The sequence below is a fragment of the Panicum virgatum genome, chromosome 6N (genome assembly GCF_016808335.1).
Source record: "Panicum virgatum strain AP13 chromosome 6N, P.virgatum_v5, whole genome shotgun sequence".
Classification (NCBI taxonomy): domain Eukaryota; kingdom Viridiplantae; phylum Streptophyta; class Magnoliopsida; order Poales; family Poaceae; genus Panicum; species Panicum virgatum.
The window spans coordinates 3,934,940-4,071,006 of record NC_053150.1 but is presented as its reverse complement, the minus strand read 5'-3'; the positions used below and the strand labels follow the sequence as shown (position 1 = coordinate 4,071,006).

Below are 136,067 nucleotides of genomic sequence, written 5' to 3'. Positions count from 1 at the left end.
CCGGATCTTCACAATTGGGGAGTTGTACTCCCTTTGAGCTCTTCTTGCAAATGTATTGAAGACTTCCGGAGTTTCACCCTTATCGCCTAGAAACATGACCCAAGTATAACGTGAAAAATCATCAACGATTACTAGGTAATAAAGGTTACCACCAATGCTCTTGTATGTGGTTGGACCAAAGAGATCCATGTGTAGTAGCTTGAGCGGCTTGGAGGTAGACAACATCGTCTTGATGGGATGATGTGTTGCAACTTGCTTTCCGGCTTGACATGCTTTACATAGTTTGATCTTGTCAAAAGTGACATCATTCAAGCCGGTGATCATCCCTCTCTTGTGGGCTTTCTTGAGGTTGCTCATGCCAATATGAGCAATTCTTCTATGCCAAAGCCACCCAAGAGACGACTTGGTGAAGAGGCATGTCATGGAGCTTGTTTGCTTTGAAGAGAAATCCACCAAGTAAATGTTGCCATACCTAAACCCCGTGAATACCAATGACTTGTCTTCTTCAAGGGTTACTACAACACCATTCTTGTCAAAGGTACATGTTAGTCCAAGATCACATAATTGAGCAATTGAAATAAGATTAAAATTAAGTGCTTCTACAAACAAGACATTAGAAATAGATAAATCTTTAGAAATTGCTATTCTACCCAAACCTAAAACTTTTCCCCTTGAGTTATCACCATAGGTGACATGTTCATGATCGCTGGGGTCTTCAAGAAAAGTGAACATGCCATCATTGCCGGTCATGTGTTGAGAGCAACCGCTATCAAGTACCCAATGTTTTCCACCGGCTTTGTAGTTCACCTACACACATGAGAATCAATTTTGAGTTTTTGGAACCCAAGCGAGCTTTGGGCCTTGCACATGTGTGACAAGAGCTTTGGGGACCCAAAGTTGCTTGGGAAGCTTTTTCTTTGCTTCCTTTGTGATTTTGCTAATGAATTTGGCCTTCATCTTGCCCTTTACCTTACTCAAAAGAAAATGGTTATTTTGATGCATAGATGAGTAATTCTTAGGTAAAGTAGGGAATTGACGTGATGGCAAGGGACACTCCCTAGTGTGGTGCCCGGTGACTTGGCAATGTTGGCAATATGATCCAACTTCTTTTATGAAGCTAGTCTTGATCGCTGGAGATGGAGTAGTGCCTTGATTTGGCTCCGGAAATGAACCAAGACCTCTTTTGCCATAGTCACGGGCATTGTTGAAGAGAATTTCCTTGTGGATGTATTCTCCTCGTGAGAGCTTCTGCACACTACTCTTGAGGCTTGCCACTTGATCCATCAATTCTTTTTCCCTAGAAGGAGCAAGCTCGGGCACAATATTAGTTGCACATGCATCATTGAGTAGATCATCACATGAAGTAGAAGCATTGAACTTTTCAATTTTTTCATTGAAAGAGTTCTCAAGACTTGGGTCAATTGCTTCATAGGCAAACTCAAGCTCTTGATATTTGTGAGCTAACTCCCTATGCTCTTGCTTGAGCTTTTTGTGACTCTCTTCAACTTGCTTAGCAAGTGCAAGTGACTCATGGTACTTTTTGAGCAAGTCATTGTACTTGCCAAGCAAATCGGAGTGAGCTAGCTCTAGCTTGGCATGAGTGCTCTCAAGAAGCTTGACCTTGCCCTTTTCCCTCTTGATGACGGATGTATACTCATTGATGAGGTTAGCAAATTCATTAGAATCAAGCTCATCATCACTATCACTATCCACCTCACATACCTTTGTGTTACCTTTTGCCATGAGGCACATGGGAGGTGGAGGTAGCGATGGTTCTTCATTGGTGAGAGCGATGGTGACGAGGTCTTCTTCATCACTTGAATCTTCACTTGATGAGACATCGGTCACCCATTCTTGTTTTTCCACCAAGAAGCTTCTCTTGGTGTGGCCATTCTTCTTTGGGAAGAGCTTGGTCTTCTTGTCATGGCTCTTCTTCTTCCCAAGTTTCTTGTTCTTGTTCTTCTTTTCATCTTCATCATCATCGCTTGAATCATGGCGATGTTTGCTCTTGTTGTCCTTCTTTCTCTTGTCCGGCTTGGGGCAATCGGGAGAGATGTGACCTTTTTCTCCACAATTGTAGCATGTTTTGTTCTTGACATCTTCCCTTGGCCGGAACATTCTTCTCTTAGGGTCAAAGTTGTAACCGTTCTTGTTAATCTTGTCACTCAAGCGGGTGAACTTTCTCATCATGAGAGCAAGTTCTCCATCATTTTCATCATCGGATGAGCTTTCATGATGATCATCCTCTTCATTGCTTGAGCTTGATTCTTGCTTGATCATCTTGAGCTTGCGGTGCTTGTTGGTCTTGGTTTTGAGAGCGATTGTTTTGCTTGTAGTTGGCTCTTCGGACATACCAAGGATATCCATTTCATGAGCGCGAATTTCGCCCACAAGCTCTCCCACTTCCATCGTATCAAGATTCTCCTTTTGAAGCATAGCATTGATGATGTTGTACTTGGGCTTCGGAAGGAGCATGAGAATCTTGCGGTTGATGGAGCCACTGTCAATTTTAGATACTTCAAGAGATTAATGTCCTTGACAATGACATTCAAGCGAGAATAAATATCATTGCAATTTTCATGAGCTAGCATTTTAAAAGAATCATACTTAGCTCTAAACAAGTGATATTTTTACTCACGAACTTTTGTGGAGCCTTCATGAATTTCAATGAGCTCTTTCCAAATATCACTTGCCAAGTCCATGCCATTAACTCTAGCAAAGACTTTCTCACTTATAGCTTCGAAAATTGCATTTCTAGGCTTAGCATTCCACTTTAATTGTTCGGGAGTGAGATTTCCGATGAACCCGGTCTTAGTCGCTAACCACACTTCGGGGGCAATCGCATCAAGATATGCGGCCATGCGAACTTTCCAATAAGCAAAGTTCTTGCCCTCGAAGTGAGGCGGCGAACCACCCATCTTGGCCATAGCTCTAGGCGGTGAAGCCTAATGATCCAAATGAGCAACGAGGCTTTGATACCAATTGTAAGGATCGATGGACCAAGAGGGGGGGGTGAATTGGGCCTTTTTCAAATTTCTAAGACAAAGTAAAGCAACTTTAACCTATGCAAAACTAGTAAGGCTCAATTCACCAACCGGCTAACTAAGCAAACTACACAAGCTATAAATGATATAACAAGATATGAAACTAAGTAAGGTAGAGCTAAGTTATGATCTCTAAGGTCAAGCACATGAATAATTGCATGAAAGTAAGTGCTTGAAAGTAAAGAGTGGGCAAGAGACGACCGGATTTTTTTCTGTGGTGTCGATGTGTTGGCACACACCTCTAATCCACGTTGTGCACTCACTAAGAGTCTTGTCACCTCCCAAGTCACCGAGACTAGGGCACTCACTAAGAGTCTCCGTTCACCATCCCAGCGTGGTGGAGCTCAAGCCACGTACATAACTTCTTCGGGCTCCCACAATCAACTTGGCAAGCTCCGGAAGAAATACCTCAATCACCAAGATCACCTAGGTGCTGCCAATCACCAAGAGTAACAAGCTAGGGCCTTCACTTGAGCAAGAACCGATCACCAAGAACGGATGCACACAAGCTTCTCTCTACTCAAGTCCTTAGTCTTGCTTCTTGAATGATTGAATGATCAAAAGTGTGGAAGATGAAGCTCAAGGTGGCTCTCAACAATAGTATGAGTGTATGAATGTTGCCTGGTGTCAAGAGAGCTCAAAATGACCCATTGGAGGGGTATATATAGGCAGCTCTCGCGGATAGAGCCGTTGGAGAAAAGCTGCCAGAAAAGTATGCAACGTCGGTTAATCCGACGGTCCTCCAAAAGTCATCGTCAGTTTAACCGATGAATGTAAACTGCCCATTTGGAAAACTAGCCGTTATAACACGGGCAGATTAACCGACGTATCATCAGTTTAACCGGTGAGTGTAGTTGTCCATTGATCAACTGAAAAACCAACTCTCTGGACAACTGCACCGACGTTAACTCAAATCCATCGTCGGTTTAACCGGTGAGTATAACTTCTGAAATCCCTGGAAAAAACCAACTCTCTGGACAATTGCACCGACGTTAATTTCAAATATCGTCGGTTTAACCGGTGAATGTAACCTTGAAACACTCTGGAAAACCAACGTTCTGGACAACTGCACCGACGTTAATTTTCAAATATCATCGGTTTGACCGGTGTATGTACTTGTCCAGACCCTGATAACTGCGTTTAACCGATGTATAGAAAATTTGAGTCGTCGGTTAAACCGGTGTATGGACTTTTTCTGATTTTGCCTTTTTTGATTTGAGTCTTGAATGAAATCCAAATATTCTTGAGATATAAGTTGAAATCCATGTATTTGAACTTCTAGGAACCTGAGTGACCATAGTGTGCATCCATTTTTAATTAACCATGTCCATGCTCAAGTTACTTGGCCTTAACCCCTCTTAATAGTGCGGCCTCTACAAAACTATAAAACCTATACTAACCTGAGTGTCCTTCTCAACATTGTGACACTTAGGACTAGAAAGATCCTTAGTCTTGTTATATACTTGAGTTGAATACCGAGATCACCTTTTTGAATAATGAAATTGAGGGGCCTCTTTAACATATGATCCAATGAGCGATAATATTTCATTAAGCTGCCCAAACTCATTAGTCACAATAATGGTTGTCATTAATCACCGAAACATACCTAGAGGGCCTAGATGCTTACAGATGTCCCGTAAGGCGAGTGTACGGGAAGTGAATATGTTATTATGACGTATGCAACGCTGCTCGTTCAGCGTCGAACGTCTGGGTGCCATCTCTATAGTGGATGGTAATGTATGTGTGAATATGTGGGAAACTGCATATGCATTACCCGTGTGGCGTAGGACACATGGGGGCCGTTCGTGAGTGCTTGCACGAAGGGTCCAGAAGTGGTTTATACTCTGTGTTCTTGTGCAGGTAACTAACCACGTTAAGCGCGTTATGAAATCCTTGATCGTAGGAATGACTAGTATATATAGGGAGAGTATGTAATTGTGCCACCGGTTGTCCTCGTATACCATATTTTGGTATTTGTTTGGGTGAGAAACGCTAGAACGTGCATGCATCTTGCATAACCGAGTTGGTTGATCGCTTTGTTGCTTACGGTTGCGCTTCAAAAATTTATTTTGATCACCATGTTTTTACTATGCGTTCTTCAAAAATTTATTTATGTTGCGTTGCCAAGTTTAAATCTGTTTCTTTTGAAAATTGTGACTTACGTTAGCGCTATGTGTTCTTACAGATGGCTAGCTTCACGCACGTGATTGTGGACGCTGAGGGTTGGGCGCACTCCAATGCCCTCCACACTGGCCACTTTCCTCATCTGCTGTGGCAGATGCTCAGGGCGTTTGACTACACTGAGCCCCCACAGTACTCAGGACACGAGTCTAGCTTGCTGGGCACTGAGCGCTGTCAGATGATAGTGAAGATTCCTACTTGCCCTGCTCGCTTGGAATGGGACTCGTGGCTACTCACAGTGTATGGAAGGAAACTGGCAGACTCCTTGGAGATCGCTGATAGGAAGGCCATTGAGGAGTTCTCAGAGAAGCATAATGCCGAGGTTATAGATACTCCCTACAGTGTGTTTCCCTTGAAGGATGAGACTACTCAGGCCTATGCGGATCGGGTGAATCGCAACATGAACTACATGATGCCTGACTACAACGTCAGGACAACCCTCTCGTTCAGCTACTCCTCAGCCTTGATCAACATGTATGAGCAGCTTCATGAGGAAAATGCGATATGCAGGAGCAAGGCTCGAGAGGCTCACCTCCATGAGCAGCACATGATTGGTGCCCAAGACAAGATCAAGACCCTAAAGGCCAAGTCCAGAGCTAGAAAGATAAGGATTCAGGAGTTGCATGAGGAGTTGGAGAACAGAACTTAGATGGTGCAGCACCTTGAGGGGCAGCTTCAGCAGGCCCATGAGTTGATTGAGGACGTCCAGGCTCAGGTGCAGGCAGTAGCAGACATGGAGGCTGAGGCAGCCGAGGAGGAGTCAGAAGAAGAGGAAGAAGAAGAGGACCCAGAGGAGATTGAGGGAGTGTCTAGAGTCGAGTCTGGACCTGGGACTCCGTGAGGACGTAGATGGATAACGTCGATTCTCCCCTTGCAGTGTAGCCTAACTGTAGGATAGTTGGGTAGGATGACCAACGTAGTGCTCTAGGCTAACCTTGGGTTGAGAATTCTTTTGTGGTTCAGTAGTTCGAGTCATGTAGGATAACCCTTAGCTAGTGTGGCGTGTAGCCGGGTCGTGTAAGACCCTCCTTTCGTAGTGGTGTGTTGTTCGGGTCGTTTATGAACCCTTCTCTAATGTTAGTTTGTTGTCTGTAGCAGGGCTTTGCTAATGTAGTGAACCTTGTTCCAGTTCAAGCAGCGTGGCTGCATAATGTAAATTGCCTCTGTTAATGATCTTCCTGGTTGCTGCTTTAATTTGTTAATGTCGGTGTGTAAAAACTTCAACTATGAGCTATGCTTTGGATGTCTTCAAATCTAAAATCTTGTTGAGCGATGTTTAGTTTTGCATACGTTAGAGCTACGTTGGGCAGAACTTGTGCAACCCGAGTTTCCAATCTGCGGTTTAAAGTGAGTAGAGACGGTTTCAAGCGAAGCAAGTTAGTTTATCTTCCCTTGGTGAACCATATCGCGATGGAAAGTATTCATGCCGTGTGTTCATATTATATATGCACATTCTTTAATTGCATGGATTAGTCCTGATAGCGAAATGGCTAACTAGAGGAATGATTATTTTTGCAGATGGGCGATAACCATAACAATGAGAATCACGAAGCACTGCCCCAACCACCTCCCTCTTTGGCTCAGGCTATTGCGACTCTTGTCGCCGATCGCAATGAGCAGACTGAGTTGATAAGGCAACTGGTGCAAGCCCAAGCCAATGCCGGCAGAGGTCGACACGCTCCCCCGCCTCCACCAGCAGAGACTGACTATGTCGGTTTTCTGGCCACCCAGCCTCCTCTGTTCCACCAGGCAGATGATCCTCTTGAGGCAGATGCCTAGATTCGCACCATTGAGGACAAGTTCGGTATCCTCAATTGCACAGAAAGGGACAAAGCCGTCTTTGCAGCGCAACAGCTGAGAGGCCCTGCAAAAATATGGTGGGTTAATCACAAGGCTCTACTTCCCGCTGGCACACATCTCACCTAGGATGAGTTTGTGGCAGCCTTTAAAGCCCACCACATCCCTACAAGCTTGATGAGGAGAAAGATGGCAGAGTTCCTAGCCCTGAAGCAAGGGAACCACACCGTGCTCCAATATGCTCAAACCTTCAATCAGCTATCCCAGTATGGTGGTTTCCATGTGGATACAGATGAAAAGAAGCAAGATTGCTTCAGAAGGGGACTTAGTACGAAACTTCAGGACAAACTAGCTCTTACTACTTGCAACAACTTTACCGAGCTAGTGAATATGGCCATCACTCAGGAAGATGCCACGCTAGCGCATAAAGCTGACAAGAAAAGGAAGGCACCAGTGGGATCCTCCAGCAATGCACCCCAGAGGTACAAACGGGTTCCTACGGCAAATCGGCAGGTTTCAAACCGTCCACCACAGCAGGGCCGTTGGGTCGCTAGACCACCACAGCCACAGCAGCAGTGGGCACCCCGTTTCCCGACATAGCAGTAGAGGCCTCTAATGCTACAAGCTCCACGCCCCAACAACTACCCCTGTTACAATTGTGGTAACCTGGGGCACTTTGCACGTGACTGCCGTCTGCCACCTCGGTAGAATAACTACAAGACTCGTGCGCAGAGTCAAGGTTCTAGCCAGAAGGATCAGAAAAAGAAGATTGTATCTGCCAAGACTGGTCGTGTGAACTACACCACCCTGGAAGATGTTCCTGAGGGCACCCAAGTGATGGCGGGTATGTTTTCTATTAACCACCACCCCGCTATTGTGCTATTTGATTTGGGAGCATCCCATACCTTTATCAGTCAAGCATGCGTAGAACGACTCAACTTGCAAGAAATTCAAATGAAAAGACCTTATGCTATTTGTGCACCAGGTGCACAGTTGTACACCCATCGAATAATTCCGAGTGTCCCTTGATTTGGGTGGAAAAATCTTCCAAACCAAGCCCATTGTCCTTCCAAGCCAAGGGATAGATGTCATACTTGGAATGAATTGGATGAAGGAACACTGTGTTATCCTCGATACCTCTTCTCATGTCATCCGGCTTAACTCCCCCACATATGGTTCTATGGATATTCATCTTTCCCAGCCCGAAATTCCAACAGGAGCAGTATTCCATCTCAAGGTAAAATCTGTAGAAGAAATTCCGGTGGTTTGTGAATACCCCGATGTGTTTCCGAAGGACTTGCCAGGCATGCCTCCCGATCGGGATATTGAGTTTGTCATTGAGTTACAGCCTGGCACAGCACCCATATCTCGAAGGCCATATAGAATGACTCCAAGTGAGTTAGCTGAATTAAAAGTCCAGTTGCAAGAGTTGCAAGATAAAGATTTCATTCGACCAAGCACCTCACCTTGGGGTTGCCCGGCTCTGTTCGTAAAGAAGAAAGATCACGGGCTGAGGCTATGTGTGGATTACCGACCTCTGAATGCAGTCACGATAAAAAACAAATATCCACTTCCCCTGTATTGATCTTCTTTTTGATCAATTAGCTGGAGTGAAAGTATTCTCAAAAATAGATCTTCGATCTAGCTATCATCAAATCAAAATCAGACCGGCAGATATACCAAAAACAGCTTTCTCTACTCGTTATGGTCTTTACGAGTATTTGGTGATGTCCTTCGGATTAACCAATGCTCCCGCTTACTTTATGTACCTCATGAATTCAGTATTCATGCCGGAGTTAGATAAGTTCGTCATGGTATTCATTAATGATATCTTGATCTACTCCAAGACTGAGGAAGAACATGCTCGTCATCTTCACATAGTTCTTCAACGTCTTAGAGGGCACCAGCATTATGCCAAATTCAGGAAGTGTGACTTCTGGCTGAAGGAAGTTCCATTCCTCGGTCAAGTCATATCTACTGAGGGTATCTCTGTGGATCTCAGCAAAGTACATGATGTACTTGATTGGGAAGCCCCAACTTCAGCTCCTGAAATCCGCAGTTTCTTGGGTTTAGCTGGGTATTATCGTCGGTTCATCCCAGAATTCTCCAAAATTGCGAAACCAATGACTGAACTTCTTAAGAAGGGTGTCAAGTTCTATTGGAGTAACCACTGTGAAGAAGCTTTCCAGAAATTGAAAACACTTCTCACCTCAGCTCCAATCTTGGCCCAACCCGACACTACAAAACCATTTGATGTCTTCTGTGATGCTTCAGGCACAGGACTCGGCTGTGTGCTGATGCAAGAGAATCGAGTGATTGCTTATGCTTCTCAATCACTCAAGCGGCATGAAGAAAACTATCCCACTCATGATCTTGAATTAGCAGCTGTGGTCCATGCTCTGAAGATCTGGCGACATTATCTTTTAGGTACATTATGCAACATCTATACTGATCACAAGAGTCTCAAATATCTTTTCACTCAAGCTGATTTGAACATGCGTCAAAGGAGATGGCTTGACTTGATTAAAGATTATGAGCTTGAAGTGCATTATCATCCGGGAAAGGCAAATGTAGGTGCCGATGCACTAAGTCGCTGTGGCAGAACCGCCTAAATTATCCCGGCTCAAGTGTGTAAACCATCACCATAAAGGCAACATTAGCTTAAACGCACTTCAAACGGAACAATTTTTGGTCTGTCGGGTAACGTCCCGATACAACCACCGATTCTCGGATCGAACAAGCATACCCCGCACGAAGGCGAGTTCAGAGATATTACAACCACAATTTTACAACACAGGCATATTAAAGATTACAAACCAGTTCAAAAGATTATTACAAAACCAACTTAAGTAATACAGTTATACAAAAACATAAGTGTAGAATCAGAGTTTAAAACAGCGGAAGATAAAACACGACGGCTACAACACGTCGCCAAAAAGGATACCAGGCTAGCCCAGGCATGGTATCACTCGTCATAGTCATTGCCGGCCGAAGACGTATCCCATTCTACGGACCAGCCAGGAGGCAACGAGCAAGGATAGGTCAAGCTAGCGACCTGATCCTCAAAAGTCATACCTGAAAAAGGGTTTCAACAGCAAGGCTGAGTATTCTAATACTCAGCAAGACTTAACCGACAACGGGTATAAGTAGCCCACCTTAGCTAGACTATGCAAGGCTTTGTAAGGCTCTGGTTTTCCTTTGCTGAAAAGCAATAAAGAGTAGGTCCTTACTTTCAAGTTTTAGCTGCAAGATTCTAGTTGATTAACCAATCTATGTAAGCATCTACTAACCATTCATGGTGGAACTTCTAAGCAAACATCAAGATTAATAAGAATATTGTTGCTCTTATTACTCTGTGTGGCAAAGAGATCAAGCAGTCTCATTTCATCGTGAGAGGCGGACGATTCTGAATCGAAATTCAACCTTGCAAGGGTAACCTAGCACACACGTCTGGAATACCGTCGGGTCATTCCCAAACAACCGTTGACCTTTCTTTCCGGCTTGTGGATAGGAACACTCTCCCCGACTACAGGGCTCCAAGGTCCACCCGTGCTCGGTCCACCCTTGTCCCTAGAAGTCGTGGTGTTGCGCAACATAAAATAAAACCTATCTCTAAAAGAGAGTGTCAGGTATATCCACTCCCCGGTCCAATCGGCTACTAGGCTTGCCGCGTACCATATTTACGGCATGTGACTAGTACTTTCAAAAACTTAACCAGCACTACCACACACCGCGACCTTAGCAAGTTCATCAACACAGACGAGGTCTCACATAGGACATGATATCGAACACAACCCCGTCCGTCGTCCTTATATTGATAACAGAAAGTAAACAAGCAATTCCTATAAAACTCGCGAGTGACAGGCAATCACTCGACTTTTACCGTTCCTATAAGCTTAGCAGATAGTCGAACTCAGGTCTAGTGTTCAGTACATAGGTTCCTAGGATCATGCATCTAGGGTTTCAATTCAAATCCTAAGAACTGTAAATGCACAAGTAAGTAATAACAGTAAATGATAATAATTTGAAATATGGGTTATGTCCGGGGCTTGCCTTCTCGGTAATTGCTAACTATTTCAGCCCTAGGCTCTTCTGAACTTTGGTCCGGGGCTTCAGTTAGTTCCGCAGTGTTTACTTGAGCTTCGAGATCACCTCCGTCAGACTCCGGAATCAACTCGTACGTCCCGTCTGACAAAGTAGTCGTATCTATATGTAATGCAAGAACAACATTATAAACAAACATGGGCAATCGTTTATAGAGTAGTTAAATGACAAATTTAACTACACAAGGCATCATGATTAACAGCACAAAAGAAGTTAACTAACTTCATAAAATGAGTGGTGGTGATTTATTATACCACTAAGTCATGGTTTGTAAATAAAACAACAAATCAGAGTACAAATAGTAATAAATTATACCAAAATTACACTAAACAGAACATGAACAAATTAATCTACCCTACAAAAATCATATCAAGACATGTAATCATTTAATCACAATAAATCATTTATGCAGGCAACACCTAGTACAAGCTTGAATTATACAGACTAAAATATAGCAAAGTAGAAGCTCAAAAATTAACAGGAGATTTACACAGGTAAGATCTATCCACTGTGAATTTTTCATGATTTTATCTACACCGAAATAATTCTGAGAAAATAAATAAAACAGACAACAGATTAGCAAGATTTATAATTTAGCCCCTGATCTAGCCATGAACTAAGGCTCAAACTTCCTGGATAAGCTAACATACTCCAGAAGAACACTCAAGAATATTTTCATGATTTATTAAGAACAAAAACTATTTACCATGATTAAAGTCTATTAAACCAAGATTAAATCAAATAAATAGCTAAACCAAAGAACTGATCATGAAATTTTTATAGCAAAGCTAGTGTAACAAGAGTAAACTACCACCAAAATTTCAGAGCAAAAACAGCTTTCAAGCATCAGAGCGGGTCTGGGTTGGCGGCTCCACGGCGGGGTGGAGCTCGCCGGGGTTCAAGCGGGGCGGCGGTGGTGTTCTGCAGCGTGGGAGCGAGGAGAGAGCAAAAGAAGGAGAGGAATCGAATCCTGGGGTTCTTGTAGTGCTCAGGCGCGCGAAAGATCGAGAGCTGGGCCTCTGGTTTGGGCTCTCCACGGCGGCGTCGCGGTGGCGGCCGCCGGGGAGGTTCTGGGCGCGGCGGGGGTGCGTGGCGAGGGGTGGGGGCTCCAGCGCGAGGCAACAGGAGGGGGAGGAGCTCGCCGGCGACGCGTGGAAGCCAGCGCACGGCGAAGTAATGGCCGGGAAAGCCGGGAAGGCGCTCCACGGCGGCGCTGTCGGTGGCCGGCGGCGAGAAGCAGAGCAAGGGAGGGGGAGATGGTCATAAGGGCGATTTTGCAATTTCCAAAAGTTCCAGGGACCTTTCTGTAAACAAGCAATAACTTTTAAACTAAAACTCAAATGAAAAAAGTGCCCAACATGAAAGTTGTTCAATTTTTCAAGAGCTACAACTTTGATGTTGTGCAAAAATTTATTTGACCAAAGGATAGAGAGCTAAATTTGAAAACACAAGAGGGATTTTAAATTCTAGGAATTTTGTCTTTTTCAAAGCAATTTCACTTCAAATGTAGAACTTCAAGCAAAATTTGATGCCATGCAATAAATGCACTGAAATTTTGCACAAACACCCTCCATAAAAGCTATAAACACAAATAACTTTATAAAGGACCTTACATAAAATCATAATTACACTTATAACCTTTCATAATTACAAAAAGACCCTTTTCACTTAAATCGAGCACACAAAGTATAGCAAACCTACACAATTACTGTGCAGGCACCTAATTAAAATACTGTGTAAACACCCGGGGTGTTACAGCCTTCCCCCCTAACAGGAATCTCGTCCCGAGATTATAGTAAGAAAAGGGTGCAACGACTTGGTACCTGGACTGGTTCTAAGAAAGTCGGGAAAGTTTCTTTGGAGAAAATTTTCAGTTTCCCAAGTAGCTTCTTCTACAGTATGCTGATTCCACTGGATTTTGTACATTTTAACTTTCTCCCTTCTAGTACTTCTTTCTTTTGTGTCAAGAATCTTGATTGGATACTCCGTATAAGATAGATCGGATTCAATCTCGATATCCTGTGGTTCAAGGATTTCAGTAGGTACCCTGGTGCACTTCCGAAGTTGTGATACATGGAAGACATCATGAACGGCGGCCAACTGAGATGAAAGACGAAGTCGGTAGGCAACGGGTCCACAAGTTTCGATAATTTCAAATGGTCCGATATACCGGGGTGCTAATTTCCCTTTTAAGCCAAAGCGTTGAACACCTTTAGTAGGAGATACTCGCAAATATACAAAGTCTCCTACCTCGAATTGTAAAGGATCTCTTCTTTTGTCTGCATAACTTTTCTGTCTTGATTGGGCTGCTTTAAGATTAACCTGGATAACTCTGACTTGCTCCTCTGCCTCAGAGACTAAATCTGGCCCAAAAATTTTGCGTTCCCCAGCTTGTGACCAATTCAAAGGAGTTCGACACCTTCGACCATATAATGCTTCAAATGGTGCCATTTGCAAGCTGGATTGATAACTGTTATTGTAAGAAAACTCTGCCAGTGCTAGGCACTTAACCCAATTCTTGCCATATTGAATAACACATGCCCTCAACATGTCTTCAAGGATTTGATTGATTCGTTCAGTTTGCCCATCTGTTTGTGGATGATAAGCTGAACTACGAATCAATTTTGTTCCAAGGGATTCCTGCATTTGCTCCCAGAAACGTGCTATAAACTGAGGCCCACGATCAGAAATAATCGTCTTTGGAATGCCATGTAAACGAACAATCTGATCGAGATAAATCTCTGCGTACTTCTTGGCAGAATAAGTGGTGTGTACAGGAATAAAATGAGCGGTCTTGGTGAGTCTATCAACGATTACCCAAACAGAATCATGCTTATGAGGAGTAGTGGGTAAACCAATGATAAAATCCATACTGATGTCCTCCCATTTCCAGGATGGAATAGATAAAGGTTGGAGAGTACCAGCTACTTTCAAATGACTAGCTTTAACTCTTTGACAGACATCACACTCAGAAACATATCTGGCGATCTCTCTTTTCATTCAAGTCCACCAGAAATTTTGTTTGAGATCATGGTACATCTTGGTACCACCGGGATGAATCGAAAATTTCGAAAGATGTGCTTCATCAAGGATTTGCTTTCTAAGCTCATGATTCTTGGGTACAACTAGTCGAGATTCAAACCATAAAACTCCTCTATGATCCACTCTGAAACATTTATACTTTGCTTCACCTTGTGATAACTTTTCCTTGATGACCTTGATACCCTCATCATGTAATTGCCCCATGATGATGCTATCATGAAGTGTAGGCTCAAGGGATATATGGTTCAAACTTCCTTGAGGTACCATTTCTAGGTTTAACTTCATCATTTCCTGGCATAGAGTTTCATTGAATGGTTCTACAGATAGACAATGGCATTGTGACTTGCGGCTGAGTGCATCCGCAACCACATTAGCCTTTCCTGGATGATAGTGCACTTCTAGATCATAATCCTTTATTAACTCTAGCCAGCGTCTCTGCCTCATGTTGAGATCAGCTTGAGTAAAGATATATTTGAGGCTCTTATGGTCAGTGTAAATATTACAGTGAGTTCCCATAAGATGATGTCTCCAAATCTTAAGAGCGTGAATAACAGCTGCTAACTCTAGATCATGGGTTGGATAATTCTTCTCATGATCCCGGAGAGCTCTTGATGCATAAGAGATAACCCGGTTGTCCTGCATAAGCACACAACCAAGTCCCGTACCCGATGCATCACAATAGACATCAAAAGGTTTAGTACTGTCCGGTGTAGACAATACTGGAGCGGTAGTTAATCTTGCTTTGAGAGTTTGGAAAGCTTCTTCACACTTATCATTCCAAACAAACTTCACTCCCTTCTTCAATAACTCCGTCATAGGCTTGGCTATTCTGGAGAAATCAGTAATGAATCGACGATAATATCCAGCTAAACCAAGAAAACTGCGAATTTGATGAACTGAAATAGGAGATTCTCAATCCATCACTTCTTGTACTTTAGTTGGATCAACAGATATACCATCACTGGAGATAGTGTGACCTAAGAATTTCACACTGTCCAACCAAAATTCACACTTGGAGAATTTGGCATAAAGATGATGATCTCGTAATCGTTGGAGAACGATACGCAAATGTTCAGCATGATCTTCTTCATTCTTGGAGTAGATCAAGATATCGTCAATGAAAACCACGACGAATTTATCCAGCTCCGGCATGAAGACTGAATTCATCAAGTACATAAAATATGCTGGGGCGTTGGTAAGACCAAAAGACATAACCAAATATTCATATAGTCCATATCTGGTAGAGAAAGCAGTCTTTGGAATATCACAAGGCTTGATCTTTATTTGATGGTAGCCAGAACGAAGATCAATCTTAGAGAAAACCTTAGCTCCAGTTAACTGATCAAACAGAATATCAATGCGGGGAAGAGGATACTTGTTTTTAATAGTGACCGCATTGAGTGGTCGATAATCAACACATAGCCTCAAACTATTGTCTTTCTTCTTCACAAACAGGGCTGGACATCCCCAGGGTGAAGAACTTGGACGTATAAAACCTTTGTCAAGAAGGTCTTGGAGTTGGACTTTCAATTCTGCTAATTCATTTGGAGGCATTCGGTACGACCTCTTAGAAATAGGAGCGGTACCGGGTTGAAGTTCGATAACAAACTCGATGTCCCTATCAGGAGGCATTCCAGGTAAATCCTCTGGAAATACATCCGCATACTCCCACACGATAGGGATATCTTCAAGTTTAATTTCTTTTGTGGCATAAGCACAAGAGTTAATGCACTCTCGTTGCGGCAGATAGAGTATGGTGGCTCCTTGATGTGGTGAATCTATCTCGATAGCTCGGGAAGAGATATCTAACAGTACTTTATGTTTAGTCATCCAATCCATGCCCAAAATAACATCCATGCCTTCTAAATTCAACAAAATCAAATCTGTCTTTATCACTTTACTACCCAACTTAAGGGGTACATGTGTAGTGATTTGATTGGAAGCTATCCTCCCACCAGGGGTTGTTATCATAAAAGATCCCTTAGTATGACAAAAATCCAATCCTAATCTGGCTCCAAATTTGGCACTTATAAAATTATGCGTTGCACCAGAATCAAATAATATGACTGTGGGTTTATTGTGGATAGAGAAAGTACCCGTCATAACTGGTGCTCCTGCTGGAAGGTCTGCAAGAGTAGTGAAATTAACTCGCCCTTGCCGGACTTGCACCATTTGCCTCTTGCCCTTGCCCTTGTTGTTGTTGTTGTTGTTGTTCTGATTAGAGTTTTGCCCTGGATTATTCCTTCTGGGTTGTGGACAATTCTTGGCAAAATGAGAAGCACTGCCGCAGTTGAAACATCGATTATTACTATTCCCACTATTGAACTGTGGGGCATTCGACCTTGGGCTAAACTGCTGCTGTTGCTGTTGCTGAGGCACTGGAGGTCTGAATCCTCCTTGTTGCTGAGGCGGCCTAAAGACAAACCTACCCACTGGGGCATTTCTTTGTGGAGGCCTTGGTGGAGTATTTTGCACCAGGCGATACCTCGGTGGCTGGGCACTCGAGGGTCCCGTTGGTGCCTTCCGCTTTTTCTCAGCACGATATGCAGCAATACAATCTTCCTGTGTAATGGCCATATTAACCAGCTCATTATAGGTATTGGGCTGAACCAAGTTTAAACGTTCTTTGAGCTTAGTATTGAGGCCACGACGGAAACGATCACGTTTCTTGGAATCAGTATCAGCATGATGGCCCGCATATTGGCACAGATGATTGAAGGTCTGTGCATATTGAAGAACAGTGCGGGTTCCCTGATCTAGAGCCAAGAATTCATTCAACTTTCTTTCAATTAGTCCTTCCGGAATATGATGTGATCTGAATGCAGTTCTGAATTCCTCCCAAGATATGATATGTTCAGCAGGCTGCATTTCACAATAATTATCCCACCATATACGTGCAGGACCGCGAAGCTGTTGGGCGGCAAAGGGGGCCTTGTTCGCATCAATACATGGTACCGCTAACAAAGCAAACTTGGAATTGATTGTACGAAGCCAAGCATCGGCATCCAATGGGTCATCAGCTTTGCTGAAAAGTGGAGGTTGGGTACCAAAGAATTCCTGGTAACCCGCTGGTTGTGCCTCCCTTCCTCCATACTGTTGGCGTGGCTGATTTTGTTGCCCATGGACCAGCTGGCGAAGCAGCTCTGTTTGCATGGCCATTAACTCGGCCAGATTCGACGGGGGTGGCGGTGGTTGCTGAGATCCACTGCCATTTTCACCACCGAAGCCATCAGGAGTTCCGCGTGTATGACCAACCATCTGTAATCATGGAAGACATCCATTAGATACATAATTCTCGCTTCCAAAATCAATGGTACATGCAATGATCATACATTTGGATAAAACCAAATCAGCAAAAAAATGTAACTAGATGCGGTGTAGCACAATGTGCACAACACATAAATGTGCAACCCACAAAAATCAAAATTGGTCAGCTGCTAGATAGCTTCATGCTCCATCGTATAGAGACTCAATGCTGAGAGCAAAGGGTAAAGGAAATAATCTATCAATTCGCTCTTCATCGCTATGTGCTATGTTGCTAAATAACAGAGATCATAGAAGGGGTTGGACTAAAATTTAGTCTCACAGATTCAACATGCTAACATTTGATGAGCACATATGCCACAAAAATTTGCAACCTCTTGTATTCATCAAACGGCGTGAAAATGCACAAATAAAGAGATTTGCTAAGTAGAAAGATTATGATTTCCAAACTGGTAGTCGCTACTTATATTACATCCAAAGCAGCCTTGTTCTTACAACCTAACATCGCTTAACCTTACCACATATAATACAGCAAGTGGTACTCCTCCCTAAGGCTATTTTACAAAAACATCTTCCCTATATACATATGATACAACAAGAGAACACAACTATCTAGGACAAGTCTAAGTCGCCTAGAAGTCGTCGAGGTTGCCCACAGAAGAGGCACTGCCGGAAGAAGAGTCGTCCGGCTGAGGGTTAGGCTCAGCAAGTGCGTGCTCTGAATCTAAGTCAGATACTCCCTCAATCTCTTCTGGGTCCTCCTCTGCTGCTGCAGGCTCAGCTGGGGCATCTAGTTGCTCCTGGAGCATACCAACATGTGCTAAAGCATCAGCCCAATCTGCTTGCAGCTCATTCACCTGCGCCTGAAGAAAACCGATAACTGTGTTGCGCTGCTCTATCTCAGCACCATACTCCATAGCCTGATGCTCAAACCGTGCAATAGCAGTATCCCTCCCAGCAACGGCATCCTGAAGTCCCCCAATCTGAATATCCTTCAGACGAAGGCCTCGCTGAAAACTCTGGGCCAAGTCTATCACCTGGTCCATGTGTCGCTGCTGAAGTATCTGGTAGTGAGACTGGGCATTCATATATCTGACTACTGCCTCGATAGTCTCATCCGCTACATCACCAACCAAGTGCCCAAAGTGTGTGACCCTGAACAGCCACTCTGCATTGCCAGCACTGACTGCTGGAAACAAACCAATAGGATATGCTGCTACCTCCTCAGGATGGTGCTCACAAAAAGTGGTGATAGCATTGAGAGCTGCTTTCTCAAACGCATCCACAAGACGATACCCAATCACCTCAATCTCAATTGGTGGCCACTCCAAGGTGGGGTGCTGAGGAATGATCATCTTAACTCTGTTCTTCTTAATTCCATCCTCCGAAAACTGGCGTCCCGTGTACTGGGGTGGATCTGGGTAGTGGAAGATACGAAGTGAATCCCAAAGAATCCTCGGAAAACCCTCCCAGTACAGACAATCGGTATGAGCATTTCCCTCCTCATCCCAAAAGATCTGGGAACAAGTCGTCATCTGAATCAAAAAGGATTCAAATGTGAGTAATACAATTATCTCAAGACTTCTCAAATAAAGCTTTAAGAAGACTGCGGTAAAACAAATGTGATTCTAATTCACAAGATGATATGATTCCAAACTCAAAGAATAATAAACCACAATCGGTACTGGTTCATCATTTGAGATTCTAAGGAATGAAAAGATCCTTATAACAACAAGATGGGGCTTAGGAGGAAGGCATGACTTGAAACCATATTTTTCAACCAAGAAGGTCTAAGCATTTAACAAGCATGCTCCTAAAATCAAAATTTCACTCACTCATGTTTTAAGCACACTAACACTTATCTTATAAGGATTCATACTAGAAATTCTTTAACAAGCTCATGTAGCAACTTCAACTATTATGAACCAATCAAACATTAACCAATTATGCATGCACGTCCTGTTCGTTCCTCACAAGATAAACAATTGCCAACTATCGTTGGGCTTACGTGGTTAGCACGGTGGCATACATAAATACGGCTCTCCCTATATAGCTAGTCGATACATTCTAACCGTTCTTATCTTATCGAATCGTGGTTAGCGTACCAGCATAAGATTGACAGAACATAAATATATAACCCCAATGAACCTTTCATGCCAGCACCCATGAAAGCGTTCCCAGACATTACCGCTCACTATAGAAGCGGCAGCCATACAATTTCCGCCGTATGGCCAACGTTAACATACGCTACTTAGTGGCGTATTCACGAGTTCCTTTACTCCCAATATAGTCGACCGAGATCGGTATATTGGCAGCAGCTCAAGTAAGTCACTGCTTGAGCGCAGCGTTCGGTTCGCATCGCCGACGGGAAGGTCAGACTCCCTCAGCTGACTGAGTACACTTTACTCCCAATATAGTCAACTAATAGTCGGTATATTGGAAGCACCTCAAGTAAGCCACTGCTTGAGGGCAGCGTTCGGCTCGCATCACCGACGGGAAGGTCAGACTCCCTCAGCTGACTGAGGATCCTTACCATCTTACCTCACGTAGGTGCGTCGTTACAAGAATTAAGAGTTGCTTGTGAGTATGGTTTGACAAAATATAAAGTGCTGGAAGTCAGATAACATAAACCATACAAAACTAACCACCTAGTAATTCCCATAAATTCCCTAGGACTTTACGTTCTAAACACAACTCTTAACGAATCCAACGTAGTTTTCCGAAATTCTTTATGGTTCCCATTTTATATGGAAAGCAATTTTTAAGGTTCCAACACCTCTGGTATATGCTTGTAGCTCTGATGCCAGCTGTGGCAGAACCGCCTAAATTATCCCGGCTCAAGTGCGTAAACCATCACCATAAAGGCAACATTAGCTTAAACGCACTTCAAACGGAACAATTTTTGGTCTGTCGGGTAACGTCCCGATACAACCACCGATTCTCGGATCGAACAAGCATACCCCGCACGAAGGCGAGTTCAGAGATATTACAACCACAATTTTACTACACAGGTATATTAAAGATTACAAACCAGTTCAAAAGATTATTACAAAACCAACTTAAGTAATACAGTTATACAAAAACATAAGTGTAGAATCAGAGTTTAAAACAGCGGAAGATAAAACACGACGGCTACAACACGTCGCCAAAAAGGATACCAGGCTAGCCCAGGCATGGTATCACTCGTCATAGTCATTGCCGGCCGAAGACGTATCCCATTCTACGGACCAGCCAGGAGGCAACGAGCAAGGATAGGTCAAGCTAGCGACCTGATCCTCAAAAGTCATACCTGAAAAAGGGTTTCAACAGCAAGGCTGAGTATTCTAATACTCAGCAAGACTTAACCGACAACGGGTATAAGTAGCCCACCTTAGCTAGACTATGCAAGGCTTTGTAAGGCTCTGGTTTTCCTTTGCTGAAAAGCAATAAAGAGTAGGTCCTTACTTTCAAGTTTTAGCTGCAAGATTCTAGTTGATTAACCAATCTATGTAAGCATCTACTAACCATTCATGGTGGAACTTCTAAGCAAACATCAAGATTAATAAGAATATTGTTGCTCTTATTACTCTGTGTGGCAAAGAGATCAAGCAGTCTCATTTCATCGTGAGAGGCGGACGATTCTGAATCGAAATTCAACCTTGCAAGGGTAACCTAGCACACACGTCTGGAATACCGTCGGGTCATTCCCAAACAACCGTTGACCTTTCTTTCCGGCTTGTGGATAGGAACACTCTCCCCGACTACAGGGCTCCAAGGTCCACCCGTGCTCGGTCCACCCTTGTCCCTAGAAGTCGTGGTGTTGCACAACATAAAATAAAACCTATCTCTAAAAGAGAGTGTCAGGTATATCCACTCCCCGGTCCAATCGGCTACTAGGCTTGCCGCGTACCATATTTACGGCATGTGACTAGTACTTTCAAAAACTTAACCAGCACTACCACACACCACGACCTTAGCAAGTTCATCAACACAGACGGGGTCTCACATAGGACATGATATCGAACACAACCCCGTCCGTCGTCCTTATATTGATAACAGAAAGTAAACAAGCAATTCCTATAAAACTCGCGAGTGACAGGCAATCACTCGACTTTTACCGTTCCTATAAGCTTAGCAGATAGTCGAACTCAGGTCTAGTGTTCAGTACATAAGTTCCTAGGATCATGCATCTAGGGTTTCAATTCAAATCCTAAGAACTGTAAATGCACAAGTAAGTAATAACAGTAAATGATAATAATTTGAAATATGGGTTATGTCCGGGGCTTGCCTTCTCGGTAATTGCTAACTATTTCAGCCCTAGGCTCTTCCGAACTTTGGTCCGGGGCTTCAGTTAGTTCCGCAGTGTTTACTTGAGCTTCGAGATCACCTCCGTCAGACTCCGGAATCAACTCGTACGTCCCGTCTGACAAAGTAGTCGTATCTATATGTAATGCAAGAACAACATTATAAACAAACATGGGCAATCGTTTATAGAGTAGTTAAATGACAAATTTAACTACACAAGGCATCATGATTAACAGCACAAAAGAAGTTAACTAACTTCATAAAATGAGTGGTGGTGATTTATTATACCACTAAGTCATGGTTTGTAAATAAAACAACAAATCAGAGTACAAATAGTAATAAATTATACCAAAATTACACTAAACAGAACATGAACAAAGTAATCTACCCTACAAAAATCATATCAAGACATGTAATCATTTAATCACAATAAATCATTTATGCAGGCAACACCTAGTACAAGCTTGAATTATACAGACTAAAATATAGCAAAGTAGAAGCTCAAAAATTAACAGGAGATTTACACAGGTAAGATCTATCCACTGTGAATTTTTCATGATTTTATCTACACCGAAATAATTCTGAGAAAATAAATAAAACAGACAACAGATTAGCAAGATTTATAATTTAGCCCCTGATCTAGCCATGAACTAAGGCTCAAACTTCCTGGATAAGCTAACATACTCCAGAAGAACACTCAAGAATATTTTCATGATTTATTAAGAACAGAAACTATTTACCATGATTAAAGTCTATTAAACCAAGATTAAATCAAATAAATAGCTAAAACAAAGAACTGATCATGAAATTTTTATAGCAAAGCTAGTGTAACAAGAGTAAACTACCACCAAAATTTCAGAGCAAAAACAGCTTTCAAGCATCAGATAAGAAAAAGATTAAATAACTAGTATTTATACACCTAGTAACACAAAACAAAATCTACAGCAAAAACTTGCAACTAAAGCCTAACATATTATGGTCCTACTGCATAGAGCTCTTCAAGAGGATTCCAAAACATTAGGATTTGCTATTTTACGAATTTTGCACGAATTGATATTGAATTTCAAAGTTCACTGAAAAACATTACAAAGCAGTCCTTAGTGGCACTATTCAAATGAGTCATAGTCTATTCACATAACCCCCTGGCCTTTCTCTAATTCAAGCACGCGGTCCTTGGGTCAGGTCAGAGAGGGGAGGTGAGGTTTGACCGGCGGTTTCCCGGCGAGGGGCTCACCGGCGGCGAGGGTGGAAGGGTGCGTGAGCCTCACTGGTGCAAGGCGCACCTCTGGGTGCTTGGAATCGAGGCTAGGGCGGTCGGAGGTGGGGTGTCGACGGCGAGCGGCGGCTTGCGGGCTCGGAGCACGGCGGCGAGGTGGCTCCGGTGGGGTTCGGGCGAGGGAAAATGGCCTGGGAGCTGCGCGAGGTCGAGGCGGTGCTAATGGTGGGGGATGTAGGGGTGGAGCGGGTCTGGGTTGGCGGCTCCACGGCGGGGTGGAGCTCGCCGGGGTTCAAGCGGGGCGGCGGTGGTGTTCTGCAGCGTGGGAGCGAGGAGAGAGCAAAAGAAGGAGAGGAATCGAATCCTGGGGTTCTTGTAGTGCTCAGGCGCGCGAAAGATCGAGAGCTGGGCCTCTGGTTTGGGCTCTCCACGGCGGCGTCGCGGTGGCGGCCGCCGGGGAGGTTCTGGGCGCGGCGGGGGTGCGTGGCGAGGGGTGGGGGCTCCAGCGCGAGGCAACAGGAGGGGGAGGAGCTCGCCGGCGACGCGTGGAAGCCAGCGCACGGCGAAGTAATGGCCGGGAAAGCCGGGAAGGCGCTCCACGGCGGCGCTGTCGGTGGCCGGCGGCGAGAAGCAGAGCAGGGAGGGGGAGATGGTCATAAGGGCGATTTTGCAATTTCCAAAAGTTCCAGGGACCTTTCTGTAAACAAGCAATAACTTTTAAACTAAAACTCAAATGAAAAAAGTGCCCAACATGAAAGTTGTTCAATTTTTCAAGAGCTACAACTTTGATGTTGTGCAAAAATTTATTTGACCAAAGGATAGAGAGCTAAATTTGAAAACACAAGAGGGATTTTAAATTCTAGGAATTTTGTCTTTTTCAAAGCAATTTCACTTCAAATGTAGACCTTCAAGCAAAATTTGATGCCATGCAATAAATGCACTGAAATTTTGCACAAACACCCTCCATAAAAGCTATAAACACAAATAACTTTATAAAGGACCTTACATAAAATCATAATTACACTTATAACCTTTCATAATTACAAAAAGACCCTTTTCACTTAAATCGAGCACACAAAGTATAGCAAACCTACACAATTACTGTGCAGGCACCTAATTAAAATACTGTGTAAACACCCGGGGTGTTACAGTCGCAAAGCTCACTGTCATTGCATTTCAGCTATACCATTAAGCGAGTCTCTTTGCTATGAAATGGAAAATCTGAATTTAAGTACCACATGGCACATTGGCTCATCTAGAGCTTACTCCTACTCTTCATGATCTCATCATCGCGGCACAAAAGCAAGATAAAGGGGTGAAGGAAATTTAGAGAAGACTATCAGAAGGAGACCCTAAAGTGAATTGCTTCCACCAAGATAGTGAGAATGTGTTATGGTTCAAGAACCGATTGGTGGTGCCTAAAGATTTCGAGCTCAGAAAACAAATTCTTGATGAGGCTCATACCTCTCGACTATCAATCCATCCAGGTATCAACAAGATGTATTAAGATCTTAAACACCGATTTTGGTGGACTCGGATGAAAAGAGAAATTGCCAAGTATGTGTCCGAATGTGACATCTGTCGAAGGGTTAAGGCCAGTCACCTCAGGCCAGCTGGGACTCTTCAACATTTGAGTATTCCTGAATGGAAATGGGAAGACATCAGCATGGATTTCATTGTCGGTTTACCTCGAACTCAAAAGGGTTACGACTCTATTTGTGTTGTGGTTGATAGACTGACCAAGTCGGCACACTTCCTTCCAGTTAATACCATCTACCGGGTAAAGAGGTATGCTGAGCTGTACATTAACCGTATTTTATGTTTACACGATGTACCCAAAACTATCATCTCCGATCGAGGGACCCAGTTTGTTGCCCGTTTTTAGGAGCAATTGCATGCTAGCTTGGGAACCCATCTTATTCGCAGCTCTGCATATCATCCTCAAACCGATGGCCAAACGGAGAGAATAAACCAAATCCTGGAGGATATGCTTCGTGCATGTGTCTTAGCCTATCCACAGAAATGGGATGAATATTTGCCATTAGCTGAATTCTCTTATAACAATAGTTATCAAGAGAGCATCAAAATGGCACCATTTGAAGCACTGTACGGTCGTCGATGCCGTACACCTCTCAATTGGTCTGAAACCGAAGAAAGAACTATTTTTGGGCCCGACATGGTTCAAGAGGCCAAAGAACAAGTCCATCTTATCCAAGCAAACTTAAAGATCGCACAGTCTTGGCAGAAGAGCTATGCTGATAAAAGGAGTAGTCCACTCGTTTTTTAAGTCGATGACCACGTCTATCTGAAAGTCTCACCTTGCAAAGGCGTGCAAAGGTTGGAATAAAAGGGAAGTTAGCTCCCCGCTACATTGGTCCATATCCAATTATGGAAAGATGCGGTCCGGTGGCTTACCGATTGAATCTTCCAGTGAATCTTTCTACAGTTCATAACATTTTCCATGTATCACAACTCAGAAAGTGCCTTAGAGTTCCGACTGAAGTTGTTGAAAGTGACTTGATTCAATTAGAGTCTGATCTCACTTATCCTGAGCATCCTATCAAGATTTTTGATCGCAAGGATCGAGTTACTCGTCGCACCACCAACCGATCCTACAAAGTTCAATGGAGCAATCACTCAGAAGAAGAAGCCACTTGGGAGAAAGAGGAATTTCTGAGATCCAAGTATCCGGACTTTTTAAATGCTCGTCCAGGTACTTTATCTTTGAACCTTCTCGCCTTTTATATTCTCTTGTGCCGCCGTGGCCACCATTGAAGCTCCACGCCGAGCTCCGCCCCTCACGCCGACGACCCCCCTCCGGTCCACCTCCGCCCGAATCGAGAGCATGGTGAGCTTCCTCGCGCTCTCCTCTCCCTCCCCGACCTCTTCCCCGCGCGAATCCACCACCGCCGCCTTGCCTGGCCGCCGTGCCGGCCACGGCCATGGCGCGCGGGCACGCGTGAAGCAGGGGAGGGCGCTGGGAGCTGGGCTCCCACTGACGTGTGGGGTCCGGCTGTCAGCCCCCCTTTTGTTATTTTGTTTTTATTTCCAGAAATTGTTATTTCGTCTGATATTTCATAAATGCATAATAAATCACAAAAAAATCCTAAAAATGCTAACTAAATTTTTTTAGGTTTCTAAAATTGAGATCTTCAGAAGAAAAATACTTGTGCATGTGAAATGTCACTTTTGCCCCTGCTAAAAATTTGGTTTGTGCTTAATCTAGTTTATTTAATACCAGTTGTTCTGTTGCTCTAAAAATTATGAAAAATTCGCAGTGGCTTACTCCTTGCATGTGTAGTCCACTGAAACATTTTCAGGTGCATGGTGTATGTGCATGTGTGTGGATCTATTGTTGTTTGATTTCTCTTCTAGGGTTAAAATAAATACTTTCGATCGTCTATAAATGTTGGAAAATTTATGTGGCATGCTTTATCGCTATCACGTTAAGCTGGTAAATTTTTGTTGCTAGATCATGTATGCAAGTTAGGTTTTTGCTTATAAATTGCCCCTAGCTAAGCTCTTTTCTTTTATAAGTGTTGTTAGTTAATTATTTCATGCATGGGTACCCACAACAAAGCAAGCACCTGTCTTAATCCATGCTACTCTCAGCAAGTTTAGTAGTTGTTGTTTTGAAGGAAACACTTCAGTCCAAAAGGCATTAGAACCAAAGACTACACATCAGTTCTAAACCATTTCTGTCATAACCATAGTTGTGAGGTTGCTCCGTAAATGCTTTTAGAGTTTGTTTTGTGTCTCTCATTGTGTGTATTGCATTGTATTGCATCTTTTCATGAGTCTCATGCATGGCATATTTTTATTCGTGTAGACGCTGAAACCGAAGTCGCCTACGAGCTGATCGCCGAGCCGATCCAGGAGCCGCAAGCGGGAGAGCAGCAGGAGGACGCAGTCGAACCCACTTCCGAAGAAGTTGCTAATCCCGCTGACCTGCAAGGCAAGCCCCGGAGCATAACCCTAATTTAAGTATTCAATGTTTATTTAAGTAATTGTGCATTTAAGTTTTAGGAGTTGTATGAAACCCTAGTATGTATGTTTTTCCTTAGATACCTGTGAGTCCATATTAGAGGTCAGGTATCGTTAGCAATGCTTTGCTAAGTAGGATCTCCGTAAAAGTCGAGTGATTACTGTCACTCGCGAGTTTTAGGATCTTGATTCCTTAGCTATGGCTTCGATATGAGTTGATGAGTAAAGAGAAATGGAGACCGGGCGGAGATGAGTTGGATCTGGATATGAAAGGAATGGAAAGTAGCCTCCGCCTGTGTCAATTGAGGACCGTACCGTTGTTGGCTGTGCTGACCAAGTTTAAACAGTACTAACCACATGCCGGAAGTAGGAGGTAGCCGAAACCGGTAAGCTAATTACCTGATTTGCAACGATACTTTGAATCGCGACCCGCTACTCTGGGAGTGGAATGATGGCGGGTGTTGGATAGTATGTCGCCTCCGGGTTCTCCGGGAGTTCGCCGTGAGGGACCCTTCACCCGGGTTTTGGCAGGCGTGATTTAGATGTCGGGGTGATGATGAGAACAGTTGACGTGTGTGGCCCGACGGGGTTTTCACGTGTCGTGTGAGTTAGGTCCACCTTGCAAGGTTAAATCAGATCAATTCGCCGTCTCTCTCGGTTAAGAGAACCTTGGTCACTTCGTCACATTGTAGTAAAGGATGAAATGAGAATGAGTTGAAGATGTTTGAATGGTTTTAATAGAGGTTTAATCTGATCCACCATGTGTGCTCTAGATGTTTAGGCGAATTTAGTTAATACTCGCTGTACTAAATGGAGCTAAAATATTGAAAGTAAGGATTCACTGCTAGCAGCCTTTCAGCAACAGAACTCCAGAGCCAAACAGCTTTGCATGTCTAGGTAATGATGGGCTAAGTATACCCAAAGTCGGGTAAGCCTTGCTGAGTATTAGTATACTCAGGGTTGTTGTTGTAACCCTTCTGAGCAGGTTGTGTCCCCGCTGACTTCGTGGAGGTCTGTGCATCCTGGATTGGACAACCGCTTCCTCTTGGATGGAACGTCGAGTGGGCCCCATCTTCCCCGTGAAGATTGGGCAGGTTGGCATCACATCGGTGGGCAGGATGTGGAGCTCACCTTGTATCGTCGTCGTGGTTACCGTATTGTATTTCGAACTTGGTTTTTAAACTTCCGCTATGTTTTTGAGCTCTGTCATTTGTATTCAAACATTTTATGTAAAACTCGTGTTGTAAATTAATTTGAGGTTTTCTGTATGCTTGTATCACCTGTGCTCATCTTCGTACGGGTCTACTAGTGCAATTGTGATCCTGGAGTACAGTAGTTTAATCGGGATTTACCCGACAGCCTGTTAGATCACACCGTTTAAAGTGCACAGTAACTTGATTAAGTATTAAGATGATGGTTAATGCATTTAAGCCGGTATAATTTAGGCGGTGCTGCTACAGAACCGATCGCGAGAATGGATTCGTGGTGAGTTACTTGTGCTCCCTGGCTTTTCTTCCCTCCTGTTGTGCGCCGCCGCCATCGCCGCACCTGCTGCCGCCTGTTGCGTGGTATCAAAGAGGTGAACCGCGGACGGTCCGCCAAGGAGGGCCGGACAGTCCGCAAGTTAGGTTAGAGTTTGTCTAGAAACGTTGTGTTTCTGGTGGTCTCGCGTAAATGAACCGCGGACGGTCCGCCAAGGAGGGCCGGACGGTCCGCCGGTAAGATTAGAAGTTTTTCCAGAGTCGTCGTTGTCCCTGGCGGATTGGCAGAGTGAACTGCGGACGGTCCGCTAATGGAGAGCTGACAGTCCGCCATAGAGCTTGAATTTCGTCCAGAGACGTTGTAGGTTCTGGCGAGTTGGCAGAGGTGTACTGCGGACAGTCCGCTACTAGATCGCGGACTGTCCGCCATATAGTTGTAAGTTTATCCAGAGACGTTGGTAGGTCTGGTAGGTCGGCAATTTTGTGTTGCGGATAGTCCGCTGCTGCATAGCGGACAGTCCGCCAACTAGTTCATTTTTTAGTATGATTCTTTTGTAAGTAGGGAATTTTAGCTGCACTAATTTGTGTCATATGCATGTGCATTAATTGAAATTTCATATATATTCATGCATATGCATTATTGCACCTCATTTAGGTGCGCTAGATGTACACGTGTGGATGTGAAGCACGCGGTGTTGGAGTCGACCCACAAGCCGGTGTTCGACGGATATCGCCAGAAGATGGAAGGACCCGCTGAAGCAACCAAAGACCCGGCCCAAGGTCGGAAGGGCCCAAAGCCTTAATAGCATTAACACTGACTTAGTGTTACCCCAGGCAAGCCCCGGTGCACATCCTATTATTTCAAATTATGATACCTATATATGTCTTTATTATTTGTGTATTAGGTGTAGGAATTGTTTGGAACCCTAGTTGCATGATTCCTAGGTTTTCTTGAGTTATACTAATATGTATAAGACGATAGAAGTGATGTGCTTAATGGTTCCCGGTAGAAGACGAGTGCTCTCTTGTCACTCGCGAGATATAGGATGTTTAGAAGTCGAGTAATTTTCGATTACTTGCGAGATACATGATATATTCCTATTCTAGTACATGAGTTGTGTATTCAATATGGAATGAATGGAGAATTGAGACTAGACGGGAATGCTAAGGGTATGTAGGTATGGCAGCAGGACAGGGTTTCTGGGTGTCTTAGTCCCGTCTGTGTCGATTAAGGACCGTACCGTTGTTGGCCCTGGTGATCATGATGAATTGTACTAACCGCATGCCGGAATTAGGAGGTAGTCGAAACCGGTAAGCCGAGTACTGCCTTGCTTCGAAAGTACAGGACTCCATCTCACCTCCTGGGGTGGTCGAGTAGTCACGGAGAAACGGGGATGCATATATTACTTTTGGTGGTCTCACGTTGAGCTCGGTTGACCATATGATGGTGGGACGGTCCTGTAGTTTGAGTTTGGGAGGGGAAATGTCGGTGCGTGGGGTCCGACGTGGCTTTTGCGTGCCGTGTTAGTTAGGTCCACCTTGCAAGGTTAAATCGGATCGATTTGCCGTCAGTCGCTCTTGGATATGAGTACCTTAATCAACTGCGTCACATAGTAGTAATATGATATAGAACATAGATTATATTATATATGTTGATGTCTACTTTGAATTGTGATTTAATACTCTACCATGTTTGCTCTAGTTGGTTTGTGCAAATATTATATTATGGTTAATCTATATAGAATCTGGAGCTAAAATATTGAAAATAAGGATCCACTTTGAGACGCTTTTCTGCAAAATAAACCACCAGCCAGACTTACCCAACAGTCGGGTAAGTCTTGCTGAGTATTAGTATACTCAGGGTTTGTTGTTTACCCTATTTTCAGATATAGGAGTTAACTAGGATTCGCATCGGTGAGCTCGATGTGACGTCCTGTCTTCACGCCTCGGTAGTTCTTGATTTATTTTGTTTATTTTATTTGTTCTCTATTAAAAATACTCCTCAGGTTAAATTCTCTTCTGCTGCTATCATTTCTTATATTTATTCTAAATGGAAAGCGGTTTCGTAAATAATTTAAAATTAATTACTATTGTTGTAAAATTTTATCATACTGGTACCGTCTACGCTCGCCGTCGTGCGAGACTTCTGGTGTGTTTTTATCGGCATGTGGGTTGGAGACAGCCTGTCAAGTTATACTTAATTAAGCTAATGCGCCAAATAATATCGGTTACACTTAATTAAGCGTTTTGACTCGGCGGGTCTGTCACAGTGCTCGCCGAGTCGCGTTTCATCGCCGTGACGCGGCGCGGGCTTGCACGTGCAGACAGTGTGGCCGTGTTTGTTTGGTGGTGAAAATTTTTTCAGCTTTTTGACCACTAATTAGGGATATTAAATGAAGTTTAATTACAAAGCCATCTCCACAATTATGGTATTGTAGCAATTATTGTAGCTGATGAGGACTTTGCCCGTATGATTAGAGGATGATTAGGCGCGGTTACTGTAGCAACGCTGTAGCCAATCATGGTGGAATTTGGCTCATTAGATTCGTTTCGAAAAGTTACATTCATCTATGAAAAAATTTCGCAAATAAACTTCGTTTAGTACTACATGCATGTATTTGTCTTTTTGTGAATTTTTTTTATGAAGCCATCCAAACACGGCCTGTACACTGCACGCCGGCACGATGGCGGGACCGCGGGACGCCCGCCGTGCGTGCCCACCTTTGACTCGCCTAATTTTGACTTCCCAGCGCAACGCAAAGCGAAGGCGGGTCGTGGGCCAGGCCATGCGCTGCCAGTAGGGCTGTGGGGCCCAGCTGCAGCGACCCAGCCGTGGGAGGCCGACCTGCTCCGAAGCCCGAGGCAGTGGCCGGCGCGGCGCACGCGAACATCCATCCCCCTCCCTCCCGGATCTCCTCCGCTCCCACCCTCCATTCCCAATCACGAGGCGCGCGCCCAGTGCTAGTGCAAACCCCCCACCCCAGCGCGTCCACCACCGCCGCCAGGCACGGCGAGCTCGCCCCCGGCCCCCATGGAGAGGAGCAATGATGGCGGGAGCAGGAAGCCGCCGCCGCCGCCGGGGAGCAAGCCGGCGTGGCGGGACGGCGCCGTCACCTACTTCCACCTCCTCTTCTACATCGCCATCTCCGGCGGCCAGATCTTCTTCAACAAGGCAAGCCCGAAGCACTCCCTCATCCCTCCCCTGGCTCCCCAAATCCCCGCTCTCTCTCCCCTGGGCGGGCTCCCTCCGTCTCGCGCGCGATTCGCCCGCCCGCCCGCCGTCCGCGGAAACGGGTCGGATTCCTGGGGGGGTTTTGCGTAGATTAGCGTCGGCAAATCGGGGCGGGGGGCTCCGTGCTGGCCCGTCGCATGGGGCGAGACGACGATGTGCGTGCTCCGTGCTGCTGGAAGCCTGGAGGCCGGAATGCGCTCCGGTTGGGGGGATCTTCGGTGGGCGCCGTGGAGTGAGCGCGCTGAGATTTGGGGACGGAACTGCTCGTGATCGTGGGCTCCATGTTTTGCTTTGCTCCGCTGATGGATTCCCTCCGTGGCCCCTGCGTTCACCACCGAATCACTACCTGCTTTCTGTAGACCAGCGGACAAAATCGGAGTGTTTTTTTTTTTTGCTCATGTTGCTGTAGCTTTTCAGAATTCATTTCACTATCCAGTCCCATTACAAATTTGATTTTCCTTGGAGCCGATTTTATCCCACCCGTTTAGCTAGCCTTCAAACTGGCTTTGTGAATGTCATGTCTCGGGGCAGATCCCCATCCCCATTACGCGCCGTCAGTTTCGCTGTTAAGCAGCTTGAGATCTGGGGAAAGCTTCAGGCTCGCTTGGTTGCTTGCTTGGTTCCTTTGCTCGCACGGTGTGGATCTCCTTTGGTCGGGGCGAGTTGACTTGCTCTCATGTGACAGCTAGTATCTGCTTCAACAATGAGAAAATTATTTCTGTTTTTTTTCCCTTGCTAATGTTTGCTGAAACATGTGGCAATTAGTCAATTGTAGTGCCAATTAGTCAATTGTAGTGCAGTGTGCCTGAAGGGAATATAGAGGTCCTTTTTGATACCATGACTTGTTCTGCTGGCAATTTTGAAGAATCTTTTACCCAGTGACCAGGTTTCTCCTGCGGTCCTGCCATAGCTTTTCTTGTGGTAGGTGGTTTGAGAACATTTCTACCTGTGATTTCGTTGACTCGAAGGCCTGTTCTAGCAGCAGATAGACCATTTGATTGAAAATCAACACTTGGGCGGTGGGCACTATTTCACATATTTCTTTCTTCTGATCAATTCGAAAACCTCTATTAGATCGCCCCATATAAATTAGAAATAAAAAATTTCTACATTTTCCATTGGCCCTAACTCATTTCCGTACAAACAAGACTAAGAATGCATTGTAAAGCAGACATGAGGGTAGATTTGAACTAGTTGTGGTTTTATTGGATTAAGCGTCATCCGTTAGGTCTCTTGTACTCTTGGTGCCTTGGTTCTTTTTCACTTCACATTGTAAAGCAAGATTCTGCAAAATTACTTTTAGTTGGTTTGAATATTAGTAGTTTTGGTGTAGGAGCAAATTATCATGCACTAATGGATATCCCTTACTCTAGTCGCAATCAGTCGCATGAAACATCATTCATGGGATGAATTTAAACTTTTATTTATTTATTATGGTATTGAACACCCTTTCAACCTTATTAACTGTCAAGTACTTCGTTTTTGCTTGATGCAGTGGGTTTTATCCTCAAAAGAGATCAACTTCCCCTATCCAGTGGCACTGACTCTGCTGCACATGGTCTTCTCATCTGTAGTGTGCTTTGCAATTACGAAAGTTTTCAAGGTACTTATTCATGCACTTATAATGGCAGTATGGCACATACTTTGCTTGCTGTATTACTAGTTAGCTGTGTAACAATGGAGACTTCCTGTGGTTTCATTTGCTCCCTTGGTATATTCTATAGATCTGGGCACACACTTACTATTTCCTTTTATCTTGATGATGTTTCCCAGATCATAAAGATTGAGGAGGGAATGACTACAGATATGTGAGTCTCGGCTCACTCTAATTTCTTAGAAATATAAACTACTTTCTTACTCATAAATTTTCTGTAGAATAATTTAATCACCTATTCAACCATGTGCAGATGCATTCATACATGTCTTATATTCTAATATTGAAATTTAAGCTCTTGAAGAAACACCAGTTTAATTTAAATATGGAAACGATGGGAATATTATTTTCCTGTGCTGTCCTGATTTTTTTTTTCATACTATGTGCTGGAATTGCACTATTTTTTCCTTACCAGTTCACATGAACTTTCAGATATATCAGTTCAGTTATTCCAATTGGAGCAATGTTCGCAATGACACTCTGGCTAGGGAACAGTGCATATCTCTACATATCTGTTGCGTTTGCACAGATGTTGAAGGCAATAAGTATGTGTACTTCTCTGTTTTCTGATAGAGATTGACAAGCATAGGCTTTTGCTATTTGTATACATGCTGCTCATTTTCTCTTTACTGAACATACAGTGCCTGTAGCCGTGTTTCTCCTTGGAGCAGCATTCGGCCTAGAAGAAATGAGCTATAAAATGCTTGCTATCATGTCTGTCATCAGCATCGGAGTTATTGTGGCTTCTGTTGGTGAAATTACAATTAGTTGGGTTGGAGTGGTTTACCAGATGGGTGGAGTTGTTGCAGAAGCCTTAAGGCTTATCTTCATTGAGATATTTCTGAAGAAAAAGGGTGTCAAGCTGAACTTGATATCCATGATGTACTATGTCAGCCCTTGCAGGTATGGTGTCCATTCAACCTTCTGATTAATAAACTCGAAAATACAGGCTATTGTTTTAACTTCATCTATTATTTTTCGTGCAGTGCTCTGTGCCTCTTTATTCCCTGGTTGTTCTTAGAGAAGCCAAAGATGGATGATAGTATTTCGTGGAACTTCCCACCATTCACATTGTTCTTAAACTGCCTATGCACTTTCATACTCAATATGTCGGTTTTCCTTGTGATATCTCGGACTAGTGCACTGACAGCTCGTGTGACAGGAGTTGTGAGGGATTGGTCTGTAGTTCTGCTGTCAGCTGCCATCTTTGCTGACACACAGCTTACCTTCATAAACATAATTGGTTATGCCATAGGTATTCTACTGATGAATCTGAATTATTGAACTTCATGATTGATTTTTCTGTACCTATTTGGTAACATTGTTACTTGAAATCCTGCATCCTGCAGCCATAGCAGGTGTTGTTTCATACAACAATCACAAGCTCAAGGTGAAACCTCAAGCAAACCCACAACAGGGTGATGAGAACAAGGTAAACCCAGGAAACCGTCGAGATGTGGAGATATCAATGAACTCTACAAAAGAAGCTTCATAGCACCAAGAGTAGCGAGATTTTGAAACAGTTTTCTTTTTCAGAAAGGTAATATAAATCATTGATATCGCTACTTCACCAAGCACACATGTCATCCACAAACTTTGCTGATATGATGTTTGCATTTACTTGTGATCCAGGAGAATCGCGCCCTCGCTTTTGTTGGGTTGGCCAGCTCTCCTTGGACTATACGTTCTTTTTTCTTCCCGTGGATCGTCAGGGAAGACATTTTGTACAATGATATGCTCAAGAAGTCAAGATAATACACTCCCATCGCATTTGTACTATTGCTGCTCAAAACGGTGGGAGCTTGCCATACAGATGAAATTAGGCCATGTAAATTTGTTGTATTTTTGGAACTGCTGTAGCAACACATCAGGTGCTCCAAAAGAGGCAGCCCTGAATCCTCGTGTGTACTTGGTTGACTGGGGATCATGGGAACTAATATGTTACCTGTATATGAAGTATGTTTGCAACTTGCAAGGACAAATGTAACTTTGGCAGATCAAGAATGTGAAATGTTGATAGTTTATTTGAAGCATTTTCTTCCTGCTGTGCAACAGTTCTCGAATGTTGGTACTTTGTTTGAATTCTTTATGCTAAGTCATCAGTATTAGATGTCAGCTACTGCAAGTAACGATTTGCAACCCAAAGATTAAAATAAAAGTGCTCTAAATACAAAAACACAAGTAAAATAATGACTGAAATACCCTGGTCCCACTAGCCATTGGGTTCGTTTGGGTTGAGCCCAACCGTCTCTGGCCGGTCCCAGTCCGAACCCCTCCATCCCGAGCGGCGGCGCAAGAGGCTGCCACGGCCAGACCCACGGCGGCGGCGGCGGCGGACCTTGCCGCCCATCCTCTACGCTCCAGGTTCGCCCCGTGCGCAGCTTTTTTGAGGGGAAATCGGCCCGGCGAAAATGGAGGACATGGATCGTGCAGAAGGTTCCGTTCCCGAGCCCGGAGAAGACAAGCAGGAGGCTCCCCTGCCGCTGCCGCCCGCCTTCCTCGAGTTCCTCAGCGAGAACGGCCTGGACCCAGCGGTGTACTCCACGGCAGCCACCATCCCGCGCTACATAAGGTGAGGAGGCTCGGCCGGTCAGCCCAACGGCAGCACTGGCAACATCCTTGCTGCACTGCACCTGTGCCTGTGGCTGGTTGCTGGCCTCTGTTTGCTTACTGTCTCGCATTATGCTTGCTTGTTTATTTGCTGTTGCAAGTGGGTGAAAGAGTGATTCTTTTGTTCTGATGCCAAGGCTAAAACCAGGCATGGAGTCCCAGATAGCGGAGATCGAAGGCGAGTTGAAGTGCGGTCTCGAGAAGGTTTCATGGCTGCCAGGATTCTACACGATTCCGCCCCAAGTTCAGATTGCTGGTACCAAGGCTTATCAGCAAGGGAAGGTGAGTAGGAATTTGTGAATTTTTTCAGGTGTCCTGTTTAAATGCCAGCATGGTGCAATTGTTTTCTTATATACATATACCTCTAATCAACTTCAGCACACTAGTATATGTTGATATTACCTGTCGCATGGTGGAATATAAATGTTACACCTTTATAAATGGTACTTGTATGTGAAAAGAAATATGCTCTAGACATCAAAATAACTAAATCAGCAAATGAGATACACTGCCTTCCAATCCTATCGATGGGGTGCAGGTAGAACTTATGCTGAATGTTCAATAAATAGAGAGAGTACTTCCTTTATAAGCACCTAAAGTTTAAGGATTTACTCCAGGTTTCAATTTGAGGCAGACGCTGGAATTGCCCAAGGCAAACTTACCATATTATCATGTTTTTCTTTTGCCCCATTTGCTTCCAACTAAGCATATTTTTCATGCATTGCAGATCTATGGAATCGATGCAGCTTCTGGAGCTGCTATATTAGCACTTGATGTTCGACCAGGAGACCATGTTCTTGATCTCTGTGCAGCCCCAGGTAGTTATTTCTCCTATAATTTCTTTCATGTATATGTCAAGCATCGTTTTCAATATGAAATGAGTTACATAAGAACAAACATGTTTTATTTTTCATTAACTGCATGGGTATTGCAGTATAGACGAACTATTTTTATGCATAATAATTACTGTAAGACTATAAGAGCATGAAGTCAGTACCAGACTGCTTGATCTTTGGTTCGGGAACTATTTGGCCCAGTTGCATCTATTTGGCAACATGTTCCCCTTGTATGAAGCACTTGCTGCTTCTCCAATCAGAATTTCTAAATTGTATCATCTTTCTGTTAGTACTGCAGCTTGTGTTTGATCTTTCTTTGTTTGTGATATTTTCACCATGCTGACGATGCCGATATATCATATATGATATGCAAGGTGCAAAACTTTGCATGCTTGCAGATATGCTTGGAAGCACAGGTTCTCTGACTGGCGTTGATGTTGCAAAGCACCGTCTTTCAGCTTGCCGTACAATGTTGCAGAAGTATTCTCTTGGTGACCGTACTCGCCTCTTTGTTGCTGATGGAACTTCGTTTTCCATTTTGCCTGTGAACTCTAACCTGCGAAGAATGGAAGGTCTGGTTTTGAAGAACTCCTGCTCTTTTTATGTTTTGTTGTGTTGGAACACACGAAAGGATATTTCATTGTTGGTTGATACATCTTCATGATATCTGTCACAGGATTAACTGACCTTGAAGAAAATGGAAGTACATTCTCAGAATGGACTTCAAGGAGGACATGGAAGGATCGACAGAAGGCTAAGAAAGCAAATGCAACTGGTTCACAACATCTACTGGCACCTTCAGAACCTGAACTAATATACTATGGTAAACATTCAGGATTAGTTGGACTACGTAAATCTGATGTTCTTTGTCCGGCAGTTAATGATGAAACCTGTACATCTGGCTATGATAAGGTATTGTGTTGTAACCTCATAGCATCTTTGGCTTGGTTATATTATATATTACTGGGTTTTATTGGATCTATGTAATTATTTTGTGACTTCAACTAATGGACTATAAGATGATTTGAAGTGGAAATTGTTTGTGATTTAGTAGCACTCAAGTTAATATCTTCATCTGCTGAAGGGAAATATATCTTTTGTGACAATAAAAAAATTATATTAGAGCATCCTGTAGCTACTATTCTTCATAACTAGAAATAAGAAACAACATGCTGAAAACTGGAAATTTGAAGCTTTCATAGCCAACTGTGCATTATTCTCGCTTCATTTGGATGAAATATATGCAGGTCCTAGTGGATGCAGAGTGTACTCATGATGGATCCATAAAACACATCCAGAAATTTGAGTTCTGGGGATGGAAAACTTTAGATCGCCGTGTACTCGATGCTGAAAGAACTGATAACCTGCTTCAGCTTCAGGTACCTTTTTCATTGATATTAGCATGGTGGGCTGGCACCTGATCCAGGCATCCTGTTATCTATATTTTACATCCAATAGATATCTTAATATGTGCTTGCTATGAAGTTTCTTGTTCCATCACTCTTAAATTTATGCTGTATATACTCAGCATATAGGCCGTGTTTGGTTTGGGCTGAAAAAATTCGCGAAACTTTTTCAATTGACAGTAATTTAGTAGTAAATAAATCTAATTACAAAAACTGCACTGGTAAATTCGTGAGACAATCTATGAGTTTGATGATAGAGATGGTTCGTAGCATCATCTGTGCATCATAGATATCCGATTCGTCTCGAAAGTTACACCCATCTGTGAAAAAGTTTCGCAAAAATCGTTTAGTTCCATGCATGCATCGTCTTTTTGTGAAAAATTTCGTGCTCTCCCAAACACGCATGTTTGATAACTTCATTGTATCGTTACCTCTTCTCCATGGTTTATTGTTGAAACTGGTGGACACTTGTATAATACTTGCAGGTGAGTAATCTTCACTATCAGCGCAACAGTTGATGCCTCTATCCCATCATGGAAGCATAGTCTTACATTTTTTTAGGTTCACCTAGAAGCAATTTAGAAAAGACAATAATTATTCTGGGAATTTGGTCTTGTTGGACTCCAACCTTGAAACATTATATATTTCAGTTTCATCAAATTTGTACCTTCTTTTGCATTTTCATGTCATATGTGTAACATCTTCTGCTTTTGCCTTCATATAGCATGACAGTTGCACAAAATGAGAACGTGGTTCAGCAATTCCTTTCAACACAGCCTTCAGCTGGTAAGAACTATGTTGCTCGCTTCAGTAATTTCATTATTATTAGTTTGCAGACTAGAAATTCTTTCTCATTTAGAGTTCCATGCTGTTTTATCTGTCCTAATCGAAACTTTGTTTATTGTGTTCAGTAAGGTTCAGTGGAACTTAGTGATATAAAACATGGCTAGTTACAATTAGAGACAAATCTAATGTCCAAAGTATTGTTTTTTTCTTATTTCTTATGTCCTCATGAGGTTGGAGCAAAATCAGCCCAGTTCATGCTCAGGTAGGTGGCCATATCTGGCCAAGCAATGTCGTCCCAACTCCCAACTATGGTGTTCCTTGGCCTGATCCTCTTGTAGCTTGCCTAGAGGAATAGACCAATGTGTAAATAGTTGTGTCCGGCATTTAACTGGACTTGCCTGGAGCAGAGTTATCCTGAATGCATTGTGGCTTAAATGATGTTTGACTAATTGATTTATAGCTACATAGCAGTTAGGATATATATTTGTTTGATGTAGGCAAGATTTGAGGTGGTAACTAATAGAATGAAACGATATTGTACCCTATACTGTAGAACCAATAAGCAAAAACTCAAGAATAAAAAAAAAGTATAAAATAAAATAAAAAGGGGAAGACTATAGATTTTTTTAACTACAGACAACTCTAAAAGTGCAAATGTTCTTCTTTGGAAATTATGGAAATTAGAATGCAAATCAGCTTCTTTGTTCTGGTATTGAAATTCTTTCACCACAAATCTGATCTTGAAATGTTCAAAACAAGGTCTCAGTATTTTTTGGTTGGTAGAGTATGAAAGTGCTAGTATCATGTGATATTTGTCTTCAATCATTCAAGTTGATGACAAACTTCATTGATAGCCTTTATGGGATATGCTGCTTGTTTTTCCAATATCCCCTGATGTCACGTCTACAACTTGCAGATCTACGAAAAATTGGTTTGGCCAATACTTGGCCCTGCAGAAGTGGTGGCATCCCCAAGACCTTGCGATTTGATCCTGTAACTTCGCAAACCAGTGGTCTTTTTGTTGCCAAGTTCAGTAAACTACCGACATAAAGCATTTTCTGGTTTATCTTCCTGTACCATCTATGTCCTACTTACTCGCCTTTTCACTTGAAACACTGGTTTTCCTTGCCAGCAACAAAAATGATAAAGTAGTACAAGTTGGTTTTCATGCTTTTTTTTCTGAGATACTCACATTTAACGCATGCCGCTGATTATGAGGAGACAAAAATTCGTGCTCCGCCTGTCGTCTGGCTGCGGGTTGGATAGTAAAACATTCAAATGGTAGCAACTGCCAATTACTCAAATCTTAACTCAGTATGTGGTTGGTAAGTGTTAGGTCTCAGTTCTTTTGACAACAATTCATGCCGTCCTGCTTGCTAGTACTTGCTGGTACACCCTCATCTAGTTTTAAATGATTTGTACAATTCCTCTAATTTTAAATGCTCTGCACAATTCCTCTGATGTAAAATGCTTTGTTCGATTCCTCTAATTTTATATCCTTTTTTAGGTCCTGGTGGGTAAAAGGTTGTTTTCCTTCATCAGTTTCGTGTTTCTTGCTTTCATGATATCCATGATCTATGAGTACGAATGAACGCCCCCAGGGATTCATGGTAACTTCGCATGAGGTGTTCGCCACCCTCATGCTGCAACTTTTCTTTAGAAAGTAGAAGATAATAATGGAGCAAAAAAATCTCAGCCGCTAAGCATGAGATGCGCGCAGCTATCCTCATGCTGCGACGACTTGTGAGTCCAAAGGGTTGCCTTGGCTTGTTTTGCTTCCTGATTTGTTTGGCTTCATAGGATTAGCGTAATAGTATGCCTAAAGCCCTAAACAAATGAATTGCCTCTAGTTGTTGCATCACGTTGGACGACAGAAACAAGATGACAAAAAGTTTGACCATCCGTCATGATGGGCAGCTTGTAAAGTAACATGGAAATGGATATGCAGCAAAGTAGGTCTCATCTCTCCTGCTAGCAATTAACAACTGAAAACAGTAGCCATCTCCTGCTGCATGATGTAAACCTATGGTTAGGGCAATAACATAGGTTTCTAAGTCTACACCTAAATCGCCTATTTTTTAAGTTATTGAATATGTGTTACTGGACCAGGTAGCTTGGAAGGTTTGGAACTTGTTTGAATCAAGGACTTTCTGTAAGGAACTTGACTAATATTCCAAAAAAATTCCTGAAAAAAGATCTTAAGCTTTAACCACTAGGTTATTTGTATATCCTGATGCACTTGATTTATTTACATAATATATGTTTGCACTACTACGCCTTGTTTTTCTTGAGATCCTACTTCTTAGTTCTCCACATTTACACCTTTTAAAAAAAATCCCAAGAGGTCTAGAATACCAAACATGCATGCATTGCCGTCCAGTAGGTGCAGTGAACTCAATGCTAATATTGTTGTCAGTTTATACTTGTCATGAGAAACCTGTTGGATGTGTGCCAATGCCAGCTATACATATGACTGAATCTCAGACTTCATCTTTTATTTATGTTTTCATCGTTTTCTTTTCTACCTTATGTTCTGAGAAGTTCCATTCTCCATTACATTAGCACTAGAACAAGAATCAAGAGACAATTCAGATTGCCAAACATGCAATTCGTTGGTAGGTTATAACTACTAGCACACTGGTCATCACTTTATATTTGTCACAAGGAACTTGTTGGATGTGGGTGGGCATATCAAATCAAATCCTAGCTGCATGTCTGGATGCACCATATCATTCTTTATCGCCCGTGCATGACTTGCTCATGTGTAGCATCCTTGTGGATCTCTTCTCCATTGTTGTTCTCTACCAGAAAGAACTGTTTGCAGGTACATCTGGCTGCATGTTCCTAAAACCTTTCCAACCATTTTTAGTTCATGTTAATCCTTGGATGTCTCAAGATGCATCCTCAATGCTCGAAGCATTGTATGGGAGAAAAGATTTTCCCCACATGTTGAAATAAAGCAAAGAAACCATCTCTCTAAAAAAAAACCTCAATGCTCATCATATGCATTTTCAACGTCACAAAAGCGCGAAAACGTAGTATTCGTAAGGCGGCTATGTCCCTTTTGTTCTTATGTCACGTATATCTTGTGTGCCACAAATTACCGCCTTTCGCCATATTCCGTACCATTGAAATTACACTCAATTTTTCCGCATGGTCACATGAAACTACTTCAAGTATTTGAATATCGTTTCCTTGCCCCCAATTCATTTGACCTGTGTGTTTCAAAGATGAATTTTTCATGTATAATTTTCAGGCTACCAAACAAAATAATTTGAAGCCGAAGTTTGACAAGTTCAACCGGACATGTCCAAAATGCCAAGCATTTGTGAGCCAATGGAGTTTAATCATACCTTCATTTTTTTCAAAAAAGGCAAATTTACACGTTACGCATATAATTTTTTTAAAACGAATCCCATAATCTTACTGTAGATGTTTGACTCAGCATTGGTCGCAAAATTGAAATTTTAGTGTCCAGTATATACTATATATATATATATATATATATATAGACAATTAGAGACAAGCATGTCGTACCCAACACTGATATTAAGCTTACCTTTCTCTTCGTTCCTTGGCTGCCAAAGTGAGACGGCAACTCCACTCCACACCATGGCGGCTGATTCCCACCGGTGCACCAGCGTCGCCGCCGAGCTGGAGGGCACGCTCCTCATCTCCGGCAGCCTCTTCCCATACTTCCTCCTCGTCGCCCTTGAGGCCGGCGGGCCACTCAGGGCCGCCGTCCTGTTCGCCGTGTACCCTCTCGCCGCGCTGCTCGGCGCCGCCTTCACGGACGACCTCCCTCTCCTCGCCATGACGTTCCTGTCCACCGCCGGCCTCGGCGTCGGCGACGTGGCGGCGGTGGCGAGGGCCACGCTTCCCAGGTTCTTCCTGGCGGACCTCCGGCGCAGCGCGTTCCGGGCCCTAGCGCGCCACGCCGGCGAGAGGTACGTCGTGACGCGCCTGCCGAGGCTCCTGGCGGAGCCGTTCGTCAGGGAGTACCTCGGCGCCGACGTCCGCGTCGCCGGCATGGAGCTCCGGGTGGTGGGGAGGCGGTTCTCCGGGACCGTGGCCTCGCCGGGCGTCGAGGCTGGCGCTGACCGGTGCCTGGGAGCTCTGGCGGCCGTTCTCGGGCGCGACCGGATCGTCGACGTCGGGCTGTGCTCCGGCGCGTCCGGCGGCGACCGGCAACCGGCGTTCTTGCAGCTGTGCCATGAGCGCCACGTGGTGTCCACGCCGGAGAAGGCGGCGGCGACGCCGCTGCCGCAGAGCGAGTACCCCCGGCCGCTGGTCTTCCACGACGGCCGCCTCGTCCGCCGGCCCGAGCCGCTCGCGTGCCTCGCCGTCTTCCTGTGGGTCCCGCTCGGCGTGGTCCTGTCCGTGACCCGCCTCCTCCTCGGCTTCCTCCCCCACGGCGCCGGCCTCCTCCTCGCCGCGGTCACCGGCTTCCGGATAAGAGGCGAGCTCGGCGGAGCGGCGGGGCCGGCGGCGAGCCGCCGGCGTGGCACATTGTTCGCGTGCAACCACCAGACGCTGATGGACCCGGTGATCCTCTCGACGGTGCTTCGCCGGAAGGTGACCGCCGTGACGTACAGCCTGTCCGGCTTCTCGGAGCTGATCGCGCCGATCCCGACGGTCCGGCTGACGCGCGACCGCGGCCGGGACAGCCGGATCATGCAGTCGGAGCTGGCGCGCGGCGACCTGGTGGTCTGCCCGGAGGGCACGACGTGCCGGGAGCCGTACCTGCTGCGGTTCAGCCCGCTGTTCGCGGAGATCGCCGGCGAGGTCACGCCGACGGCCGTCCGCGCCGGCGGCGCCATGTTCCACGGCTCGACGGTGCGGGGGCACAAGTGGCTGGACTCGGTCTTCTTCCTCATGAACCCGGCGCCGTGGTACGAGATCCGGCTCCTGGCGCCGGTGGCCACCGGTGGAGGCGGCGACGCGTCGAGCCGCGACGTGGCGAACGGCGTCCAGCGCATGATCGGCGACGAGCTCGGGTTCGAGTGCACCGGGCTGACGCGCAGGGACAAGTACCGGATGATCGCCGGCCACGACGGCGTCGACGCGAGGTCGTCGTCGGCGGCGGCGTCGTAGTGGAGCTCGCAAGCGGTGTGTCACGCACGCAACGCATGCAGGGCATCGCGGAACGCGTGTTGTTTGTGGAACTTGGAAGCAGGGGCTACATTTTACTCTCATTTGTTGTGAACTTTCAAATTTGTAATCGTGTTGGGTGATACTTTTAGTTACAAAAACAAAACAGGGTAGTTCCCAATCCCAATTGTATATTTTTGGGTAAAGAAATATAGAATACAATCAAGAGTTCCACCTCAAAGGATTTTTCAAATTTGTATGCTAACCTAAAGTGATTTAAACTTTTGTTTGTCAAACAAACCTCCTAATAAATTTCAGGTGCTACCTTTAGATTCCTCTGCAAATCTCCGGTGCTGGCGACGGCAGGACGACACGGCCAACTTCCTCCGGGATGGCCGTCGGCTCCAGGCTCCATGTTGAGAGAAAGCCTTGAACCGACGTCATGCCGCCGGAGAGGAAGCATGGCCGTTGCTTGAGAGAAAACCTTGAGCCGACACTGGGATGGCGCGGGGCGGCACGCAACAGGCGTCACCCCCGCGCACCACCGTGCCGGCTCTGAGGCGTCGCCGTGGCGACGCACAGCAGGCGCCGCTGCCGTGCACCGTCGCACCGAGGGCGCTGGTGCCACAGCGTAGTAACATGCGGCGTAGGTGCCACCATGCCCCACTTCATCTTCTCGTTCGTCGTTGCAGAGGATGAACACGGCCCCAGAAGCCTGAAGATCCAGCCAGCGCCTGATCCTCCCCACGGACGGCGCCAAATGTCGTGGGATTTCTAGGGTACCCACAGCCGGGTGGCGGAACGCACCCGCCTATTCCCAGAGAGGTAGTGCTCGGGGTGGTACTAGGCGATTGGGCTGATCTAACCCTGAGATAAGTACACAAGAACACACGATCTAGAGTGGTTCGGGCCGCCGGAGCGTAATACCCTACGTCCACTGGGAGAAGTTTTGATCTATGTTGTGTATGAGTCTATCCTCTGCCGGGCCTTGGCTCTCACCCAGCTTGAGTTTCCTTCTAGCGGGCGCCCCCTTTTATAGACCAAGGGGGCGGATACATAGGACGTTGGGGCCCCGACAAGTGGGCCCAACGTGACTGCGCAGCATACTACGCAGAGTATTTAGATGGGTACAGTGGTTACGAATCTTTCCTCCGATACGCTCCCACGCCCTGCTAGCGCTACAGTGGTCTTCTCTTGTCCCGTCACCAAGGTGTCCGTTGGGGGAGCGTAGCTTGCGGCGTAGCCTGTGGAGGCTATTATGTAGGCGTTATAATGGGTGAAGCTGAGCCGTCGTATCCATCTGTTATGGCAGACTTGGCAGGCGCGGCGTGGGCGGCGCCAGCAGCTCCACTATCTTGGTAATACGCGATCAATAGTGTCCCCTGGTCAAAGTATCGCCTCGGCTTCTGCTACATCAATGCGGACGTTCCCCTGTCGTAATGAATGCAGTGGTGGGTGAGGCTTAGTATGGAGACCAAGCAGCCTTGTACATGTGTCCGTGCTTGTAGACACGTGTCGGCTCCGGACCACCCCGAGGCATGGCGTCGACTTCTTCCCTTAGCGAGGGGTCCGGTTACCATACTGGGGGTCCGGGACCCCAAGAGGGTCCGGGACTTCCGCGGGGTCCAGACCCCTCGGGAGGTCCGGAGCCCCGGCTGTTCGGGCTGCCCGCCTCTTCCGGGACACGCGTCGTTCCTGGATCTTTTCCAGTCGTGAGGCAGGCCCGGAACCGTTGCCGAGAGATCAGGACTCCGGACCATAGGGGTCCGGCTGTTTGGTCGTAGTCATGGATAACTACAAGGCCCTTGCCTAGATACAGCAAGAAGGGGTACCCCAGTCCTGGGGTACCGACAGTGGCCCCTGGGCCCACCTCGGGAGAGGTACGAACCCGCGGGTGGGGCCATTATCGTGATGTGTTTCTACGCAACTTGATTACGTTGGTGTGCTCATACAAAGAGCGGGTGCCCCGGACCCCTGAGGCCGGTACACCGGTTGCCAGGTTCAGGCTCTAGAGTGCTCTCCACAGGGCGACGAAGGTGTAGGCTTAGGGTGCGGAACCAAGCTAAGCGGCTACACTGACCTCGAATCGCTCAGGAAGCAAGCACCACTTCCCAGACCTGGCTCTAGGCGACCGTGGCGAGCGGTCTCCGCCGGAGCGGGCCACCGGAGTGGACTTGAGGCGACCGTGGCGAGCGGTCTCCGCCGGAGCGGGCCACCGGAGTGGACTTGAGGCGACCGTGGCGAGCGGTCTCCGCCGGAGCGGGCCACCGGAGTGGACTTGAGGCGACCGTGGCGAGTGGTCTCCGCCGGAGCGGGCCACCGGAGTGGACTTGAGGCGACCGTGGCGAGCGGTCTCCGCCGGAGCGGGCCACCGGAGTGGACTTGAGGCGACCGTGGCGAGCGGTCTCCGCCGGAGCGGGCCACCGGAGTGGACTTGAGGCGTTGCTGACGATCCGATGAAATATACCACCGGATCTGAGTAGTAAGGTGCGAGAAACCAAGACTTATACTAGAAGGGAGCTCGGGACCTTTAAAGACAGCAGTTCTCGGATACTAGAGTACTTGTAACAGGGTAGTGAAGTACGTAAACTTAGGGTACATTACCAGGCTAAGCTACGCGGAGCTTCTCTACCCCAGGATACGGGTACTACTTCTCCGGACCAGGTCCTTAGGGGTCCGAGCTGCCTTCCAGCTTGAAGGGGTGTCCCCACCTGGCCACAAGCCAGCAACTTATCTTGAATTGTTAGCAATAATAGGAAGATTCCGTTTCAGTGGAAAGAATAGCTAAACCAAGGCGAATAAATGTAATCAATGGTGGTGCCTAGATAAAACTGAGAAAGAAAATCTCCTTTATTATTGTGGTTGTCACGGTATACATCAGAGGTCGGGATTACGAGGTCGGACCTCTACCGCTCCGGACCGTAGCTTGCCTGTTTGTGCGATAGGGCCAGAGGTCGGGTTTACAAGGTCGGACCTTGACCGCTCTGGACTCACACATAGGCGCCACGTTATTACAAAGGAGGAATTTTCTTTCCCTTAGGAGCAACCTACGGCTGCATGCTATACAGCGGTGTTCTTCTCCGGTTGGAAGTGGCACGACCACTCCTAAATTCTTCATAGTCGTCGGAGGCGAAGGCGTTCTTGATGTGCCTGAACTGCATCATCCAGCATCACCTCGGGAGCCCGGGGGGCCACTCCTTGCCTAAGAGCTGTCATATGCTTAGGTAGCATGAGACAAATTCTTTGGCTTTGAATGGGAGAGACCCCCTGCCGCCGCCGTCATCTGCCGAAGGAAGCTAGACGCCCTTGCGCAGCAGAAGGACCGGTGCGAAGCGCGGAGAGGTGCGGTCATTCGCCGGCTTGTCCTTGGTGCTAGCGCCAGGGGCCCCCGCGCCTGGCGGCGGGGCCTTGTCTGCAGCAGCACCAAGCTACGCTGAGGCGGATCTCCGGTGCTGGCGACGGCAGGACGACACGGCCAACTTCCTCCGGGATGGCCGTCGGCTCCAGGCTCCATGTTGAGAGAAAGCCTTGAGCCGACGTCATGCCGCCGGAGAGGAAGCATGGCCGTTGCTTGGGAGAAAACCTTGAGCCGACACTGGGATGGCGCGGGGCGGCACGCAACAGGCGTCGCCCCCGCGCACCACCGTGCCGGCTCTGAGGCGTCGCCGTGGCGACGCACAGCAGGCGCCGCTGCCGTGCACCGTCGCACCGATGGCGCTGGTGCCACAGCGTAGTAACATGCGGCGTAGGTGCTACCATGCCCCTCTTCATCTTCTCGTTCGTCGTTGCAGAGGATGAACACGGCCCCAGAAGCCTGAAGATCCAGCCAGCGCCTGATCCTCCCCACGGACGGCGCCAAATGTTGTGGGATTTCTAGGGTACCCACAGCCGGGTGGCGGAACGCACCCGCCTATTCCCAGAGAGGGAGTGCTCGGGGAGGTACTAGGCGATTGGGCTGATCTAGCCCTGAGATAAGTACACAAGAACACACGATCTAGAGTGGTTCGGGCCGCCGGAGCGTAATACCCTACGTCCACTGGGAGAAGTTTTGATCTCTGTTGTGTATGAGTCTATCCTCTGCCGGGCCTTGGCTCTCACCCAGCTTGAGTTTCCTTCTAGCGAGCGCCCCCTTTTATAGACCAAGGGGGCGGGTACATAGGACGTTGGGGCCCCGACAAGTGGGCCCAACGTGACTGCGCAGCATACTACGCAGAGTATTTAGATGGGTACAGTGGTTACTAATCTTTCCTCCGATACGCTCCCACGCCCTGCTAGCGCTACAGTGGTCTTCTCTTGTCCCGTCACCAAGGTGTCCGTTGGGGGAGCGTAGCTTGCGGCGTAGCCTGTGGAGGCTATTATGTAGGCGTCATAATGGGTGAAGCTGAGCTGTCGTATCCATCTGTTATGGCAGACTTGGCAGGCGCGGCGTGGGCGGCGCCAGCAGCTCCACTATCTTGGTAATACGCGATCAATAGTGTTCCCTGGTCAAAGTATCGCCTCGGCTTCTGCTACATCAATGCGGACGTTCCCCTGTCGTAATGAATGCAGTGATGGGTGAGGCTTAGTATGGAGACCAAGCAGCCTTGTACATGTGTCCGTGCTTGTAGACACGTGTCGGCTCCGGACCACCCCGAGGCATGGCGTCGACTTCTTCCCTTAGCGAGGGGTCCGGTTACCATACTGGGGGTCCGGGACCCCAAGAGGGGTCCGGGACTTCCGCGGGGTCCGTACCCCTCGGGAGGTCCGGAGCCCCGGCTGTTCGGGCTGCCCGCCTCTTCCAGGACACGCGTCGTTCCCGGATCTTTCCCAGTTGTGAGGCAGACCCGGAACCGTTGCCGAGAGATCAGGACTCCGGACCACAGGGGTCCGGCTGTTTGGTCGTAGTCATGGATAACTACAAGGCCCTTGCCTAGATACAGCAAGAAGGGGTACCCCAGTCCTGGGGTACCGACAACTCGCTACGGGATTCAGCATATATATTTGCCGCGTGCCTCAGCCACATGGCAAAGCCTGTAAAGAACACAATAAAGCGCTCATGGCAAACGCCGGCCGATAAGGTTGGCTTTGCTGTGTGCCTGTTAAGATGGCCCACGGCAAAATAAACTTTTGCCATATGTAAAGATGAACCACGACAAAATAAAGCTAGGCCGATGTCGGGTCGACGGTAATAGCAGGTTTGTCGTGTCGTGTGTTCTGACGGTGAGGTACACAACAAAGAATAGTGACTTTACAGTGTTGCCATATGCTTTTTCTTGTGGCATACAGCAAATACACCATTTGTCGTGTGCCTTTTTTTATGCTGAGTGTTTTTTTGGCCGACACTCGGCAAAAGAACATTTTGTTGTGTGCCCGAGAAATTGTGCACATCAAATATTAGGTACACGAGGACACACAGCGTTTTCGGTAGGGACTTGCGAGTTGACGAATATCGATGAAGATCTTCAGCCCACGTCTCCACCAGGCAAGCTCCAGCATCCACACTTGCATTATGAACCTACCTGGCGTACGGTTTTCAGAGACTTGAGGCATGCCATGGGACTCTCTGAGCTCAGCTCTGAGCTCAGCTGAGCTCAAAGCTAAGGTTCCTTTACTGATCCAAACACCGTCTGAAAACACCGTGTGTAAGTGGTAACATGCATGTTCATCTGTAAACCCTAAACTCTCTAATAACACAATCGGTCCATTACTGCAAACGCGCGCTCGATACAGGCCCGATCAGAATGTATCCTGATCCTGTTCAAAGATTTCTGCTCTGAGAACGTATCATTTTGTACATAATCAATCATAGACTTCAAAATGTTACCATTTTGTGCACAGTTTGAATAAAAAGCTAGATGTATGGATGAATTGCATGCTGACCGGCCGGTGATGTGATGAACTGGGGATCGTTGCTGCCACGCCTCCATCGTATATGGCTTTGTTTAGTTCACGAAAGTTTTAGATTTTAGTACCGTAGCACTTCCATTGTTATTTGACGATTAATGTCTAATTATGAACTAATTGGGTTTAAAAGATCCATATCTTCATTTACAGTTAAATTATGTAATTAATTATTTTTTAACTGCATTTAATGCTCTATGAATGTGTCGAAGATTCGATATGATGGGTATCGTAGGAAAATTTTTTAGGAACTAATAAACATTATGCGTGTCACTATTATATATCAACTTATAATTTCCCTAACATGTTCGTTCAAAAAAAAATCCCTAATATTGCCTTATATATATACTCCTCCGGGCCTCCACAAGAGGCGGCTCCGTGCACCGCGCCGGCGGCCCGTCGCCCTAATGCTCTCGCCGTCCTCCTCCCGCCAGTCCGCGCCGCGGACGAGCGTCCCCTCCACCTGCTCGCCCTCCCGCCCGCTCCTGCGCCGCCGCGAGTAGACGGCGCTCCGCTGCTGCCTCGGTTTCTACTTGGCCGGCGGCGGCCTTGCGGGGAGGAGGGGAGCCGGGTCCAGCATGAGGCGGTCCGTGGCGTCGATGGTGGTGGCGCAGGTGGCGCCGGGGCCCCTGCTGCGGTGCCACGGCTCGGCGGCGCCCCCATGGCTGTCGTCGTTGTCGCCCTTCTTCCTGCACCGCCGCGCCTCGGCGAGTTCCGGATGCAGGAGGTAGTTGCCGTGGCACCGAATCGCTATTATTTCGTGTTTAGCGTCATTCGTTGTTCGTTGTTCGAATGATGCTTGTGCTGTTCTAGGTGGATTTGCGTCTACCGCTGTGGTTTAGACTGTCTCGGGAGCTCTCTTCTTTCATTAATTTGCAACTAATTAACCCCATGTCTTGGCCACTGTAAATAGAGTCACACGGTGTCACACTGTCACATGATGATATTGTTATGTTCTCACCTGCCTGTACGCTGCGTCGCTGCCAGCTAATAGTGGTGGTACACTTACGCTTGTCATTGTACCTTGCAATCTATTCACGCTCTGAAATGTTGGCATTTTTCAGGGACCTTAGGAATTCCATGTTACTTGGTGATTTCTAACTCTGGCAATCGTTTTGACTGACAGGCAGGAGCAGGACTATGAGAATAGCTCAGATTTGGCAGTTCTAGGAAGCAGTGGTTTCAAGCTTCAATTCTATCCCAAATTAAACGTGAGGAATATTGCACAAGAATGGGTTCAAGAGACCTGGAGGCTGTTCTATCTCAAAATTGCCAACAATGTCACAAATAACATCTATAAGCGAAGCACTCTACTATTGGCTGGAAATGTACAAGATGATATCTTTGAAGATCGCAGGGGTTTGAACTACCTTTACTTGCAGAACCTGAGAGAGCGTGTACCATCCCAATCGACTGTGAATAGACATGGTGATGATCAACAACTGGTCGGGCATAGGATGGTAAATCAGCCTGTGCAATCAGTGCCAGCTCCAGTAAGTGTTGTTAATGATAGTCCCAAGTGTTTGAGCATGCCTAGAGCCTCTAAGGTGATAAATCTAACACCTTGGCATGACTATGCACCAGCAGAGGATCCTTTGCTTGATAAATCTAATACAGAGGTAATTTTGGAGCTTGATGATGACAACAAGGAGAAGAAACTTCGGTCAAAAAAAAGAAGGGAGAAGAAACTTGTGGTAAAAAAGGTGGTTTCACCTTTGCCAACTAAAGCAGCCTTCTCTGAGGAATCTTTGAAAGCACGGAAGGCACTTGCTAGCATCTACGACAGAGTTTTGGTAGTTGACAATATCGAGTCAGCTAGGAGCATTGTTAAACTGCTCACTACAAAGTACAAGAGCTTTATTCATGCATGTCACACACAGGTAAAAAGGAACCCTGCTTGGCTGCTTGATTTATTTGCTCCTATGGAGTGGTCAGGTTGTCCATCCTTATTCATCAAGGCAAAACCATTTGTTTCACAAAGACACAAAATGTTCCATTTTTTGTAAGTATTAGGTTTAGCTGAGTGATATCTTTTTACTGTGAGTTGTCATCTGTCATGAATTACTTTAGTGTTCGTTCCAATTCCATAGTTGTCACAAGAAACTTCTGATGGCGATAGATTTTAAATCCTGGGGCTCCTCATTAATGTATCAAAACCTGCCATAGGCAATGCATGGGTTGAAGTCAGATATCATATGTAATGCTGAAGGTTGTAGTCTGTATCAGCTTCCTTAGTTTAGTGAGCTAATATGCTCATTGTCTACTTCTATGATGGCAAGCAATGCTCAAAAGTGAACTCCAGTGTAGTTATTTGAGTATAATGTTTCTGCAGGTAGCAGATATTGATGACCAAAAAATGACACCAGTTGGTCATGGAGAAGTAATATGCTTTAGCATCTATTCAGCAAATTCTGATGTACAGGCAGCTGATTTTGGAAATGGCAAAACTTGCATTTGGGTTGATGTACTAGATGGTGGAAGGGGTGTCCTGATAGAGTTTGCTCCTTTCTTTGAAGATCCATCCATCAAGAAGGTGCAATAATTTTTTATTTTCTATTTTTCTCTGCGTCTCATTATATTAAGAAGAATAAAGGAGTGGGTTTAGAAACCCATAGACCCACACACACCCTTTTACATCTAATGGTGTATTACTCTCACTTTTCACACTTGACCCGAGACCACTAGAGAGGAACTCACACATTGGCTGGCTCTAGAGCAAGGAGATTGGATATTCTCCAATCTCCGGCCGAACTCCACAGGAGAAACTCATCTTTTACTGAAACCAGAACACTATTTAGGCTCAGTTGAATCCCTTCAAACACACAGCGATTGCAGTGATTCCAAATGGACCAAGCTCCCAGAATGATGATGGAATTAAGGCCTTTTTTTAGTCTGGTCATCAACACCAGAATTTGTGCTTGCCCACCATCCATCAAAGGAGTTGTTATCAGGCTGGGGGGGAGAGGTCCTGCAGGCCGACCTTATGTAGAATGCTGTACCATACTTGCCGGGAGAAGACACATGAGATCAGTAGATGTTCAATCGTTTCCTCAGCTTGATCATAAAGCCGGCAGCGTTCAGGATGGGGCAGACCTCCTTTAGCAAGACGGTCTGCAGTCCAACACCTATTGTGTGCCACTAACAACATGAAGAACTTGCATTTGCCTGGTGCCCAGCTCTTCCAGATTCTCTCCCAAGGCCCAAACTGTACAGCCCCAATAAAAAATCCCTCATATGCAGATTTAGCAGAGTACACTCCTGAACTAGAGAATTGTCATATATGATCATGATCTACTTCAGGTTGCAAAGTCAAATCCAAGAGAAGATCCCAAAACTTCATATTCTGTCAACACAGGTACTGTAATGGCACCTTGTATGTCCTGCACCCATTTCATCTCGGTAATGGCTTCATACACTGTCTTACACTGTCTTTTTCCTTGTTTTGTAACTGATCCAAAAAGAGTAGGCACTAATTGATCCAGGCTCTAGCCATGCTGCCACCTGTCGGTCCAGAAAATTGTGTTCTTGCCATTGCCGACCTCTGAGACAATGGCCACTCTAAAGAAAGCTTTGACCGCAAGGTGCACTTGGATTTGGAAAGCCGCCCAGGGCCTTATCAGGTTCAGTTTTCTGCAGCCACAACCAACGCATCCGGAGAGCCCATCCCACCTCCTGCAGATGGGAAATCCCAAGGTCTCCGAGTTTTGGTTGAAAGAGAATGAGGATGCGTGGAAATAGTGGATTAGATTGATTGAGACCCTGGGTTACATACATATAGGGATGAGGAGATCTTGGGTTTATAGAAACAGCACCAATCAAGATCTCCTCATATCTCTCTAACCATACAAGCCTGGCCGGCTGCTATACGCCTGGCACAAGGCCCACACATGTACAAGTCAATGTCTAACACCCCCCCCCCCCCCGCAGTCAAATCGTCGGTAGACCGAACGTTTAGACTGGATCTAAACTCCGTGAAGACTGACGAAGGAAGCCCCTTGGTGAAGATGTCGGCGAACTGGGACGTCGTGGGGACGTGAAGGACGCGCACATCACCGAGGGCGACATGCTCCCGAACGAAGTGAAGATCGATCTCCACATGCTTGGTGCGCTGATGCTGAACGGGGTTAGAAGACATGTAGACGGCGCTGATGTTGTCGCAATACACCAATGTTGTCTTGCGCAAAGGAGAGTGCAGCTCAGACAAAAGTTGGCGTAACCAGGAGGCCTCTGCAACGGCATTGGCAACAGCACGGTACTCGGCCTCAGCACTGGAACGAGAGACGGTGTTCTGACGCTTCGAAGACCAAGAGACCAGATTGTCGCCGAGGAAGACCGCATAGCCCGAGGTGGACTTGCGAGTGTCAGGACAGCCAGCCCAGTCAGCATCAGAGTAAACCACCAAATCCAGAGCAGTAGAGGGGCGCACCAGCAGGCCCATGTGAAGAGTGCCACGGACATAGCGCAGGATGCGCTTCAGAGCAGCAAGGTGAGGCTCACGGGGATCATGCATATGTAAACAGACTTGCTGAACCGCATAGGAGATGTCAGGCCTGGTGAATGTGAGATACTGAAGAGCTCCAGCAAGACTCCGAAAATCAGTAGGATCTGACACAGGAGGACCATCTGCAGAGAGTTTCGGATTCACATCCACTGGAGTAGTGCAAGGTTTGTAGTCTGTCATCCCAGCACGATCAAGAATCTCAAGCATGTACTGTCTCTGTGAGAGAAAAAGACCAGAACCTGTGTGCTGCACCTGCATGCCAAGGAAATGGTGAAGAGGGCCGAGATCCTTCATGGAGAACTCCTGCTGAAGAGCATCAATGGTGCGCCTGAGCAGACCATCTGAGGAGCATCAATGGTACCTGGTTAATACCAAATTAATTGCATGTGAACTACTTTTAGCTTTGTTTTTCTTGAATTTTCTGAAGTCAACATTCATGTTCTCTTCATCATGTAGGTTTGGCATAACTATAGTTCTGATAGCCATGTCATTGAGAATTATGGAATCAAAGTTGCTGGGTTTCATGCTGATACAATGCATCTTGCACACCTTTGGGATACATCAAGAGATAATGATTGTGGATATTCACTTGAGGGACTTACAAATGACCGTAGAGTCATGGATACTGTTCGAGAGGATTTACCTAAACTTGGAAAGATGTCAATGAAAACCATCTTTGGCAGGAAAAATGTTAGAAAAGATGGATCTGAAGGGAAGGTTGTATCTATTAAGCCAGTCAAAGAGTTACAAAGGGAAGCCAGAGAGTTATGGATTTGTTATTCTTCTCTAGATTCAGTGAGCAGATTGAGACTTTATGAGAGCTTAAAAAGCAAGCTTGAAACAAGGAGATGGGTCTTGGATGGTTATCCTAGGGGCACCATGTACGATTTCTATGAACAGTATTGGCGACCCTTTGGTGCCCTACTCGTGAAGATGGAAACAGAGGGCATGCTTGTTGACCGTGGTTATCTTTCAGAGATAGAAAAGACTGCTATTGCTGAACGGCAACTAACTGCAGATAAGTTTCGGAAATGGGCATCTAAATATTGTCCTGATGCCAAGTACATGAATGTGAAAAGCGCTATTCAAATTCGCCAACTTCTCTTTGGTGGCATTAAAAATAGGTATTGCCTTCCACTGATTTCTTTATTTAAGGTTTGAAAGCCTTCTCTGTTTCCATATACCTTTTCTCTATGGTATCTTCCTCAGTGCACTTCATGTATCTTTAGGAAAGGGCGCCAGAAGTTATGGTAGTGGTTTGGTGTAGAAGACATTAGTTTGACCGCAAGTCATGGCGTCATGCACAATAGGACACATGGCCCAAAGCCTGAAACTTGATAAGAATTTACTTTTATCTATTATATAAGCAAGAGCCAAAATGGCAAATGGAAAATAAAATTTTCTTTGCCTTTTGTGCATGCTTACCATTTTGTGTATGTAATATCCTAGGCAGAAGTGGTTATTCGGGATAGGGTCGGGGTGGCACCAATTGAGGAGAAACTTATCCAGCATCGGCTGAGATGGTTTGGACATGTCCAACGAAGGCCTCCTGAGGCGCCGGTGCGTAATGGGGTTCTTGAGCGGGTCGATAATGTAAAGAGGGGTAGAGGTAGACCTAAACTGACGTGGGATGAGTTGGTTAAGAGAGACCTTAAGGATTGGAATATCTCTAAAGAGATAGCTTTGGATAGGAGTGCTTGGAGACTAGCTATCAATGTGCCTGAACTTTGAACTTATTTCTTTCGGGTTTCATCTCTAGCCTACCCCAACTTGCTTGGGAAAAAAGGCTATGTTGTTGTTGTTGTTGTTGTTGTAATATCCTAGGCAGAAGTGAATTGAATGTTCTTGGTTTTCTTTTGTATCTTCTAGTAATTTGATTGCGTATATGTCCAAGGAAACTGGAAACTCAAGCTTTCTTTCAAATCGTTTCTGTACAATTCCTAAAAGAGTTAAACTTTGTTACCTTCGTAACAGACACAGACCTGGTGAAACTTGGCCACAGAGTAAAACTTTTAAAGTGCTAAATGAAGAAAATGTTGCTACAGAGGGTAAGAAGACGTCAAAGTATCATACTATTGAACTTTACGGTATTGTTGAAGATCTGAAAACTGATAAGTTCACCCCGATTGGCTGGCCAAAAACCAGTGCAGATGCATTGAGAAGTTTGGCTGGTGAAATACCTACAAAATATATTTACACAATGGATGATATCCAAGAGGACGATGAAGATACAAGTGGTTCAGAAAACCCGGATGGAGATTCCTCTTATGGAACAGCATATGAAGCGTTCGGTGGAGGAAAGAATGGAAAAGAAGCATGCCATGCAATTGCAGCTTTACATGAAACATCTTTTATTGGTTCATCGATATCCAATTTCATTCTTAAGTTGCAGGTTAGCTAGCCAATCTTGTTAGTTATTGTTCCTACCTTGAGACAGCATGCCTGGCATTTGCTGCAATGCAAATCGGATTTTGCTGATGTTATATATGCTCCCAGCACAAAATTCTTCTGTTGTATGCTGAGGATGCATCACAGAACTTGCTGATTTGTTAGGGCTTTTTTTTCTCTTTTTCTTCTTTTGTTGAGAGGAAGCATGAGGTTTGCTAAATTTAGTGTCTATCTGGATTATCAAGTTTTAGTTTTTGTTGATATGGATCATGTAATTTTAAAATTTTGCTCTTAGCAAAATAACTGTTAAATTCAGTTCTTGTGATTGAGTGCTTTTCCCCTCCACCATGATCATTTATTTGTGGTGTGCCCCTTGAGATATCTTTGAGGTCTTTAAAGGTGCTTAATTAGATACTTCATGCTCACATTCAAGCATGCAACGTGACTGAGGACATTGCTACTAGGTGTTTCTGCTGGCTTTTGTCAGCATACTGATTATGCTTAGCTAACTGCATTTGTCTACAAAGTGTTTCCATGTGTCTTGTATCTGATAAATCCCTTACTCCATGGTAGCGAGATCATATATCATGTGCGGAGGGGCGCATTCACTGTTCATTAAATATCAATACTGAGACAGGGCGCTTGTCAGCGAGAACACCAAATCTACAGGTATGCACATTCTTTTGTTTATGTGAGATTTATATGGAGCTTCTTAAATTGCCTTCTCTGGCTTGTTATTAAGTGCGTGATATATCACTAATTCACTATACAAGAAGAGGGAAAGACAAACATGTGTAGTTACATTTGTTTTTGAATAAAATAATTGATGACATCACATCTTTTGTTCACTAGTATGTAAATGTTGCTGCTTCGCAAAGTCATCGTACAAGATGGATGTGGTTATGATTAATGTCTGCTGATTATAGCCTGAGGCTTCAGCATTAACCACTGGCACTGGATAAATATATTTAGCTCCAAATTTGGCAAATGGTTTAACTCTAGTTGCAATACAGTTTAGATCTGGTATATAGTGCTTGCAGCTAAAGTACCACCCTATTCTTTTGGTCAATACCATGCATTCAAACTCGATACGTGTCCCTTGCAGAACATACCTGCCTTCGAGAAGGATAGGTATAAGATTCGCCAAGCTTTTGTTGCAGCTCCAGGGAATTCTCTTATTGTTGCAGATTATGGTCAGGTGTGTGAAATAGTGCTCAATAGTCAACATTTTTGTCCTTGAATGGCCTTTCATCTTAATTTCTTATTAAAGGCATGTTTTAATGTAGCTGGAGCTTAGGATCTTAGCCCACCTTACTAATTGTAAAAGCATGCTGGACGCTTTCAAGGCCGGTGGTGATTTCCATTCTAGGACAGCCATGAATATGTACCAACATATCCGTGATGCTGTCCATGAGAAGAAAGTTCTTCTTGAGTGGCACCCTCAACCTGGTCAAGAGAAACCTCCAGTGCCGCTATTGAAGGTACTTCAAGTGCTACTAGTTTTATTTATAGCTTTGGCGTTTCTTAGTTATTTTTATTTGTTTTAACTGTTCGTATATATATATTAGCCTACCCCAACTTGCTTGGGACTCACAGGCTATGTTGTTGTTGTTCATATACATATATCGTACCTACATTGGAATTATAATCCCTTAGTGCTAGTAGTCTGTAATTCATTCAATCAAATTCCTACCAAATTTTTTAGAATGATACATAGATACATGTATATCATTCTTTTGATTTTGGGATTTGTGAACTTTTGAATGCTATTTCATTTGTCGAGTGGTGTTGTTCCAGATTATTTATTGGATAGACCATTCCATTGCATTTTTTTATGAATTTGAGTCTGCCATTATGGATCCACAGTCCACACACCCTAAGTCCCTAACACTAGGCATTCCTCGAAGGCTTGAGCTAAGACCAAGATTGTATTGCATGCGTGTGTTGTTGAACAACATTTTTATCACGTACTAAATATTTTGAACTCTCGCATCTTCAGTATCGAACCTTAAATAACAGTATTAAATTGCTGCAATGGCTGGTACCCTTGTACTGATGTACATTCCATACACAAGGGCATAGTTTGTATTTTAAATAAGATGCACCCATCTTTTTCATCAATTGCTATATATTGAGCAGGAATTTTCCTGCGTGTACTTTTAGTTCTCTAAATGCTTCATGCCCTGATGTTCATATTGTATTCCCTTCCTAAAATAACTGCACATGTCGCTTTTCAAGGAGTTAAACTTTTTAAAATTTGATGAAATCTATACAAAAATATACTGATATTTATGATTTGTAATAAGTACCAGCAGGTTAGTAGTTAAATATGTTTTCAGAATAAACGTATTAGAAAAACCAAATGTTGATAATGTTTCTATAAATGTAGTCGTTTTTTTAAAGATGATTCTTCAAAAAGAGAGAAGTCGATTAAGGAAATATATGTGCATTGTTTTTTACAGAATCAGATAAACATAAATAGAAATACCAATGGTAATTATGGAGTTGAATTAAGTTCAGTGTTTCCATTTTAGGATGCTTTTGGCGCAGAGAGGAGGAAAGCTAAAATGCTTAGTTTTTCCATTGCTTATGGAAAGACAGAGGAAAGGCTATCCGAAGATTTGAAGGTATGAAGCTTATTGCTACCAAAGTACCAACCTAGATCTGCATTTCAAACTAGGATTTTTGGGTCAGCAATCTAATCAAAGTATGCAGGAATTGATCATTTCTTTTTAGAGTTGACTTTAGTGATTCTTTATCACCACTGTGCGAGCAAGGCAACAGTAGTTGCGTGCTATGGCAATTTTCATGACTTGATCTGAGTCCTGCTGCTGCTAAGGAACGAGGCTCCTTAATCTCTTTCCTTTCCTTTTTTTTTTGCCAATTTGTGAGATACATGTCATATTATCTCTATTTAAATTTCTAGCATGTTAGGTACTGGTAATTGTCAATTCAATTCTTATGCAGGGTATCCTAGATATCTTTCCCTTCATGTTTGTTCCCTGTATGGTACAAAAGATCTTTTCAAAAAGGTGTCATAACAAGCTCCAGAGTTGTGGCCCAGGTTTCCAAAGAGGAGGCAAGGGATACATTGAATCTCTGGTATAGAGATAGACAAGAAGTGTTCGCTTGGCAAAAAATTCAGAAGAAGCTTGCACGCGAGAAATGCGAAGTCTACACTTTGCTTGGGCGGTCGCGCCATTTTCCTAACTTGACTTGGATTGATCCTGGTAAACGAGAGCGTGCTGCTATAAATGCACCAGTGCAGGTACTGATTACTAATTGTGGCTCAATGTTTATGCTTCATTGCTTCTAAAACTTAACCTTCAGTGTGGTATCTCTGATCGTCAGGGAAGTGCAGCAGATGTTGCTATGTGTGCCATGCTTGAGATCGAAAGGAATGCCCGCCTTAAGGAGCTTGGTTGGAGGCTCTTGTTGCAGGTTCGTCTTCTCTTCTTTTTCATAATACAATGCATTGACAACTTTATTACATCTTAAAAGATGGGCAAGCCAGTATTTGTGTTTCGTTTGATGTAAACAGAAGTGAAGCTGACAGATAACTATTCGTTAACATCATTCGGATAACATTGGTTTTTTGCAATGTTTGCATGTCAGGTGCATGATGAACTGATACTGGAAGGGCCTTCAGAATCTGCAGAGGAGGCCAAGGCTATAGTGGTGGAGTGTATGTCCAAACCTTTCTACGGAACCAACATTTTGAAAGTCGACCTGGTTGTTGATGCCAAGTGTTCAAAGAACTGGTATGCTGCCAAATAGTCTGAGCAGATGCTGTCATCCCCGACTACAACTGAGCACACACCACCCACCACAACAGTAAACCGTGGATCAAAATAGGATGCCTCAAGCCACCAGCGATTCAGATACAAAACCCTCACGCCCGGGCTAGCAGTTATTGGGGAAACGCCGCATACTCAACTAAGCCTTACCACCATATCGGTTCCATGGTTGCGCTGTTGTCTTGGGTGGTCGTCCACGAACTAGTCCTCATTGGAAACACTCGAGACAACAACACGACTACCACCTGCTCAAGGTTCTAGTACCTAGGTTGCTAATCAACAGGTTAACCATTAACCCACAATTTAAAGTAGATCATTAAGCATGTTTGTAGTAGGACCAGTTCCCAACCATTCCCAAAAGAGCGCTAGCAGGACTCCTACATCCCATCTCGACACTACTACGGCGACAAGGACAATATGGAATACTAGGTAATTGAAGGCCTGGAACCTTACCCAGAAATAAGCACTAATTTGATTCAGAAAATTGCTGTCAACACTTGTGGCATTTCTCCTTCGGAGGTCACCACAAAGCTACTCCTAGCAAGTGAAGAAGATCAGAACATGCTGCGAGATGATGGGAGTGGCAGCAAGAAGTCAACAATGGCCAATGAATAGTTCAATTTGTTTAGTCCATTGTAGTAGGGAATGCCCTACTTTTATCTTGTATCAGTCTATTAAACTTAGTTGGTACTGCCGGTGTGATCTCCAGCTCAACTCTAGTTGGTTTTACTTCTTGTCTTATCTCTGTCAGACCTTTTTCCTGGTTAAGTTGTTTTGCTCCTACCTATCCTACTGTTTTCTGGGTGGCTTTCTTAAACTCAACTGTCCCTGCTTTCCTTTGGAGTAGCAGATTGAGGGTTCCTCTTTTCAGTTTCAATGTTGAATACTAACAAAAAGAAAAGTTGGAATGTTCTTAATTGGAACATTAGAGGAATAAACTCTGAAGACAAATGCAACGCTATTCGGCTCAAACTAGATGAGAGCAATTGTGCTGTATACTGTATACAAGAAACCAAAAGAGAACATTTTGATCATTCTTTCATCAGAAAATTTGCACCAAAGAGATTTGATCAGTTTGCTCACTCTCCCTCTCAAGGTAATTCTGGTGGAATTCTCATTGGATGGAATAGCTCAATTTTCTTTGGTCAAGTTATTCACAACCTGAGATTTGCTATAACTATCAAATTCACCTCCAACCACAACAATGATACATGGATGCTTACCAGTGTATATGGGCCATGTCAGGGAATTGAAAGAGATGTGTTTGTTAATTGGCTTAATGACTTAGAGATCCAAGATGACTCAAATTGGATGTTTATGGGAGATTTCAATTTCTACAGATCATTGACTGATAGGAACAACCCTGGTGGAGCAGGGCTTTCAATCAGTCATCCCAGCCCGCTCCAGAATATCGAGGGCATACTGCCGCTGGTGAAGGAGGAGGCCAGACAGACGAGGCTCAACAGTGACGCCCAAGAAGTGGTGGAGCTGACCAAGATCCTTCATAGCAAACTCCTGCTGCAGAGAGGAGATGACGCGCTGAAGCAACTGCTGACTGGAAGCTGTGAGCAAAATATCATCGACATAGAGCAGTAGATAGGCAGTCTCATCCCCACGGCGGTAGATGAAGAGAGACGTGTCAGACTTAGCCTCAGTGGACCCCAATGTCAGCAAGAACGTGGCGAACCGAGAATATCAAGCCCGAGGAGCCCGCTTCAGACCATAGAGAGACTTGTTGAGCCGGCAGACCATGTCCGGACGACTGGAGTCCACAAATCCCGCTGGCTGAGAGCAGTAGACTGTCTCTGACAGAGTGCCATGAAGAAACGCATTCTTCACATCCAGCTGGTGCACAGGCCAAGAGCGAGAGAGCGCAAGCGAGAGGACCGTGCGCACAGTAGCAGGCTTCACCACTGGACTGAAGGTCTCATCATAGTCCACACCAGGCCGCTGGGTGAAACTCCGGAGAACCCAGCGAGCCTTGTAGCGCTCCAGTGTGCCGTCAGCCCGACGCTTATGCGTCCAGATCCACTTGTCTGTGACCACATTGCAACCAGACGAACGCGGCACGAGGTCCCACGTCTGGTTAGCAAGAAGAGCTGCGTACTCCTCGTCCATCGCGCGACGCCAGTGAGGATCCGCCAGGGCGTCGCGGACAGAGGAGGGTACCAGAGAGACCCGCGGCTCCCCCTCGGTGGCGGAGAGAGTCGCGGCCTGAGACGCCATCTGCCGAGTCACCATAGGATGGATATGTTGAGGATCCCTATGGATGACTGGCGGGTGGTACACTGCCGACTCGACACGAGAGCGAGGTGGCGGAGGCGGCGGCGGCGGCAGCGACGGCTCCTGTGTAGGCATCGTAGGGGCCTCCGGAGCCGGAGGCGGCGCCGGTGTCGGCGCCGAACGACGCCGGTACACCTGCACCGGCTGAGCGTGACACCAGGGGAGGTGCAGGTACCGCGCAGGTGCAGGGGGAGACACTGGGGCCGTGCGTGACACAGCAGGGGACCCCGGGGCTGCGCACGGCACGACATGAGGTCCTGGGGCCGCGCGTGGGGCGACAGCGGGCACCGGGGCCGCACTGGGCGCTGCAGGGATCACCGGAAGCGGTGTCGGTGCACCGAGAAAACCTGCAGGGAAAGAACAGACAGGTAAAGATGGCTGAACCACCGGGTCAGTCAAAAACAGCGACTCCAGCTCGGGTCAGGAGAAGGTGTGCAGGAGGTGGAGTAGGGGAAATCCGACTCGTCAAACACGACGTGTCGGGAGATCAGGACGCGGCGAGAGGTGAGGTCAAAGCATCGGTACCTCTTGTGGTCAGGGGAGTAACCAAGAAACACACAACGAGGCGAGCGGGGCGCCAGTTTGTGAGAAACAGTGACGGAGATGTTAGGGTAACATGCACAACCGAAGACCCGAAGGTGGTCGTAGCGAGGAGGGGTACCGAAAAGAGTGTGGTGTGGAGTGGGAGCAGGGGAAGCAGTGGATGGAAGGCGGTTAAGCAAGTAGGTGGCGGTGTGGAGGCTCTCAGCCCAGAAGCACGGGGGCAGAGAGGCTTGGATCAGAAGGGTGCGCACGACGTCATTCGTCGTGCGAATCATCCACTCAGCCTTACCGTTCTGAGGAGAAGTATACGGACAAGACATACGCAGCTGAACACCCCGAGAGAGGAAGAAGGAACGGGAGGTGGAGTTATCGAACTCACGTCCGTTGTCACACTGGACGGCCTTAATGGTGAGGCCGAATTGAGTGGACACCCAAGCAAAGAAGTGGAGGAGGGTGGGAAAGGTCTTAGACTTGGTGCGGAAAGGAAAAGTCCAAGAATAATGAGAAAAATCATCAACCACCACCAGATAATATTTATAACCCGACATGCTGAGTACAGGAGATGTCCACAGATCACAGTGAACAAGATCAAAGGCATGCGCAGCATGCGAAGAAGACGAAGAAAAAGGAAGTATGACATGACGACCTAACTGGCACGCATGACAAAGGTGCTCAGCAGGGGTCCTAGTACATGGAACATCGGTACTACGACCGAGCTGAGCCAAAACGTCGCAGCCGGGGTGACCAAGCCGGCGGTGCCAGGTGGTGGAAGACGGCATCACGGCAAAAGCAGCAGACAAAGAAGAAGTCGAAGGCGGAGCAGCGGAAGCAGAAAGTCGAAGGGTGTAAAGGGGCCCCGAGCTGTCACATCGGAGGAGCGGACGCCGGGAAGCCGAATCCTTCACAGTAAGACTAGAAGAGTCAAATTCAATGGAACAAGAATTGTCAGCAGTAAACTGGCGAATAGAAAGAAGGTTGTGAACCATCTGAGGAGCAACAAGGATATTGGGAAGACGAAAAGAGCCAGGAGCAGAACCCACGGTGGTGACAGGAGGACAAGACCCATCACCAACTATGATGGAAGAAGGACAAGAGGGGTGTGGGGGTCGAACAGAAGAGAGGATACCGGCATCTGGGGTGGTGTGGAAGGAGACACCCGAGTAGGCGATCCACTTAGTGCTGACCGGCGGCGTCAGTCCCATGGTGCTGAAGGACTGCGCCAGAGCGGCCTGGTCCCACCCCCCAGGCCAGGTCGGCTGCTGGCTGGGCTGACCGGGCAGGGTCCAGGACGATGCGAAGAGGGGAGTAGCACCGGTGAACATGGACGCCGGCTGGAGCTGAGGACGAGCCCCCCCCCCCCGGACCTTGGAAGGGCCACATCGAGATGCGCCCTGACCATGGGTTGCTGAAGGATGGCCAGGTCGTACCTCCAGGGGCAGCGGCGGGAGCCGGAGCCGGAGCCGGAGTCGGCACGCCCCGACGGCCCCCGCCGGTACCGGTACCCCCAGAAGCAGGGCCACCAGTACCACCACCACCCCGTCCCCCACCTCCGGTCTGCCCGACGGGAGCAGCACCAAGGAGGGAGGAGGCAGGAGCGGCGGAGGAAGCCGGTGGAGCAGCAACGAGCGCGGTGGGGTGGACGAGGACGATCCGGGCGCGAGACCCCTGGTGATCTCCTTGAGGGCGAGGTCGTCCCGGACCTACAGGAAGGAGGGAAGGGCCTCTAGCGGGTGATCCATGTCTTCAGGTGGTCATAGGTGTTGCTCAGACCGCGCACGACATTGAGCACCAAGACCCGATCGAACACTGGACACCCAAGGTCGTGAAGAGCATCAGCCATGCCCTTCATCTGCCGGCAGAACTCACCAACGGAGAGGTCCCCTTGCTCGAAGGTGCGGAAGCTAGCGTCGAGCTAGAGAGCGCGGAACTCGGCGTTGCTGAGGAACTGCCCCTCGAACGCCAGCCAGGCCTATCGGGCAGTGCCGCCGTGGGTCCTGAAGATCTAGGGAGATGGTCCCAAAGATCCAAGACATGGCGATGCTGTCAAGGCGCAGCCATGCCATGTCCCGCGCCTCAATCGGCGAGTCGACGAGGACATGGTCATTGAGGGCGTAGCGGCGGAGGGCGAGGAGGACCTAGTCCCGCCAGCATCCGTAGGAGGAGTACGGTGACCAGGGCCTGATGTTCTGAACGCCGGCGGCCTGGAGGTGGAGCTGGGCGACCATGGGGTCGATATAGTCGTGCCGGGGTCCAGAACCAGCGGGCGGGGCCTGGTAGGAGGAAGAGGCACCGTGCTCAGGGACGACGGGCAGCTGGCCGGAGGAGACCCCTCCGCCTCGGCGACCCGGAGAACGAGGGCGTCGGCCGTGGCGCGCTCGCGCTCCCAAGCGAGGGTGTAAGGATCACCGGGGTGTCTGACCCTAGAGGGGGAGGGGGTGAATAGGGTCGCTAATCGCTTTTTAACCTAGGGCTCAAACTACTTGCATAAGATAAACCTAACACGTCCTATCATGCTAGTTATGACTAAGGTTTATCTTTGCTACTCTCTACTTACCCCAAAATACTTGCAACCTATAGCCAATCCTAAACAAACTAACTAGGAAAGTAAAGGCACGAAAGATAAAGTAAATGCGGAAACGTAATAAGGTAAGTAAAGAGGTAAGTGCAAGAGGGATGCAAACTCCCGAGTAGACAGGGTCAAGTAACGTGGTTCGGCACAAACGCCTACGTCCACGGGACACCGAGGCTCTTCCGATCACCGTCTTGCACTACGCCACCAAGGCGATGCCGGCAAGCAAAGGCAAGTGCCCACAAGACACCAAGTCTCGTGCACCGCCACCGTCTCTCTCAGTCACCCAGCTGAAATCCACTACGGAGCTTCTCCACCAAGGAGGGGGTCTCCTCTTCCCCCGCACAAAGTGTCGTTGCCACTCCACACCAAGTCGGAGGGTCACACGATAGATCACAAGGATTGTTTGCCGCAGCAAGACTTCTCTCAAGCTTGCTTTCTCAAGAACTAAGCCTAAACAAGCACTAAGCACTCTCACAAGTGTGCTTAAGTCTATATGATGTACAATGATGCTCTAAGATGGTTGGAGAGGATCTTTAATTCTTCTATGCTTCCAAGGTCTCCAGCAGCCTCAAATGAGCCGTGGGGTGGCATATATATAGCCCACACACCCCCAAACTAGCCGTTGGAAAAAGGCTGACAAAAAACGCTATCACCGGTTAAACCGATGCTCCCGTTTTTGTCATCACCGGTTTAACCGGTGAGTGCATTTTCCAACTAACCGTTATACTTCAACGGCTACCTCAATCGACCAACGTAATCAACCGATGCAGCGTCGGTTTAACCGGTGAGTGTAGTTGCTGAAAAACTAACTCTCTAGACAACTGCACCGACGTTCACCAATATCTAGCGTCGGTTCATCCGGTGTATAGATTTTGCCTCAGCTGCTGAGTTCATTGCACCGATGTATTCAACTTTCCTGGCGTCGGTTCAACCAGTGTTACCAAACTTCCCAGACGTGCTCCAAGTCAATGCACCGACGTATGTAATTTTCTTAGCGTCGGTTCAACCGGTGATACTAAAATATCTCTGTCTTGATTGTTTTGACTTGGTTTCTTCACAGTCTCTTCAATCTTCGAATCCTTTGGACCGAAGAGGTTTCAGGGCGCTGCCCTGAGACCCGCGAGGGGCGGCTCCTAGCTACGCCTATCTTCTCTTTGTCATCACTTGAACCTAAAAGCCTGAGAATGGTTATCTTAACAATCATATTAGTCCAAGTGTTGTGTTGTCTATATCAATCACCAAAACATTATATTGAAATATGGCATGAGAGGCCATTTTCGCTACAGAGGGCAGCCACGCGGACCCGCTCCTGAGCCGCCGAAGCCTCCGGCTTGGCGGCGAGGAGGGCTGCGGCGAGAGCGGTGTCGGCCTGCTGCCCACTGAGAATGGCGTCAGCGGCAGGCTGCTTGCCGGACGCGACGGCGGCGCGGTGGGCGGCGGCGGCCGCAGCGCCAGTGGGGGCGGCGTCCGCGGCGGCGGCGCCCGTGGCGTCCGCAGCGCCTAGAGCAGAGGAGGCCGCAGCGCCCGCGGCGGCGTCCGCGGCCTCGAGAAGGACCAGCGCAGCGGCCGGGGAGGACCAGGGCGGGAGAGGAGGAGCGCCGGCGGTGGGAAAGCCGGGCGGCGGCCGGGCGCCGGCGGCCCAGGCGCCGGCGGCCCAGGCGCCCCGATCCGCCCGAGTGGGAGCAGAGGAGGAGGGAGAGGAATAGGGGAGGGGAGGGAAGGAGGAGAGGGGCAGCGGCGGCACCGGTGGCCGGCCGGCCTTGGCGCCGGCGGCTGGTGGTGCCGGCGGCTAGAGGGAGGGAGGGAGAGGTAGGCTAGATACCATGAAGGAGAGAATAATTGTGTGTATTCCTCCAAACCCTAGAAGGGTGGGTAATATGGAACCTATACATGGGCCTCTAGATGGGCTTCTATACATGGGCCATAAAGCCACTCACACATACACCAACAGATGGACAAGATCACAAAGTTTTTTTCATGCTGCAGCAACAGAAAGATATAGGCAAAATACCATCACAAGCCTAGAAACCCAGGATGGAAGGATTATTCATGACCACTTTGAAAAAGCAGCCCTCTTGTTGGAGAATTTCAGAGCAAGAATGGGAAACTCAATCAATCCAGAAATGCAATACAATCTTGATGACCTGGTTGTGAACCATGAGGGATTGGACCAGATTTCAGCACCTTTTACCAAAGAAGAAATTGATAATGTTGTAAAGCAAATGCCAGTTGATAAAGCCCCTGGACCTGACGGTTTCAATGGTATGTTCTTCAAAAAATGCTGGCACATCATCAGAGAGGATATATATCAGCTTTGCCATGATTTTTCTCAGGAACAGTAAGCCTACAAGCCATCAACAACTCCTTCATCACACTCATTCCTAAAAACAGCAACCCTGTCACTCCTAACGACTTTAGACCAATCTCACTCCTGAACTCAGTGCTCAAGTTGATAACAAAGTTAATGGCAGATATGCTACAAGCTCTAATCATACCTCTCATCCATAAAAACCAATATGGTTTCATAAAATCCAGATCAATCCAAGACTGCCTAGCTTGGGCCTTTGAATACATACATCAATGCCAGTAGTCAAAAAAAGAATTCGTCATCCTAAAGTTGGATTTTGAAAAGGCCTTTGACACTATCGAACATAATACAATCTTGAACATGATGGAGAAAATAGGTTTTAACTCCACAGGGATTAATTGGGTGCAGAGAATATTAGCAGTGGATCCACTTCAGTGCTGCTAAATGGAGTACCTGGAAAACAATTTCAGTGCATGAGAGGAGTGAGACAAGGAGACCCATTATCACCTCTATTGTTTGTTTTGGCGGCTGACCTTCTGCAATGCATTGTCAATAAAGCTCACAATGAATGTATTTTCTCTCTTCCCATCAGTGCAGACCCTAGCAATTATTTTCCAATTATACAGTATGCCGATGGCGCTATACTTGTAACGAAGGCAAGCCAGAGGGAACTCTTCTGTTTAAAAGGTCTGCTACAATCCTTCACTGAGTCGACTGGTTTAAAAGTGAATTACTCAAAGTCCCAGATGATCCCCCTAAATCTTTCCCAAGAGCAAGCTGTTATCCTCTCAAATACTTTTGGATGTCAATTGGGGACCCTCCCATTCGCATACCTTGGTCTACCCATGGGAACAACCAAACCTAAGATACAAGATTACATGCCACTCATGGATAAGACAGAAAGAAGATTGACATCAAACTCTGCCTTCTTAACACAAGCTGGAAGACTTCAGCTGGTAAACTCTATTCTTTCATCATTGCCAACCTATGCAATGTGTAGCTTAAAGATTCCAATCGCTGTTATGGACTTCATTGATAGAGCTAGAAGACATTGTCTGTGGAGGGGATCTGATGCCAATGCAAAAGGCAAGTCATTAGCAGCATGGCCAAAGGTGGCTAAACCCAAGGATAAAGGTGGTTTGGGAGTGGTTGACCTCTAGTCCCAAAATGAAGCTCTGTTACTAAAACATCTTGATAAGTTCTACAACAGGAAAGATATACCATGGGTAAACATGATCTGGCACTCACACTATTCGCAAGGCCATATTCCTCATGCTTCTGCTGACAAGGGCTCCTGGTGGAAAGATCTTCTTCACCTATGTGATAAATTTAGATGAATTGCCAGCTGCACAGTTGGTAATGGTACCACTGTGTTATTCTGGTTGGATGTCTGGAATGATCTCTTTCTTCAAGAAAAGCTCCCAAGGCTTTTCACCTTTGCGAAAAATCAAAAGATTTCAGTGGCCGATTTCTTTGCAGCAACAGATTTCGCATCCCACTTTCATCTACCACTATCAGAACAAGCATATGAGGAATACCAAAAACTCCAAGAAATTATACAGAGCATTCAAATTAGACAGGAAGACAAGGACCAATGGCAATACATTTGGGGATCATCACAATACACAGCCAAGAATTACTACAAGTACCTTCACAAGGAAATACAGCCCCCAAAACCATTTCTATGGATTTGGAAATCCAAATGTTGCAACAAATTAAGAGTATTCTCATGGTTACTCTTAATGGACAGACTCAATACTCGAAATATGCTAAAAAGGAAAAGATACAAACTTGAAGGTAACAATTATAATTGTGTCCTGTGCACAACTCAGAGAGAAGAAACAGCCTTCCACTTATTCTTTAGCTGTCCTTTTGCTTTGGAATGCTGGCGAACTATTGGGATTCAGTGGCAGATGGATGTCCCTTTCTTCCAAATGATGGAATTGGCTAGGCAAAATTTCAGTAGCATTTTCTTCATGGAAGTCCTCATCATTGCAACTTGGCACATGTGGAAACAGAGAAACAATCTGATCTTCGAAAATAGCCCAGCAAGTATAATCAACTGGAAAAGAAATTTCAAAGAAGAATGCATTCTCCAAGCTCAAAGACTGAGAACTTCTGGCTCAAAATCCCAGGTTATCTAGAGGCCATCGAGCGGGGCTGGCAGTGCCCTGACAACATCACAGACCCATTTCAAAGAGTTGATACGTTGCTGAAAAACACGGCCAAGGAACTCCAAAGCTGGAGCCAGCGACGCATTGGGCAAATAAAACTCCAACTACTCGTCGCAAAGGAGGTGGTGCTTCAGTTTGATAGAGCACAAGATCGACGTCAGCTATCTCCAGATGAGCACCTGCTGCGAAAGGAGATGAAATGCAAGTGTCTGGGCCTTGCTTCTCTGGAGCGGACCATAGCAAGGCTACGTTCCAGGATCACATACCTCCGAGAGGGAGATGCAAACACAAAGTTTTTTCACCTGCACTCGAGCTATAGAACCAAGAGGAAATTTATTTCCAAGCTTGAGGATGACTCTGGGACGGCACTGACGCATGACGAGAAGGCCGACATGCTTCATCGGCATTTTTCCGCAATCCTTGGCGCGGCGCCAGATCGGAGCTTCACTATTGATCTCCAGGCTTTAGGTATTCAGGCAGCCAACCTTGAGCATTTGGAGTATCCCTTCTCAGAAGAGGAGGTGTGGGCAACAATCAAAGCCCTTCCGCCGGACAAGTCGCCGGGGCCGGATGGGTTCACGGCCGAATTCTACAAGTCGGCTTGGCCTATCATCAAGGCTGATATTTTGGCTGCGTTTGGATCATTCTACCTCACCAACCGAATGCAACTGCAGCGACTGAACGGAGCACTTATCACGCTGCTGCCAAAATGCCAAGATCCGAAACGGCCGAGTGATTACCGGCCTATTAGTCTGATACACAGTTTTGGGAAATTGGTTGCTAAATGCTTAGCCAATCGCCTGGCACCGGAACTGGACAACCTGGTTGGAGTGAATCAAAGTGCGTTCATCAAGAAGCGCTCAATCCATGACAACTTCAAGTTTGTGGAGCAAGCTGCTAGGCTTTTGCACAGGAAAAGGAAACCGGCGCTCCTTCTCAAGCTGGATATCTCTAAAGCGTTCGACACTGTGCCCTGGCCATTCCTGCTGCAGGTGCTACAAGCTCTTGGCTTTGGCACACGCTGGCGAGACTGGATTGCATCACTCATCTCCACTGCTTCAACTAGGGTGCTCCTGAACGGTGTTTCAGGAAGATTAATCTGCAATGCAAGGGGCCTTCGTCAAGGTGACCCGCTATCGCCGATGCTTTTCATACTGGTGATGGAAATGCTACAGCGTCTCTTCATGCGAGCGGCATCATTGGGTGTTCTGTCTCCACCTACTAGCCATGTCATCCAGCATCAGTGCTCCCTTTATGCTGATGATGTCGTGCTATTTGTGTCACCGGCGGCCCAAGACTTGATCACCACTAAGGAGATACTGGCACTGTTTGGAGACGCCTCTGGTTTACTCACAAACTTACAGAAAAGTTTGATTGCGCCAGTTGCTTGCAGTGACAGTGAAGTCGCCCTTGCTGGCCAATTGCTACCGGCTGAGATTGCTGATTTTCCTGTAAAATACCTTGGGCTACCACTAACAGTGGGACGTCTGCGAAAGGCTCATCTTCAGCCACTGGTCGACCGTGTGGCAGCTTATATCCCAACCTGGAAGGCTTCACTTCTGAATAAAGCGGGGAGATTAATCTTGGTGAAAGTCACAATGTCTGCTGCATGTGTGCACACACTGATTTCTCTCAAGGTGCCTGACTGGGTGTTCCAGGAAATCGACAAAAGGCGACGGAGCTTTCTTTGGTCTGGAAAAAAGAAAGCTAATGGCGGGCAATGCTTGGTGGCTTGGCCTTTCGTTTGTCAGCCAGCTGAGTTTGGAGGTTTGGGCGTGGTGGATCTTCGCTTAGCTGCTTATGCTCTGCGTTTGAGGTGGCTTTGGCGTACAGACACTAACAGACCCTGGAAGAACTTGGAATTGGACTTCGGCAAAGATACAGTCGTGCAGGCGATGTTCAATGCATCCACAGTCTTTGAGTTGGGGGGTGGCAATCTAGCCCTTTTCTGGTCCGATCATTGGCTTGGCCAGAAGTCTCCATGCCTGCTAGCACCTGAACTCTGCAAGCTCATTAAACCGAAGATGCGGAAGACAAGAACAGTCGCCACTGCTATGGTCGAAAAGACTTGGATCCAAGACATTACAGGCACGCTAACCATTCAAGCTATCTCTGAATACCTACAGTTATGGGAGGCTATGGAAGGCGTGCATTTGAGGCAGGGCGTGGAGGATACTATCCGCTGGAAATGGACCACAGATGCCACCTATTCAGCTAGGTCCGCCTATCAGGCTTTCTTCCATGGGAGAATTCAGTTCAAGGGAGCAACACCGATTTGGAAGGCCTGGGCGCCCATGAAAGTTAAATTTTTTACTTGGCTGGCAGTCAAAGGTCGTATTTGGACAGCGGACCGCAGGCATCGTCGTGGGCTAACTACGGATACAGACTGCCGTTTGTGTGACCAAGAAGTCGAGACTGCCGATCATCTCCTCTGCACCTGCAGTTTCACCAAGCAGGTTTGGCACTCCCTGTTCACTGCGCTCGGTTACCAAAACCCTCCGCCTGTTGTAGATTGCTTCCTGGAGTGGTGGCTTACCTTGCGCCAAGACTTGTCCAACGAACAGAAGAAGGGACTAGATACAGCTGTGATGCTCGTCTCTTGGATGGTGTGGAAAGAGCGGAATGCCAGGGTGTTTAACTACACCGAGCGGACCCCAAATCGTTTGTTGTCTGACATCATCGCCGAGGGAAGCAATTGGATTCAGGCCGGTGCGATGAAACTTGCTGCGATCGGCTGGCCCCAGCAGTTGTCTTTAGGGGGAGCGTCACCTCTAGTTAGCTAGTTGCCCGTTTCTGTCGGGTGTTTCGGTTGTTTCCTAGAGCCGTATAGTCAGTTCGGTTGAGGTGTGCGTGCACCCCTTTTGGCCCGCGTTGTAAGCTTTTAACAATCTTTTTCTTCTTAATGCAATGATATGCAGCTCTCCTGCGTATTCTCGAAAAAAGAAAGCTTCTCTGAAATCTCCCTTCTTAGCTTGGTCTAACAGCTTGAACTAGGCGTTTCGGCTTTTATTCTGTTTTGTTTTGTTCTGTATAGTTGTTCATTCTCTTTAGCTGCTCCTTGTTTTGTCTTGTAAATACCCTTTCTTTCAATAAAATTTTAACAGCGGGCTCGCTGTTTTCGGTTCAAAAAAAAAAGGTAAAGCTATACATAGGATGCAGTTTAGTTAGCAATGGATAAAGTGATAAAGAGTAGGCACAGAATGCATCAAGGGACACCTGCCTTCTTCCTGATATTGATACTGCTCAGAGGTGTCCAACCCTTTGTTCTTGGAAGTAAAAGGTCTAACATCAGCACATCAAAGCGCGTTCCGGGCCCTGGCGCGCCACGCCGGCGAGGCTCCTGGCGGAGCCGTTCGTCACCGGATCGTCGACGTCGGGCTGTGCTCGGGCGTGGCCGGCGGTGATCGGCAACCGGTGTTTCTGCAGCTGTGCCAGGAGCGCCGCGTCGTGTCCACGCCAGAGAAGGCTGCGTTAACCGGCAACGCCGCTGCTGCAGTCTGCAGAGGGACTGACGCTCAGGATTGTCCGACTGCCAAAGTTGCGGTCACTATAGGGACTGCACCTGATGATCTCGGTCCGCCCGGGAGGGCACGACGTGCCGGGAGCCGTACCTGCTGTGGTTCAGCCCGCTGTTCGCGGAGATCGCCGGCGAGGTCACGCCGACGGCCGTCCGCATCGGCGGCGCCATGTTCCACGGCTCGACGGTGCGGGGGCACAGGTGGCTGGACTCGGTCTTCTTCCTCATGAACCCGGCGCCGTGGTACGAGATCCAGCTCCTCGCGCCGGTGGCCACCAGCTCTGCGGTGAGAGAAAAAGCACTGATTGACCAGTAAAAAGGGCGCCATGAACGTATCGTTGTGCGGCGTTCCTGTCAGCAACTCCAAAGTTATCTTGAAAATATTTAGATGGAGTATAAAGTGAAATCCATGGAAGTAAAAAGCTATGTTTGAGTTTTGTGTGGATCCTGGCAGGGAAATTTTTTTTGGTGTATGCAAGTGTGTATTACGGACTGCCTTGTTCGTATCCGGATTGAGTATAAAGTGGAGAGTCTGCAAGTAAAAAGTAGTGTTTCGTTGGTGACAGTAACGTGGAATTTGAATAATATTCAGCGCTCCAGGCGATGCCTCTGCCGGACCTCCAATGAGTCACCGTAAAAATCTAGTTTTGCATCTTTGGACTGTAAAAACTATCTCCAGCATTATTGCATAGCTGTTTCTAATACCTGCTGGTCTCCACCATAAATTACTTGATTGTGTAAAGGCTTTTTATGGTACATATAGTTCAACGTGATCGACGTTCCATGTTTTGGCTAGAGCTCTGATGAGTGCCGTTGGCCGTAAAAACAAGTGCAAACAACTGAAGATCATCACCAGTGTTGATGAACAACAACTCGAGAATGACAACTCCTCTCCACGCAGGGAGAGATGCGAAACCACACCACAAAAGCATGGGGGGACCAATACATTATTTCAATAGTGCATTAGATAGAAACTAGCTTGCAAAGCAAGGGCCTTATTGCAAGAGCTAGCAAGCAACTAGTTCATTCAGAGTGAACCCGTCTAGCAGATCTTTCTCTCCATTTTCAGGATGGCCTCTTTGCTTCATGTGTTGTTCATCATTAGCTCATGGAATTCTGCAAAGCCAGGAACCAAAATGAAAAAAAAACACTAATTAGTATATGTACGCGGTAATAAAGAAAAGCTAGCAAATTTGTGTGTGTGTGTGTGTGTGTGTGTGTGTGTGTGTGTGTGTGTGTGTGTGTGTGTGTGTGTGTGTGTGTGCTCATAAAGTTAGCTTGTATACGTGGTGCAGTCGAAGTTGAGGGTGAGCGGGAACGGCAGCGGCGAGCCGCACTGCGCCGGGAGGACGCGGATGGCATCGGCGTTGAGCCCCGGGAACCTCGCCGCCGCCTGCTTCACGCACTCGCACGCCTGCCGCCGCTCCGCCGTGCCCGACGGCAGCGCCCGGATCCGCCGCACGCCGGCGCAGCACTCGGCGGGCGGCGCCGCGTCCTTCCCCGTCACGTACCCGACGCAGGGTCGCAGGTTCAAGTCCACCTCCGCGCACGTCACGGCGCCCTCGGCCGGCCTCGGCGCCGCCAGGACCAGGAGCGCCGCCAGCACCACGACCGCCGCCGCCGCCGCACCGCCCTTCCTCGCCATCTCGACGATCTCTCTAGCTTCCTTGCTAGTGTTGCTGCTGCTCTAGCTGTTTGGTGGTGGTGCTGCTGCTGCTGCGAGCTGCGATCATGGAGTGGCTCATCAGCAGCTGGGGATTTATAGGGCTCAGGATTGGCGAGGCCGTTCAGCTTTCTGTTGGGACTGTTGGTGCTGATGCCAAGCTCATAAATGGCAGCCGCGACGCGAGTGATGATGCATTGGTATGCCAAAAATGGACGGCAGATGGATAGGGTTCTATGGCCATGCCGACATGCCGTGCATGATCTCAAGGCCACGGCAACCGTACCGTTTCAACAATTTGATGCTCATCATCAAGTGATCTTAATTCTTGAACATGCATCTCAAACTCAAATTAGGCTGGAAGGATTTGTATTATTTTGCGATTGTGTCTGAGCACGTTTTCCATTAAGAGGAAATGAAGAATTTGCATTTCATTCATCGTTTGTTTATGTGTGTGTACATGCCTATAGGAAGAATTTGCATTTATTTTGCGACCATGTCTGAGCAGTTTTTCAGCGGAAAGGAAGGATTTGCATTTCATTCATCGTTTGTTCATGTATGTGTATAGGATCAGTTCTCCGTTACCATTAGCCAGGGCTTGGCTTACATGGACATGGAGTGCCAGGAGCTTGCTAGCTAGCGTACGTCAGACTACAGAGCCGGCGGCGGCGTACATGTGCGGCGGCAGGCGCGGCGTGGCGACGGCGACGAGCGGCGCGGCCTTGGGCATGGTCATGCCGTACACCTCCCGGGTGTCGACGTCCTCGGGGCGGAGGCCGTCGGGCGGGGACCAGTCGAAGCAGTGGAAGAGCCTGGCGAGCGCCATGAGCACCAGCGCCACGCCCAGCGGCGCGCCGGGGCACTTGCGCTTCCCGGCGCTGAAGGGCAGGATCTTGAAGTCCGGCAGGTGGCTGATCTCCACCCGGGCGCCCTCCTCCACCGGCAGGTGCCGCTCCGGCCGGAACTCGTCGACGGCGTCCCACACGCGCGGGTTCCGGCCCAGCGCGTGTGTGTTGATGAACACGCGCGTGCGCGCCGGGATGTGGTACCCCATGATCGTCGTCGGCTTCAGGGACTCGTGCGGGATCAGGAACGGCCCCGCCGGGTGCATCCGGAAGGACTCGCGGACCACGCACCGGAGGTAGGGGAGGTGGGGGAGGTCCGACTCCATCACCATCCGGCCGCGCCCGACCACGGCGTCCAGCTCCTCCTGGATCCGCCGGAGCACGCGCGGGTTCTTGATCACCTCCGCCATCACCCACTCGTTGGTCACTGATGAAGTGTCCGTAGCAGCAGCGATCATGTCCTGCATATCAACACGGAAACATGCATTGATCAAAATAATTTAGCTTCAGCGAAATGAATTTCAGGGTATGTAATAGCAAGCGTACCTGCATCAAAGCTTTGATCTCGACATCATCCATGTGCTCCTTCCCGTTCTCACCAGGCAAAGACAGCAGCACATCGACGAAGTCCATCTCTTCTTTGGTATCATCAGCATCAAAGGAGGCAGCACTCTTCTTGGCCTCCCGAGCCCTCCTGTGCTCATCAATTATCTTCTGGTGGAAGTCGTCCACCTTCTTCTCGACCTCCCTCATCTTCTTCTCGCACCCGTACGGGTCGACCCACCTCCAGGCCGGCAAGTAGTCCCCGAGATAGATCAGGCCCAACAGGAAGAACAACTCATGGGTGATGTGCATGAACTCCATCGCTTCACCGGGTCCTGCGGACTGGATCCCGAAGTACTGCTTCCCCAGCAGCATCCTCGTGACGTTGTTCATAGAGAAGGCGCCGAGAACCTCTCTGAGGTTCACGGGCTTCCCGGACTGAGCTTTAGCCCATACAAACTGACAGAGGTGCTCAGCCTCCTGAGCTCGGTGAGCAGCGAAGGACTCAAGCCGCCTGGTTGTCAGCAAGTGCTCCATGCAAACTCTCCTCATCCTTTTCCAGTTTGGCCCCAGTGGAGCTAGAGCCACATCACCACACCCATAGGCAAGATGGACCGCAGCCAGTGTCCGAGGCCGTGAAGCAAAGACCTCATCTTGCCGGATGAGTATTTCACGGATGACTTCAGGATCATCGGTGGTGATGGCATCGATGGTTCCTAGGCGGAGATAGACAAGGGGGCCATATTTGGTGCAGAATCGAGCGAAGTCTTTGTGTGGAAGAGGGCTCAACTGGAGAAGGTTACCAAAGATTGGCCATGTTGGAGGTCCAGGTGGAAGCCTTAGCCTCATGCTGTTCATCCTTCTCCAATACACTACAATAAAGATCCATAAGCACAAGAGGATGGAGAGAAGAAATGGATCCATGGTTCAGAAACAGATGGCAATTAAAGTGGAATTGCAAATGTTGGCCTATTTATGGGATCCCATCAAGCCTTCTGGTAAAGTACAAAGAAAATTAAGTGATTGAGGTTGAAGCGAATTGGTTACAGTATTGGACAAGTCATGATTCTTGTGTTGATCTATATGGTTAAGCATCTCAACCACCATCATGTATATAAAAAACGTCATGATCTTGACATGACTTGTGCAACATAGACTGTAAAGCACTGAAAACATGACAGAATAAATAGAAGAGGACTAGAATAAAAGAAAGTTCACAGAACATGATCATGTATTTAGAGAGAACAAGCTGATGTTGTGTTCCCAAAATCTGCAGTGTTCCTAAGACAGAAAGAACTCTGAGCTATGTCTGGTTTAGTGTCAACTAATCTTTAACCCTTTGATGGTAGAGGGGAGAGAGAAGGAAAGGAGACGAACAATATCCATAGAGCCCCCCTATAATTCACGTAATCGCTGGGGGGATAGCGTCAGGAGGGGACACGAACAAAGGACGGCGACAGTATAGCAGGAACTTCTACCTGTTACTCAGCAATTTGCTCAACCAAAAAAGAAAAAAACTAGTTTACCATGCAAGTCCTCCACCTGCCACATCTATAAGGCTATAACAAAGGCACAAAGATAAACCCCTATTTTTATTGAGGAGAACATCCAAAGATCTCCATGAATTACTCGGAAACTTCTATTGCTAAAAGAAAAGCTTAATGATCACCCAATTAACCTTGGTAATGTTGTCTCATGCAAATGACTGAATCAGCATAAAGATTACCTCACTAAATGGCTCTCTTCTCTAACAATGGATGGGAAGATTATATCTTGCACAAACATTCCTGAAAGTTGAAAGCCCACAGCATCCAAAGGATTTTGTTCTCGTTCAACATGTCATGATAGCAGATGAACTATTTGCAAATGCGTCATCAACTCTCCAGTGTCTGGAAAAGGGTGCAACAGATGCAATAAACATCAGGATTGTAAAGAATCTAAACAACATTATATGGCACCATATTCTGTTATGTGGCTAAGATTTACATCTTCCAAAACTACCTTGCAGAGATCAAAACAAAAAAACTTTTTCCATGAATAGAATACGAATGATCAGTTGCATGCTGAAATAGCTATCCGAAAAACATAAGGTGATCCAGATAACCAGGTTCCTTAATGTTCATATCACTAATTATCTTATCAGATACAAGCATATACTTACTAGGCATTAATAAGGAAAAGTATGCACGTGCTATGCTGTCTCAGTTCTGAATACTGACTCTGCAGTGGCATTCAAAAGATATCAACAAACTGACATCTATTCTTGGCATTAGACTTGTTTTCTTCGTGAATCCAATATTCCTGTGTTACTATATGCCAGTTATCTGCACCTGGTGGTGCTCAAGCTGTGTTAGTCTTTTCCTGTATGATGAGGCTATACCCAGGACTTTTAGTAGCCAAGTTGGATAACTGTGCAACTTTTAGAATCTCTTCATCATCCTTCATGCCTGCTGAGGAGAACATGTTTGACAGGACTGTTTACGCTGTTGCATTGTAAGGATCCATCTCAAGTAGCCTCTGTGCTGCTAATTTTGCAAAAGAAAGATTGAATGGAGGCTACTAGAGCTAAGCAAAGCTGCCCATGGCGTACCCAGTGCGAGTGCTCCCACGTTATGTGGGGTCTGGGGAAGGGCCACGGGTGTTATCTAGCAGTCTTACCCTTGCAGTGCAAGGAGGCTGGTTCGAACCCAGGCTGCCAGGCCACAAGTGGAAAGCTCTACCACTGCGCCAGGCACGCCCTTCTAAGCAAAGCTGCCCATGCATCAGCATAATCTTTCTGGGGCATCGAATTAATCATTTCCAGTGCTTCAGCAAGGAAGCCTGCACGGCCTAAAAGATCAACCATGCATGTATAGTGGTCAGGATTTGGTTCAATGCCATAGACCGATCTCATGGATTCGAAGTAGTTATAACCTTGTTGAACTAATCCAGCTCGTGCACAAGCAGTCAGTATTCCCAAGAATGTCACGTGGTTAGGCCTCTGGCCATCATATTGCATTCTGTTGAAAAGTTTGAGCGCATCTTCAGCCAAGCCATGTTGCGCAAATGCCGTAATCATAGAATTAGTGGCAATAAGGCTTGGATTGCGAATGCTTGAGAAAACACGATGAGCCTCAGCCAACCTACCGCATTTTGCATACATTGTCACCAAAGAAGTGTTAACAGCTGAGTCAAATATCCATCCCATGTTGACTGCATAGGCATGAGCTTGCAGTCCCTGATTCACCATTGCCAGGTTAGCCAAAGCACTCAGCAAACAACTAAGAGCCACTGTATTAGGCATGCACCCTTCCTTTGACATACGACAAAACCACCGCACAGCATTTACATAGTCTCCATTTGCAATGAAACTGGAAATAACGGCAGCCCAAGCCACCCCATCTTTTTCTGGCATTTCCTCAAAGAGGTCAATGGCCTCTCTCATCCAACCCCTATTAGCAAACCCAACTACCATTGATGTCCAAGAAACAGCATCCCTCTCAGGCATCAGCTTGAAAAGCACATGAGCATCTTCAATCATGTTATTCTGACAATACCCTGTGATCAATGAGTTCCACGATGCTATGTCCTTCTGCTCCATGAAAGCAAACACCCTTCTAGCATCGACCATCCAACCGAAGCGGGAATACATTATGATTATCGAGTCACCCAAGAAAACGTCCATTTCAAAACCCATTGCTATAATCAACCCATGAATCTGAATTCCTTATCTGACAAGACTGGCCTCAGAACAAGCATCCAGCACCACTGAGAGTGCCGTTTCATTAACCTGAACACCTTCACTTCTCATGTCCAGGAACAGCAAGATACCATCTTGGCACATCCCATGTTTCACATACCCCCGGATCATTGAGGTCCAGGACACCACATTCCGCTCCGGCATTGCCTCAAACAGCCTCATCGCCTCTGATAGAGTCCCATGCTTACACAGTCCAACCAGAGAGCTCCAGGAAAAGACGTCCCTTGCCGCCATTCCGTCGAACACTCTCAGCGCCATGTCAAGCTCCCCGGCTCTGAGGTACCCAGCTATCATCGCGTTAGACCCCACAGGGTCCCGCCACCGCGGCGGCATCTCCCCGTACACCGCCTGGGCCTCCCGCAGCATGCCCGCCCTGGCGAGCCCCGTGATCATGGCGCCGTAAGACACGGCGTTCTTGGCCGGCATCTTCACGAAGAGCGCGTGCGCGGCCACCGCGGCGGCGGCGGCGGCAGCGGCCTTTCCCGCGCCTGCGCGGAGGTAGAGCGAGAGCAGCGCGTTCCAGGAGACGGCGTTGCGGCGGGGCATGTCGTCGAAGACGAGGCGCGCGAAGGCGGGGTCGCCGGCGTCCGCGTAGGCGGTGAAGAGGGCCGTCCAGGAGATGACGTCGCGGCGGGGCATCCGGTCGAACACCTGCTGGGCGTCCCGGATGCGGCCGCGGCGGCCGTAGGCCGTGAGCAGCGCGTTGAGGTGGGCCCTGTTGGGGCCCCGCGCCGGCGGGGGCTGCTCCGGGGTCGGGAGGCGGCGCAGGACGGCCCCGCCGACCAGGGCCGCCGTGGCTGGAGCTCTTTGTAGCCGCAGCGCGGCCATTGCGTTGCCGCCAGCCGCCAGCCGCCGTTGCCAGCTTGCCGGGGAGGCTCGAGCACGGTCTATGGGTCTAACGAATGCCTCCTCTTATTTGCATTTTTTTCCTTTTTCTTTGAGAGGCTTATTTTTTTCATCATGAGCAATTGAATATTGCTATACAATAAAATCCATTCGCACAACTCGTTTACAATCAAATCAAACAATTTCAAAATCAGTTGGATTATTGTTCAACTGTAAACAGTTCAGATCATATTATTCTAACCAGATTGGTCACGAGTTATAAATGAGTAAGTACCATGTAGTGTTTTTCCTTTTTAGAGTCCTGCAAATTTCGTCAAGTTTATTCATTTTGAGCATATTTCACCAAAATTTTTGGGTTCAAACGTGCCACAAAATTACAAAATTAGAACAAAGCTTGAAAGAAAGGAATGATGGTGATTTTAGCACCAGCAGGTGACCTTCGTTTCATCTAGTTACAAGAATACAGACATACATCTGATCTGAGTATGCTAATCTGACCTACCACATCAAAATTGGGATGAATTACAAGAACAAGAACGCCAAAGGCAACGCCACAAGATGACCAATGCAGATCAGGCGAATGCACTGAAGCAAAGCGGCTGGAGCTTCCTAATCTTCAAGCTCCGACCTCTGCATCCATGCTCTTGGCTCAAATTGAGCCAGCAATGGACGGGCAACAACACCTACGCTATCGATCCGTGTCAGAAAATGAAAACACCAGCCAACCAAACTAAACCTGGCTGGGATAGTGGGGTATGTGGTATGCCAATCTTTCGCCGCGCTATCTGTAGTTACAGCAGGATGCCCGACCGCGGATCAACTTATCCCACAAGCACAGCATCTGCCTAGGCGACTGATAGTGGGCCGTGTAGTAGTTCTCCAGGCAACCGTACTGGCAGAACCTCCAGCTGTGGGAATACTGAACAGGTGTCGTGGAATTGAATTTTTCAACCCATAGACCCATACTTACATCTTCCATCTTAAATAGCTGCAGGCACCAGGAAAAAATTGACCAGCTGGAACATTAGGATACAGAGTTTATGTGAAATGATATCTGTAGCAGGCTGCATTGCAGACTCACTCTTAAACTCTGGTTGGCATGCTGAGATACGATGAATTTTGCTATGTCACCAGAAATTACATAGCCCGGTCCGTTTGCATAAGGCGGGTAGATATCTTCAGGCCATTCCTGCAGTAATTATTTATTGGTAAAGAATTAGAACTGACGATGAAGATAATGAGGCAAGCGTACACGACAGAGGGCTGCAAATAGAAGTTATCAAGGAATGATGTGTAAGCTGGAAATTCCTGCTTCAAAACTAGGGTATTACCTCATCTGTAACTGCCCATTTTCCAGTTCTCAATGGTCTGTGCAAGAGGTTCAGGTTCCCCACATACAACGGTTTGCCACCGTTGTTCAGCTTGATGTGTCTCAGAACCACATCTACCCTAACAAATGTATCATCATCGCATTTCATTATGTTTGCAGCAGTCAAGTTCTGGACCTGCAAACACAGGGTGCTTATTATTGATTGGCAGGTTTTGGGTGGCAATTAAAATTTCTAGAAACTTTCATGTTTGCCATAGTCCATTAGCCTATTTTGGAAAGGCTTAACTTCTCCTAGAAGTGACTTGTCAAAAGAGCTGCAATTATTGAGCATAGATAGAAATAGATCACGAGCCATTGCAAGTTCACTTGAGTTGACATTGGCAAACAATATAAAAGCAAGAAGTACAACAGCAATAACAAGGTGAGTGTCTTACCCCATACTCACAAATAGCAATTGTCTTAAGAACCACCAGCTCATAACGATCTATAAATGGCAAAATTACAATGTCTCCAAAGTATTCTGCTTCTTTCTTCAGCATTACATTGACCTCTTTCCTTGAATTCTGCAACCACAGTTCTATCATGAAGCAGCAGCTGGTATTTATTTCTTAGCACATTTATAGTTTCTCTTAGAAAATGAACATGCCACTAATATTTCCCATCATTGGGGCACATATAATTTCATTAGAAAACTATGAATAGGTGACAAATGATAATAGTTTGTTTGCTAAGCAAGATATTCCACAAAGTACGTGAAATGATAAGGCAGTAATGATGGTGACTACTGAGTAGCTATTCCACAGAATTTAAGATGATTGCATTACAAGCATGGTGAGGAAAAGTGGATAGCTGCCAGAGACAGAGTCCTCAACATATATTCAATTTCACATGCAACTTGGTGGTGTCATAAATTTGATTAACTGCACCTTTCAGCATTCCATGCTATGCACATTTTACTAGGCATAGAACTAAATACAGATTGCAAGTTATACCACAGGGATCTGAAGATGAATTTTGATATAGCACGAATCAGGTCCTAAAATAACAGGGCTACAAGCCTACAACCCCTTGTTAGTCAGCTTTTCAGTCGTGATAATTAATTAATTATAATCAATCGTACGTTCCAATGGGCACATGCATTTAAACATAAATATAGACATCTTGAATTTGTGTCCCTTCCGCTAGCATGTAAGGGCTTAAATGCTTAACAGCAAAAATCATCTATTTGCGTAGATAATTTGCTTACCAGTGCAACAAAGAATCGAGCTACTGCTTCCGAAGACTTAATTTCTGGAGTCTGCATCCATGTTTTTCTCACAGCCATGCGCTCAGCAAAATGATTCGACGCAGACAATATTCCAATGAAAAGGGAAATAGGACGTTTTGGGAGTGGCCGGGACCTCCACTTTTCTGACATATCAAGGACTTGTTGAAGAGAAAAACTAGGATGGGACATAGGAAGAGCAGTGGCATAAACTGAATGTACATCCACATCGCCCTTAACAAATAATCCTGTTGCTTCTTCAAGAGTGAAACCCTGAAAATGGTCACCAAGTACCCCTAAGTATTTGTCCGAAATATCATACAAAAAGGAAGTTTAAAAAGGAACAGAAAATAAACATGTGTTAAAGAACATACTGGTCGATATGGAAAAGATGTCACATGTCGACCACCAACGTAAATGTGGAAACCTTCAACTCCAGCCTGTACAGTTAAAACAAACAGCCTCTCCTCTACAAAGGGGAAAGGCCATGTCATGGCAGGTTTCTTTGCACGCCCTATGAATCTCTTCAACCATGAAGTTGTCTTGGACTCCTTGGTGTCAACAATATCATTACGTATCCATTTCTCACATTTGGGGAACCCATCAACTGTTTAAAACAATGAAATTGCAGGTTTAAACAAATGTGCTAGCCCAAGGCATGTCGACGTAAACCACAGAAAGCTGACACCTTCGTGAATTCTCTCCCAGAGAAAAATAGGAAACTTAATATGAATTAATCTTTGTATAGTTATTCAATCTAACTAAGGGAGTGATGCCCGTGGTTAGTTCACTAACAATTAATAGGACCGTGAGGTAAAAATAGCAAAGATGTGAATGTCCAGAGAACTATTGCTAGCTTGCTATCTAACCACATGAAATGAAACCATCCATAGTAGCCACGAATGTTGATCTTAATAGCAGCTAGATGGGGGCAATTGTAACAAAATCGCTGACTCAAAATTCACCATAAGTGCTACCAACTCTGTTAGTTAGAAGGTGTTTTGTGATGGTCCACGTGCAACAGTAGTCATTGCAAGCTAGTATCTCATATTTGCTTAACAGAAGCATGACATTATTAGCCTGGTGACACATCTAATCCTAAAATGGAAAAGGAATTTATCTCGATCACCTTAGCTCCATCAACTTGTAGAGATGGTACTATGCGAAGTAGCCAAAACAAGCAGAGAGCACGTCGTACTTACCCTTGTCGTCATTGTCGTCGGTTGGCGTCCCGTCACAGCGCTGCGCGGCGCCCCACTGCATCCTGTAGCAGGTGTTGTGCTCGAGGATGGGGTGCTGGCTCCAGTCCCCCCTGAGCCTGGGGTTGAGGTGCAGTATCCTGGGCGGCTCCTCCCCGTCGACGGCGCGCAGGCCCTGGAGCTCGACCATGAACTGCGAGACCATGACGGTGCCGTCCCCCTGGCGCATCCGCGCGAGCTGCGGCACGAACTCCCTGTGCGCGGCGCGCGGGGTGCCGACGACGGTGACGGAGGAGCCCGCGGCGAGGCCGCAGGGCAGGAAGACGACCCGGCCGCGCGCGCGCTGGGAGACGGCGGAGGGGCACCTGGAGGCGTCGGAGGCGCGGGCAGTGGCGGAGGCGAGCAGCGCCCAGGGGTCCCCCGCGAAGGCGGCGGCCTCCTCCCAGGCGGCGAGGCCGAGCGCCCAGGCGTCGTCGGCCATGCGGTCGAGCGCGGTGCGGCCGCCGCGGGACGCGCGCGCCGCGGCGGGGTCCGGGAGCGCGACGTGGTCGTAGCGGTGCCAGAAGGGCTGGACAGGGAAGGCGGGGGTGGAGGTGGAGGTGGCGGTGGCGTTGCGGGAGCCGCCCGGGGGCAGGTGGTCGGAGGAGGAGGGCGAGGAGAAGGCGGCGGCGGGGTCGCCCGCGAGGTCGGCGGCGGCCAGGTCGAGCACGCGGCGGAACTTGAGGGAGACGAGGAGGAGGTACGCGGCCCCCAGCGCCAGCACCAGGTGCGACGGCCGCACCCGCCGCGCCATCGCGCTCCTCCCGTCCCCTCCGCTCCCCTCCGAAGAGAGCGAAGCGACCGGGGGCCCCCTCAGCGCAGCTCCCCCGCTTCGACGGCGGCGGGAGGGGGAGGCGCGTGGGCCGGATCTGGCGCCGGGCGCGTGGGGCTGGCGGGATCGGTGGGAATGGAGGTGGTGGTGGACGCGGGGGGCGGGGGGGAAGCGAGCGAGCGGGGGCGTCGTGGTGGCCGCTCGCCTGCCTGCTCGCCCCGTGCGGCCGGCCGCGGCGTGATGGTGGGGACAGGTCGGTGGGTCCAGTGTGGGCCCTCACCTGCCACGTGGGCTCGGGCGCGCCAGGCGTACGGGCGCGGCGCCACGTCGGATTGGGGCCCACTGAAGTAACTTGGGCTTGGGCGCACGTTGTGGCCCCCACTGAAGGCCCAAGAAGAAATGAAGGCTCGGGCAGCAGTTTTGACCAGATGGGCCTCCTGGACGCACGAGCCCCGCGGCAGATGGGCCGAATCTCATGAGCCCGCTCGATTGCTCGACCAAGGTCTTCGTCTTCAACTCCTATCTTTCGGAGTTTCGGTTGTCTCACAACGGCTTCCCTGGACCAGGATGATGATGATGGTTGATAGGGATGCAAGCGGGGCGGGTTTCGCCGCAAACCCGCTGGACAAACCCGCGCCGCGAGCCCGCAAATCGCCGCAATTCAACCCGCATGGGTGAAGCGGCGCTATGCGGCCTGCTAGCGGGGCCCAACGGCGCCGCGGAGCCCGCAAAACGAAAGGGCGAGGAGGCTGTGCGTCGTCCTCATCTGCTTGACTCCTCGCATGCGCCGCCGCCGCCATCCACTTCCGCGCCGCCGCAGTCGCCATTCGCGGCACCGCCGCCGGTCGCTAGCGGATCCACAACTCTTGTTGCCAGCGGATCTGGAGGCTTCTTGTCTCATCCCCCTCTCGTCGCCGTCGAGTCTTCAAACCCCAATCGCAAGAACAGCATTGAATCAACGGCAAGGGCAGCTGCGACGGTGTGCGCCTAAGTGTAAGATCTTCCTTAAATTTGGTGAAGACGTTTCTCCTACTGAATTTGTTGGTATTTGAGATGTAGGGGAGAAGAACCTCGGGAAGACTATCATGCTGGACAACTGGAAGGAAGGCGGCAGCGACACAAACGAGAGCTGCAGCTACAAACAAGGTCCTCTCCGAGAATAACATGTCAGCTCTCAGAACGACCAATAGCTCTCAGAATAATAGTGTGCATCTGCATGTGCAATGGTCGCCGGAATTCTGACATTGAAACATTAGGAACCGCTTGAACTTCTCTCCATGCATACGATTGTGTGGTATATTAGAAGGAACAATCGATGTTACTCATCGAAGGTATAAACTTCTCACGGGGAAGATATAAGTGTTAGAGATATTAAAAATCGCCTCGAGTTATCATGTATTCTTGAGATTTTTGCACCTTGCATTGCCTTTTGTCCAAGATGAAAGAGTGACTGAACGAATCCAGTTCCCTTTATTGCCCTTTTATTAAGAATAACTTCTTATTTTGTATGGTATTACAAACTTCTTTGTTCCAGATTTCTGATTTTGTCATAGCCATGTTATCCATAACTGAATTGCCCTTAATGCTTTATGTCTTCGAGTAAGGCTTTATCAAGCTTGCTTTACCTAGCTGTCTGTTTAAAGGAGTGAGTTGCCACTATCTTTACCTTCCTTTCATGTATTTTGTTCAGCCAGCTTCATCTTGTGATCACTAGTTTTCTTTTTAGAGATTCATCCTATCATAACCATCTCTAATTTGTCAGTCATGTGTTGTTTATTTTACTTACTAGCTGATGGCTGGGAACTTGGGAAGCAGCCAAGCAGGCCAGGCGGCAGTGATGAAACAAAGAGCCCTACAAAGCTGATGTGTTGTTTTTGTAGTTATTTTTTTTTATGATTTATCATTTATTGTTCTACACAAATACACACTATGACTAGGACGGAAAATATCCCTGCCATGTTCTTTTCTATTTTCTTTCAGATTTTCCCATAATTCTGGATTGTTTAAATATGTGGTTTGGAATGTAAATCTATACTAGTTTTAGTTTGGCTGCAAGCAAGATTGCTGCCGGAGCAAGTGGAAACTAGGAAAATCTTTACCCGCATATTTTGATGGCCTAGATCCTTTACTTGCATTTCTAACTGCCTGATCCTACTATTAATCACAACCACCTTTTACTCCAATTCACTAATGATGTGTTCTTTTTTGAGAATGTAGGTAGATGTTTCTGGGTTCTACCTGCGATGATTCTGGGTTCTTTCTCGCGCTATTACATCACAGAAAGGAAAAAGCTTTGAGTTATACTAGCCAACTTGTTCATGCTGCTCCAAGATGATGCCATTCTAGTGATAAGATTGGCAGTGAATCGCCTGCTCTGTTTTAACCTGACTACGATTTTATGTTCCTTTTGACATTTTAGTAGTTTCTTAGACTGCAATCGAAGTAGCTGCAGCAGCAGCAGGATTGCTAAGCCATGTGGAGAAAAAAATGAGAAAAAGTGATGGACCCAAGTGCAGGGCTAATAGATTAGTGTGTCGTCTGAACAATGGTCTTGACTTCTTGTTATGAAATGGAAGCCTTACGTAATGTATAATCCATTTTAATCTTTTCAGTCACTATCATCGATGTCATCATCCAATCCTACATATTTGGATTTTGTTGTGTGGTGTTGCACAATCTGGAGCATATATTTGTTACACATATTTGGATTTTGGAGAAAAAATATCAGCAGAATGCACGCACGAAACGCTCTGTTAACTTGCTTGGCTTCTCGCTGTCGCGGCTGCATGCGCGGGCCGCCGCAAAGCCCGCAAATATTTTGCGGCACTATGCGGGCTGCCGCAAGTGCCCGCATCAGAGCTTGCGGCGCCTGCGGACGCGGGGCGGGCAGCCGCGATCCGCCCCGCTTGCATCCATAATGGTTGATCATGGTCGGAGGCACCATCTCGAGTTGGGTATAATCTGTCCAACTAAAATTTGGACAAGAGTATAATTTAGTACTCGTTTAGTAGGAATTAAAAAACAGTCCACGTAGCTAAATATTGTTTTAAAATACCAAAATTTTGATGAAAAAATTGGCATGCCTATGTTTTGCCATGAGTGGATTTCTCGAAGGTGCCGCCCCGGGCCGGTAAATTTCTCACCGTCGATCCCGCGCCAGGAATCGTGCGACATGATGAGGACCAGTGAAGCTGGTCCCACCAATACCATGATGGGGCCCGCAATTTGCCTGGGGAGACTGCCTCGCGATGGAGCCAGGCACAACAGGTAACCTGGCCAATCCGGCCATCCTCCCTCCTCAGATTCCCTATTCATCTCTCTTCCCCGTCCTCTCTTCCCCAGATCCGCGAATCACGGTAGCTCCTTCGGCCAGCAATATCGATAAGTGTAACACCCGTATTTTCAAATTAGGAACCTAAATGAATTTAATTAGGTTTTCTGTGGGCTCGATAAGGTTTTATTTAATTTATCTTGAGTTTAGAGCATTTATCGCAAGCTTAAATAAATTATTTAGTCATAAAATAAATATAAGGAAAATAGGTGTGTGCATATCATGCTGGTTTGCATTTTTATTTGCTTGTTGTTCAACTTAAATTCAAATCTTTGAGTTTGAATTTAAATTAAAAGTGTTTGACTCATTTTGGAAAACGGAAAACCTTTTTCAGCCCATCCCATTTTTTTTCAGCCCATATCTTTCTTTTCTTTTTCACCCCGCGGCCCAGAAACTTCCTCCCCGCCGGCCCGTTTCCCCGCCCCTGGCCCAATCTGACGCGCCATATCCTCCCCTCCCTGTCTCGCTGCCAAGGGGGTCCCGCCTGTCGGGAGCGTCTCCCTCCCCCGTCCGAGCCGGACTCAAGCTCAGAGTCCGACCCGATCCCGCGCGCCCCGCCACGTTTCTTTTGGGCCCGCACGCCAAGGTCCGTGCTCCGCCCCTATAAAAGGAACCCTAGACCCCTGGAAACCCCAAACCAAAGCCGCAGCCGCCGCCTTCGCGAAAACCTAGCTCCCGCGCCGCCGCCATTGTTGGAGCTCGGAGTCCTCCGTAACGCCGCCGTTCCAACGCATCCCTGTCGACTTCAAGCCCTCCGGGAGTTTCGCACCGAGGTAGTAAGGCTCACCGGCCTGTTTTTCTTCTCCTTCTCGCTCCGTTTCGCCCGCTTTAGCTCGCCGGCGCCGCCGCTCCGCCATGCGCCGCTGCACGGCCGCTCCACTCGCCTATGTCCCGCACAAGCCCCGCCATCGAGTTCGCGTGCTCGCGCGCGTGCTCCCAGCCCAAGAACCGAGCCAAAAAGAGCCCAGATGGCCGTTTTGGCCTACTCCGGCCGTCCCGCCGCCGCGCGCCGCTGCCTCAGTTCACCGCCGGCCGCTTACGCCGCCGACAGCCTGCCCCCAAAGAACCCTAGCCGTCAGATCTAAAACGCACGGCTCAGATTAGATCGGATCGAAGTCAACCTAGCCAGGAAAACGGTCAACCATGGTCTTTTTGTGCTAAAGCCCCTCTACTTTTACCTATTAGAACCCGTAGTCCTTCTCTGTGGAGAAATATTTACAAAATCGCCCCTGTTTTTATGATCTAGCCCCTGAGTATAAGGTTTAATTACGATCTAGCCCTTAGATCTTGTTTTAGCCATAACTTTCTCGTTTTAGATCCGTTTTCGATGATCTTTACGCTCACGCGATCGTTGCAACGAGTAGAATAGTTTAGTAACCTCTTTTTGTACTGTTTATGTTGTTTGGTGTACTGTTTCTTATTGTTTGTACTTGTTTGTTGTATGTGCGCGTTTGGTGCGATAGACGATCCGCAGTTCGAGGAGCAGCAGCAAGATCAAGGCTTCGGAGGACCGGACCAGCAGCAGTTTGAGGAAGGCAAGTGGACCCTTGACCATATTTTTGACCCATGAAATCACCAAAATTATCACATTTACTTTTATGTTCATGCATGTGTCTATAACATGATGGGAACCGAGTTAAGGACATGCCTAGTATTGTTTACCTTATTCCTTGATCAACTTGGGTTTAATTTCATGTTGGGTAGCTATGCTAGCTGCTATACTTTGGGTTATGGTTGGTTAATGATGATACAAATGCTATACATGTTTTATTCCATGTTCATGATGCTTAATGTTGTTAATCAAGAGTATATGATTTAATTGGAACATGGAGAACCACCCAGGAAAACAGTGCAACCACAATACTATATGGCTCTGGTCTTAGCTAAGTAACTAGATGATCTATATGTCGTGCTGGGGCGTTTGATTGGTGGATTATATTTTTGGGTTATCGTGCTTTGAGGAGCGGGTGAAGGAAGCTTCGTCTTCTGAGGTACCGCAGAAAAAGGGACCAGTACATACATATAGTGATTCTTTGGAAAAGCCTCGTAGTGAATCCCTAGCCACTCACCAAAGGAAGTGTTTAAGGGCTTTGCAAACCCGGGCGACATGGGAAACATGAATTGTGGGTAAAGTGTACAACCTCCGCAGAGTGTAAAACTAACCGGTTAGCCGTGCTCACGGTCAAGAGCGGCTTGGACCCTCACATGATAATTGAACTTGAAGTTGATCTAAATCCTGGCTCTAATTTATGGTTAATTGTTGTTTATCTTTATATATGCTTATCTTGTGGGTTTAATGGTATATACTTATATCTAGTTAATGCTTGCTAATAAAATTTGATCAACTAAAATTGCTGAGTGCAGTTAAACCGTGTCAGCTATTCCTTGAATTAGCCTTGCATATATATTATAGTTGTTTCCCTACCACTTGTTGAGTACCAACCATAAGTGTACTCACCCTTGCATACTTGCTGCTCAGACCGTAATAATAACTGTCCGGAGTTTCCAGAAGACTTCGAGGATTTCTAGGCGTATGTCTCCCAGTCATCTGCCTGTGCTGAAGAAGTTTCTGCTGCTACTCTATAGACGTTTATTTATTCGCTTAAGACATTCGGTTTTGTAATAAAGTCTTTAATACTCTCTTTATGCTTGCACTAGTTGTGATATTCACTTTATGTTTAATCATATGTGTGTAAACTGATCCTGGCGCACATATGAGATGCATTCGGTTTGCCTTCATAAACCGGGTGTGACAGAAGTGGTATCAGAGCAGTGTTGACTGTAGGACGTTAGCCTAGATAGAAATGGTCAAAAATTAAGGTCTATCTTGCTTAGTAGCCATGCTCTTTCATGCTTATTTGCTTAATCTTTATTGCTAGTTTTTATCTCATCCTTTATCACATACTTGTCTTTTCTTTTCAAGTATGTTCTAAAACTTTTCAATCCTGTTCTTCAGATGGCCAGAACTAGGCAGACTGCACGCAAGCGCACTGGAGGTCGTGCCTTCGCCCGTCGTACCGTTCCTGCACCCGCTGAGCCAGTACCCGCCCTAGCGCCTGCTCCAGTTCCAGCTCAGCCAGAGGACGAGGTTGAGGAAGTGCCCGGGAGGGATTACTTCTTCGACGAAGATCAAGAAGGCAACATCCGGGAGGTCAATGCGGACGGAAACATGCAGCCATCTCTACCGTCGCCGACGCCAGCACACGATCTAGGCCCGCCACTGGCCTATTTCGAAGCTCAGGTTCCAGCGACCGCCGTCGCTGGAGGAGGAGAAGAGGAGGAGCCCATGGAGATGTCAGAGGATGAAGCTCCAGCACCACCACCTGCACCTCCTGCTCCAGCAGCTCCAACGCCTGCACCAGCTGGAGGAGACCCAGAAGGCCCAGAGGACCCGGACGATGAGAATGATGATGAAGATGGTCAGAATGATGACCCGCCAGAAGAAAGGGGACTGTACTGTGTCTACACCTCAACCCACGAGGAGGGTCACTTCCCACTGCTGCTTCGGGACACGCTGGAAGAGCTTCACAACCCCGTGGCTCCCCTGTACGAGACACGACACTATGAAGACCCTGCGCTCGGCGACTACTTCGTCACTCGGGTCCACATAAGGGTGGATACTGGACCCCGAGGCATGATGACCGTCTCCGCACACGATTCCTCGACACCCATGGCGACCTACCGTGCCGCAGTCAGCCAAGCTGCCATGAGGGCTCTCTGGTCTCTCAACCACACTAACCGTCGAGACTTGGAGAGCACAGATTATCAGCACCTCCCTCGCCATGCTCGTGGGACAGAGCATACGGAGTTGACACTTGGAGAGGACGAGGAGAACCGCGTCAATGTCACTGTGCGAGCTCTCGCTGGAGTTGACACGGACTTAAGGAACGTCATCATCCAGCTGGACGACACCCAAGACCGACTGAGAGAAGCTCACCACAGGATTCGCCAGCTAGAGGCCCAGCTTGCAGGAGAGGCGCCTCCACCTGTTCCAGAGGAGGAGCCTCCGCATCCTGCCTTGTCACCCCCGCGCAAGAGGCTTCGTTTCGGCGACCGTGGCTACCAGAACCGTTTCTATTAGATGATAGGTTTAAGAGTTTAGGTTGAGTCTTGTAAAGAGTCTTTTTGTAATCGCTAGCTCGTGAACGTTTGTTTTAGTGTGTTAGTTAATCAGTGTGTTTTAATGCTTGGTTTTGTGAACATTTGTGAATTTGCTTTTTGTAATGATTGCGGTGTAATTATGGAGTGATAACCATAATTGCACCAGGTTTTTAATAAAGTTAGCTAGTTAGTAAAGCTTGGGGTTATCTATTTTATTTTATATTGTCTCTATCTCATCCTTGCACCTATATTTTTTTACCATGATTATTTCATGAGTCTTACTTGTCTAACCGGTCAGATGGTGAACACCAGGTCCGGATCAGGAGTTGATCAGCCAGCAGTGCAGCGTCAGAGAAGAGGCAACAACCAGCAACCCAACAACATGAGTGGAGGCAACAACCAGAACAACGGGCCACCGCCACCACCACCAGCAGGGATGGAACAGTTCCTTGCTGCGCAGACACAGTTGTTGACTCAAATGGCCAACGCCATGGCCAATCTACAAGCTCAAGCGAACCAAGCCCCAGTTCCACAGCCTCCACAGAGGGATCGCCACCGTGACTTCATGAGTCACCGACCTCCTACTTTCTCCCACTCACCAGATCCTCTTCACGCCGATGACTGGCTCAAGACCGTTGAGAAGATGCTGAACATAGTTCAGTGTACAGACAGGGAGAATGTACTGTATGCTTCAGGTAGATTGGAGGGAACTGCAGCTGACTGGTGGGATGCTTATACCGCCGCCCATGTTGATCAAAACACTATCACCTGGGATGAGTTCAGGACTCAATTCAGGGAGCACCACATACCTGAGGGTTTGATGAAGCTGAAAAGGCAGGAATTTCTAGCTCTAAAGCAAGGTGGAATGTCCGTAAGTGAGTATCGGGACAAGTTCATCCAGTTGTCCCGCTATGCCTCCGCAGACGTGGCCATAGATGGGCAGAAGCAGGACTACTTCAGGCTAGGGTTGCTTGCACCTATCAGATATCAGTTGATGGTGCACAGGTTCGAAAGCTTCCAGAAACTGGTGGACAATGCCATCGCCGTGGAGAATGCTCGCAAGGAGATGGGCGAGCAGAAGCGGAAGTTCGAGTCACAAAGCCAGTCTAGCAACTCGCGCCCGCGCTTTGGACCCCCACAAGGGAACCAGATTCGCCCAGGAGGACAGAATGCCAACTTTGGGCAGAACCAGTATCAGTACCTGCGCCAAGTTCAGCAGAATCAACAGAACCAGCAGCCGGCGCAACGTTTCAACCCCCAGCAGAACCGCCAAAACACTCCTGTCGGTACTCCCATGAGGAACAACAATACAGCCCCTACTGGGTCCACCGTGTGTTTCAAGTGTGGTGGACATGGTCATTATGCGAACCGTTGTCCCAATCCTCCTCAGAACACTCCTGCTCAGAACAATGCTAGCGGACAGAGGCAGACTCCGCAGCAGCAGCCCAGGAACAACAACCAGACCCCGCAGAGCAACAGAGCACAGCAGAACTACGTCCACGGCAGGGTCAACCATGTGGCTGCAGACACCGCTCAGGAGGCTCAGGACGCTGTATTCGGTATGTTCTTAGTCAACTCAGCCCCTGCATCAGTTTTATTCGATTCTGGAGCATCGCATACTTTTATATCTACTCAATACATGGCCAAGCACTCCATACCGCTTTGCACCATGCCTAGAGCTATGCTAGTAAACTCACCCGGGGGAACTATGAGAGCTATGTACCAGTGCCACGGAATTAAAATTCAGATTATGGGTAGAGAGTTTGATGCAAGACCTATAGTTCTGGATTCGGATGGAATTGATGTTATCCTTGGGATGGACTGGTTAACCAAGCATGATGCTGTCATTCAATGTGCCAAGAGATCAGTGATCCTTACCAGCCCAGCAGGTGAGAGGTTTGAGTTTGTTGCAACCCCTCCAACACCAGCAGATTGTACGGTGAATCAGATGAAGGCTGCTCTGATAAAGGACATCAGGATAGCATACGAGTACTCAGATGTGTTCCCCGATGACTTGCCAGGTATGCCACCTGAACGTGACATTGAGTTCATTATAGATCTTTTACCTGGTACTGCACCTATTGCTAAGAGACCATATAGGATGTCCGCTGGTGAACTAGAAGAACTTAAGAAACAATTAAAGGAATTGTTAGATAAGAAATTTATTCGTGCTAGTTCATCACCATGGGGAGCCCCAGTGATCTTTGTGGACAAGAAGGATGGCACACAGAGGATGTGTGTGGACTACAGGTCATTAAATGAAGTTACTATCAAGAACAAGTATCCGTTGCCTCGTATAGAAGATTTGTTTGATCAGCTGAGAGGAGCCAAGGTATTCTCCAAGATTGATCTGAGGTCAGGGTATCACCAGTTGAGGATACGACCGTCGGATATTCCCAAGACCGCTTTCACTACCAGATATGGGTTGTATGAATATACGGTTATGTCATTCGGGTTGACCAATGCACCAGCTTACTTTAGGTACTTGATGAATAAGGTATTTATGGAGTATCTCGACAAGTTAGTAGTGGTGTTCATTGATGATATATTGGTGTACTCCAAGAATGAGGAAGAACATGAGGAGCACTTGAGGCTTGTTTTGCAGAAGCTCAGGGAGCATCAGTTGTACGCCAAGCTCAGCAAATGTGAATTCTGGTTGAAAGAGGTTTCGTTTCTTGGTCATGTCATCACAGATGGAGGAATTGCAGTTGATCCCAGCAAGGTCAGAGATGTGTTGAAGTGGGAACCACCTCAGACAGTGTCAGAAATCTGGAGTTTCCTAGGACTCGCGGGCTACTACAGAAGATTTATAGAAAGCTTCTCCAAGATAGTGAAACCCCTTACCTCACTACTGGAGAAAGGAAAAGAGTTTGTATGGTCAGAGGAGTGCCAAGCCAGTTTTGAAGAATTAAAGAAGTGGCTGACTACAGCTCCCGTGTTGGCTATGCCTGACATTCACAAGAGTTTTGATATATATTGTGATGCATCTCGTCAGGGACTTGGTTGTGTGCTAATGCAAGAGGGACATGTGATTTCTTATGCGTCTCGTCAGTTAAGGAAACATGAGCAGAACTACCCCACTCATGATTTGGAGTTAGCAGCCGTGGTGCATGCCTTGAAGATATGGAGACACTATTTGTTGGGACATAGATGTCAGATATATACTGATCACAAGAGTCTGAAGTACATATTCACCCAGAATGATCTCAACCTGAGACAGAGAAGATGGTTAGAGCTCATAAAGGATTATGACCTAGAGATACACTACCATCCAGGAAAAGCTAATGTGGTTGCAGATGCTTTGAGCCGCAAGAGCCATGTAAATGCAATGAGAGTTAGGCAGATGCCTCAAGAATTGTGTTGGGAGTTTGAGAAACTCAACCTTGGTTTTGTTGGTCATACTGAGGGAATCACTATAGAAGTCGAGCCGACTCTTGAACAAGAAATACGGAAGGGTCAGCTTGAGGATGATAAAATCAAGGAAATCAAGGAGCTGATAACAAAAGGCAAGGTACCTGATTTTACTGAGGATGAACATGGAACCGTGTGGTTCAGAAAGAGGATATGTGTGCCAGAGGTGGATCATCTGCGAGAGAAGATTCTAAAGGAAGCCCATGATTCAGCCTATTCGATTCACCCAGGCAGCACCAAGATGTACCAGGATTTGAAAGAAAGGTATTGGTGGTATGGCATGAAGCGTGATGTTGCAGCTCACGTGGCCATATGTGATGTGTGTCAGAGAGTCAAGGCAGAACATCAGAGACCAGCCGGTTTGTTGCAACCATTGAAAATACCAGAATGGAAATGGGAAGAAATTGGTATGGATTTCATTGTGGGGTTACCACGTACAAAGGATGGCTATGATTCCATATGGGTTATTGTGGATAGGTTGACAAAGGTAGCTCACTTCATTCCAGTGAAGACTACTTACTCGGGAGCCAAACTGGCAGAGCTATACATATCCAGGATTGTCTGCTTACATGGGGTACCTAAGAAGATTGTGTCCGATAGAGGTACTCCGTTCACGTCTCGGTTTTGGCAGAAGTTACATGAGTCAATGGATACGAAGTTGAACTTCAGCTCAGCTTACCACCCGCAGACGGATGGGCAGACAGAAAGGACCAATCAGGTGTTAGAGGATATGCTTAGAGCTTGTGCTCTAAAGCACGGATGCAGCTGGGATAAGAGCTTGCCGTACGCAGAGTTTTCATACAACAACAGTTACCAGGCCAGCTTGAAGATGGCACCGTTTGAGGCACTATATGGAAGGAAGTGCAGAACTCCATTATATTGGAGTGAGACGAGAGAAAGCCAGTTGTTCGGCCCAGAGATCATCAAAGAGGCCGAACGACAAGTACAGATTGTCAGAGAGAATCTGAAAGTGGCACAGTCGAGGCAGAAGAGCTATGCAGACAAGGGACGTAGAGAGTTGATCTTTGAAGAAGGAGATTTTGTGTATCTCAAAGTGTCACCTATCAGAGGTTTGCGCAGATTCAAGGTTAAGGGGAAGTTGTCACCTCGTTACATCGGACCATTCAAGATCTTGGCCCGGAGGGGTGAAGTAGCTTATGAGCTAGAACTACCGGCCCGATTATCCGATGTGCACAATGTGTTCCATATATCTCAGTTGAGAAAGTGTTTGAGGGTGCCAGAGGAGAAATTGCCACTAGAGGAACTGAATGTGCAGGATGATCTGACTTATACCGAGTACCCAGTCAAAATTTTGGATACACTAGAAAGAATTACTCGGAGTAAGAGGATACGGATGTGTAAGGTTCAGTGGAGCCATCATGCAGAGGATGAGGCTACTTGGGAAAGAGAAGATGAGTTACAGGCAGAATTCCCCCAGCTCTTTGCTAGCCCAGCTGAATCTCGAGGACGAGATTCCTTTTAAGGGGGGTAGGTTTGTAACACCCGTATTTTCAAATTAGGAACCTAAATGAATTTAATTAGGTTTTCTGTAGGCTCGATAAGGTTTTATTTAATTTATCTTGAGTTTAGAGCATTTATCGCAAGCTTAAATAAATTATTTAGCCATAAAATAAATATAAGGAAAATAGGTGTGTGCATATCATGCTGGTTTGCATTTTTATTTGCTTGTTGTTCAACTTAAATTCAAATCTTTGAGTTTGAATTTAAATTGAAAGTGTTTGAATCATTTTGGAAAACGGAAAACCTTTTTCAGCCCAGCCCATTTTTTCCAGCCCATATCTTTCTTTTCTTTTTCACCCCGTGGCCCAGAAACTTCCTCCCCGCCGGCCCGTTTCCCCGCCCCTGGCCCAATCCGGCGCGCCATATCCTCTCCTCCCTGTCTCGCTGCCAAGGGGGTCCCGCCTGTCGGGAGCGTCTCCCTCCCCCGTCCGAGCCGGACTCAAGCTCAGAGTCCGACCCGATCCCGCGCGCCCCGCCGCGTTTCTTTTGGGCCCGCACGCCAAGGTCCGTGCTCCGCCCCTATAAAAGGAACCCTAGACCCCTGGAAACCCCAAACCAAAGCCGCAGCCGCCGCCTTCGCGAAAACCTAGCTCCCGCGCTGCCGCCATTGTTGGAGCTCGGAGTCCTCCGTAACGCCGCCGTTCCAACGCGTCCCTGTCGACTTCAAGCCCTCCAGGAGTTTCGCACCGAGGTAGTGAGGCTCACCGGCCTGTTTTTCTTCTCCTTCTCGCTCCGTTTCGCCCGCTTTAGCTCGCCGGCGCCGCCGCTCCGCCATGCGCCGCTGCACGGCCGCTCCACTCGCCTATGTCCCGCACAAGCCCCGCCATCGAGTTCGCGTGCTCCCAGCCCAAGAACCGAGCCAAAAAGAGCCCAGATGGCCGTTTTGGCCTACTCCGGCCGTCCCGCCACCGCGCGCCGCCGCCTCAGTTCACCGCCGGCCGCTTACGCCGCCGACAGCCTGCCCCCAAAGAACCCTAGCCGTCAGATCTAAAACGCACGGCTCAGATTAGATCGGATCGAAGTCAACCTAGCCAGGAAAACGGTCAACCATGGTCTTTTTGCGCTAAAGCCCCTCTACTTTTACCTATTAGAACCCGTAGTCCTTCTCTGTGGAGAAATATTTACAAAATCGCCCCTGTTTTTATGATCTAGCCCCTGAGTATAAGGTTTAATTACGATCTAGCCCTTAGATCTTGTTTTAGCCATAACTTTCTCGTTTTAGATCCGTTTTCGATGATCTTTGCGCTCACGCGATCGTTGCAATGAGTAGAATAGTTTAGTAACCTATTTTTGTACTGTTTATGTTGTTTGGTGTACTGTTTCTTATTGTTTGTACTTATTTGTTGTATGTGCGCGTTTGGTGCGATAGACGATCCGCAGTTCGAGGAGCAGCAGCAAGATCAAGGCTTCGGAGGACCGGACCGGCAGCAGTTTGAGGAAGGCAAGTGGACCCTTGACCATATTTTTGACCCATGAAATCACCAAAATTATCACATTTACTTTTATGTTCATGCATGTGTCTATAACATGATGGGAACCGAGTTAAGGACATGCCTAGTATTGTTTACCTTATTCCTTGATCAACTTGGGTTTAATTTCATGTTGGGTAGCTATGCTAGCTGCTATACTTTGGGTTATGGTTGGTTAATGATGATACAAATGCTATACATGTTTTATTCCATGTTCATGATGCTTAATGTTGTTAATCAAGAGTATATGATTTAATTGGAATATGGAGAACCACCCAGGAAAACAGTGCAACCACAATACTATATGGCTCTGGTCTTAGCTAAGTAACTAGATGATCTATATGTCGTGCTGGGGCGTTTGATTGGTGGATTATATTTTTGGGTTATCGTGCTTTGAGGAGCGGGTGAAGGAAGCTTCGTCTTCTGAGGTACCGCAGAAAAAGGGACCAGTACATACATATAGTGATTCTTTGGAAAAGCCTCGTAGTGAATCCCTAGCCACTCACCAAAGGAAGTGTTTAAGGGCTTTGCAAACCCGGGCGACATGGGAAACATGAATTGTGGGTAAAGTGTACAACCTCTGCAGAGTGTAAAACTAACCGGTTAGCCGTGCTCACGGTCAAGAGCGGCTTGGACCCTCACATGATAATTGAACTTGAAGTTGATCTAAATCCTGGCTCTAATTTATGGTTAATTGTTGTTTATCTTTATATATGCTTATCTTGTGGGTTTAATGGTATATACTTATATCTAGTTAATGCTTGCTAATAAAATTTGATAAACTAAAATTGCTGAGTGCAGTTAAACCGTGTCAGCTATTCCTTGAATTAGCCTTGCATATATATTATAGTTGTTTCCCTACCACTTGTTGAGTACTAACCATAAGTGTACTCACCCTTGCATACTTGCTGCTCAGACCGTAATAACAACTGTCCGGAGTTTCCAGAAGACTTCGAGGATTTCTAGGCGTATGTCTCCCAGTCATCTGCCTGTGCTGAAGAAGTTTCCGCTGCTACTCTATAGACGTTTATTTATTCGCTTAAGACATTCGGTTTTTAATAAAGTCTTTAATACTCTCTTTACGCTTGCACTAGTTGTGATATTCACTTTATGTTTAATCATATGTGTGTAAACTGATCCTGGCGCACATATGAGATGCATTCGGTTTGTCTTCATAAACCGGGTGTGACAATAAGCTGAGACGATGCAAGAGTAGGAGATAGAGATGGGAGCTATATCCATGCAACAATGGCGGCTGAGAGAGATGAAACAAGCGGCGGCGATGTGCAAGGAACGTCCTGCAACAATGGCGGCCGGTGCCCAGAAGTCGCCGGGCCAAGGCGTTTTGGTCCAGCTCAATATAGGAACGGTAATGGTATGAACTTGCCTTTAATTTTCAGTTGCTTTTTTAGTTCATCTTAGATGTTGTTGGTATGTGCTTAGAATCACGCAATGGCACATTGGCGATGAGCACGAGGGGGCTCTAACCTGCTACCTTTTCATGAATCCTTCCCTTTTTAACTTCACAAGCTGGAACCAACATGGTGCGTGTTGATTTACGAGTTCCATTTTAGATTAGATATATGAGCAGCAAAACAAGCAGTTGATTGTTTTCTGAACACTGCCCTTTTCTTCCTTTGATTTCTGATTTTGTGGTATCAAAGAGTCCGTTCAGTATCTAGTTTTCAATACATGGTCATGCAAAAAGCCATGGTGTGCTTGGTCAGGGACGTGATAACCAGCCAGGGGGCGGTAGGATTGTCAGGACAAGTGAAATTAATGAGGGAGATGACTGCTGTGACCGGGCTTCTGGAAATGCAAATTTGATGATGCTACATATAGTCTGAATTCAGAGAAGTTTGGTTCTACCAACAATTGTAGCCAACAAGTATCTTCTTCAGCAGATTGGTAAGCACCTCACGGTGTTTTTGTGTTGGAATAATAAAATGCTGCAATGTTTGTTGTACCTTCTTAATCATCTTGATGATGAATACTGCAGGTGATGCTTCAGTAGGAATTTCTAGAATACCAGATAGTCACATAATGAATCACAGAGGGTGATTATGATGCAGAGACATTTGTGATCGGCAACAAACATGTGCATAAAGCTTTCATGGAGATAGCTGACCACATGAAATTGAAGGAAACTAGTAATGCGAATGGGTACAAAGTCAAACAAATGCAAGTGGCACAGAATATAGCAATGGTTCTGATATTAATGGTGAAACAAGAGGCAACCTGTTTGGGACAGCCGGGTCTAGTGCAGGTTTAAGTGATTCTGAGTTCTTGAGTTTGAGTGCACCAGATGTGAAAGTAAGGCATCGCAGGCCATGGATCAAATGCTACAGGATACACATTGAGATGATTAAAAGAGAAGATGATGAAAAAATCAAGAAAGAAAGCGAGGAAGACAGTGAAGATGCACCACTTGTGGTCTTGACGACCACAAAAAACCTCAGAACATTCAGCGAAAGTGTTGTTATGGCTGCTATTTGAGGTGTAATTTCAGCAGCAATTCGACATAGGGGTTTAGCTGATTATGAGTGGTTATTTTAAAATGGTAGATGAGTATTTTGGCATTATTGCAGATTCAATTGCCTTGCATCAATATTCAGTAAGGCATTTACAAACCTTTGTAAAACAACTGTCTAGATGTAAGGGTATCAAGAACCATATTCTGTTTTGGTACAAGTCTTAGTTGCAACTGTTTTAGTGCTGATGGTAAAGCTGCCCTAAGAAAATGTTTTTGTGATTATCTACATCTCAGTTCCAGCCATTTGGGTTTTCTGTACATTTGTATGCTTATCTGTTTCGATGAGAAACTCGTGACCATCATTGAGACCTTTTACAAGAGCGAGGGCATGCCCAGATGGTCAGAAAAGCCCAAAATGTAATGCGTTAACTGTTTTTATATAATACACGCCCAGGTTGGTGACACCACCATCCACTTAGCAAACACTATGGCAAATTGGCACTTAATAAAACCTAGAGAACCACCATATATAAATAGTTCAGTTCTTTGGGCATAATGTAGATTGGTTTCAGATGGGAAAATGCTCAATATACAAGGGTTACAGCGTACCAACCATATCCAGACAACAAATGCACTGACCATAAGTCCATAACAAGATTAGTAGTACATGCCAAAATATCAAATATTTGACCAGCAAGGGCGCAAAACATGGCTACTACATTGATGCAAGATCATCTCCAAGAGGTCAATCAACAATCCTGGGATGTCGCCACAATTCCCAGCCATAAACAGTATAGTTGGTACAATGATTCAGCAGGATTAATCTAGTGGTCCGCCTGCATGAACTTCCAATGGTCAGATTTTGGCACTTCCAATGGCACCAAAATCAGCCATGAATTTACTACTGATCAGAAACTTGTCCCAGCTCAACATTCTATTGCACAGCACCACAACTTCCAATGGCACTGCCTCGACAACTTCAAAATGAGTTATACTCTACCACCTGAATGTAAGAACATACATGGTAAGGGAACCGAAAATGGAGACTTGACAGGGCTACAACATTGTAAATTGGCATTTTCTTCAAAAAACAGATTTTCAGCAGGCAATAGCAAATAAATGACAAATAAGTACCACTTGCAGTATTTAATTATAGAAAGCCTGTTTTTGGAACACTGGATGAATTTCGTATTTTTAGAGTACCATTGTTGGGTGCTGATGAAAAACAATTTGATGCTGCGGGTTTTTGCCGTGTAGGGAAGAGCTAAGGCAACCTCTTTGGTACATGGTCTTGGTGAAAATTAACACAAGTTGGTACCCTGTTCAATTTGTTCATCAAACCCTGCAAAAACCACAAGTTGATTCAGCTAGATACAATGAAAACTACCTGACCTGTTCTAAATTTGATTTAAATTAAGGTTAGCTAAACATTACATGTCACAAAACAGTGCCTTCCCAAATCCAAAGCTTGCAAGCCTTGGCAGCAAAGGAAAACGAGAGTAAACTTCATTAACATTGAATATTCACAGCAGCCAGTACTATATTCACAAGCATCCATACAACTTGCGAGATAATCAAGATACTAATAAGCTTCCTTTGTAATAATGGAGGTAATTACAATGATACAGAAGCATGCTTCGGGCGATTGGCAAGTTAGGCTTAACTGGAAGATGCAAACAAGGTACAGAGCATGAGGGCTCCAGATAACACCTAACAAACAACCTTGACTACATGAACTGCTTAGAATGGGTAAATCACGGCAAACATCACCCCGAATGGAAGAATCGTCACTGAAGCTAAAAAAATCCTGTGCGGCACCAATTTACCTGCTCACGCAACTTTGACTCTAATTCAGGGATGCTAGAAGCCAATTCCAACTCTCCAGCTTCTGCTTGTTTGTGCAGAATGACAAATTGAATATTCACATCACCAAGCGGAAGGGGGTACAAAAATAAGAGGCACTGATGGGGGAACAGTGTAGGGGATACGGGAGAAAGGGAATGGGGATTCGATTCTGGAGATACGGGAGAAAGGGAATGGGGATTCGATTCTGGAGAGACTGAAGAAGACGGCTGGTGGCTACCACGACGGCGACGGAGGTCACGGCCGCGGTCACCGCGGAGCTCGAGGCAGCGGCGGCGGAGGAGCCAAGAAGCCGCCGCGTGGGCTCGGGCCTCAAGGCGTCAGGAACCTCGAGCGGCTTGCTGCAGGGGCCAAGGAGCAGTGGACAGCGACGCGCGGCGGGGGTCACGGCCGCAGTCGCGCCGAAGCTCGGGGCACCGGCGGCGGAGGAGGCAAGAAGCCTCCGCGCCGCAGCGCGGGCTCGGGCCTCGGGTCCAAGGAGCAGTGGGACCGAGGAAGGAATCTCGCCTGAGCCTCAGGCCGCACATCGAGCAAGGCACAGCGTCCACCAGCACCAATCTCAAAGCGGTCGGAATCGACGGTAAATAATTTACCGGCCCGGGACGGTACCGCCGGTAAACATTCACCCGTTTGGCCATGCCCCATTTTTTGATATGACAAATTTTGGTATCCAACCAAATATTCATCATACTAAAAAAAACTTTTAGATTCTCTCTCCTCCTAAATCATGTTCCACTGGCTGCTGCCACTGTACTGTAGGCTGCCACCAGCCAGAATCTTCTTGCCTTCAGGAACAAGGCAGCCGGAAATTAGCATGGTGCGCCAAGCAGCACTGTGTTTGGTTTGGGGTGAAAAAAACAGCACTGTGTGTTGGTTTGGGATGAAAAAAGGTGAAACTTTTTACGGCTTTGATCACTAATTAGAGGTATTAAATAGATTTTAATTACAAAATCACCTCCGCAACTACGGTACTGTAGCAGTTACTATATCTAATGAATCCTTTAACCGTACACTTAGAAAATAATTAGAGTATAGTTACTGTAGTGTTACTGTATCTAATTATAGTTAAATTAGACTCATTAGATTCGGCTCGTAGATTTGTATCTATCTGTGAAAAAAATTTACAAATAGACATTATTTAATATGCCATGCATATAAAAAATCTTCGGAAAAAATCGCGAAGTTAACCAAACATGGCCAGCTCACCTCATCATCATGGACAATCTTATCATCCATGTTCAAGCTAGCCATGCACATGTAGGGCCTGTTTAGTTCATTTTGCAAAATAATTTTGCAAATGAATCTTGGTCATTTGAAGTACTAAATGAAGTCTATTTGTAAAACTTTTTGCATAGATAGGTTGTAAATCACGAGACAAATCTAATAATGCTAATTAATTCATGATTAATTAATAATTAGCGGATGGTTACTGTAGCATCACTGTTGCAAATCATGGATTAAGTAGACTCATTAGAATCGTCTCGCGATTTACAACCCATCCATGCAAAAAGTTTTGTAAATAGACTTCATTTAGTACTTCAAATTAGTAAGATTCATTTTCACTTTAATGCGTTTACGATTTTTTTCGTTTATATGTAAAGAACTAAACAGGGCCGTACTACACTGCCTGCCTCGTCTTTTGAGTCAAAAGGCTATCGAACGGTGACTGTGACACTACCCCAGGAGCGCTACAGCCTAAACATTGGGCGCTCGATCTGTCGCTCCCCATCTGCTCCTCGATCGATTCGGATCCCCTGCAGGATTCAAATTCGTCGAAAGCGCTGCAAAACTGAACTCGTGAAGTCCCGTTTGGATCAGGCCACTTAGTCCATGTGGTATGGGATGTTTATTTGACACCAATTAGAGGTATTAAAATAAATTAATTATAAAACTAATTGTCTAAATAAAGGCTAATTCGATAGATGAATCCATTAAATCTAACTACTCCATATAATTGATAATGTCATGCACTTGCACTACAGCAAACATGTGCAAATGATAGATTAATTAGACTTTATAGATTAATCTTGAGAACTAGTCACCATTTATGCAATTAGTTGTATAGTTCATGTTTAGTCCTTTTAGTTGATATTCATCCCTGACTTCAACGTTAGACGTGCTTACTGCTTTGATAGTTTGATTGTCGAGTTCGGATATGCTTTTTTGTTCCTAGAAATCTCCCAACTGTTTTTTTGTGGAACCGGCCGATAAAGCCGAAGAACATTCTACGCTTAATCGCTGGACCGGTCCACGATCAGGAGACCACAAGTCCACAACCAAAAGAAAGACCAAACAGCAGCCAGCAGCAGCTAATCACAACCTGACCAGGGGTTGGGTTGGATTGGGGCCTCGTTTAGTTTTCAAATTTTTTTCTACAGTAACCGTCACATCAAATTTTTAGATATATACATGAAGCACTAAATATAATTAAAAAAATAACTAATTACACAGTCTAACTAATTCACACAAGATAAATCTAATGATATTAAATAATTCATGATTAGACATTAATTATCAAATAACAACGAAACACGCAACAGTACCCAAACCTAAATTTTTTCACCAACTAAACACACCCTAGATGGTGTTATTGGGTGCCAGGCAGGCACCGTGAGGCCTACCACTCGCAGGTCCCGGGTCCCAAGCGGCCAAGCCACAGCCCGTCTCGTCTCCTCCACTCACTTTCTCCATCATCTTCTCCATGGCTGCCGCCTGTCAAAGGAATGGATGGAGAGAATGCGAAATTAAAGAGGGAGCACAGCGACAAAGTGGATTGGGCCCGCTGGTCCCGGGCCCACACACGCACCTTCTCTCTCCTCCCTCTTCACCTTCCCATCCTTCCATCCCTCGTCGGCTCGTCGCCAGGGGCACTGGGGCAGGCAGAACAGTGTACCGATCCCCGACTTGAGACTTGAGTGTTGAGCTCCACCCTCCAGCTCTGCTCCTTCCATTCTAATCCGCCCCTGTCCGTCGCGTTTCTTTCCCATAGAAAACCGCGAAGCCCCCACCCGGCCAGCCCGCCCCCGCGCCGGCGCCGCGCCACACGCCAGTAGAACAGAATGTTCTTTGGATGCTCCTGCGGCCACAACATTCCCTTCCCTTCCTTGTATCCGCCGTCGTCCCTTCCGTAAACAACAGAGGAAAGGAAGGCCTCGCCCTCCCCTTCCCTAATCCGGGCCCCTAATCCTCCTCCTCCTCTCCCGCAGCGTCGTCCCGGGTTCTTGGGCTCCCAGGGGTTTCTCCTTCCTCTTCCTCCTCTCTGGGTGCTTCTGGCTGGGGTTTAGGTGGCGCCGCGCCGCGCCGGCCTCTTGGCTTCTTTCCTTTCCGGGTCCCGCGCAAAGTTTGGATCTTGCCGGGTCAATTGGAGCTGCCGCCAGAGGAGGCGAGGGGGCTCTTGGGACTCGATGGTCTGAACAGGGATTCCGCTTTGGCACAGGTATGCCACGGTGCCCCCCCCCCCCCCCCCCCCCCGGCTCTTTCCCTTCCCGAAAGTCACTTCTTTTTCCTTCGGCGCGAGTTTCTCAAGTTTTCTGCGATTCTTCTTCTGGATCAGAAGCTTTCCTCTGTACATGTGCAACTTCGTGTGGCTCTTCCGCGTAATCTGGCGGATCTTCAGCGTCGCCTTCTGACGCTCCACGCCATGGTCTTCACTTCGCCGCCGCCGGCGGCCTTGCCACTGGATTGAGCCTCTTCTCGTGGGGGAAATTTGCCCGCGTCCTTCGTCAGTGTTCTTCTGGAGAGTTCGGCTCAAGAGCGTGGAGGATAGAAAATTAAAAAGAAAAGAAAGCTGCAACCTTGCTGCCTTTGATCTCAAGGAACCCAGCGGCCGGCTCATTGATGTAGTGCGGTGTCCTCTGTACTGGGCTTTGAAGCAGCAGCTGCCGCTCCGGGATGGCCTGCCAGAAACTGGGTTCCAGAGCAGATGTGTTCAGGAAGCAAGGGCAGGAATGGTATGTGCTGCTCCACACTTTCCACACATTCTATTTTGTGCGATGCTTGTAATTGACTAATTCGTTGATACAATTATTATACCTACGACCACATAGACCACTAGTATTTGTCTATGGGCCGAACGAAAGGCGCCATGCATTATACTAAAAGCTGCCGAACATCCACTGCCAAACCGCTTCCTGTTGGCTTCATCTGGGGCTCTCATTATAATATGCTAATTAATTCTGGAGGGATGGCTCTAATCAAGAGATGGGAGCCAGCTTTAAGACTACAACTTTGTTGTTTGTTTTTAGCTTATACACATTTCTGGACGGCATTGCGAAGTAAACATAGCCTGTTAATATTAATATGCTAAGATTTCCATTTTATGCGCTCTATGCACAGCAAAGTTCAATCTATTTTTGTAGGCCTACATTCTGTTGTACTACTTTTTTGAAGTTATTGAGGTGAAGGCATTGGTGGGTAAATAGGACTTGTACTGCGCTGAAAAATCTTGTCCTAGATTTAGTATTCATAGCTGCCATTTCCCCTTTTGTGTGCAACAATTGTTTCCCTTGACTTTTGGGGCACGGATTATGTTCATACTTGTAAGTTTGTTTGCACGTGGTGAGCACTAAGGGGGTGTTTAGTTAGTGAAAATTTTTGGATCAAAGGTCACATCGATTGTTTGACCAGATGTCGGGAGGGTTTTTCGGGCACTAATTAAAAAACTAATTTCAGAACTCACTTGGAAACCACGAGACGAATCTTTTGAGGCCTTTGACCACGTCATTAGCACATGTGAGTACTGTAGCACTTATGGCTAATCATGCACTAATTAGACTTAAAAGATTCGTCTCGTCATGTACATCCAAACTGTGTAATTAGTTTTATTATTTAATTATATTTAGTGCTTCATACATGTGTTTAAAGGGGAGGAGAAAATTTTTGGGTGAAAATTTTTGGTAACTAAACGGCCCCTAAATGAACCAAATTTATTCCTTCACACTCTGCCCTGTTGACACATTATATTGATTACTCTGTGGTGGATACTGCCGTACTGGCCCTGCAGTGTGTGAATACACTACTGCAAACCTGCTACTTGAGATAACTTATTGCAGTAGCTAGTCCAATTCATAAACCTTTAAGAACGATTTTTGGTTGGACAAATCCATTATTCAGAACTGACTATTTGGAGGAGGGAAAAACGAGCTAGTGTGACCATTGCTTTATCAATTAATCAAGCATCCTGTTTTTTTATCTTTTTATTTTGGTAAAATCTTAAGTTTATTCTCTCTGAAATAGAGTAGCTGACTTTCATAGCTTAATGCTGTTCAATAATCTCTACACTTAAAACAGTGTTTAATGTTTCCTAATAGAAACTGTATGTATATCAACTAATGTGACCACTGCCTCGACGACTCCCAACTCATTCAAATTTATCAATTAATCCAACACTCTCTTTTTTTTATCTTTAAGTACTCTCTTGGTAAAATACTAAGTTTATTCTCTCTGAAATAGCTGACTTTGATAGCTTCATGCTGCTCGATAATCTCTAAACTTTAACAGTGGTTAATGTTTCCAAGTAGCAGCTTTACTACATATCAGCTAACTCAAGGTTGAAAATTTACAACACTATCAATGTTCCATGTCCAGGGATACCTTGACATGATGCCTATTGTGGATCCTTTTTAGGATTGTGGCAAGAAAATTATCTTTTATGATTTTACGAAATGAGTTCTCTACTTGTTTTCATGCATGTCTGTCTGTTAGAGTTGTCCAGATACATGTTTTACTAGAAATTGAGTTATCCAAACTCCAAAGAGAAAATTACTGATGACAGGTATGTCCATTATGCAGGTATTGCACATCTGGTCTTCCTAGTGATATAACTGTGGTAGTTGGGGAGCAGTCTTTCCATCTTCACAAGGTAAAATTTCACCAGTATGAGTCATGCAGCTGTATATTTGTTTCACACCATTTTTTGTTAGCATTCATGGAACTGGTGTATTAATTCCTTTGAATTTGGGTGGCTATTTCAGTTTCCTCTATTGTCAAAAAGTGGCCTGTTGGAGAGGTGTATCAGAGAGAAAATTGATAAGGGGGAAGATAGTTGGGTTGTTGATCTATCTGATATCCCTGGTGGAGCAAAGGCTTTTGAACTAGCTGCTAAGTTTTGCTATGGTGTAAAGTTTGAAATGACTGCATCCAATGTCGTACACCTTCGTTGTGCTTCTGATTATCTTGAAATGACAGAAGAGATATCTGAGGGAAATTTAATTGCACAGACAGTGAACTTCCTTACCCAAACAGTGCTCAGGAGCTGGAAAGACTCGGTCAAGGCGCTTCAAACTTGTGATGACGTCCTTGATATTGCCGAAAGATTGCAAATTGTAAAGAGGTGTGTGGACTCCATTGCAACTAGATCATGCAGTGATCCTGATTTATTCGGTTGGCCAGTAGCCCAGTATGGAGGCCCCATGCAGAGTCCTGGAGGGAGCCTCTTGTGGAATGGTATTAGCACAGGGGCAAGGCCCAGAAATAGCAGCCCAGATTGGTGGTATGATGACGTCTCATGCTTAAGCCTTCCCTTATACAAAAAACTCATCTCAGCCATGGAGTATCGGGGCATCAATCAGGAGATTATCGTTGGATCCCTTAACCATTATGCAAAAAGGCGTTTGCCTGGTTTGAATCGGCGTAAAAGCATCAGTGATGCCAGTAACTGTCTTTCTATAACAAGTTTAACATCCATCCCCTCTGAAGATGACCAGAAGTATCTTCTTGAGGAGATCGATAGACTACTACCTTTCCAAAGGGGTGTTACATCTTGCAAGCTACTGTTTGGCCTTCTGCGCACAGCGATTTTTCTGAAAGCCAGCACCTCCTGCTTGTCCAATTTGGAAAGACGGATAGGTATGCAGCTTGACAAGGCCAGTCTGGAAGATCTTTTGATACCAAACATCTCCGAGTCTGTAGAAACACTATATGATGTGGATTGTGTGCAGAGGATTGTAGATCATTTCTTGGCAATGGACCAAGAAACTGGTGGGGCCTCCCCTGGCCTTGGTGAAGAAGGGCAAATCTTAGCTTCACCATCTTTAATGCCGATAACAATGGTTGCTAAGTTGATTGATGGTTATCTGGCTGAAGTTGCACCAGATGAGAACTTGAAGCTGACAAAATTCCGGTCTTTGGCAGCTGCTATACCGGAGTATGCCCGTCCGATAGATGACGGACTTTATCGTGCTATTGACATATATCTTAAGGTAACATTATTTCGTTTCTTCCCTTTCTCTCCGTGAACACAGTCATACCCTCAAATGTAAAAATTTCATATACCTTGAGATGACAAAGCCTTTTGTATACATGTATTGTTTTCGATTCTTGTACTGTACATGCATTTCACAGTTGATCTTATCCTTCAATATGGTATCACTGCAATAACATGGTGGATATTGTTCTGACTGCCCACCATTCCAAAAATCTGTCAAACTAACTGTATGAATGATGCTTTACATCTGACAGAGTCGTACGACTCATGTCCGACCAGGTGCAAAGCAGGAGTATGGTCCCACAGGCCACCTGCTGTTTCACATGAGGGTTGTAATGTAGTCTGACACTCCAGACGTGTGTGTAGCCTTTTCCCTAATTGTATAGGTTAATGAATCAATTATTTTTACTCCACTGTGATGTTGCTTATTACATACTATTGTATCACTGATCAGCTATATATAGCCACTAATGCTAGCAACAGACATATTCTGACATATAATTAATCTGAGTCTATTTGACAAAAAAATGCTTTGGTTTGTATTACTGGCACATGCATGCATGTTGGCTACTAACTATTTTTATTTTCCATCTGAATCAATGAAGATCTCAAGCTTAATGCAATTAGCACTATTAATGTGTCATCTTCTTGCTATAAACGATTATGTTGAAATTGTTCATAGTTTAATTTGTTTTCGTGGATAGGCGCATCCATATCTGTCAGAGTCGGACAAAGAAGAGCTCTGCCGGGTGATGGACTGCCAGAAGCTGTCCTTGGAGGCATGCACCCACGCGGCGCAGAACGAGCGCCTCCCGCTCCGCGTCATCGTGCAGGTGCTCTTCTTCGAGCAGCTCCAGTTGCGGAGTTCCATCGCGGAATGCCTCATGATCTCCGAGCCCCTTGATGGTGGTGTCTCGCGGCAGCTAGGCGGCCAACCCGTCTCTGGCGAGCACCACCGCGGTGGAGCCGGCTGGCCCCTGGCGTCCAGGGAAAACCAGACCCTGCGTGAAGGCATGGACAGCATGAAGCAGCGGGTGGCCGAGCTGGAGAAGGAGTGCACCGCCATGCGGCAGGACATCGAGCGGCTCGGCCGCAGCCGGAGCGCCGGCAAGAGCAGGTTCCCGTTTGCGCTCGCCGCCAAGCCGCAGGTTTGCAGCACCAAGGACAAGGATGCTGCTCCGGAGACGTCAAAGACAGCGGCGACGGAGAGCGAGGACAATGTGGCCGTGGTGAAGGGTGGTGCCGGCGGTGAGGGCGCGCCGCAGCTGAAGCTCAGGAAGCACAAGATGAAGCTGCCAACCTGTTAGCTATTCTACATACATATACCAGTACAGACCCGGGATGAACTTGCCGCCTGATGAAAATACCGTCTTATGCTAAAGTTTTTTTTTTTGACATTTGCTAAGTGGAAAATGCATAGCAATATCAGCATCTTTTGTTCTATCTTGACAGCCACTGGATTTGCCTGCCAGCCGTTTTCAATTTCTCATCCATCACTCAAGTGCTTCAGTACTCGGTTGCCTCATTGAATCAAGGGATGTCCATGAATGAACTCAAAATAATTTACCAGCAGTATCCTTCGAGATTCCTTTGAAAGTTCTAATCTAATTTCTAAACAAACTATTGGTCAGGAAAAGTGTCTGAAACACTACCCTTTGGATTATTTTTTTTTCTTCTTCTTAACATGCTACAGTATTTCACTATTTCCCTTCCCGAAATTATTCAAACCGCGTCCAACTTGAGGCCCAGCCCAACCCGGTTGCTTCGCGAAGAACAGACGAAGAAGCCCAGCCCAATTTGCAAAGGCCGTGGCCCACGGGCCCCTAGCGCGCGGCCCACCCGGCCTCGTCCTCCTCCTCCCTCCCCTCCCATATAGAAACCCACGGCGAGCCGCCTCTCATCCGCTAGGTTAAAAGCGACGGCGCTGCCCCCAGCCGTCCGCCTTGCCCTTCCTCTTCCCCGAAGGCCTGGTCCTCCTCCTCCTGCCACCTCCACTAACATTCCGCCAGCTAGGGTTAGGCACCCCCCGCAGCAGCGATGGCGATCAAGCGGACCAAGGCGGAGAAGAAGCAGGCGTACGACCGCAAGCTGTGCAGCCTGCTGGACGAGTACACCAAGGTGCTCATCGCCCTCGCCGACAACGTCGGCTCCAAGCAGCTCCAGGACATCCGCCGCGGCCTCAGGGGTGACTCGGTCGTGCTCATGGGGAAGAACACGCTCATCAGGCGCTGCATCAAGGCCTACGCCGACAAGACCGGGAACCACACCTTCGACCCGCTCATGGACCTCCTCGTCGGCAACGTCGGGCTCATCTTCACCAAGGGCGACCTCAAGGAGGTCCGCGAGGAGGTCGCCAAGTACAAGGTGGGTTTCTGTTTCGTGGCATCCGCTTGTTACCCGCCAATGTAGTGTGATTTGGTACTGGTCAATTCAATTTTATTGTTCTGAATATGAATTGGACGATTCAGAAACTGCGCGATTTTCTGTTGTTCCATGTGCTATCTGTCTCTCGTGCAATGCTTGTGGATTAATGTCACATAGCAGATCCAAATTCACATTGAGCTGTATTGTATTACCCGTGGCTGGTAAATTAAGATTACCAGACCTAGTTTATTGCTATCTGCGAGATTTTCTATTTTTCTTTTATATGCATCAGACCTAGTTTACTGCAGTTCATAGTTCCATCTGTATTACCCGTGGCTGGTAAATTAAGATGCACCATTATGTGTTGTAGATCTGTAGTAATTTTAATGATGGAGGTAGGCTGTTGATTTGTATGCGACAAGCCTGTACATGTGCATTCATTTTTTGTTGCAGAGTTGTGTTTTTTTTTTTGGGGGGGGGGTTCTAACAGATTTTGATTACATTTTTTGTTATAAGGTGCTTGCTCTATTACTGAAATAGGTATTTAGTTAGCAGTAAAATGTTTGTACTGCGAAAAATCTAATGTTCTGTAATCCGTTGAATTGCTCTATCACTGATGTTATAGGCTTTGTGTTACCTGCCCGTGTTGGGCTGTCTGTTATTACACTGACGATAACAGTTTTATCATTAAAATATTCAGCAGAGGCATGTCAAGTCACATTCTAGTTTATGGTTTACCTGTTATGTTTTCTTGTCTCAGATACAGACAGAATCATTATATGGCCAAAGCTTAATCAGAACGTCAGTATTTACTTATAGAATATGGTATATCAATTCGTTTGATCATGTTTTATTTTGGCATGATATAGGTTGGCGCTCCTGCTCGTGTTGGGCTGGTCGCTCCTGTCGATGTTGTTGTCCCCCCTGGCAACACTGGCCTGGATCCTTCCCAGACCTCTTTCTTCCAGGTGAGCATTGGAGGAAACACATATCTGTAACAGTATGTTTGAAGTACCAACAGCAGAACTTCAAACCTATCGTATGTTTCAGGTGCTCAACATCCCAACCAAGATTAACAAGGGTACTGTCGAAATCATCACCCCTGTGGAGCTCATCAAGAAGGGTGACAAAGTGGGCTCATCTGAGTCTGCCCTGCTCGCCAAGCTTGGTATCCGCCCCTTCTCGTACGGTCTTCAGATCACCAATGTCTACGAGGATGGGTCCGTATTCAGCCCTGAGGTGCTCGACCTGACTGAGGAGGACCTGGTTGAGAAGTTCGCCACTGGTGTCTCCATGGTTGCCTCTCTGTCCCTGGCGCTCTCGTACCCAACCCTTGCTGCTGTGCCCCACATGTTCAACAATGGGTACAAGAACGTGCTTGCCGTTGCTGTGGAGACGGACTACTCATACCCGCATGCTGACGAGATCAAGGAGTACCTCAAGGTAAGCTTGTGTATGCTGTAGAGATCGTTTAGCAAGTGGATTCAAATAACTAGGAGATTGTTCTGTAATGATTTTATTTCCTTGCGCATAGCCTCTCTTGCGCACCAAAGAAAGTACTACAGCGATTAGTTGCAAGTGGTTTTTTAGCTTGTACTAATTGCGTGATGCTTTTGGTTTGCAGGACCCGAGCAAGTTTGCCATCGCTGCCCCTGTCGCCGCTGCAGACTCCGGTGCTGCTGCTGCTCCCAAGGAAGAAGAGAAGGCACCTGAGCCCGCCGAGGAGTCGGACGAGGAGTTGGGCTTCAGCCTGTTCGACGAGTAGAGCTGCTCTAGCATAGCCCGCGCTGCTGCAAGTTTTTGGCCTTTGCTTATGAGACACTACACCAGAGTACTGTCACCCTATTATTTAGCGTACCTTGTTTCTAGTAGACAAAGATCTCAGTTGTGTCCCTACCTAGTGTGTAATCGACGATGGTAATGGTAATCTGGTATGTTAAGCACGTGCCCGCGAACGAGCGCTAGCTCGGCTGGTGGGAGTGCGGAAGCGAAAACCACCAGGTCGGGGGTTCGATCCCCGGCTCGCACAGGAAAAAAACTCCCTCGCTTGTCCCATGTCCAAAGCAGTGTGGAGCCCGGCCTAACTCATAAGGCGACGGGCCCCCGTGTACGGTGGGGCAGGGTTTCGGGGGTTTTCTTGGCCTGCTGTGAGAAGGTCATTTTACCTCTCAAACAATGCCGTGGGGCGGTCTCACCCCCGCAGGTCAAATTTTTTTTAAGCACGTGCCCTGTGCCCTGCTGCTTTTGTGCCAACCTTGATGTAGATGCTGCAGGAGAGAACAAATGCTCCAAAGTCATCCGCATCACCTTTTAAATTGGCAAGCTTGCCAGTCAAAGCAGCATGCCTGTGTGCCCTGAATAATGTTTCATGGTCCAAGTGTCACAAATCTTCTTGTCTGTAGCTCAAGGTGTCAGGAAGCTCCATGTTTTTTTCAGAATCGCCTGGCCCAGGTAAGGTTATCAACAACATGACAGCATGGCGTCTCTCCCTATCCTGTTATCTGCCGTCTGTGGCCGCAACAGCTCTTCTCCTTGCCGCGTCTGCAAAGTCGTGTCAAACCTGCATACAAGTACCACCGCGTCTGATGCGGTCGACGGAGGGGGGCGACGGCGATGGCGCGGCATTGCCAGGGTCACATTGTGCACTGCCTCGGCGGCGTCCTCGCCCGCCGCGGTGGCGCCACCGTCGCCCTGGACTCAGGCGGTCGCAGGCTCTCTGGCGCGGAGTTCGTCGACGGCGTGCGGAGGCTGGCCGCGGGGCTCGTCGGCAGCGGGGTGCGCCCCGGCGACGTCGTTGCCGCCGTCGCCTTCAACAGGTACGTGCAGAGAGCTGGAGCGGTGGACCCTGGTTAGTTTTACTCAACATCGTTTCTGAAAATTTTTAGTTTCACCGAGCCATCCTCTGGTACGCAGCATCCAGTACGTCGAGCTGTTCCTCGCCGTCGCACACGTCGGAGCAATCATCGCCCCTCTCAACTACCGCTGGGTAACGAGCTTCTTCTCCTTCTCCGGCAGCCGTTTGGAACGGCGATTGATTCTTATTAATCTTCAGTTTCAGCAGCTACTGCTAGTTATATCTGCACAAGTTGAAACTGCGATTAATTTTCTTGCGAAACAGAGCTTCGAGGAGGCAGCGCAGGCACTGGAGCTCGTGGAGCCAACGGCGTTCATCTTCGACAGCGTCTTCAGCTCTTGGGCGCTCCGACTGACGGACAGCAACAAGTATTCGTCCATTGGCCTCTACCTCATTCTGGGGGATTCTTGCAGCACAGGCCATGCAGCAAACTGTAAGATTTTGGCTCAAGCTGGAACCTGCTGTTCCTGTTGGGTTCATCTGTATTGAAGCTTAAAACGAAACTCTGCAATATCTAGCATATATGAAATGTCCATGTTCTGTCTTCAATATGTTTCAGTTGGATCTGTTGATCACATCAAGAGGAGCGTGAGAGGACCTATAGCGACAGAGCCCGTAACCGCTCCAAGAGATGTTGCTTTGATATGCTTCACATCTGGTAAATCTCCAAACTTTGTGGCTGATTTCCTACTTCAATCTGTGCCCAATTTGAACTGAAACTGGGTTCCGAATTGATGCTACGTGATAAGCTATTTTTATTCAGGTACTACTGGGCAACCAAAGGGTGTAGCGATAAGCCATACATCTTTGATCATTCAATTCCTAGCAAAGATCGCCATTGTTGGCTACGGTGAGGATGATGTACGCTTTCAGATCCAATCCAAGTACTCTGTGTTACAGCTTTACCCTGAAAATTGCATTGACCTATAGCTGGAGTTGACAATTTATAAATCACTAAAAAGAAACTTTTGCCATATTAATGTAATTCGGTTTCATTTCAGAATAAACAATAGTTGCATGAAATTTAATGTTTTCCCTTGTTGATCTGCAGGTCTACCTGCATACAGCACCTCTGTGCCATATCGGTGGGATCTCCTCATGCATGGCCATCCTGATGGCTGGAGGCTGTCATGTCCTGATACCGAAATTCGACGCCAAATCAGCTTTTGATGCCATCAAGGAACATGGAGTAACTTCTTTCATCACCGTCCCCGCGATCATGGCTGATCTACTGTCTTATGCTCGGTTCGTGAAAGTGCTCAAATTTTCTGAAAGCCTAGGAATGCATAATTTATTGGTGGGACTTTCTCAACCAGAAAGGAGAGGATATCAGGCCCTGTGATGACAGTGACCAAGATTCTAAATGGTGGTGGTGGATTGTCAGAGGAATTGATGGATGGAGCTTCTCAATTATTTCCTCGTGCTGCTATTTTCTCTGCTTATGGTATATCTTCTTACCAACCACTACACTGGACTTCCTTAACTGTTACTATTTGCAAGCATGAAGTATCACCTTGTCATACCTTATCCTCATGAACTCCAAAATTCTGTTGCTAATAGCTCTTCACATTTACCTACTGGGTTAAACACTTTGGGAAAGGACTACTAGAGCTAGAATCTTATCTCATTTATGTAATCTCACCAGCATAAAAACTTGGCATGCTTATTCCTTAAAATTATATAGCAGTGCTCCTCCTGTTAAAAAAGTGTGCCTTATTTTAAGCAGGGATGACTGAGGCCTGCTCATCTCTGACATTCATGGCTCTCAACAAACCAAAACTCCAAGAACCCAAGAACCAATCAGGCAACCATTCTGGGGGCGTTTTTGTTGGTAAACCAGCACCCCATGTCGAGATACGAATTGGCAAGGATGGTAATAACCCTAGTTCTTCGCCAACTGGAAACATCTTAACGAGAGGCTTGCATACCATGGTTGGGTACTGGGCAAACAACAAGGTGGATTCATCAGATTGTGTCAGGAATGGATGGCTGGACACTGGTGACACTGGATGGATGGATAGCGCCGGTAATCTATGGCTCATGGGGCGGCAAAAGGGCCGCATCAAAACGGGAGGTGAAAATGTTTTCCCAGAAGAGGTACTTTTCCTTAACAAGTAGAAATTCGACATGTCCTTCAATCTGTAACTGTAAACATCTGATTTGACAATATATCACCTGGAATTGTTCAGGTTGAACTGGTGCTGTCCCAGCACCCTGGAGTAGCTAGAGTTGTGGTAGTTGGTATACCGGATAGTCGTCTTGGTGAGAAAGTTATTGCTTGTGTTAACATCAAGGATGGCTGGAAGTGGGTTGATGCAAGAGCTGAGCACCAAAGTGAAAGAAAAGAAGTCTCTCCTCGGATCCTTAATGACCACTGCAGGATGAAAAAATTGAGCAGGTGATCTTGTCATGTATTCCCCAGAAATATATATAGTACCATTTTGAAATCGAATGTGCAACCATGTGAATATTTTTTCCCAAGCAATGTTCGAGAACAAATTAATTACCAATGAAGCTACCTTCAGTTTACCATTGTTCTCAATTTTTTGTGCAACAGATTTAAGGTACCAAGGTCGTATTATCAGTGGAGGCAGCCGTTCCCAGTGACCAGTACAGGCAAAATCAGAAGAGAGGAGCTCAAGAGGGAAATCTTAGCAACAATGCAAATACCCAGCAACTTGTAGTTTTTTGAGGCAAAGATCGGTTGTATTATGAACCAAATTGTGGCTCAGTTTGCTTCGAATTTAAGTCTTGGGTTTATCTGGTGTCTAAATGACGTGTTCTTTTTCTTTTTATCTTAATTTTTTGAGTTGTGGTTGATCATGTTAGACTTTGAGATGCTAGACAGAGAGAGAACATGCAAATGTGAGCGACTTTGACAACTGAAACAATGTCATTTCTGAGCGCTCGTAGATAAATTTTGTAGGAGTAAATTCCCTATATAGCACCGGAAAAAATATAATTCCCTATATAGCACTAGAAAATTTTGTCTTCCCTAACGGACACTGCAATTTTTATTTGATTCCTTTCTTAGCACTTCCTTTAATTGGGCTGTTACACCTAACCTGAAAAGACACTTTTACCCCTCATCTTATCTACTAAAATATTATGAGTAAATTCCCTATATAGCACCAGAAAAAACAAAATTTTTATTTGGTTCCTTTCTTATTACTTTATGTTCAAACATGAACATAGTGTTTCATATTCTATTACTTTATATTCAAACAAGAACGGTGCATAGATATTCAATGGCCAAAAAAAAAAGATTATTGTCCTCCAATCTAATAATCCAATAGATCCAAGTTTAGGCAATTAATAAAAAAAATCAGATATACTCTAACATGACAATGCATATAGTAAATTCCAACATGAACAATTCATACATAGTGATAGGTTCAGTTGTTAGAATAGGTTCATACATGGACTAAGGTTCAATCAGTGCAATAGGTTCCCATGAACAATTGAAACTTACATCAGGTTCGCATGTATATCTTACAATCAAGTTCATAGATACACACAACCAAGCCAATATTACAGCAGGGTCACATGCTCACATCCATTACATCTGATTCAAAAGTAAGCCATGTGCAATCATAAACTAAGTCTTCTTTTACTTCTTATGCCCATTGCTGGGCTAGCAGGGCCTCCCACTTTTTTTTTGCTTCTTGTGCCCATTGCTGGGCTGTCAGATGAGAGTATAAGATTTTTTCCTTGTTGTTTAGCTGGTTGCTTCCTTTTCTTTTTGGCCTTTGCATTCACAGGTACAATTGTTTGCTCACTACACAAAGGAATGGGCTCAGGCTGATTTGAGTCACTACTTGACCTACAAATATGCAGAAATAATTTAGTAAGCTGAAGTCCACATGTTACATTACTAGTGCACAATAGATGTCCAAATATTACCCTTTTTTTCTCGAACACGCAGGAGATCTGCATATCAATATATTAAGAAGAAGACAAATATTACCTTTCAGATCCTGCAGATTCTGATTTGGCACCTTTTCCCTTTGTCGCAGTTGCAGATTCCAAACTTTGACTACAAAGAAAAGGAGTGCACTTAGAAAATGAACACAGCAAGCTATCATATCTATATACAATCATGAGAATACAACAACTTGTCATATAAAACTGACAACCTAGGCGGGAAAGACATAGATGACGCTGGTAATTCATCACCCTCAAAAGGCACAATGCTTGTCCGAGATGATTTGATGGTCTTTCTCTTCTTATTTGCTGGCCCTCTGCAGGAGCAATAATAAGATAGTGAGCATATAAAAATGATGCAACAAATAGTAGAAATAAACAAGTCATTACCTCACATCCATTAGGGTTGCAATGTCCTCAGGGTTACCCTTCTTGCACTTGTGCCAGTGATGTTCATAATCTTTACAAATAGGGCATTTGTGCTTCCCTTCATTCCCTTTCTTCTCAGTACAACCTTTGTACCTTTCAGATTTTGACCCACCAGCGGTGGCTTTTAAAAGTGGTGGATGCATGAAAAATCCATGATCAGATTTAGGCCACTGGGACTTGTCAACCATAGCAGGAATTAGTTGGCTATAAGCTGCTCTAAACTTCTCAATAGAGTAATACATGTCCACATAGTTCACTAGAGGTGCATTGGTGAGTGATGCGATGAATGATATAGCATGTTTGCATGGAACTCCAGAAACCTGCCATTTTCTACACGAACATGTCCTCTCCTGCAAGTTCACTACAAATCTAAGCCGCTGCCCCCCAATTCAGTAACTTCTGCAATTTTTTCAGAGCACTCAGCCACTTCCAACTCTAAATTTTTGTTTTCTTCATTCATCCTTTTTAATATATGGGGCAAAATCAAGCCTTGCAGCTTCCTCGCAACCTTTCTCCTCTGGTTCCACTCGACCATAAGTACTTGTCTAAGCTTGTCCATTAAATCATCCAAGTTCATTGACTTGTGAGGTTCAATCCAATTGTTGAAACAATCTGCCAAGTTATTGGTTACATAGTCCACCTTGCAGATAGTGGAGAATTGACTCCTAGTCCACAACCTAGTGTGCCACTTCCTAAGATATGCGGTTCCTGCAGGCTCTTCTTTCTCCATTGCAACCCAATGTTTCTCAAAAAAATATGGGTTCCACGAGTAAGCAGCAGCCCAAAGATGTTCATCAAACACCTTCAACTTTCCACGATGTGTCTTCTTGAAGTTGGTCACCAAGTTATTCATGCATTCCCTATGTTCTACTTCTGGAAATACTTCTTCTACCCCTGTCATAACTGCTTGCCCAGTATCAGTGCAAATCGCTAACCCTCTTGGTGAGCCTATGGCCTCTCTAAGATTTTGCATGAACCAAATCCAATTCTCATTAGTTTCAGAATCAAAAACACCAAAGCATCAATAGCCGTTGCACTAGCCAATTGTCCCTTGAACTTGCCTGTCAAGAATGTGCTATCTACTGCTAAATATGGTCTACAACCATTGAGAAACCCGTCTATGCAAGGCTTTAAAGCAAAGAATAGTCTTCTAAATCGGACCTTACTATTTATTGTATGATGATCAATAACCACTAAACTGCCAGGACAACAACTCTCAATTTGTGCCTTAAATCGATACAAGTTGTCAAAACTACTGTCACAATCATCATAGTACTGAATATGGGGAATCTCCTTGTAACCCGACGGGTACTGGCCATAATCAACAAACTTGTCAGAGGGAAAACATCTGACATCCTTTCTAGCATTTTCTGGGTTGCCAAGATGTTTAATTTTCAATAAATAGCATGAATTTGGATCCATCCTGTGAGTGAAAATAGCACTACTTGAGCATGAGCAATAGCATGGCACTACTGTTTGACAATCAGAACTGATGCATTAAGATGGAAAACTAACCCTTGAAGGCATGCTGCAGACAGTCGTTCCTGTGCTTCATCGTCGTTCCCCTCCGTTGGCGAGGCTTCCCCTGCGCCCCTTGCTGAGCCTGCCCTCGCGCCTTGCCCGCTGCTGCAGCCAATCGCGCCTTGCCCGCCGCCGCAGCCCCCCACGGCCTGCGCGCCGCCGCTGCCGCGGGTTCCCATGCCGACGGGCTGCCAGTGGCCGCAGCCCCACACGGCCTGCGCGCCGCCGCTGGCGCAGCCGCCGCCGGCGGCCTGCCCGCCACCGCTGCCGCGGGACTCCCCGTCAAAATGGGTAGCCCCCTGCCGCCTAGTTCGAGTCTGTGCCGTCCGCCTAGTTCATGTATTCCCCAGAAATATAGTAGTACCAGTTTGAAACCGAATGCGCAACCATTTGAATATTTTTCTTTCCCAAACAATGTTCGAGAACAAATTAATTACCAGTGAAGCTATCATCAGTTTTACCATTGTTCTCAATTTTTTGTCCAACAGATTTAAGGTACCAAGGTCGTATTATCAGTGGAGGCAGCCCTCCCAGTGACCAGTACAGGCAAAATCAGAAGAGAGGAGCTCAAGAGGGAAATCTTAGCAGCAATTCAAATACCCAGCAACTTGTAGTTTTTTTAGGCAAAGATCGGTTGTATTATGAACCAAATTGTGGCTGAATTTGCTTCGAATTTAAGTCTTGGGTTTATCTGGTGTCTCAATGACGTGTTCTTTTCTTTTTATCTTAATTTTATTATTAGTTGTTGTTGATCATGTTAGACTCTGAGATGCTAAACAGAGATAGGGAGCATGCAAATGTGAGCGACTTTGACAACTGAAATAATGTCATTTCTGAGCACTGGTAGGTAATTTTTGCAACCTCATTTCTGAATGTTTTTACCACAAACCTGAAAACGACGTATATGATTCTTGGTGAATTCTGACATCCATGACTGATCTTCACCTTGAGAAAAGTAATTGTTTTGATAGACTTGAACGAAAACGGGGAACATTTGATTAATGAAAAATAATACATGAGTCCAGAGCGAAAAAGGAGAACAAAATGGAGTATTGGGCCGCCAGAGCGAAAAAGGGAATTTGGGCCAAAACCATGGGCCAGGGTGCAGAACTATAGAGGAGGAGGGAGGCCGGCTCAGCTGCTGCAACCAGCCCAGCACCATCACGACAGCGAAAGCAGGCAGTACGGAACGGCGGCGGAGGGGAAGGGTGGAGGAGGAGGAGAAAGGCGGCTGCTTTCTCTGTCCTCCCCACCACTAGCGGCACTGACGGCGGCAGGCGAGAAAGGTAAAGCGTGGTTCGTCCCCGCACCATCTTCTTTCCCCCTTCTGCTGTTGTATTTTCGGGCAGGATTCCTTGCGTCGCCTTTTCGGTACCTGTTTCTTGCTCTATGGTCCTATGGATTAATGGATGCACCTCAGTTCATGATGATTGTGATTCTCTTCTTGTTGAGCTTGGTCGCCGGGACTTCTTTTGGGGGGATTTTTCGATCTCGTTTCTTGATTCGAGCTTGGCTTGACCTCCTCTCGGAATCAGTCTCAGGGTTGGGTAGCTGGGAGTTTGGTCTTGTTTGTTTGCCTATGTCAGCTATTCTAATTTGCGCTGGTGTATGCCGCTTTCGGTCTTTGGACTGCAGTACATGTCCCTTTCATGGTTAGCTTAGCTAGATGTCCTATTCTGTTGTTTTGGACTGGGCGACTGGTACAAATGCCATTATTAGGCGTGCATATTGTGGTAGCTGATTCCAGAAATTTGTAAGCTTTGTTCAGCTTGTAAAGGTAGGATTTGGCTCAGAGACATCCTGCTAGAAACTTGTCATGATGTAGTTAATGTCTTACTTATTCTTGATTTAGTTAATTCAATACATGTAATTAATTTCACGCTTATGCTTGTTGAGAAACTATTAGCAATATGCTTTGCCTAAATGAGGCATGATTTTAATGCACCTTTTCGTGCCTTTCTATATATGCAGTTGTGGTGACACTCAAAAGTCACACTCAGCCAGGCATGGCAGACATCTCAGATGTGTGTCCTAATGATGCCCATGGAAGTGCTGCAGTTCACTGTGAGCCTTCGTCTAATGAGAATGTGTCATTCCTTGATGACATGGACTCGTTCTGGGAAGATGTCAATGCCAGGTTTCATGTTTCAAGGTTTGTGACTGACACAGTCATGAAGGGGGTTTTAACTGATGTGCATGAAGAAGCAGCTCGGCAGATTGCTTCTAAGGATGAAGAGATAGCATCACTGAACCAAAAGCTTCAGCAGGTCGAAAATAGCAGCTTAATTTCACTTGAGGGCAGGGATAAAAGATATGATGAATTTTATTGTCTCCGTGAGCAACTTGATACCATTTCAAAGTCACTATTGACTTCTGAATGGGGGTTTTTGGGATCACAGCTTAACTCAGAAGGTTCAGAAGATGCTAGCAAGCAGAGGAGTGAGGAAAAATCTAGAAATGGTGTGGCAAAGAAAATCTGTTCTGAAGAAGAGGTTTTTGCTGATCCAAAACTGCTGAAGCACATGGACAATGATGCTTTGATATCCTATATTAATAAATCGATGAATGAGATGAAAAGGCAGCATGATTCAACTGTGCATGAGCAGACAGAGCAGATATTCAAACTAAAGCGCGAGCTCCTAAAAAGAGAAGGACCTAATCCTTGGCATTTACGGAACAACAAAGAACTTGACCACATGAGGAAGGAAATTGGGGAAGTCCTGTCGAAGTTGGATGTGCTCCTCTTGGAGAATAAAAGAACCTTTGTTCGCAGCAAGGCAGACACATTTCCTGGTCAACATGACAAGAGCAATGTAGTAGATTCCGATGTCATGCAGCTACAAGGTGGTGCAACTAATAACGAAGAACATTGGTCTCTTCCAACTCAGGCTCCGCATTTTGCATCTTTAGAGGCACATCATAAAAGGCATATTATAAGGCTCGAATCTGACATTGAAGATGCCAGTACTGCAGCCACCGTTAGAGAAGAGGTAGAAAAGATTGTCATGAAAGAGTTCTTTAGTGAAATGAAAATAAGATTGCATGGTTATGAGATGGAGCTTGATATGAAGCACGAAGTTTGCTCAATAATTCAGAATGAGGCTGTTGCTCGAGCAATGCTTGATTCTTTGTTGTTGAAGTGCAAGGAGAAAAAAGATTGTGCTGAAGAGGAATCTAAACAGAAGCAAAAGATTGAGAAATTGAAACGAATTGTGGATTCTTTCACTAAAGTAGTGAGGGAAAAGGAAGAATTTGTGTCACAGATCGGATTGAGGGCAATGGAGGCTCGTGTGGGCTCTCTGTGCCATGAAATTGATTTGCTAAGAGACAAAGTGGGAAAGCAAGATTCCTACATATCTGAAAAGAACAGGGAGTTTGATATCATTGTGGGAAGGTTGGAGCAAGCTCAGCACCATGTTCAGAACAATGATGCCACTTTGGGTGACTTGAATGATAGATTTAGAACTGTTTCAGCCTCTCTAAAGGAGTTGGAGAAACAAAATCAAGTTCTACATAGTATCATTGAAGAAAAAGAGAAGAGATTAACATCTGCTGTTTCCAAAGACAAGGAATTGAAAGAATTCATGGAAAGTATTGTTAAATCTGTGAGAGATTTTGAAAACTTCATGATGAATCAACAAACTATTGTTGCAAATAAAGTCCAGCACAATGAATCAAGGTGCCTGTTTTTTCATTCACCTTCAACTTATTCATTCTAGCCAAATGCTGGTTATATTATTATAAGTTTCATCTTTCTCTCTATTTGGTCTTAGTATTCCTCTTTAGTTGTCGGTGCTTACTACCTAGTTACAGAATGTTCTGTGAATAAAGAGGCTAGCGTGCACCTTGTAGATTGATGTGGGTCTATGATAGGCAAGGATATCCGATGGTCGTTATACTTGTATAAACCAACATAGGTCTTCCTTGCCTGTATAAATGCCTGTGCTCTACAACATCTAATCAATCTACTATTGTTCGCCATAATCTTGCTCACACTTCTCTTCTCAGGTTCCGTGTATTAAAAGAACAATGTAAATGCCTTGTAAAAGAAGGCAATCTTTTAAGGAAGAAGGCACTGCGATACAAAGAGATATCTGAGACAAGAGGCTCTAATCTTCAGAAAGCTGAGCTCGAGGTATTTTATCTGTGAAGCTTAGCTAAGTAACTAGTAGTGATTTAGCTTCACTTTTCAGAGCTTAACCTGCAAACCATGACAAAGTCATAACCTAAGGAGGTTAAAGTTGATGCAATATGGTTCAGATTTGTATTTGGCTAAGCTAAGGATCCAGGATTTCAGCACAATAACAGAATTAATTAGTTTTATTTGGTGTTCAGGTGGATTTACTTGGTGATGAGGTTGAGGCCTTATCAGATCTTCTTGCAAAAATCTATATCGCACTCGATCACTATTCTCCAGTCCTGCAACACTATACTGGCGTAAGTTTCATTCTTCTGTTTCTCGTACATGTTTTCTACCTAAAATCTTGGCCATAAACTGCTTCTTTGTGGTCATATTTCAATTGAATAAACAGATGTTCGTTGATATCCTGCTTAGTTAGGTACTTAGGTTCACTCTTTAGTTGCAAGAATTTGTATGTTGTCAGTGAAGTACGTTTTCCTGGCAAAATATCTAGATTACTTTTGCCCATCTCATGTTCTGAAAAGTTTCAGTGAAAAAAAAATGATGTGACCCAGCACAGATTTTAACAGAAATTTCAATTACCAGTAATTCCATAACTACTAGCAATTATGCTAACCCAATTTGCATCATGTATCCTTACGAGTTAGTCTTTTTGTTCATTATTAACTGTACTATCTCTTCCTTGTAGGTTATGGAGACCTTGACCATGATTAAGAAACATATTAGTATGGCAAAGTGAAATGCTTCTTCCTGTTAACACCAACAACCATAACCGTGGTATCATTGGCTTGACATCGTACTTAACTGTGGTATCATTGGCTTGGCATAGTGTACCTCCAGTGGTTTGAGACACTTTTGTAGAAGGTTGCTACCTTTTGTTTCCAAATTCTGACTCAAGAACTAGGTGATGCAGAGTGGCTTGTTCCCTTTTGCAGGCTAATCTTGGTAGCCTGACTACTTTGTAAATGACCCAACCATAGCTATTAGTTGTGTTTGGCTTTTGGCGCCATCTATTCTGTCACCTGCTTTGCTCGGTTGCAAAGATGAACTCATGTAACAGTGACCGACTTGAATGAGCAAGAGCTGTAATGGATTCTATGTTTGAAGGATGAGTTTCGGATGATCTTGCGTTGGTACGATAGTTTGACGGTCTGTGATGGTAACCTGATGAGAAATTTGTGTTCAAAAGACAAGGTTGGATTTTGCTATCATTCGGTCCTAGGCTCCTTGCTGTCAAGAATCGACTGCTTGAAATGAAGACTATTCAGAATTCCTTTTATCCCTGTCGCAGGAACGGGCTTCTTCTCAGCTATCAGAATCCATGCAATTCAATGCACATTTGTGCAAGCTCTTCCCTTTGACATAATAACAGCAAAAAAGGCTGGCCATTAATCTCAAGTTCAACATTTCAACTAAGTTTAGAGGCCAAGTAAACTGAAGATGTAAAAAACTATTGTACATTTGAAAGATCAATTATCCATGATACACCGATACATATTCGCCCCTCCAAACGCAAACAGCACACATACAAAGATCACAAGAGTTATCAAAGGTCTATTTTACAACTCTTTGGACACTACCTACTTACATCAGAAATATGTTTTCATCCCTGATCGCCGCCTTATGTTTGCATCCCATCCAAGATTTATTATTTACACAACAGCAGCCTCCATGCTGATGAATGTGTCTTTGGGACCAAATGTGTCATTAAGTTGGCCAACTCCTCAATGGACAAGTCACATCCTCCCATGCCAGGAATCAACTTCCATTCTCCAGCTTCAATCCTTTGCGATGATGGCTCCAGGCTAGTAAGGCGGCACCAATTGCAGGTTCAACCTTGAATTCCGTGATAAAATTTTGTTAGCTTTGTTAAAGAGGGCAGTTTATCCAATTTCAAGTAGACTGATGCCTACCCCCACTTTCTTGGGACTTGAAAGTTTTGATACTCGGTGGCGTTTTTCAAATTAACTGATTATTTGCTTTCGTGATGGTAGAAATATACAACAACAACAACAACAACATAGCCTTTTTTCCCAAACAAGTTGGGGTAGGCTAGAGATGAAACCCGAAAGAAATAAGTTCAAGATTCAGGCACATTGATAGCTAGTCTCCAAGCGCTCCTATCCAAAGCTATCTCTTTAGAGATATTCCAATCCTTAAGGTATCTCTTAACCGACTCATCCCATGTCAGTTTAGGTCTACCTCTACCCCTCTTTACATTATCGACCCGCTCAAGAACCCCATTACGCACCGGCGCCTCAGGAGGCCTTCGTTGGACATGTCCAAACCATCTCAGCCGATGCTGGGTAAGTTTCTTCTCAATTGGTGCCACCCCGACCCTATCCCGAATAACTTCGTTCCGGGATGGTAGAAATATATCGTGATGGTAGAAATATGTCGTGATGGTAGAAATATATGCACCTTTAATCCAGCTATATCAGCTATATATGCCTTATATCATCTCAAGTTACTGAGAAAAAAATGATTACTCCTGACAATGGCTATATCCTTCTTTTGAATCCTTAGAATGTGTGGCTATGTGCGCAGCAGAGAAATAAAGTTCTGAAGACAGTAGCAAATATACTAACCTCAGGCCAAATTGGATTGGTGCCTGGGAAGACCTTGGAAATGCACTTTATGACCTCACCACAAATATCCCACTTTTTATTTCCTTCAAGGACCCCTCCAACCAAAACAAGAGGGAATTTGTCCTTTTCATCTGCCAGATTAAAAAAGCACAATCAGGTATACAGAGCATGCTTTACTATGAGTTCCAACACATAGCATGGTTAGCAACTTAAGAGTATAGTAGAGATCTAGCTGTATTCATTACCTTCACCACACAATCTAAGACGCCGAACAACAGCTATAACAGTATCAGCTAACTCTTGCACTGAATCATGCAAGATTTTGTTAGCTACTTCATCACCATCTTCAGCAGAAGATACCACCACAGGTACAAGTGCTGCAATACGTGCCCAAGATGGATCTGTGTATGTCCACCTGTTCAAGATACACGAGTGACAATCAAGTATAAAATTCCAAATATCAAGCTCTGGATATTAAACCATTATGAAATACTACACCACTAATCTTTCTAGGAGCTTAAAAATATGAAATATTGGATGCAGGGATCTTAGTGCAATACTGAAAAATGAAGTGTGAATGCCTAATGGCAAAAGCCTGGTGAAATGATGCAGGACTGGTTAGGGTTATCCTTTATGTTGACGAGCCATATTGTACCATAGAATGGTCACGGAAAGTACCGTGTGCATTTTTTTTACACGAATGAACTATGTTATGCAATAACACTAGCATACCATTTTTAACATATTAAGCTATCATTCTATTTCCAAGGACATATGAACTGTATACAAAGGACCCAATAGTGTGACAGAACTTACCCAATGATTTCATCTGGTGAAGAAAGTTCAAGCTTCTTAAGGATATCTTGTGTAAGACTAGTTTGTGGTCCACGGCCATCATATGCTTTTATTACTGCTGTAAGGGCCTGTGCAGCAATGCCATATCCACTGCATTAATATACACATATAGTCACCTACAAGTTCCTTTTGTCACAAGAAGTGGTATTGGAGTCACACAATAATAGGTTTCACAAGCATAGAAACAAATTATTTAAACTACAACAGTCAATTAGTGAACAATCAAGATAATGGAGGAGGACTCATTAATTTTTCTGGGAGGCAGGAGCTGCAACACTTGAGTCAAATGGACTGCAGAAAGGAGAAACAGGCAAACTATTCGGCTAACTATTCACTTAATGGTCTCTCTCCCTAATACCACCGAATCACTCACACTGAATCCCAATTCAGTCTGGCAATTCCCCTGGCCACACCTTAACCGAAGCAAGAAGTGGCATCTACCCAGGGATGTCCCTGACATCACAGGCCCTGTGACATAGATAAATTTAGGCCCTGAAGAAACAAATTGGTCATCTAAATAAGGCGTATTTTTTTGTTAGGATAAGCCTTTGACTAACAATTACTGCATTAATACATCATTTTTGTGACATAAAAATATTTTTGTGACTAACAATGGTGTTATTAGATTCGCATAAAAAATGTACTTATAATTATGATTTTTATTGCATAAATGAAGAGTAACTATAGGCCAAAGCCTTTCTAATGAAACAAAATATACCTTGTGAATATGAACAGAGGAGTTATGTGTGTTCTTTAAAGAGCAATCCATATGACAAATGGTAGCAAAATCACATGCATAATTAAAAGCTAAATCTATGTCCTGAAGGTAGATGCTACAGTGGCTGTCCATTATTCATTTCTATACCTCATGTGAGTGGTATGGTTATTTCATTGATTAGGATGTATTTTGAGTACAGTGAAGACAGAAAATGAGGAAGTAGTGAAAATGTGCATCATTGTGGTGGGTGTTTTTTTTTGTGATGATGTTTTGGGTGAACTTGTATTTGTGTAACTGCATAAAGACTAAATAAACTGAATTTAAGTAAAAGCGGTAATGTTTGAATAACATTTGAGAATCTTGCTTTAGAAAGTTTGCTCACTAGACACTACATCGACTTACATGAAGCTCATCTAAAAAAATTTAAGCTACTTTGTTTAAGGTTGGCTGGTTAGGCTTCACTAATATATATTACTTGAGCCATGTGAAATATAGTCTTATCAAGACCTTATGTTTCTCATATAAATATGCCAAGCATCTCTCTCCATATGCAATGTTAACTTTTCTCCAAAGCACACGATGACTCCAGGTTAAGTATATGATTACAGGCCCTGCATGCTGTGGGGCCCTGTGCAATTACACATATCTGACACCCCTAGGGACGGTCCTGATCTTCCCAATTGACAGTTCAGCAACCCCCGGCACATATAATTAGTCTTTCTGCCATATGCTGGGGACTAAAAGGTGATCCATACAAGGTCTGAAAAGAGTTGTCAGTTGTGTATAATCTCTACTGGGTGTGCGACGAGTGACCAAACGATTGATGCTTGTCAGTTGAACATCCCCTACTTCTATCTGGTTCTCATGTTGCAAATCAGGTATAAACTTTTGAAGAAAGAGCACATGGCAACTGAAAACACTTATATCTATTCTAAAAACCCCAAAGAATGATGTTCCAACTATCCAATTTCAAAATTCAAACAAGGCATTTGTCTTGAGGATCATTTAAAGTATCTTATTCGCATAAATAATATAACTCACCTACCCCAGTCGCCCAAAACAGGCCCAGCACCAGCTGCTCTTGCCACTTTTCCATCTTCCGTGACCCCGTAAGCAATGCTTCCAGTGCCCGCAATCAACACACAGCCATGCAGCTTTCCCATTGTACCACTAGCAAGAGCTGCTACGGAATCATTTTCCACATAAAATTTGGCATTGCCTGGGAACAGATCCCTGGAGAATAAACAAGGTTCACTTAGCAGTAAAATAGAACACATGTGAGGGATTCCTTGTTTCGTTGATAGCATTTAGGGTTGAGTGCAAATGAACAGCAAAATGATGATTTTACTATCCATTAGTTGTCACATTGTTGTGATTCATAATGATACGCACAAAAGCAGCACCACTCACTCTAATTATCCATGGTGTCACAATGTACAAGACAATTAGCTCGGTTATTTGAGCATCCAGCAAGCATTTGGAGATATCAGCATGGAAGACATAAAATGAAATCAAGTAGTTGACATGGATCGCAACAATCCGACACTTAACGTATTAGGAGAAATGGATTTTAATTAAAATATATAGAAAACAATACCGTATCCATTCCAGCATCCTCTGCTGATCTGATGGATGGTTAACTCCAGATACAGCTAAACAAACTGCACGGACAGCTGAACGATCTGTGTTGGCCATTGCTAGAGCCTGTGTCATGACCTGCTCTAGAGTTTCCAATGCAGCGCTTTCTGGCAAATAGAAGATAAAGAGCTCAGTATATGTCTTTGAGCAAAGAATTATATGCTATTGTACACATATTACAACATGGCAAGAAAAGAAATTCATATCACTGGAAAAACATTCCCACACTCCAATTGTATAGTGTGTTACAACTTACCCAAAGAAAACATATGTGATTTGCCCTGTTCCGCTAGGCGCTCGCCAAGGCGCGATTCCGCGCGACTAATCGCGAGTCGAGGCCCGTCGCCTGGCCTAGGGGGGTAGTCGGACCCCTAGGCGGGCACAGACGGCCGCACCCGCTCGCAGACGGCCGCTCCCGCACGTCCTCCTCGGCGGCTCCGCCTGTGACGGCGCGCCGGCCTCCCTGCTCCCGCCTGACGCTCGTCCTGCTCCCGCCGGTGAGGTCGCGCCGGTCGCCCTGCTCAGCTGCTCCTGCCGGTGAGGCCCCACGTGCAGATCCGGCGACCCGGGGATGAGGCGCAGCAGAGAGCGGCGGCGGAGGAGGAGGCAAGGACATCAGGAGGCGGCGGAGGAGGAGGAAGAGGAGCCGGTGGAGGCGGCAGGGAGGAGGCCGGCGGTGGTGGAGGCGGGCGGCTCGCGGCTGGAAGCAGAGCACGCGTTTCTCGTGCGGGAGCGGGAGTGCGGCTGGGAGCAGAGCACGCGCCCCTCACCTCAGAGAGATAATACGTGGGCTGGGCTGGGCTGAGCAGAGCACCGCAGATGGATAAGGTGGGCTGGGCTGCTTTTGATGGGCCTTTCTATGCATCTCTATACAGATTATACGTAGTCTTCTATTTGTTTTTTGTTTTTTTATGTAATAATACGTGTATACACGTGTATTTGTGAAACACCTAGAAAAACGCCTAGGACCGCCTAGGCGCGATTACTCCCGACTAGTCTCTAGGCTGAGGGTCAGCGCCTAGATTCCGACTAGCGCCTAGCGGAAGAGGGGTGATTTGCGTACAGAACTAAAGATTCTGGTTACATCGGGTGCAGTATTCCTTTAGAACCACAGATGAAGTGCTAGCCACAGTGGTATCAGCATGAGGTAAAAGTAATGTGTTCCCATCAGTAAAAAATTACTAGACTACTCTGTAGTCACCAAGATTAGCGCAAGTAATGGTATTACCTCTTCAGCAACTTCATTAAATGAAAAGCATGTAAGAACCCAAAGAATTCACAGCAAACAGGATGGACAGGGTAATTGGATAATATTCGAACAAAAGCTTAAAATGAAACAAGGCATACACAATCAGTGTTAGGCAAGCAATTCGTCTATTTTCCTGAAACTCTCCCCTAATTGCCAAGATCCGATATTTACTGTATGCCTCAAGACACCCGCACACTATATATGACCAATAAACCGCGAACACGCAACATTTGTCGCATTCACGGACACGAAATCCCCAAAATTTGACACGAAGACCCGCGGCCTATTTCGCAAGATCCGATTTTTCACAGGAGGCACACACCAGCCATCCTCTGAACGGGGAGATCCTTCGGCGATTACCTCCGACAGAGTTGCGGTTGGAGCTGCCGGCGACGGCGCGGGCGAGCACGGGGACGGCGGCGGGCGACTCCGGCGGCGGCATTGCGGCCGGCAGGCAGACGCAGACGGTGTTGGTGGTGCCGCCATCCACGCCCAGGATAACGCCGTCCTCACCCGCGAAGGCCGCCGGGGAGTCGCCGTTCTCGTAGCCGCCCATCTCGCGCCTTGGCCCCTTCCTCGCTTCTCGGGCGGCGAGATAGGAGGCGAGGGAGTCAAACCCTGACAAAGATTTTTTTTTTCTTTTCTTCCCCCGGTAGGAGAAGGATTCGTTTTGTAGCGTGTGTGCTTGAGATTAGAGCATCGTTAAGTCTCTCCTTTTTCTCTCCCATGAACTTACATCCACCAACTAATCTATGGCTAGCATGTCAGCATGTGTATAACATCCAAGTGGAAAAGATTTTTTGGGTGTCTCGGTAGTCGGTACCGTTTAGGTTCGTTGGTTCCTTTGCACAAAGGCTTGTGAAAAGTGATCAAACACTCGCCGGAATTTCCCTAAAAAAACACACTCGCCGGAATTAGAGTGAAGCATCTATTTTGCGAGTCCTCAGCCTCTGGATATCATAGCTGCAACTTGGCCAAATAATTGTGAATTAGAGATATTGCTAATAAATAGGTGAGTAAAGTTCTTCACCGGTCCCCCAAACTTGTACCGTTGTATCATCCCAGTTCCTAAATTTGCAAATCGATCGTTTAGATTCTCAAACTTATTCTTCTCAGTTATCTCAGTTCTCACACTTGTTCGGTTGTATCATCTAGGTCCCTAAACTTACAAATCACCAATTATATTCTTAAACTTATTTAATTGTGTCATTCTGCTCCCTAAACTTGATTTTGAGTCTAATCCAGATCAAAACAATACGATCTAAAAATTGTATATCAAAACATAATTTCATAACTTTTTCATATAAACTCGAATGAAGACAAACTTTATATTAAAATTGTAGTCCTCAACGCGATCTATAACTTTGTAGTTGAAAAGTTTTCAAATTAAAACTGTTTAGGGTCACAAAATATTGTTGTAAGTCTATAGATTTTGAAATTTAAAATTTAAAATTAAATTTTGGGACACTAAAAGACTTCAAATTGCAAATTTCTCAACTACAAAGTTGTAGATCGTGTCGAGAGCTATAATTTTAATAAAATGTTTATCTTCATTCGAATTTATATGAAAAAGTTATGAATTATTTTTTAATATAAAGTTCTTGGATCACCCTGTTTTGACCCAGATGAGACTTAAAACCAAGTTTAGAGACCAGGATGACACAACTAAACAAGTTTCAGAATCTAAACGGTTGATTTCTAAGTTTAGGGGCTAGGATGACACAGCTGAACAAGTTTGAGTACTTAAACGATCGATTTGCGAGTTTAGGGACCAAGATGATACAGCCGAACAAATTTAAGGACAGGTGATGGACATTACTCAAAATAGGTTATTAAAATAAAGTATACTTTATGATAATGACTTAACTGCATACAGTCAGATGTAATTTTATTTGTTGGGATGCACACTTTTTTGCATCCATTGCCTCACACCGGAGTGAGGGATTCTTATCTCCAATGACTACACGTGCAAGCATTTTCAAAACTTAAAAAGTTATAGTTCTTGAACCAGCCATTAAATTCAATTCAAATTATAGTTGCACAACTATATTTCTTTAAGAAAGATTTTCAAAATAAGATGTCACTTGCATATGTTTCGATAATATTTTTTAAAGACACGAAAGTTGCTTACATAGAATAGAAAAATACCAATATAAATTAGTAAAAATGCTCAATTAATTTGCTAAAGTTGCCTATCA

General features: G+C 46.0%; 14 protein-coding genes, 2 long non-coding RNA genes and 1 pseudogene across 32 annotated transcripts; 10 read left to right on the top strand and 7 right to left on the bottom strand.

Annotated features, from left to right (window-relative positions):
* Positions 1–31,272: 31,272 nt before the first annotated feature.
* LOC120677644 (probable sugar phosphate/phosphate translocator At3g14410) lies at positions 31,273–35,316 on the top strand. 2 transcript variants are annotated; one of them, XM_039958809.1, is made up of 8 exons: positions 31,273–31,569; positions 33,125–33,232; positions 33,403–33,437; positions 33,716–33,828; positions 33,925–34,186; positions 34,270–34,538; positions 34,633–34,823; positions 34,916–35,316. In XM_039958809.1, the coding sequence occupies exons 1-7, from the start codon at positions 31,429–31,431 to the stop codon at positions 34,776–34,778; spliced, it is 1,074 nt and encodes a 357-aa protein (XP_039814743.1). In that variant the 5' UTR covers positions 31,273–31,428; the 3' UTR covers positions 34,779–34,823; positions 34,916–35,316. The 2 variants fall into 2 exon arrangements, with proteins under 2 accessions (XP_039814743.1, XP_039814744.1); XM_039958810.1 differs by lacking the exons at positions 31,273–31,569; positions 33,125–33,232; positions 33,403–33,437 and adding an exon at positions 33,491–33,655 and having other exon boundaries at positions 33,710–33,828.
* Positions 35,317–35,525: 209 nt separating this feature from the next.
* On the top strand, positions 35,526–40,097 carry LOC120677645. The gene is made up of 9 exons (XM_039958811.1): positions 35,526–35,855; positions 36,031–36,175; positions 36,621–36,711; positions 37,104–37,301; positions 37,406–37,641; positions 37,977–38,119; positions 38,567–38,620; positions 38,860–38,921; positions 39,838–40,097. The coding sequence occupies exons 1-9, from the start codon at positions 35,695–35,697 to the stop codon at positions 39,969–39,971; spliced, it is 1,224 nt and encodes a 407-aa protein (XP_039814745.1). The 5' UTR covers positions 35,526–35,694; the 3' UTR covers positions 39,972–40,097.
* Positions 40,098–42,465: 2,368 nt separating this feature from the next.
* LOC120677641 (glycerol-3-phosphate acyltransferase RAM2-like) lies at positions 42,466–44,253 on the top strand. The gene has a single exon (XM_039958806.1). The coding sequence runs from the start codon at positions 42,534–42,536 to the stop codon at positions 44,013–44,015; it is 1,482 nt and encodes a 493-aa protein (XP_039814740.1). The 5' UTR covers positions 42,466–42,533; the 3' UTR covers positions 44,016–44,253.
* Positions 44,254–50,378: 6,125 nt separating this feature from the next.
* LOC120677638 (DNA polymerase I A, chloroplastic-like) lies at positions 50,379–74,759 on the top strand. The gene is made up of 13 exons (XM_039958802.1): positions 50,379–50,619; positions 51,019–51,772; positions 52,225–52,425; positions 54,850–55,517; positions 56,368–56,785; positions 57,355–57,450; positions 57,887–57,979; positions 58,068–58,262; positions 59,316–59,408; positions 59,846–60,049; positions 60,133–60,222; positions 60,397–61,007; positions 73,595–74,759. Exons 1-12 carry the CDS (start codon positions 50,471–50,473, stop codon positions 60,556–60,558), a joined length of 3,123 nt encoding a protein of 1,040 aa, XP_039814736.1. The 5' UTR covers positions 50,379–50,470; the 3' UTR covers positions 60,559–61,007; positions 73,595–74,759.
* A 489-nt stretch (positions 74,760–75,248) lies between these two features.
* On the bottom strand, positions 75,249–75,683 carry LOC120679791 (non-specific lipid-transfer protein A-like). The gene has a single exon (XM_039961447.1). The coding sequence runs from the start codon at positions 75,618–75,620 to the stop codon at positions 75,249–75,251; it is 372 nt and encodes a 123-aa protein (XP_039817381.1). The 5' UTR covers positions 75,621–75,683.
* A 463-nt stretch (positions 75,684–76,146) lies between these two features.
* Positions 76,147–78,915, bottom strand: LOC120677639 (cytochrome P450 703A2). 2 transcript variants are annotated; one of them, XM_039958804.1, is made up of 3 exons: positions 78,753–78,915; positions 77,030–77,898; positions 76,147–76,944 (listed from the first exon to the last, which is right to left on the bottom strand). In XM_039958804.1, the coding sequence occupies exons 2-3, from the start codon at positions 77,882–77,884 to the stop codon at positions 76,285–76,287; spliced, it is 1,515 nt and encodes a 504-aa protein (XP_039814738.1). In that variant the 5' UTR covers positions 77,885–77,898; positions 78,753–78,915; the 3' UTR covers positions 76,147–76,284. The 2 variants fall into 2 exon arrangements, with proteins under 2 accessions (XP_039814738.1, XP_039814737.1); XM_039958803.1 differs by lacking the exon at positions 78,753–78,915 and having other exon boundaries at positions 77,030–78,746.
* Positions 78,916–79,193: 278 nt separating this feature from the next.
* LOC120677640 lies at positions 79,194–81,631 on the bottom strand (annotated as a pseudogene).
* Positions 81,632–82,019: 388 nt separating this feature from the next.
* Positions 82,020–86,376, bottom strand: LOC120677637 (hydroxyproline O-galactosyltransferase GALT2-like). The gene is made up of 7 exons (XM_039958801.1): positions 85,408–86,376; positions 84,580–84,812; positions 84,188–84,478; positions 83,376–83,504; positions 82,943–83,116; positions 82,693–82,800; positions 82,020–82,599 (listed from the first exon to the last, which is right to left on the bottom strand). Exons 1-7 carry the CDS (start codon positions 86,195–86,197, stop codon positions 82,393–82,395), a joined length of 1,932 nt encoding a protein of 643 aa, XP_039814735.1. The 5' UTR covers positions 86,198–86,376; the 3' UTR covers positions 82,020–82,392.
* Positions 86,377–86,870: 494 nt separating this feature from the next.
* On the top strand, positions 86,871–88,833 carry LOC120677636. 10 transcript variants are annotated; one of them, XM_039958796.1, is made up of 4 exons: positions 86,871–87,196; positions 87,275–87,381; positions 88,433–88,462; positions 88,528–88,833. In XM_039958796.1, exons 1-4 carry the CDS (start codon positions 86,886–86,888, stop codon positions 88,548–88,550), a joined length of 471 nt encoding a protein of 156 aa, XP_039814730.1. In that variant the 5' UTR covers positions 86,871–86,885; the 3' UTR covers positions 88,551–88,833. The 10 variants fall into 10 exon arrangements, 5 of the variants coding, with proteins under 5 accessions (XP_039814730.1, XP_039814731.1, XP_039814729.1 ...); XM_039958797.1 differs by having other exon boundaries at positions 86,871–87,194; positions 87,275–87,361; positions 88,433–88,833; XM_039958795.1 differs by having other exon boundaries at positions 86,871–87,194; positions 87,275–87,361; positions 88,005–88,833.
* Positions 88,834–101,245: 12,412 nt separating this feature from the next.
* On the top strand, positions 101,246–102,807 carry LOC120677635. Of its 2 annotated transcripts, none has more exons than XR_005676387.1 (3): positions 101,246–101,417; positions 101,776–101,956; positions 102,048–102,807. It is a non-coding gene; the product is annotated as an uncharacterized LOC120677635 (long non-coding RNA). The 2 variants fall into 2 exon arrangements; XR_005676386.1 differs by having other exon boundaries at positions 101,246–101,423.
* A 259-nt stretch (positions 102,808–103,066) lies between these two features.
* LOC120677634 lies at positions 103,067–104,889 on the bottom strand. Its single transcript, XR_005676385.1, has 3 exons — positions 104,348–104,889; positions 103,725–103,863; positions 103,067–103,524 (listed from the first exon to the last, which is right to left on the bottom strand). It is a non-coding gene; the product is annotated as an uncharacterized LOC120677634 (long non-coding RNA).
* Positions 104,890–107,193: 2,304 nt separating this feature from the next.
* Positions 107,194–113,081, top strand: LOC120677633 (BTB/POZ domain-containing protein At1g30440-like). The gene is made up of 5 exons (XM_039958794.1): positions 107,194–107,820; positions 107,938–108,334; positions 110,175–110,244; positions 110,357–111,583; positions 112,293–113,081. Exons 2-5 carry the CDS (start codon positions 108,276–108,278, stop codon positions 112,893–112,895), a joined length of 1,959 nt encoding a protein of 652 aa, XP_039814728.1. The 5' UTR covers positions 107,194–107,820; positions 107,938–108,275; the 3' UTR covers positions 112,896–113,081.
* Positions 113,082–113,459: 378 nt separating this feature from the next.
* Positions 113,460–115,895, top strand: LOC120677632 (60S acidic ribosomal protein P0-like). The gene is made up of 4 exons (XM_039958792.1): positions 113,460–113,952; positions 114,822–114,920; positions 115,003–115,395; positions 115,577–115,895. Exons 1-4 carry the CDS (start codon positions 113,626–113,628, stop codon positions 115,715–115,717), a joined length of 960 nt encoding a protein of 319 aa, XP_039814726.1. The 5' UTR covers positions 113,460–113,625; the 3' UTR covers positions 115,718–115,895.
* A 610-nt stretch (positions 115,896–116,505) lies between these two features.
* LOC120677631 (2-succinylbenzoate--CoA ligase, chloroplastic/peroxisomal-like) lies at positions 116,506–119,710 on the top strand. Of its 2 annotated transcripts, none has more exons than XM_039958790.1 (10): positions 116,506–116,768; positions 116,866–116,938; positions 117,071–117,239; positions 117,366–117,464; positions 117,570–117,667; positions 117,858–118,051; positions 118,123–118,250; positions 118,530–118,903; positions 118,996–119,204; positions 119,364–119,710. In XM_039958790.1, exons 1-10 carry the CDS (start codon positions 116,566–116,568, stop codon positions 119,488–119,490), a joined length of 1,674 nt encoding a protein of 557 aa, XP_039814724.1. In that variant the 5' UTR covers positions 116,506–116,565; the 3' UTR covers positions 119,491–119,710. The 2 variants fall into 2 exon arrangements, with proteins under 2 accessions (XP_039814724.1, XP_039814725.1); XM_039958791.1 differs by having other exon boundaries at positions 116,507–116,768; positions 118,533–118,903; positions 119,364–119,702.
* Positions 119,711–120,163: 453 nt separating this feature from the next.
* Positions 120,164–123,828, bottom strand: LOC120677630. Of its 2 annotated transcripts, none has more exons than XM_039958788.1 (5): positions 122,675–123,828; positions 121,121–122,582; positions 120,940–121,047; positions 120,774–120,842; positions 120,164–120,629 (listed from the first exon to the last, which is right to left on the bottom strand). In XM_039958788.1, exons 2-5 carry the CDS (start codon positions 121,399–121,401, stop codon positions 120,398–120,400), a joined length of 690 nt encoding a protein of 229 aa, XP_039814722.1. In that variant the 5' UTR covers positions 121,402–122,582; positions 122,675–123,828; the 3' UTR covers positions 120,164–120,397. The 2 variants fall into 2 exon arrangements, with proteins under 2 accessions (XP_039814722.1, XP_039814723.1); XM_039958789.1 differs by having other exon boundaries at positions 120,943–121,047.
* On the top strand, positions 123,820–127,944 carry LOC120677628 (WPP domain-associated protein-like). 2 transcript variants are annotated; one of them, XM_039958783.1, is made up of 5 exons: positions 123,820–123,966; positions 124,652–126,359; positions 126,689–126,815; positions 127,016–127,117; positions 127,510–127,944. In XM_039958783.1, exons 2-5 carry the CDS (start codon positions 124,687–124,689, stop codon positions 127,558–127,560), a joined length of 1,953 nt encoding a protein of 650 aa, XP_039814717.1. In that variant the 5' UTR covers positions 123,820–123,966; positions 124,652–124,686; the 3' UTR covers positions 127,561–127,944. The 2 variants fall into 2 exon arrangements, with proteins under 2 accessions (XP_039814717.1, XP_039814719.1); XM_039958785.1 differs by lacking the exon at positions 123,820–123,966 and adding an exon at positions 123,972–124,051.
* Positions 127,945–128,251: 307 nt separating this feature from the next.
* LOC120677629 (N-acetyl-D-glucosamine kinase-like) lies at positions 128,252–134,570 on the bottom strand. 2 transcript variants are annotated; one of them, XM_039958786.1, is made up of 7 exons: positions 134,230–134,570; positions 132,580–132,727; positions 132,024–132,215; positions 130,226–130,354; positions 129,655–129,824; positions 129,410–129,540; positions 128,252–128,657 (listed from the first exon to the last, which is right to left on the bottom strand). In XM_039958786.1, exons 1-7 carry the CDS (start codon positions 134,423–134,425, stop codon positions 128,580–128,582), a joined length of 1,044 nt encoding a protein of 347 aa, XP_039814720.1. In that variant the 5' UTR covers positions 134,426–134,570; the 3' UTR covers positions 128,252–128,579. The 2 variants fall into 2 exon arrangements, with proteins under 2 accessions (XP_039814720.1, XP_039814721.1); XM_039958787.1 differs by lacking the exon at positions 134,230–134,570 and adding an exon at positions 132,877–132,904.
* Positions 134,571–136,067: the final 1,497 nt, after the last annotated feature.

What these genes read in the sequence shown, in the direction of transcription:
- LOC120677644 (XM_039958809.1), top strand. Translation starts at nt 31,429, where the DNA reads ATGGAGAGGAGCAATGATGGCGGGAGCAGGAAGCCGCCGCCGCCGCCG. An exon ending in GCCAGATCTTCTTCAACAAG is followed by an intron (nt 31,570 to 33,124) that starts GCAAGCCCGAAG and finishes TGCTTGATGCAG; the next exon opens with TGGGTTTTATCCTCAAAAGA. An exon ending in TACTATGTCAGCCCTTGCAG is followed by an intron (nt 34,187 to 34,269) that starts GTATGGTGTCCA and finishes TTTTTCGTGCAG; the next exon opens with TGCTCTGTGCCTCTTTATTC.
- LOC120677645 (XM_039958811.1), top strand. Translation starts at nt 35,695, where the DNA reads ATGGAGGACATGGATCGTGCAGAAGGTTCCGTTCCCGAGCCCGGAGAA. An exon ending in ACCATCCCGCGCTACATAAG is followed by an intron (nt 35,856 to 36,030) that starts GTGAGGAGGCTC and finishes TCTGATGCCAAG; the next exon opens with GCTAAAACCAGGCATGGAGT. An exon ending in AGGCTTATCAGCAAGGGAAG is followed by an intron (nt 36,176 to 36,620) that starts GTGAGTAGGAAT and finishes CATGCATTGCAG; the next exon opens with ATCTATGGAATCGATGCAGC.
- LOC120677641 (XM_039958806.1), top strand. Translation starts at nt 42,534, where the DNA reads ATGGCGGCTGATTCCCACCGGTGCACCAGCGTCGCCGCCGAGCTGGAG.
- LOC120677638 (XM_039958802.1), top strand. Translation starts at nt 50,471, where the DNA reads ATGAGGCGGTCCGTGGCGTCGATGGTGGTGGCGCAGGTGGCGCCGGGG. An exon ending in ATTTCATTCTTAAGTTGCAG is followed by an intron (nt 56,786 to 57,354) that starts GTTAGCTAGCCA and finishes ACTCCATGGTAG; the next exon opens with CGAGATCATATATCATGTGC. An exon ending in GTTGGAGGCTCTTGTTGCAG is followed by an intron (nt 60,223 to 60,396) that starts GTTCGTCTTCTC and finishes TTTGCATGTCAG; the next exon opens with GTGCATGATGAACTGATACT.
- LOC120679791 (XM_039961447.1), bottom strand. Translation starts at nt 75,620, where the DNA reads ATGGCGAGGAAGGGCGGTGCGGCGGCGGCGGCGGTCGTGGTGCTGGCG.
- LOC120677639 (XM_039958803.1), bottom strand. Translation starts at nt 77,950, where the DNA reads ATGGATCCATTTCTTCTCTCCATCCTCTTGTGCTTATGGATCTTTATT. An exon ending in AGATCAAAGCTTTGATGCAG is followed by an intron (nt 76,945 to 77,029) that starts GTACGCTTGCTA and finishes GTTGATATGCAG; the next exon opens with GACATGATCGCTGCTGCTAC.
- LOC120677637 (XM_039958801.1), bottom strand. Translation starts at nt 86,197, where the DNA reads ATGGCGCGGCGGGTGCGGCCGTCGCACCTGGTGCTGGCGCTGGGGGCC. An exon ending in CTCGATTCTTTGTTGCACTG is followed by an intron (nt 83,505 to 84,187) that starts GTAAGCAAATTA and finishes CTGTGGTTGCAG; the next exon opens with AATTCAAGGAAAGAGGTCAA. An exon ending in TTGCTATTTGTGAGTATGGG is followed by an intron (nt 83,117 to 83,375) that starts GTAAGACACTCA and finishes CTGTGTTTGCAG; the next exon opens with GTCCAGAACTTGACTGCTGC.
- LOC120677636 (XM_039958795.1), top strand. Translation starts at nt 86,886, where the DNA reads ATGGGTGAAGCGGCGCTATGCGGCCTGCTAGCGGGGCCCAACGGCGCC. An exon ending in CGGCAAGGGCAGCTGCGACG is followed by an intron (nt 87,195 to 87,274) that starts GTGTGCGCCTAA and finishes TTTGAGATGTAG; the next exon opens with GGGAGAAGAACCTCGGGAAG. An exon ending in GAGCTGCAGCTACAAACAAG is followed by an intron (nt 87,362 to 88,004) that starts GTCCTCTCCGAG and finishes TTTACTTACTAG; the next exon opens with CTGATGGCTGGGAACTTGGG.
- LOC120677633 (XM_039958794.1), top strand. Translation starts at nt 108,276, where the DNA reads ATGGCCTGCCAGAAACTGGGTTCCAGAGCAGATGTGTTCAGGAAGCAA. An exon ending in AGTCTTTCCATCTTCACAAG is followed by an intron (nt 110,245 to 110,356) that starts GTAAAATTTCAC and finishes TGGCTATTTCAG; the next exon opens with TTTCCTCTATTGTCAAAAAG. An exon ending in CTATTGACATATATCTTAAG is followed by an intron (nt 111,584 to 112,292) that starts GTAACATTATTT and finishes TTTCGTGGATAG; the next exon opens with GCGCATCCATATCTGTCAGA.
- LOC120677632 (XM_039958792.1), top strand. Translation starts at nt 113,626, where the DNA reads ATGGCGATCAAGCGGACCAAGGCGGAGAAGAAGCAGGCGTACGACCGC. An exon ending in AGGAGGTCGCCAAGTACAAG is followed by an intron (nt 113,953 to 114,821) that starts GTGGGTTTCTGT and finishes GGCATGATATAG; the next exon opens with GTTGGCGCTCCTGCTCGTGT. An exon ending in CCCAGACCTCTTTCTTCCAG is followed by an intron (nt 114,921 to 115,002) that starts GTGAGCATTGGA and finishes CGTATGTTTCAG; the next exon opens with GTGCTCAACATCCCAACCAA.
- LOC120677631 (XM_039958790.1), top strand. Translation starts at nt 116,566, where the DNA reads ATGGCGCGGCATTGCCAGGGTCACATTGTGCACTGCCTCGGCGGCGTC. An exon ending in GCCGCCGTCGCCTTCAACAG is followed by an intron (nt 116,769 to 116,865) that starts GTACGTGCAGAG and finishes TCTGGTACGCAG; the next exon opens with CATCCAGTACGTCGAGCTGT. An exon ending in TGCTATTTTCTCTGCTTATG is followed by an intron (nt 118,251 to 118,529) that starts GTATATCTTCTT and finishes CCTTATTTTAAG; the next exon opens with CAGGGATGACTGAGGCCTGC.
- LOC120677630 (XM_039958788.1), bottom strand. Translation starts at nt 121,401, where the DNA reads ATGTATTACTCTATTGAGAAGTTTAGAGCAGCTTATAGCCAACTAATT. An exon ending in GCAACCCTAATGGATGTGAG is followed by an intron (nt 121,048 to 121,120) that starts GTAATGACTTGT and finishes TTGCTCCTGCAG; the next exon opens with AGGGCCAGCAAATAAGAAGA. An exon ending in ATGTCTTTCCCGCCTAGGTT is followed by an intron (nt 120,843 to 120,939) that starts GTCAGTTTTATA and finishes TTTTCTTTGTAG; the next exon opens with TCAAAGTTTGGAATCTGCAA.
- LOC120677628 (XM_039958783.1), top strand. Translation starts at nt 124,687, where the DNA reads ATGGCAGACATCTCAGATGTGTGTCCTAATGATGCCCATGGAAGTGCT. An exon ending in GTCCAGCACAATGAATCAAG is followed by an intron (nt 126,360 to 126,688) that starts GTGCCTGTTTTT and finishes TTCTCTTCTCAG; the next exon opens with GTTCCGTGTATTAAAAGAAC. An exon ending in TTCAGAAAGCTGAGCTCGAG is followed by an intron (nt 126,816 to 127,015) that starts GTATTTTATCTG and finishes TTTGGTGTTCAG; the next exon opens with GTGGATTTACTTGGTGATGA.
- LOC120677629 (XM_039958786.1), bottom strand. Translation starts at nt 134,425, where the DNA reads ATGGGCGGCTACGAGAACGGCGACTCCCCGGCGGCCTTCGCGGGTGAG. An exon ending in TCACCAGATGAAATCATTGG is followed by an intron (nt 129,825 to 130,225) that starts GTAAGTTCTGTC and finishes TATCTTGAACAG; the next exon opens with GTGGACATACACAGATCCAT. An exon ending in TCTTAGATTGTGTGGTGAAG is followed by an intron (nt 129,541 to 129,654) that starts GTAATGAATACA and finishes TTAATCTGGCAG; the next exon opens with ATGAAAAGGACAAATTCCCT.